The 130,822-nt window shown below is 39.9% G+C and overlaps 2 protein-coding genes across 7 annotated transcripts; one reads left to right on the forward strand and one right to left on the reverse strand.

Moving 5' to 3' along the window:
• The first annotated feature begins 7,480 nt into the window (after positions 1-7,480).
• PLEKHG7 (pleckstrin homology and RhoGEF domain containing G7) lies at positions 7,481-37,887 on the forward strand. Its single transcript, XM_030479568.1, has 15 exons — positions 7,481-7,584; positions 14,147-14,274; positions 15,590-15,630; positions 16,925-17,020; positions 17,716-17,865; positions 19,852-19,947; positions 22,105-22,200; positions 23,491-23,604; positions 25,120-25,294; positions 27,194-27,309; positions 28,096-28,189; positions 30,486-30,565; positions 31,889-32,048; positions 34,793-34,890; positions 37,668-37,887. The coding sequence occupies exons 1-15, from the start codon at positions 7,481-7,483 to the stop codon at positions 37,716-37,718; spliced, it is 1,599 nt and encodes a 532-aa protein (XP_030335428.1). The 3' UTR covers positions 37,719-37,887.
• EEA1 (early endosome antigen 1) lies at positions 29,128-115,973 on the reverse strand. Of its 6 annotated transcripts, none has more exons than XM_030477945.1 (30): positions 115,785-115,973; positions 107,213-107,305; positions 95,388-95,515; positions 90,688-90,742; positions 90,490-90,555; positions 89,614-89,653; positions 88,670-88,777; positions 88,462-88,583; positions 86,702-86,857; positions 81,510-81,626; positions 76,368-76,706; positions 72,110-72,259; positions 70,974-71,093; positions 70,528-70,731; positions 69,726-69,926; positions 68,218-68,331; positions 66,363-66,518; positions 64,214-64,353; positions 63,280-63,610; positions 61,710-61,811; positions 61,139-61,333; positions 59,586-59,768; positions 53,277-53,462; positions 52,695-52,826; positions 50,719-50,904; positions 50,176-50,414; positions 48,583-48,703; positions 48,135-48,233; positions 46,979-47,110; positions 29,128-29,405 (listed from the first exon to the last, which is right to left on the reverse strand). In XM_030477945.1, the coding sequence occupies exons 1-29, from the start codon at positions 115,806-115,808 to the stop codon at positions 46,988-46,990; spliced, it is 4,230 nt and encodes a 1,409-aa protein (XP_030333805.1). In that variant the 5' UTR covers positions 115,809-115,973; the 3' UTR covers positions 29,128-29,405; positions 46,979-46,987. The 6 variants fall into 6 exon arrangements, with proteins under 6 accessions (XP_030333805.1, XP_030333807.1, XP_030333804.1 ...); XM_030477947.1 differs by lacking the exon at positions 29,128-29,405 and adding an exon at positions 40,379-46,452; XM_030477944.1 differs by lacking the exon at positions 29,128-29,405 and having other exon boundaries at positions 40,379-47,110.
• Positions 115,974-130,822: the final 14,849 nt, after the last annotated feature.

Here is a 130,822-nt window from a genome sequence, read left to right on the forward strand (position 1 = left end):
TCTGGTCTACTTCAGTCCAAACCAAAGCTGCCTCTTCATTATTACTTTACGTATCATTACCCTAATACACATACCTACAGATGATTCCAAACCAAAGTTTCATACAAAAATTGGTAAATGGTTGAGAAATAAAAGATCTCTTTCTCCTCTGCCTTTTCTTCTCTTTGGATATTAGTTACATTGTTGATGTCACTGATTTCTGAATGGAAAGAAGATTTTTCTCTATGTAGCTTGGGCTACGCACTAAAATGACCATTGTCATGGAAGTTTCATAGAAGTTAGTTCTGAACAATAGAAAAAGTCTCTGCTTTTTATAGCATTTTAGAAAGTTTTTCTATTAATGGGGGGGGCTATTTTTGCCTTTGTTTTGTTTTTCTTCTATGAATCATATTTTTCATTTGCTCCAGTGGAAGTTCAAAACTAAATGCTTTATACAGAAATCCTGTAGAAGTGGTAATGCATGCTGCATCACTTGCTAACTTCTGTAAAAGTATTACTGTCTACTGATTTAAAAAAACCAAACACACTCTTATTATTAAAGGAAGAACTGGCAGTGCATGTTAAAATCACCCAGTACTTGTTCTCATTATTATTAAATTCCCATTTGCTTTGCCAGATTTTAAGCATTTGGCAGAGATCTCATACAATAAACATCTACCATTAACTGCAGTTTCTGAAACTTCTCAGGCTAAATGCTCTGAATTTTTGCGGGCAAGTGTAGAGGATAAAAGTGTATTGTTTGTGCCATAATAACAACATGGGGATTTCTTCTTTTGTAAGTCTAGCTTTGGTTAAGTCACTTAAAATTTTGCTGGAAATAGAAAAAATAGGTTTTGTCTACTTTATGTTGGTCCCATGAAATCTGCCAAACTTTGTATAAGGTATAGTCTTGGAAAAATGGCAAATACCTCCCTGGTTCAATTTCAAAAGGTTTCTGTCTACACTTACTGAAAGGATCAGCTGAACTTGCATGCTTTATGACTGCAGCTCTGGAACAAGCCAAGACTTTCCTCTCTAACTGAAAACAGGAATCTTCCTTTCTTTTTTCTTTAATTAGGGATTGGAGAAGGAGGCTGTAGGCTTTTAGAAAACTGTATTTTGGTTGCAAAGCTATGTGCCCAGAAATGAGAAAGTTCCAGACCATAAATCCTCTTCGGAACCTTTTTTGGTCTCTTTGGGGAAGAGCCCAGTTCAGATAATGGAGCAATGGTTGCAAAACCTGCACAGCACCCTGCCCCATTTCATCCAGTTCTGGCATTATGATGGGTCTTAAACATCTATTCACGCTGTGTGTTGGATGAGACCCTTCCTCAGGGTACAGGATGTCCTAGCTCAGGGAATGAATCAGTGCGGAGGCACATAGGGGACTGCTGTCTTTGGACCATTGCTCTTCATTTGTTCAGAAGTTAAGCATGAGATAACTGAGGCTGGCATTCATAGGGAGAGAAACTGGAGTTCTCATGTGAATGTTTCCCCAGAAAAATAGATTTTATCTCTTCATTTACTGCGTAGTCTCTGTGGTGCTGTCCAAGCTACTTAAACTCAACTTCTCAGTGCATTCTCTTTATTCCCTGGGTGCTTGATTTGAGACCTGAAGTCTGATGGCCAAGCAAGCTGAACACTTACAGCTACAGCTCATGTCAATAACGGCTGTGGTCTGAGACTGTTAGGAAGTATTCAGAGTTAAGTACAGGGAAAACAGGATCTCAGATGTATTGATTTGGACAGGCAGAGTGAGTTATTTTTGCCAAGTTACTTTTAATTGGTGTGGCTACCTCTACCCTGTTCTGTGAAAGCGTCCATGCTGAGACTGCCAATTTTCTCACCACAGAAACAGTCCTAAAGGAATCTTACTGATAGACAAAGAGATAAGACTCCAAAGCGTATTCTGAAGCCTTCATTAGGATGTCCACACATACAGCGTGAAGACTATTTGACCTTAGGACCAACTCTTACCTGGCTTGCCCTGCAGCTCTCAGCATTATCTTGCATTCTAGCTGGAAAACCATAACCTCACATTGTCCCCCAGTGCCAGTAACCCTCTACACTTGTTTTTGTGGGAAACACAGGAAAGAACAAATGCAACAAATGATGCCTGAAAACCCAGGAAGAAAGTTGAGGACTTTTACAGACAGTTCTGATAACCTACATCTCTCTGAAAGATCTGTAGAGGCATTGCTAGAGGTAAATAATCCTGGACCACATAATTTTGTTTATGGACCTTCCATCCTAAAGAAGCTGTCAGTAGCCAAAAGGCCAGCTAGGTGTGTTACAGCTAGAGGGAGGTCCATGACAGAGCTGTGAGGCACTTATAGACAGTGCTGCACTCATGTAATTCTCTGCTATGAGACTAAGCTTCACTTGTGATCTAGGGGCCTATTTAGAAAGACGAGTCTGAAGGCTACACCTCAGCCTAAGTTTTGGGTTAGATAAGGTAGAAAACTACAAACTCTGAGAATTGCTTAGTTCTTAAAAGGCAATGCAGCAAAGCTGAGAATAGGTTTAATCCACGTGGCTATAGTTAGCCCTCTGCAAATGAGGCTACTCTAATGCTAAGGCTAGACCAAATGAGAGGATGAGATGATTTACAGACAGAATCTCGGTATCTCCTACCTTAAGAAGCAACTTGTCAGGTGAAAAGGGAAAAGGAATGGGGGGAGGAGCCATTGTCTATATTGCTGAGGTGACATGAAGCACAAGGTTTCAGCATACAGAGGCTCAGTAGCATGATTAATGTGCAAGTTCAGAAGGTGACTGCAGAGGCCAGTGGGGATATCTGGCTGTGTGTATTTCTGGAATAACTAGGGAAGTAGGGCTGGGGAAAATGTTTAATATAGATGTGGTTATGTTCAAAGTTAGCAGAGATCATTGACCTAAAGTATCATCTTGATCCATAAGGGGGCATAGATCTAACTTGGAGATTAACCCTGGGAGGAATCGTCTGGCAAACCCTGCAGCTGTTTAAAAGACCATGGCTAAGGCTGACGGCAGCATTACAGCCCAGGTCAGCAAAGGCCAATGAACTGAGGCACTGGCTGTGGTCAAAAGAGACTACCAGAGAAAGATAGATAAGACAACTGTTTAACTTTACCTTCAGATTGGAGGTGTACTGTAGAGTAATGTTAGTTGACAAAAAGCTGAGATTTGAGCATGAATGTTAAGATTTAGACCAGAAGAGGCCATTGATCTCATGTAATTATCCGTTTTAGAAAGCACATGCAAGGTAGCTGGAGCTTGGTCAGTTAAATGACAGCTACATTTGCTTCTGAGGAAAATAATAGTTCGTGGAATTAATGCTATGACAAATGTTTGTCTAGGACTGAGGTTATAGTTGGAGCTAGGGTGATACTTGTTTGGAAAGGTAGTAGCTTATGTAATATGAGAAGAGGTGGTGATAGGAGCCAGTTAAGTACACACATAGTCCAAGCTGAGATGGACAATTAGGCCTAAGAGGCAAGTTAGGCAGTGCAAATGAATTCTGGGCAAAATGAGGGCAATTGTGGTTTCACTTACATCCAAAAAGCCTACCAAGTTAAACCAAGGAAATGCTTAAACCTTTAAGAATAAAGGAAGTTCAAGATGGTTTTCAATTTATAGCATCAGCAAATAGGATGGAACTAGAATAACCTAATTGCTACTAGGTTAATATAAGTGAACTTATCACACTAAGGATAAGTCTCAGCTAGAATTTAAAACAAACAAACAAACAACAACAAAAACCAAAGCAAACCAAAACAACAACAACAACAACAAAAAAAAAAGAAAAAAACCAACCAAACAAAAAACAACCCCAAAACACAAAAATATAAAGCACCAGACACCGAGCTGGTCCAAGTCAGAACTAATTGGCCAAAAAATGGCCTTAAAATACAGTTTCTACCTAGCTACACCCAAAGCCACCTAAACCAGTCTGAGCACTAAATGCCAGAGAGTGGTTCATACCAGCCCTGATCTCAGGCTAGCATTCTTAACATTTATCACTTCCTTTTCATATGCAATTAAGTGACATTTTCAACAAGCGCTCGATTAAATGATACTAGGCTTAGCAATAGGGTTCTCTCTTTCTTAGAAGCCAAATTGGATGAAAACTAAAACATTGTAATACTGCTGCAGTCTTTCAAATAAAGTCTTTCAACTTGTTTTTTTATTTCAGTCTCTTGGAATAATACTCCCTCAACCCACAGTCACATCCAAAACTAAGCAAAATCAAAGGCACTTACTTATACCAGTTTTAGGGTATCACGTTTTGGTTTGTGGATATGTTTTGAAAAAAATCTTTACAGAAAATGAAAGCATCATACTACAAAGGTTGTCTGCATTTGCAAATGTTCACTCAGCCCTCTGAAAATGTGTTAATTACACAATGTTTGAACATTTGTGGAGGTTAGTGCTTCCTCACAAGTTATCTACAAAATAAACCATCTTTTCCCAAGTTTCACTTTCAATTCAGCCAACCAAATAATACTTAAATCAGTTCTGATGGTTTCCAATCAGTTCTGCAACACACACACCCCCCAAAAAAAAAAAAATTCGATTATTGATGTTTGGATGAATTCTCAAATACTCCAATACTAAAATTGGTGTTCAGAATTACTCAGATAGTTAGCACATTTGTTAAAATCAAACTCTAACTGTAAATAATGTAACAAAGAAATATATCACTACTTTTCTTCCTTGAAGGATGAACAATGTGTAGTTAGATCCAGCCAAACGAATAAAGACAAGCCGGGAGGGAGGGAGGAGGGAAATGAATTGTTGGAGGGGTGGAGGAGTTTCATCTGCTCTTACAAATGATTATATACTTGACTGACATTTCTCTTGCCAAACTTTATCAATGTGACAAGTACCCCCAAAATACTATGAAAGGAATGAAGTTTATTAAAATGTATGGATCATGTTACCTTTTGTAAATGGGCATTGATCCTGAAGCCACCTTCCCTCTGACCTGATAAACAAATCCCTTAGAAACAAATCTACAAGAAGAAAAACTAGTTCTTTATACCAGCAGTCAGTAAGGAGGTATTAGAAGAGAAAATACTACTGCTAAGCCTAGTAGCAGTTAATCAAGCACTTGTTGAAAATGTCACAACAGCATATGAAAAGGATGTGATATACTGGAAGCTGATAAATCTTCACTTGGCTACCTTGGTAAGTTTCATGATATACACTAAATTTTCTGCATATGTGTGGCATATTTCTGCACTTTTTTTAATGATATATTTTCTTTACAAATATTTCTCTGCTTTATTTTACTTACTCATAAAAGTAACTCATGAAACTCATAAAAGTAACTAAAGAAACTAACAAGTTTTGATATTTTTTTTAAAAAAAAACCAGCTTATTAAACTGAAAAGCAAAAAATATCCTATTTAATACCAGTTTTCCATGAAAAGATGTCTTTAATCTTTCCTACTTCAGCAACAGAACACTATTCACTTGAATATCTGGAAGCTCCATGTCAAATTGCAAAATTCTGCACAAAGAAGAGGTAGTTATTAAAAAGAAAAAAAAAAAAAAGGAGAAAAGCAAACAGAATGTCTGGCCAAAAAATGATCAGTTAGATGCAACTGCACTTCACAAAAGTCTTGAAAGATTAACAGCAGTAACAGCAAATCTCAGAGCAATGGTGCATATGCAATCATATCTTTGCTCAGAAGTAGAAAATAGTAATCATTTGTCATTATTATTCATGATGTATCTTGAATGTGATTTTTCATTCTAGTACATTTTAAAAAGCATATGAGTTAATTAGCCCTTATTTATTAAAGAGGAATGAATAGTTGCTAATATATTTGTGGCTATTCACCACAGTTGTGAAAGAAGCCACTTCCATCGTAAAGATATGCTTTTTATTCCTGTAAGCATCTGAATGACGGTCCTCTAACAGCTGAGGCGTTTGTAAGAAACAATACTTTGAACTAGCAAAGTTAATGAAAGAATTTGTTTCTAATGCCTTTATAAAATCAATCTGATGGGACTATATAATTAGACAAAAATCATATTCAATATCTAATGTTCAATAGCTCACAAAAAAGTCAACATATGTTCGAATAAGCTCATTCTAATAAATGAAAGTCCCCAAAAGAAGCAAGCAATCATGAACAAATTTAAGATTCCTTTTAGCAAACAAACTGAATTAAATAATAGGCTGAAGAAGTTGAATTAACAATCTTCAGTTATAACTTGAAATGTCAGTCCAGTTTTAGAGACTAGTCATCAAAATACTTTACAATAGAGCTTCATGAATCACAGAAAGTAAGATTATTTACTGATCAAACAACAGATTGTTACTGTGATAATTTTTTGTCTGCATAATATTTACTACAAAATACTTCTCCTGATGAAAACAAAAAAGCAAAAGTGATTAGACTCACCTTACATAAAAGCCAAATTGTATTTGCTTAAGCATTCAGCAAGTAATTAGTATTGTACATAAAGGATTTTGCAACAAGTAGGAGTCCTGAGAGCTAGCAATTTCATTTTTATCCCATATATAGTAGTGTCATAATCTCACTTATTGATGGGGGAGTGGCAACAAGAAATTAGGTGGCAGAGTTCCTAATTACAGGATTACTCATTACCATGTAATTCACTCTACTGACTGATGCCAACACTGCTGCACATCAAAGTTAGTGGTCACTTAAACCACGGCTTGCTGAAACTGGGTCCTGAAACTGCTGAAATCTGCATTTAAGCAGGATTCAAAGTGTGGGCAATTGTTCCTGTGCTAGTGCACATATCTACATTATTTTGCTTAGATTTTTTTTTCCATTTGCATGTTTTCCCATATAAAAATTCATGTGGCAAGTTACTAAGAACCTTTTCTGATCACGTTTCCTAGCTACACACAACTATAAATCTTCATGCTGCAAATAAAGAATGCAACAACCAAGGTCTGATTATTCTTCAGACCTGGTCACAGAAACCTGCATCAGTGTGGAACTTCTAAACAGGGAAGCTGATGTTCATAAAGAAAATGTTGCTTTGTCTGGAAGCAGCAGTCCAGAAGATGTCTTCAGCTGCTGTGAAACGCAGGCAGCATCAGTTTGTATGGACACTGCCATGCCTCCAGACGACTACACTCGAAGGCGAGGCTATACAGAGCCTTCACTTCTGAAGCTTCCTGTGGAGGAGTCCATTGGGAGTCATCACACACCCTTCCAGTTTGACAGGCATGCTCTGGCCAGAATTTCCACTTCTCCAACTTTAAGGCGACTAAGGATGGCCTCTGCTTCACAAGCACTGTCATTCCACGACTGTTCTGGCACAGCTCAGCTAGGGAACCAAAAGGAATACACCAGCTCTCTCCACCACATTTGTAAGAGTCCACCTCGGTGTACTACAACTTCCTCATTGTCATTGCCTTCTTGTGTTCATGCAAAATTACTGTCTTCCAAAGCCAAGTCTGAAACAACTATTGCAAATCCAGTGTCTGCCAGGCCCAGATCAAAACTGTCAAGCCAAAATGATCCTCTCAGCAATGGCAGTCCCAGTGAGAGACTCCAAAACTCTTGGGGAGCCAAGAGTGCTACCTTGCCTGGGAGAATCCCTGGTCCCAGCCCTACACCACAGGAGGGTGTCCAGGTAAGAGAAATAGAATGATGTAGTCTCCTTTTCAGTCTTGCACATTCAGTGCTGGTCCATCATGGCCAAGTGCATAAACAAAACCACGGATCTTATATCAATTGCTGCCTGGCCTGTGTTCCTTTGATGTAACAGACCTACTTCTGTGCTCATCAGGGAGACATTTCCTTCCAAATCAGCAAGAGACAATGGTTCCAGCCTTGTCTTGTGGTGACCAGGTTGTCCTAGTCTGCTCCTGCACATGGCCACTGTTTCCCACCTCTGTCCATTCACCTTGGTAGGCCAGTATAAGTCTTTTTGGGACTATGAAAGAACAAAACTAAGTGATTCATCCAGCTCTAGTTTGGGTTTTACAAGATTTTCTTTCCAGGATCCTTCAGCAGTGTTATTCCTAAACTGGGGCAGTTCTGTATTCTGTTTTACTGTATAGGATTCCTAACCCCCCCAAAACCCAAGAATGAGGTCATTCGAGATGGTTGAGCCAAATGTAAGGTTTCCTACTACCAAAGGAAGAGGTCCCATTCCCTTCCTTTATTTCCACTTACCTAACACTGCCACTCACTGGCCCCCTTCAGTTTTATGTTCAGCTCCAGAAGCAAAGAAACACTGGTCCAGCAAGTGCCAGTGTCAGTAATATTGTGTAATGTTACACAATATTACAAGCAGTGTCAGTAATAAGCAAGGGAGGAGCTAGCCCTCCATCTTTCCCTAGAAGCAAACTACCATTCAGTTATCCCACATAACTTCACTGCGAGGACAGCAGGAGAGGCACTTCATAAACCAGGTTTGCTGCCAGATCTACTCTCAAGGACCACACATTACTTGCACAAGAAGTTGAATTCAGATATATGCTTGACTCTGTCCTTATGCAAAGCACCTACATACATTTCACTGAACTGGATGGTGTCAAATAGGTGTATAGCTCTTTACTAACTGTGTAGTTTTGTGCCACAGACCAAAAGCTATTTCCCCCTTCCTTCAAATATAGAAAATATTCTGGATATCAAATGAGTTTTCCTTTCTCCACAACAGTAAAAATAACAAACCAATGCCTAAGTCTGTGTAGTACATTTCTCTTAATGAGTACTTTTTTTTTTTTTAATATATAATTAGACTGGTTGCTTGCTTTCTGACCAAGTAACAAGAATATTTCACTTTCTTTCAGCAGTGTGGATTGTCTATACAAAGGTATGCATATATTTGTTTTTCTTATCCTAAGCTTCACTTCTCTACTTTTTAATGAATCCACTTTACTCTAAGACAAAACTGAACAGTGAGGCATGTATGTGTAACTCAACTTCAATTAGTAGATTGGTTTTGTGAAATGCCTGTTACTAGCTTGTTAAACTAAACTCTTTAATGAGATTTTCTTTCAAAGGTGCCCTTCTCCTCAACACGTTTAGCTATATTTCATGCAATATTTCAGCTGGACCACTGGAGAGCTCTGCATTAAGAACTAACTGCCAAAAGGTCTGGCTGTTTGGATTAGCAGCGTCAAGTTTCTGCTTGAAGAATGTTAAACATCTCATAATCTTGAGCAACATTCTTCAAAACTTTGTGGGAAGGAAAAAGGCAGCAAAGAAGCTAGCAGAACAGCTCTATATTGTTCTCACAGATGAGCAAAGCAGATCTAGGACTGCTACTAGATGGGGAGATTGTTAATCCTGCAAACTAAGAAGAATTCTTGAATTTTGTAATTCAAGTGCAAGCAAGATAAGGTGCTGCATACCATATATCTGTGCAGTGATTTGCATCAAGGTCTTACAAGCAATTATCAGACAGTAAAAGCTTTATTAGAAATTAGTTTGATTCAGCCATGTTTGTTTCCTCCAGAAGTTCAAGTGTTTATAGAAGAGAAACAAAGTTTATTTTCTTCCCCACACAACAAGGAAGTTGGAGTTAGTACCTCCCTTAATAACCGTACCTCTCTCACTGATGGTACAGTGCTCACTTGACTGCATGATCCCCTTGTGGATTTCAGGTGGGGCATGCAGGTGAGTGAGGTATATTAAAAGCACCAGCACTGGTGAGCAAATCTTGGCAAAGACAGAAGTAGCCCCACAACAAACAGCAGTACACTTCTCCTGTGATTCTACGATAAAGTATTTCACTTGTTAATGCAGTAAACATCATTAGTTGAGCTGTATCTTCTTCCCAATGTTTACTCATTTTTCAGGTAAATGCTCTGTTATAACCTGCAGTTTATAAACAAGGCTGTGTTTCAAGTACATTTATATTTAGGACTGGGTGGATTGGAGCAGGCTGATACAGTCTATGAGTCATTACAAAATGCAGCTCCCTAGACAAAGCTTAACAGATGTGTGCGTGTATCTGAATTCACGTTCCCTGCAGAACAGGCCTCCTAGATTTTCTGAATTGTTGCAGTTTCCAACCCACTATTTGGTATTTTTAATTAACCATGGAGATTGAGAAAGATTGCACCTTTCTTGGTGTGAAAACAGGTGATCTGTACCTGTTATGGAAAGAATCTGCCCTGATCCAACTCAAAACTGTAATACATAAGCAAATCTCACTGACAAGGTGAAGATGTATGTGATCTGCAGCAAACTTCAGGGGAGAATTTGAAGGATATTGAATGCAAATGGCTAAACAGGAGAACACGGAACATTTAATGTACACACCCTCTCTTGGTGCCACTTGCCTGGCATCTTCAGAGGGAAGCCACTGTATGCCAGATAATATATTGGCTCTGGCCTTCTATCCAGACATTTTAAAAATCAAGAAATCACACAAAGAACAACACAAGCTTTGTTCCATAGCCACCAGCAGGAAAGACTGACAAAGGGAGGTTTGGATGATGTATCATAATTTCTACTTTTTTGTCTTGACCAATATTAAAATGCAGAAATATAAAACAAAAATCACCAGTTTCTGCTTTAAGCTTTTTTTATCAAGTTAAATTTAGCCGAAGGTCTGGGCAAGGGCTGTATTCAGCTCCTCCTTTATCCAAATCATTAGTCTAACTCCTTAACAGCTAATCTCTTCTTATCACAGCCAGAGAAAACTGCTGAAATGTCAGGTTATTCTCTCCATCTAGAAGCACACCGGGACAGTTGGCAACTGTCCTCCAAGATGACTTACGTGTCATCCCAGGTAAAATCATACCTCCATCCTTCAGTTTTAATGAATACCTCTTCTCCCCACTCCCAGGCTGTGCTTTCAAAAGTATTTCTTAGAGCAGCAATGCTCATTTTAAACAGCCTTCCCACACACAGCCCTCACTCAGGAATGCCAGTACATCTCTGTTGACATGGCAACGTGCTGAAATGATGCTGATTAAAAATAATCACCCAAAATAAACAAACAAAAAGGACAATGGGAGCAGCACAAAGAGGTGTGGCTGGGACAGGGAGAGATGCTAAAGCCAACACTGCTATGGAAGGAAATGTTGAAAAAATAAAACCTTTACTTTGAGCTCATTTTCTCCTTGCACCACTCAGCATATCAGAGACTCGCTGGAAAACTGGACTGCACTATTTCCTGAAGACAACCAACTAAGGAAGAGTCCTCTCAGTAACTGCCAAGGCAGCTCATTTTCAATGAATTGAGGGAGCTGGCCTCATCCATCTTGAAGTGCTTCTCTTCCTCTTTTAATGTCTCATATTCCTGTAAAGTGTTATGCTAACTCTTTGAACCAGGGAGTCCAAATACGCTCCCTGAATGGTTTGGGTGACAGTGTCGCTACCTAGCAGCTATCTCAGTACTGTGACCACATAACCTCCTCATAATCTTCATAAGCTTTTCAGTTGCTTCTGTTGTTGTCTAGTGGGTACTCCCATAACTAACATACGTGTTATTTAAGTAAGATGATTTATATAGATGTCTGTTCCTTGGGACAGCTAGTTAGGCTAAGATTATGGATATATAAAGATACAAACCTCTAAAAAGCAAATCAGCTGAAACTCTCCATGCCCTAGAAACAGCTATATGCACAGGATATTTACTTTTCCAGACCATGAGCTGCTTCAGTGTCTTTAATAATGTTCCATAACTTTGTAATGCTAGTCTATGACATTATCTTGTTTCACAAAACAAGTAGATTAAAGGAGGAATTGTAGCAGACGATATCTCCTCAGGTGCTTGAACTCATCCCTAAAGTACAAGGGTTTCTTTCACTCAACACTTCAGTCCTCAGCCCCTAGTAAGAAAACAAAAAAATCTAAAGAAAAAAGCAAAGCTATAGGGTCTGCAGGCATGAAAAGATGCTAAAACATTGCATACAGACTCAAAAACTGGTAAAGTGCATTACACAGCACTCCAGTAGTTTAATTTCTACAGTAAAACCAAGAAAAGCATCTAACATATCTAATACATCTAGACATCAGGCTAGGTGATAACAGTTACCTGTACCTTCGTCTAGGAAGCATGAGTACATCATTTAGTTATGTAAGTCATTAATCAGCCCAGGCACATGAGATTGCAAAGGCATATTGTAGATACACATCCAAGTGACCTTGGCATGCTTCCACACATCACAGGCTTGAATACCTATGTGAAGAGCTTGTTTAGACATATGTGGGTTTGAAGTTCAAGGCCTTTTTGATCTAGGAAGGTAAGACCATTTAATTCAGTCACAATGAAACTATTCCTCCCATTACTAATCTTCATAAGTCACTAGCCTCCAACTTCAAAATATGTTATGAAATTGAAGTAGACTAGATAAATTAAAAATCAATAATTCATTGGCCAAATTTCACTGTGAATCAGACCTGAAATAAGTGTCCTGAATTTCCTAGTGCAGGAGTGACAGCTCTAAGAATTATCTTTGTATTATATTGCAGCATCTGTCTTGTATAATCACCCAGCTGCCCAAGAGATTACATCGTGGCATCACTAGAGGTTTCAGAAGCACCTTAATACAATAGTTACCAACACTTAAAAATTGCATTGGGTAGCACTCAGTGCGCCTCATAACGAAGTGGTCTCCCTGCACTGGTACGGGCTTGCAGACAACCAGGAAACAGATCCCATCCATAAAAGCTCTCAAACCATGTGTTAGGTTCAATTTAATGAGAAACCTCAGTCTCCCTGTAAATCACAGTTAAATCAACAGATCCAATGTTCCCCATTCAGTAGGTCTACCAGAAAAGGAAAAGCTCTTAGAGAACTCGACCATCGCACATTGTAAACTCTTCAACGTGTAGTTTTCAAGATGTAATATGTCCATATTTCAAGTGTTAAAAGTCCAAGACCTGGCCCTCCTGATAGCCTACAGCCCTCTCTGTTGTTAGGATAGGTCTTTCCATTGATCTGTACAATTCAATTGGTTTAGCTAAGGCAACTGCAAGCAATGTCGCTATCAAATCTTAACAAAAAGCATAACCTACATGTCCTGCTATACATATCAAATCCTAGTTCTCTACATCAGAACTCACCTGAAACTTCATAAGTTGTCAAGTGGCTATTCATGCACTTATGGGGAAAAAGCATACCTGCCAGATTTCACATCAGGTCTTGGCAAGTGGCTAGATATTAAGTATGGTATCTGCCTAGGCAAAAAAAAAAAAAAAAAAAAAAAAAAAAAAGGCAGTAAGAATTATATGTAGCTGAGCCAAATAGTGAACACAATAAGTGGTGACTGAAAAAAATTTATATATGTACGGAACCTTCATGCTTCCTCCCTCAGCTACTTAGCTACTGACTCTTTGAACTCTAATGCAGTCTTCATGCATCAGTCAGTTGAAGACGGTAAATCAGACAGCTGTAGACACCAGTCACTTTGCAGCAGTACACATTAATTAGGTATCAGTGTGAGTTATTAGCAAAATCCAAAAAGGTTTTTGATGCTCACCAGTAGTTTCTGTATTTGAATACAAGAATCCTCTGGCACAAACATGCTTTTGGATACAGAATGCTTGTGTCACTTCACTTGATTGATCTAAATCCTGGACAATGCCTTCTATTAGTAACAACAATAGTTAGAAAGAGCCATGTGTTTTTGATCAGCAGGGCCACAAAGTCATATTATATTCAAAACACAAAATATTTGAATTAACAGAAAAATACCACAAAGGTTTGAAAACAATAGCACAAGTGGCCAAAAAGTTAAATATTAAAAAATATGTATACCCAACATTTTAACTATTTCACTAGTATGCCATCTTTTCTGGAAATCACCCAAATTATATGAAGATTAAAAATAATGACAACCCACATATCGACTAGGGACATGGTATTTAACTGCTGCTTTGGATTCCAGTGCCAAAACACATTCTGAAATCTCCACTCACTTTTTGCCTAATCTCGGAAGAACCCAGGAATCCCCAATATTTAAATTCTCTAAGTGCTTATTATCTGAGGCGAGCCACGGTCATAAGCACCTTGATCTCAGCAACACTGTGGAGTTGGAAAGAGAATTAGATATCTGCTGTCAATCACTGAAATTTTCTACTCATTGTTCCTTTAGCACATTATGTCATAGCTGCTATGATTTGGGGTTTTTAGCTCATTTTCCTCCTGTGTCAGCAAAGGAGTACTTCAGAAGGTTCCTCTGCAGCCACAAGCAGAGAGAGATGATATGTGTTGTTGTTGTATCTCACAGACCAGCCGGGCACAGGCGTAGCTCCGTGGTAGCGAGTCTGCCTGGACTCAAGGTGTTCCCTGGAGACCTCCTGGTGTCAGACAGTGCCATGGACTACCTGCCTCACGCCGCCCTCCTGCTAAGTGCAGGTCAGATATGGGGTGGGGTTTGCTCTTCTGAGCCAAGCAAAAGCCATGCCTCAAATGTGTGTGGGATGGGGAGGGAGGATCAGTGCAACGGTGACACACAAGGCAGTACAGCCTCTGTGGGGGATCCTGTTAGCCCACACCAAAGAGACTGCACTGCTAATTTAAAAATTCCCCTCAATTTATTCTTTTTGCCTGGATTTTGTTGTTGAATAAAAAATGTAATAGGTACATGAGGTGACACAGGTCACCTCCCTGCTCCATAGGCTAGGAACAACCAGAGTCCAGGCCAGGATCTCCATCCACAAGCAGCTGAGCTATAAATCCCAACCTACATAGCTTCAGAGGGAAGAGATTGGCCCGTGCCACTCTTTCCAGCAGTGTTCAAATCACAAGGGTAGCAGACCCAACTTATGGATAGAGGTTGCTCACAAGAACTTGCAACAGTGAAATGTAGACCTGCAAGCAATTTCCACAAGTTTCTACTGTGGAACATAATATAGTGTGCAGAGTGACTGCTGGAAAACAGAAGATGCTGGTGACCTGAGATCAAAATTTCCTCAAAAAATAAGTCAGACAAGGTCACCACCAGCAGCCTCATGAAAGCAAACAAGCCAACCATCCCCAGACAGAACGAACAAGACCTTCGAAAACCAGAAGGAGAAAGTTTTGACTGTGATTCACAGTCCCACACCAGCTTAAAGGTAGGTGCCATATACAGAAAACTTCCAAATTTCTTGCTGAACAAACACAGACATTCCTCACCTCTCACCAGTGCATTCCTACATCTAGATCCCCAGCTTTCCCTGTGCCTCACTAAGGACCATGAATTACAGCCTACAGCATTGTGCCAGTCCCATGACAGATCTGAGGCTCAGGGTTTGTAGGATTGTTTATTCACAGGAGTTTTAAATACCTGCATAGCTCCAAGATATCGCTAATGAGCAGACATAGCCGAATTCTTGCTTCAAAACAACAAATATCTTAAGGTATGATGTATTATCCCATGTAAAGAACTGGCAATCACATACTGATTATCTGCAGCAAGTGGGAGTGTTTAGCATCATCCAAGATCCCATCACAGATAGCCATAATTCTTGCAGGGAGGAACCCAACAGGCTTAATGGGTTTTGAGTCTGGTGCACAAACTGTTTAAACACGAGTATTAAATCTGAGCCAAGTAGAGTGTAGTATATCAGGCTTCATATAAAAAAAAAAAATTAAAAAATTAAAAAAAATTAAAAAAATCCATATAAATAACAGTTTTATTTTTAATTATTTGTTTCCTTACTAATAACATGCTTGTTTTACCAATTAGAGTCCAAACAGTCAAGGTGGCCATTTACCAAAAGCGGAGTTGTGAGTATTCAACTTTTTTTTAACCCTTGCCTGACCTTGCCTTCTCCCACAACTAACCTGGGTAAAAAGGAGATTATTTACCTCATTGTCCCTGGAGAATGGCAGCCAGCAGGTGAGCTGAACTCAGAAGTCTCAGCCCACCCTGGGACTGCTTGGGCATTAAGCTGCAATGGAGGTGGGTAGCTCCAGTGCAGGCACCAGTGCCACTGTGCATGATGCACATGAAAACAGCCAGTGCTGCTGCTCCCCATCCCTATGGATGGTGGAAGGAGAGGTGCCCTTAGCTGGGCGGGCAATGCAGGAGCTCTCATTCAAGGTATTCAGGGGTGGCAGTAGGTCCAACACAGCTCCCCAGGGTAAAAGAGCGCAAAGTGGGCAAGCCAGTCGCGTCGTTGCCTTGACCACATTGTATCCTGTATTTTCTGCATGCCAACTTAGATCTTAGGGCCCTAGGGCTCCGGAGTATCTGCCTAACTTCCACTCACATGGGAGGCATCTAGGCTTTATCCATAAAAGTAGCTTTCTGAACGCTTTCTTAGGCCTTTCCTGTCCCCCCTGTGGGCAACCCCCACACACACTCCACCCCCCAATTGCCAGTATAAGCATAAACACCAACACAGTTCAGTTAATTTCCTTAATGTGTGTCTAACATTTGCGTGTCTTTTCCAGTTATGAAAATTTTCGCTTATTATGGTATCCAAATTTCCCTTCTGAGTGTTGTTCATCATTCAGAAAAAGATCATTTACAAGTGCCTTGATAACTTTGCACTTCTAAACATGTAATTGTGTACAGTTCCCTTTCTAAAAGCTCATTTTAGAGACACTACTCCAGCTGACCAAAGGAGTTTTTTCAATATGTAGCTCAAAAAAATAAACAAACAAACATGCAAACTTTGCACACCTACGGCATGAGGATGATTTCAGCTATGAGGTTTTTGTTCCCTGCTTCTGACAGGGCTGAAGGAACCAAAATCTTTCATTTGCTCTGTCTTCTCAGGGTAGCCCATTATTTGTTATTACCATACCAATGAGTTGCCCTGGCAAAAATTTCTGTGTTACATAAATAATACCTTACATACCTAACCTAAGCCACCTACACACCACACCCATAGCTACAAATAAACCTGCAATCACTGCCTGATGTCTGTGTAGGAGACCCTTTGGAGATATAAGGAAATCACTCTGTTAAGGGCAAGCTCCTTACAGATCAGAGCAAGATTACTGAGCTGGGTAAACTTTTTAACAGTCTTTAAAACACTGTATGAATCAGGGGCATTTTTTTGTTACTCAACAGGGTAAAGACAAACAGAATCAAGTATCTGATCTGGAAAACTGTCTTTCAACTGTTAAGATCATAGACTGCAGCACGTATGAATTTTTCTGCTTTAAGGTATCAAAACATTCAGTATACTGTAATAAGGATATTTAAAAATGGGGATAAAAATTTTGTGTTCTTTTCAAGTTACGATTTTTCATTAGATTACTGTGGATATGAGACCTTTTTTTAAAATTAATGCATAAGCATAAGATAGATTCTTGAGGCCCTTAGTGGCATGATTTAGTGGTGGACTTGGAAGTCCTGGGGTAATGGTTGGACTTCATGATCTTCAAGGTCTTCTCCAATCTAGTTGATTCTATGAAATGGAAGGGGAAGAGGGTGAGTGTTGCAGAAGGTTAGCAAGGAACTGACTTTGGAGCAGATCAGTAAGGTGATAGCAGCTACCTTAGGACTAAACAAAAATCTAAGTACCCATGAAGACCTAGTCCTTCAGTACCTTAATTATACCATCTGGAAAATAAGAAGCTATCATTTATCCCTGCTTCCCAGCAGCAGCACAACAGATTAAATTCCTTAGCAATTGCAAGCTGCCCACCACTTTTGCATACCGCATCCTACAAACATAGACTATTATACTGTGTTACTTTCAAATTCAGTGTGTTTATGTTATAAATATTTTGGAGAAAAGCATCAGTTTTTAAAACCTTTTTTAAAGGCCTCTTTAAGCTTTCAGAAGAAGAATCACCAATACTGGAAGTCAGGCTCTTTGCAACAGTCAGTGGTTTTCTTTCTTCTTCAATCAATAGAGTATATCTTGGCATGAATTCATAAAGGCGCAACAGACTGAGCAGAAAGATCACGACAGCCGGTTCGAAGTGAAAAAAGAAGCAGCAGTGTGGGAACTTTTCACAAGCGAATGCACTTACTTTCTGGATCATTTGCTGGTTCTCAAGATGGTAACTTCAGATTTCATTTCTCAAAAATAATGAGGCATTATTTGCTCTGCTGTCAGCATGGCAGACATAAAGCCACTTGTAACCTCTCGTTGAGTGCCTGTGGGGGAATGACTTAAGCATTTGGGTTTTCTCCCATCTTGCCTGCTCACCCTGTTTCCACAGCTACCTTTGGTTTTTAACTTCTTTATGGCATGTCTTCTTCCAGGCATCACTTTCTAGTGCTTTGCAAACACCATCTGATTGCAGATCCTTCCAGTAATTTCAGCTGATATTCTGCTATTCCTCTCACTAATGGTGAACTAAAGCCACTCTCCAATTGACCATACTAGATATTTCTCTACCACTGGTCTGCAACACTATAATCTTAGTTTAACTTCATATAGAGCCACGGTTAGATTATCCTGACTAGAGCATGAAAATCTCAGAATTCAGCAGACCTGTAGCTCTAATCTTACAAGAAAACAAGCAAACTAAAAAACAACTCCTCTCCCAAAAACTCCAAATTGTCTCTATCATGGTGAATTTTAAGAGCTTTGAAATATGGACAAGAATATTAGACACTGATACAATAGCTGCACACTTTGCATTCATCACATCAAAAATTAGTGCACCCATTTAAAAGGATGGAAGCTTCCCTAAATATCTTCCTATCATTTTTCTCTTATTCTGCAAAGAAAATTTCTATTTTCTCATTAGTCAAAGGAAAAGATTAGTGACACCTTTCACAGGTTGCTGAGAAGTTAGACCAGGCAGTAAAAGAAGTACTGCAAAATAAAGGTAATAAATAGACCAGTGGGCTGAATTCCTTCTTGGTGGGGTAGAAAAGGAAGGGAAAGGGGATGACCACGATCAGCTGTTGATCCAGGATGGAAGTGTCCTTCCTTCCATACACTTTGTTCAGAGATCTGAGAAGATTAAAAACAGGTGAATCCTGGGAAGGATGAGGACAATAGGAGACACACAGGCCCCTTGCAAGTCTGATGTAGGAACCCACAGACAAACCTTAGCCAGCCTTATGTGGCCTATGAATGATGAACTATTCAGTCCATGCCAGCTTCCCAAACTCTTCTGCCAAAGAAGGAACCCACTGAATTTGGATAACCAGTTTTAGAGGTACCTGCTGCTCTAAATACTTCCCAGTATAGAAATATTTCACTGATTTTAATGAATCTCCACAGGGAACTTTAAGACCACTATAAACCCCCTTTAAGCTCTCAGGTCAACTGCTCGTGGTGACTGAAGAATTACACAAGGCTAAGTAAACACTCTCACAAACCCTTCGGTCTTGGCACCTGGGTGATAGTTTGGGGTTTGGTTGTTTTTTTTTTTTTTATCATCAATGTTTTTCACACATATCCAAAAGCTCTACTCAGTGATCTACATTATTTAAGCCTTTTTCAGATTTGGGTCAGATTCAGCACAGCTCCAAGATCACCATCAGAGCTTAAATGCTATGAAATCTGAAACAGTCAATAAATACACATGCATTTTTCACTCAACACAGGTTAATAAAACAATCCAAAGAGATTAAAAACATTCATGAACCCTGTACTTATGCTATTCCGACCATTCCCTGCCCCCCATACTAACTCTAAACAACTATAGCAACAGATACATGGGATATGGAGGAAAGCATTTAGAAAAGTCATCATTACAGAAATCTGTAACTGTGACTCTGATGTTATTCTTTCACACAGAAAGAACGCTAGAGGGCCCACCGGGGACATAGCTGCCTCCATGGCAGTCACAGAACACACCAGGGACATCAGTCATACCCTCCTCCTCACACAAAGCCCAGTATTCAGCCTTCGGGCAGGTCTGGAAGAGTTTCACAGAGTGTCATCCTCTGCCCTCCCCAGATGAAATGACCATTTAATGAGAATTACAGTGCAAACATGTTCTCTTCAGAAAAAAAAAAAAAAAAAGAGGGAGATACATTGAATTGGTTCAAAGAGTAAATAACATGGATTTGTTTTGTCTTTAAAGATATTTATGAACACTCTAAAACACCTCCAAAGTAACAAACTTCTCCTGGATGTGGATTTACGGAGACTTTTTGCAAACTTAGAGGAGTTAAACAAGGTGAGTAAAAAAAATAAAAGTCTTACTGAGATCAGAGACCAGACCAATAAAAGGAGATGAGAAACCATCCAGAAAGTTTCTATTGAGATTCAATGTTCACATTTGGGACTTAGTTCAAATAATTAGTCTTTCCTTCATCTCTATTTGGTATATTCATGGGGTTCAAATTTCACCAGTGCAAATTATTCTCATGCACCTCTAGCAGAAGATAAACAGGCATTTGAACAGCAAGGAGAGCTTGTTTTGCAGTTGTTTCTGAAGTAAGCATGAGATTGAGACTAATTTTCATAAGCAACGTCCTTTTCAAAGGATTTTTGAAGATAAACTCTGACTGCACAATCCTTACAGCAAAACAGTAACAATGGCAAAATAACTTCAGTAACAAGTTTCCTTCTGCAAAGACAGATACAAAAACTTTGCTATCTATTATGCCACTCTAGTAGGGCAAGTTAAAATAAAACAATGACCACCCCTCTCCACTGAGGTTTCCCTCAGTGTGAGTGGAAGGATGTTTCCCACACAGACTGGATGCTCTGTGCTCTTGTGCTACTTACTCTCCAGCTTCCAGGAGGAGGGAGACCACAAGGCTTGGCTATGATGAGCTCCAGCTCTTTGCAGCTTGTGGCCAGTTGCTGGGAGACCATTTTCAGCTTCTGAAAGTTAAAGGAAGCCGTAAGTCCAAAGTAGCTTTTACATAACTTTAGAAGCAAACCAGAACTTTTTCTTAGCTTGAGAGCTCTTTCAGGACACAACCTTAATAGCAAAGTGACTTTTTGGAAGGTACTCTTCAGCTACATGAGTTGAAGGAAAGCTCTTCAGAGTAGGGACAATTAGCTGGAGCTTAAACACATGAGCAAGTCACCTCTGCTCAATGACTGACCACACACCAGGTGAGCTGCTGTGAGTGACCACCTGAGCAGGTCTGGCTATACAAGAAAAGGTTTTTAGCTGATGTGTTTCACCTTGCACTTGTTGTGTGCTAAGACCATACACACAGCCAACTACTAGAGTTCAGTTAACGCGTGGTTGCTGATTTCTTCATTCTTGTTCAAAGAAAGGAGTGGGTTATATTGCTGTGTGTCATTTAGCAATCATAAAAGCCTTGAGTGTGGCTGGAGCTTGGTCATGTCTAGAGAGAATTATCTTTAATACGTTTTCTGTTTTGTTTTCTAATTTTGTTGTCCTTATTAAGGAGGATGATAAATTATCATGTATTATTCATACTTGTATATAAAACAGTGATCAAATTCTGGAGAAAGTACCTCCTTTCAATGCCTTTTATGCCTTTCTTCATGCATTTTACAGCACCCATTTCTTCTTGACAGTAGGCTGGATCCATCAAAAAATGTATGCTGTAAAAGGTATAAAATACACCCTTGTCAAAATGAAACTATAAGCATCATCCAATAAGCAACACTTTTCCCATAAATACACCAAACAAAGTAGTGCGTGAATGTACAACAGCAGTTCACACCAGTACCACAGAGAATGATGCTCCTTTCTAGTCTAAAATTTGGCCTAAAGCTGAGCCTGGTCATGAATTTCTGTGCAAATAGTGTGTTGAGGAGGCAAGTGTGGGCTTAGGAGCAGACTCTCATCCCCATCTGACTGACAGTGTGGGCACCCTTCAATCCAGTGCAAACACAGAGAGTTAACTTCTGGGGAATATGTGACTTTTTACAGCATTTTATAGAAATTTCCCCCATCTCCAGTAGCATGAAACAAACTCAAACTATGAAAGATAATATCTTCTTCAAATGACCGTGAAGACTTCCTTAATCGTCACAGCTATGTCATACACAGTGTTTTCCAATAGATATCATTCATCCATTTTAATTTTTCGTGTCAATTCATGCTCGATACAGCTGCTACCCTAAAATAAGTTTAAATGGAATAACTAATCTTGTTTCAAAGCTTTTGTCACATGGCATTATCATGACATAAATGGGTATTTGCATAGATTTGTTTAACTTCTAATGAAAGCATTCATGATGTAAGTCTGAAGCTAATTCTGGCAATGCTGGGAAGATAAGTATAGGCACCCCATTAGGCTTGAAGCCTTTGAAGAGACCAGGGATGAGAAATAAAGTTGTTTTAAACTTAACTTCAGAAGATCACTGGTGCTAATTCCTCTTTTTTTTCCCCCCCATTACTTAGATAAGTCTCAGTTTTCTGAAAACTTTTTTTGAAGCTGTGAAAGAGCACACCAGAAAGTCAAACTCTCCAATGGATTTCAGCTCCGTCCTCAGAAAGGTAACATAATTAGAAGTATTCTTAATATCGGCAAGTCCTTGCAGCAGGCCATTTATTACAGCATGCAGGTGCTTTAGAGCAATCAAGTCAGTAACGGACATGCCATCTGTCACAAGCAGTTTGGTCTCAGCCTCAAGCACCTTCTCTCAGTAGGATGTTTTCCTTTTTATTCATTGGCATGTTTGAGGTGGTCATGGAAAGGTGCTCTGTATATGGAACTAAGTGTGGGAAGATTTTCCCTTCCTGGAGAACAAGTAGCCCAGACCTTGAGGAGACTTTGCCACTGGCAGACGTGAGCTTCTCACTGTATGGAAGATGTTTTTCCTGAGACCAAACTCCAGCCTATCACTGGATGTTCCCTGCCTCCTTTCACTCCACTGCATATATCCTTCCTTTACTTCATGGACTAGACTCACAAGTGTATTCAAGAGCTCAATGGGACTGAAATACCTCTTACTCTTTGGCTTGTGCCTGCTAGGCAAGAGAGAGGCACAGACACAGCTCTCCTGCTGCTGCTAAGCACTGCCCTGCAACCTTTTGGGGCAGTCTTCATGGTCAACATGGTAGTTGTCCGAACAGCACTCTCCTGGGGCTGTATTTCCTGCACAACTTGCCAGTGACTGAAAAGTTGGAAATACTAACACAAACAGAAAATCAGTTTGTGGGCCTGAACTTTCCCTGGCAGCAGAGGCTGCTAGAAAAGTTCTGGAAAAAATTAAAACAGACCCTGAGTCAGGGTTAGGATTTTAAAAAGGGGAAGTGTGGCTAGACCTTATCTTCTCAGCCCCATTACCTCTGACTTCAGGCATTCTCATCAATAATGTTTCTGTGAGACAGGTGGAATCCCAGACAAAATTGAGTTTTATCATGGGTGGCACATAACGTTTCTAAGAGCTATCTAACACATCAGATATAAAGCAACATGCTATACAAGGCCATGTAAAGCTGTTGCAGAGATAGTGGGGTTTATGTTCAGCTTCTACATGAATTTCACATCACATTTATTTCTAATGAGAATAAAGTCTAAGAATGCTTCACACCTCTGGAGAGCTGTTAGAACTGTGCTCCCACACATTGCTTGAGCACCGTTGTGAGTTTTTTTACTACTTTACTACTTCTGTTACATTTTAAATTGCCCTTTACTTTTTTAACACCCCCCTTCTCTCTTCCCCTATTTCCCTAGGTATGAGTAAATCTCAGGTAAAATGTACGTTACAAAACCAAAACTGTTGTTTCTCCCTTTGGCACACCATTCTTCTTTCTCGATAAGTTTCCAAGTCTTTTCTGCAGTTTTTCCAGGGTAACCTCTGCCAGACGCATCAGATTTATTGCCTTAATTATACCTCCGCTGTCTTCTACTTGGAAAACCTGAGACAGAGAGAAGATTTTGGCATCTACCTGAAAGTAAAGTCATGGTGGTGATGGTTGTGGTGATGTCTTCAACCTTTCTGTCTTTTGACATGATTTTAACAGCAGACTAGGGAAGTTCATTGGAGCAAAACTGTGTAGATAGCATTTTACACAGATTTTTTGAACTGCAGAGGGTATCACAGATACAAAGTCACCCTTCTGAGTGTATGTTCCTCTGCACATGTGAAAGCCCATGCTTGTAATTTAGGAAAGACAAGAGGGGGAAGCAAAAAATAACGGGCTGCATCTTTGAAGGCAGAAAATATGCACTGCCAGCCTATATCATTCACAAGTTTCACACATAATCCCTTGACTTGGCGACATCCACCTTAACAAAGAGAAATTGGGGGGGGAGGGGGGGGTGAAGAAAAAAGGACACAAAACTCAAGGCACATTGTAAAATCTTTCTCAAGTGTTTTACTGTGATACGTGTCCTGCACATCAGCTTGGTTAAGATGTTGGGTGGGAACACAGTATGTAGGGTATTATGCTCCTTAGCAGATGGCAGGGCTCACATTCTCTGAGCACAAAATAGCCCCCAGCCTCTACACTGTGCCACAGTGACTGGAGAAGCTTATGATGGCTTCCTTCTGCTTAAGGAAAGGGCTGTATGATAAAAGCCTATGTAAGAGGAATAGAAATGCAGGAGCATGTCAGTGCATTCTTGGGACCTTCGGTGAGAAGGCAGGGTGCGTCTTGGCTGAGCCCTGGCAAGAAAGTAGGGCTGTTTCCTCACTTTATGGGTATTTGCTGCCCCATGTGCCCTCAGGGAAAGAACATCCTGGATAGAACAAGCAACCTTCTGCCATGGCAGGGATAAAGTTAATTATCTTCCCAGCAGATTGTATAGTGCTGTGTTTTGGATTTAGGATGAGAATAATGATAACACATTGATATTTTAATTGTTGCTAAGAAGTGTTTACACTAAGTCAAGGACTTTTCAGTTTCCCACCCCACCAGTGAACAGGCTGGAGGTGCACAAGTAGTTGGGAGGAGACACAGCTGGGACAGATGATCCCAACTGACCAAGGGATATTCCATATCATATGGCCTCATGGTCAGCAGATAAAACCGGGGGTAAAGCTGGCTGGGGGCCACTGCATGGAAATTGGCTGGGCATCAGTCAGTAGGTGGTGAGCAATTGCGTTGTGCATCTCTTGTTTTGTATATTCTAATTCTTTTATCATTATTATTATTTTCACTTTCCCTTCCATTTCCATCCTATTAAACTACCTTTAGGTCAACCCATGAATTTTATTTTTTTTCCCCCAGTTCTCTACCCCATCATCCTGGGGCAGTGGAGAGTGCGCAAGCAGCTGCACGGTGCTTAGCTACCTGCCAGGTTAAACCACGAGAGTTTTACACTTCCCTTGCTCTCACTGTGTGAGCAGTTCATCTTTAATTAGTCCCTGTCTCATTACAGTCAGCTGATGATGCAGAAAACTGTTTGCTACCTCCCTGCCAGGGAACAAGCTGAGGCGTAAGGGAGGTTTTCTTTGTCTTCAGCAGTGGTGTGAACAAAACAAACAGTGCAAGAGGCTGCATCTAACAGAGCTGCTGGTTGCTCCTTTGCATCGACTGATGCACTATCCCCTCCTCCTCAACAACATCTGGAAGAGAAGCACTGATGAAACAGAGAAAGATTTTATCCAGTCACTTAAAAAGAAGGTGGAAAAGTCCATACGTAAGTACTTAAGGTTAAAAGTCAAGTGTGCAATTAACAATTTGAAAGTTATGTGGCCATTTGTGCATGCGTGTGAATTGGTCTGGTCTCTCTGCAGAGATGCAATGAGGATGTGCATGCCTTTCTACAACCCTGAGCCCTTGTCATTCTGTAGGAAATGTTTGGTGCCACCCTTGGGCTGTCAAAGCCTCTCTGAGCAAGATCACAGGACTCCCAAATCAGTGAGTCACTTGTATTTGCTCAGAATCATCTGCAGTGACATGCAAACAATTAAGAGGAGATCACAAATAGGAACAAATAAAGAAAGTTCTCACACAAAGAATCCTTTCAGTTGGATTTATGTCTAAGAAGGATTTGTTGGGGCTAATCCTTAATAGGATAAAATTGCTCTCACAAGGGAAACATTATGTCAGTGACCTTTCAATAAATGACAGGGTCCTACCACGTAAAGTAGCTGAAGCGCTATCTGAGCTACAGATTTTCTCTAGCTATTGTGGAAAAAGAAGGGGTGGTCCAGGAATTTTTTTATTAACTCTATATAATTTATTAATTCAGTCTTGTTCAGGAAGCTATAAATGCATCTTTAAGTGTCTTATGGTCACATAGTAGTACATCAGCAGATATATTTATTTCCCAAAGGCCTCACGTAGCCCCCACTCAAATCAAAGACAAGATAGTATATCAGCAAGACACTTATCCTGCCAATCTTGGCAGGGAGAGGTGCCAGGCAGTGCTTCATCCTCACCAGCAGTACAACAGGGCCTTGAGCCACCCAGCACGGTGGCAAATTCTCTGCCGTCATCCTTCTCCCCTTCCTGGAGGATGAAGGTTCAAACATCTCCTTTGGACATGAGGCAGAGAGCTAATGTCTTCTAGAGACAGATAAATCTGGGGCTCCTTCCTCTTAGGTAAATACTCCAGCGACAGAATTACCACTTATAAGAGAGGCTTGAGTTCTTTCTCTTCTTGCTGAGTCCTATGAGGAGTCTAGCCTAATGGCCACACAAGGAGCACAGGTTTCAGCAAAATATGGATCCCATAGGAAAATAAGATTGTTCTGTCCCTAGTCTGGAGACTTCTGCTGGGCAGACAGCAGATTTAGGTATGGCCCCAAAAGACCATGGAATATCTGGGAAATATTACTGGGAAAAAAAAAAAATAAATAGGTCCTTCCAGAGTTTAGATACCTCTGGGCTAAGTATACAGGGGTGACCCCTCTTTATTCACACCACCTAACAAAGATCTGCCTTCATTTTTTGATCAATAAACCAGTGACATAAGGAACAGTTGCAGTCCCAGAATTGCCCTTCTGGTGTTTATGTGTGTGTGCGTCTGAAATCATTATCTGCAATATCACTCAAAAACTTGGAATTCAAGTTGCAGGTCCATGAAGGTTTTCCCCATAACAGCCCTGAATCAGCAAAGACTTAGCCCGCATTTTTTACCTTCTGAAGCACCCCAATCCCACTCTTTAGTCAATTCTGGCACCACTTCTCTCAAAATTAATTCTCACTAATTTCAACAGCCTTTTTATCAGGCTGTATATAAGGAAAAATCTCTTTCACTGGCACAGGCACTTCAGAAAGGCAGTATTTTTTAAAGAACTTTTAAAGATTACAGGTTTTTATACGATTCCCCCTGTTTCACAGTCAGATTAGCAAACACAACCTTTTCATTTAGCACTGAATTTAAGCATGTTTGAACGCATGATTAGAAATTCTGGTTCTACTGACCTAAGAAGAGCTTAGGCATTTTTTTACAATGAGGCCAAGATTTCATCTGGGGCTTAACATGTGAGAAGCTTTGGCTTCCACTGGGGAAAAATCAGTATTCAGCATCTTCCAGAAACAGGACTGGTTTTGCCAGCCTTGGCAGTAACTGATGTTTCACATATTTCAGGGGATCTGGAAGGTAAAGTCAAGTGGTTGGACAACTTTCAGAAGTTCAGGCAGCTGCAAGAGGTCATAATTTGTCCCCAGGTCTGGGATCGTGACAAGAGATTCTTTGTCCCAGAGGTAAGCAGTTTTCTAAAGGGCATTTTTCCTCGAGGAACTTGTAGTTTCCTATCTTTACAGTGTGGTTTAAAGTTGGCTAGTTGTCTACATTTTAGTTATGGGAGATGGCTTTGCTCTAACAGGAGCAGCTGCAGCCTGAGCACTGCAAACACTGTAGCTGAACACGCAGGCTGTGCACAGTGCCTTGGGTGGTAGCATGGGTTGCTCTTCGGTAACGTCCAAGACAGTACGATCCTATGATTCAGGAGGATTCTCCAGAATTTGCTTTTAGGGGGCAGAATGAAATGAGATAGATATAAGTATTACTACCTTTTTATAAGGATATGAAGTAGAAATTAATTGCCTCTTTCTCTCCTCAAGCTGAGCCAAAGAAATTTCTATTTACATTTAAATAGCATTACAAAAAATTATACAGCATACCTGGGAACATGTGCATCTTTCTGCTGTGGTTAGCCCCTTAGCCATACATACAGAGTTCAAGCAGCATTATGGTAACATTATCAGGTGGGTCTTGCCTCAAGGATTGTGTCTGTTGACATGCAGGGCTGTGAAAACCATTAAAACCACTCCGGAAAAGAAAAACCCAGCTTAACATTTCAAAAGCTTAAACACATTTGAGCAATAGCACTGTTGAAGAAACACAGACGTGCTGAGTTATTAACTGTGTGATGTATTTAGCCTGAGATAAGAGCACACATGTGCTCAATTTAGCTGCTGGCTGCCTTGCAGTTCTCCATCAGATATGCGAGATTCCCCATTCTTTCTCTCTCTCTCTTTTGGTTCAAGAGTTTGAAGCAAACCCTAAGGGAAAACAGCAGTAAAAACATTTTGTCTTCAATGAACAGACTTCTCCTTCATGAAGGAAGGCTAACACTAGCAGGTAACATTCCTAAATGTCCTAGTATCAGGAGTTAGCTGAACAGAGTCATATTTTGCTGTGGCAGGTCCAGAATGAATCTCCACAAAAGTATTTGGGCAGGTGTGGGAAAGAAAAAGCATATGTACAGCTTGTCAGAGAGAGACCAAGAAACAGGAAAACTGCCAAAAGGATGAGTAATCTGCATGGTTGTTTACTGTCACATCTGGGTATTCAGTCTGCCAGGTGCTGGAGAAATCAGCTTGACTGGCCAACGCCTGCCGCTCAAAGGGATCATTTTACTGTTGCATTCAAGAATGTGGCAATAGGAAAACAGGAAGTTTAGACTGTCCTATACAAGGTGCCTCATGTGCCTGGGGACCGATGCCAACACACCTCACTTCTCTGGCACCGTATCCACTATGCTTTTCCTTGAAAATTACTGAGAAGTCCAGAGGTTTTTCTTATTTTCCTTTCATACTTCATCTTTGCTAAGACTGCTGTTTTGATGGATACCTTGGAACGAGAAGCTGCTATCCTGGCAGGTGGCTTCACTTCTATGAACAGAGCACTCATACAATATGCCATTAACTCCACAGTGGTCTCACACGACCATGTTGATTTCTTCAGCTCTGCCTGCAGCTGTCTATCATGCTGGCAGAGTGGAGACTCACATCTCCAGACACACAGGCACCATTCTGTGGCAGGGCACAGGTTGCTTGCTGGGGAGCTGCTGCAGAATCTACACCTGCTCAGGAAAAGGGGATGTCCTCCTTGCATGAGCAGGAAGGAAACCCTGGGCAGTTTGGAAAAGACCATCATTTGAAAGGATGCTGGAAGCTGCATGCCATGCTGGCTGCAGGGCTGTAGAAATGGTTTGACAGAAATGAGCAGAGCCCATGTCTTACATTTCTTTCACCACCTCCTCAGAAACAGAGGTGAAGAGAATAAGCACACAACACTTGCTGTCTCCTACCACCTTTATTACTCTTAAAGGGAGCAGGAAAAGAGACACAGTCTATTTTTCAGTGTTTCATGAGGAGAATTATAGTTGCACAGAAGACACAACATCATGGACATGGAGAAGAGGTTGCTGATGATGTTTAGAGGGTGGCAGGCAGAGCTGAAAGCAAGCCACTGACTCATTTCCATGCTTCCCTCTGAACTCATTGCTCTCTTGATGAGACGTCACCCCCAAACGCAGGAGGTAAGGGTGGCCATCAGGTGGCCACATTTCTTTCTGCAATACATAATTAGAAAATGAAGAAGGAGGTATGAGTATAATTCTTACCCACCAAACCAGCTGCCTGCAATCTGCAATATAAAAGTGCCTGGCAATTGGCCACTTGCCTGAATGAAATATCTTTCAAGACAAAAACAAAATCACAAGTCAAATGTAATTCCGCACAACAGAAAGAAGCGTGTCCTAAAGTTACCACTCTGAACAGACTCACATAAATTTGGTGTTAAAGTGAACTGTGATTGCTTGAATGAAACAGACATCACTGAGACTACAGTTGCATGGTGTTTTTGTAATCCTGTAGCTGAAAATAGAAGCAGCTGAGAGAAGTGGGTTTGTTCAGATGGAGGAAGAGAAGGCTCAGGGAAGACCTTAGTGTTGTCTTCACTGCCTAATGGATGGCTTAAGGCAGATGAAGCTAAAGGCATCTTGGTATTGCATGGAGAAAGGGTGAGATATAACAATGTAAGTTGCAGCATGGGGTATTTCCCCATTAGATATTTGGAAAAAAAATTAACAATTAGGGTAGTCAAATAATGGTACAGGGGACCAGACAGGTTGCAGAGTCACTCTCACTTTGTGCAGTTATTGAAAGGCTTTTGTGATGCTATCAATTACATTTCATCACTGCAAAAGCCTGTGAAAAGGGCAGCATACCAGTATTTAAAGGACCCAGGAAAAGGTGGCACTTCCCTATTTCTTTATCTCTGCCATTTTCAGAAGGTTCACTATTTACCAGGTAGGATTTGCTAATTTATAGCATGCCAGTGGTTGCATTTGCAGGTACTCCAGGTGATCCAGGTCACTTTTCCTGGCAGTCAAGTAGTTGTTTTTATAAGAGGTAGCAGCTACAAGGTACAAGTATTAGTAGCCAAAAGCAACAAGAGACATTAAACATTTGAGAGTGCAGACCAGGGGATAAGTAGTTGTATAGTATGTTGGAAACCATGCTTCTTTGTTAAAAGCATTTTATAAGATGCTTTTAACAAGCGTGATTCATAGATGTGCTTCATCTTAGAAATAGCAATTCCTTAAAATAATCACACCATAAAACTGATTTTGTTTTGGTTTTCTCCTCAGAAAGCACAAGACTCATTGACGTCTACCTCTTCCTGTTCAATGATTTCCTATTAATTACCAAAATTAAACGTAACAGAAAGGTAATAATGGATAAAGATATACATGGCTGCAGTTGTTATGGTTTTTAGCTTGGTAAATATTTTGAGTGTGCTTTGGAAGATTGATCTAATGATAAACACAAGATGACTAACCAGCATGAAGGACTGGTAATACCTCCTTAATAGAAAACCATAACACTGATTCAAAACCCTCCTTCTGGGCTCAGTATGTCACAGGAACACTATGACAGGGAGAATTTACATTACAAGACCTTAATATTTGCATGTTTGCCTGGTGGTGTTCTAACATGCTGGATTCCTGAAGCTAAGAGAATTTTCAAGGCCTTGAGAAGATTTGTAGTGCTCCCTCAAGACTCAGTTCAGCACCTGAGAAATTTTTATCCTAGAGGTATCAGAACTCTTGGAAGGAAGTAAAAAGAAGAGGGAAGGCAGGAAAAAACAGTGAAATGGACAGTTGGCTTTGTTCTCAGCACTAACACAGTCTGTTGTATGTCTCTTTGCCTTGATTTCTCGTGGTTTAAAATGGAGATAGAATGACTCTTAAGAAAATTTTTATTGATGAAAAATGCTATACGAAAGAGTTCTGTATATGATAAATGTCTGTATTTAGCCACCTAAAAAGGGAGTGGATGACCTGAAATTACTAAAGCTTCAGTGTAGGAGCGCATCTAGCTAATTAAGTTTATGAAGCTGTTGTAAATTAAGACTAAGTGGACCTGTGCTGAATCTCAAGAATTTTGTGTCTGATTTAAAGACTTGGGGGTTTTCTTCGAAGAAGCAGGTGTTCTGCTTTTGTAGGAAATAGAGAACATGTGCAGTGAGAGATTCTAGACCAATAGCACCATCCCGTAGCAATGGGGGTGATGAAGGGAGCAGGAATTCAAGGGCCCTGGTGCCCACAGGCAAGTCTCTAAGAGATAGCCCACATACATGTCTTGGGGAACCTTCTGTGAAGGGCTGCAACCCATCTAGAGCCCCAGCAAATCTGGTGCCCCCAGGCACTGTCTGATTGCATCTATGTGAGGGGAGATGGGGAAACACACGACCAAGGAACAGAGAAAAAGTCCTGCAATTAAATAAGGGGAGAAAAGGTGAAGAAAAAAAGAGTTTTGAACACTTTTATTTTCTGCCTGTGGACTTGTATTGTGTTTCTAGTGTGGCTTTTTAGTACAAGGTGTGATGTTGTAGGAGAGCTCCAGGTACCAATAGTTTTTCTGAGGTTCCTCAAGTAAGTAAGCTGAGTATCTTTGATAGAGAAAGAGCACAATTTAGGATTGTTTAGTGCCTATACTTCAGGAGCAGATGGCAGACAACCAGCTAAGCAACTTCATCTTCTATTCCCAGAAATACGGGGGCTCAGACACCAGTTTAATGCCTGTCTGTCCTTCCCTCACTCCTGAGCTGCAGTCCTTCATCAGAGAGGGTGGACTTTGCACTGTCCTAGACCAGCCCATCCCACTAGACAGGCTGATACTGAAAAACGTTGACCCCATCCATGTTACAGGTATGTGCATTTGAACATCTTCAGAAATAGCACCTCAATGCATTGTGTATGTGGCAGTAAAAGGGTAAGACGCTATTTGCCCACAAACCACCCCCAGATGCCTGAGGTGCAAACGCTGGTGCCTTAGTACTGTGGCTTCACAGCTCTTTTTCTACTGTGGAGCATGAACTACTTACACAGACATTACATCCCATATCCCCCTCTCTCTAACAGTGGCTTTTACATACACACCAAATATTACCCATTCACCCTAAAGGAGGTATCTAGACTCCAGTGACTTCCTTCTCACAAACCAAGTATTTCCTTGCCCTAACTGTCCTAACACTCTCTGTCAAAACTTGGGCGCCCTTCTCAAGTACATTTTCAATTGCATACTAGTTATGCAGCATTTTTTATAGCTATCCCACTGCACTGCTTTCCTGGGTGTCCTCACACCCAGGCAGCAATTCTCGAGGAGGCAATTCTCAAGGAGGCTGGAGAGGCTGCTGCTCCTACTCACCTCCCCACCAACTCTTGAGAGAATGGAAATCACCCACTGTTTATCAATGCCTCCTTGCTCACAGGCATCTAAATGCACTGCCAGGGGAAACCAGCTCCAATAACTGCTGCTGTGCCCTTGGGTGAGGTGGGGAGGAGGACTGACCTCACAGAGAGTGACCAACCTTACCCTGCCAAAACAGCATTCCTGGAGTCACAAATCAGAGCTTGGGTGAGGGAGCAGGTATGAAAAATCAGGCTTCCCCTTGGTCTGAGCCACTCATGCAGGCTCTCACACACCCCAGTCTAACACTGCCCAAATCCCAGGAGCCTCCTGTATCAAAGAGAAAGAAGAGATTTACAAATCTGCAGGCTCCAGGGCCTGTCAGCCATCCTAATCCTAAAGGCTGGGAGGAAAAGTTCAAGGAGATAGAGCACTCTGTAGAAAATCAATAGATACGAAAACCAAACCTAGAGCCCATAAAATTCGTTATAACTTTGAAATATATTCACCCAGACTACTTAGTATTCAGTATCAACAGTGCAAGGAAATAAACGTAGTCAATAAAAGGCAAATTACTAAAGATGAGATAAGGGGATGAACACAGAGAAGAAAGGTGCTAAAAGGTTCTCCAGGCACTGTCTGCCTAACAAATCTCCCTATCAGTCCTGCAGAAATGAAGCAAATGCAGCGGCCACCTCTCGCCCAGGGGAGGGCAGCCCCACGATACTGCCTCAGCCCAGACTAGGTGCAAGGTTGACAGCTTCTGGATGCTGGTGCGAGCAGTGCAGCCACCCTCTGGTTTGGCCATAAAAGCCATAATGGAGATGGGAATAATATTTTTGGATTTTTTCCCAAGACAGCATTTCCTGCATTCAGAGATTTCCAGCCAGGGTCCCTGTGATCCAGCTGCAACCAGCAGAATAGACAAAGTTACCCGCTGCATCCCAGCCCAGGCTCTGGCCCTTCCCTGCACCCAGGACCTCGTCGCCTGAGTTCTCTCCCACACACTCCCACTAGCTTTATTACAGCTGTAGCTATGGCAGTCGCTGTTACTCACCTGTAGTCTTGTAACACCTTGGAAGCTCCATCCTAATACAGGACTCCTTGGAGGGGGGTACAATAAAAATAGTGAGAAAAATGACTACAGGGAGCTTGCTGTTCAGATTTCCACCATTTTGTGTAAAACAACAAACAAAACCTTCAAAGCCAATGGAAAATATCCCTTTGTAGGAAAAAAATAAAAGTTTAAATATTATCAGGAATGCATGACCTTGGGGAATGCTGCCAATTCATTTGCAATCTCAAGAATTTTGCTATTGATGGCAGTAAAAGACTAGAACTGCTATTGGTGGCACTTCTCAGAAATGGCAACATCTGACTTGCAGTGACCCCTCACATTAATGAAAAAAGATCTAACATACTTTTGCATCCATTTGTTTGCTGAGGGTTGATCTCACTATGGGAAGAAATGTACCTCAATACAAGGACTAGAAAAAACTATATATATTGCAATATCATAGAAATACCCTTTTGGTAACAGGCAGGAGGATGATAATTATGCACGATAATTCTAGCCCACAGCCTGCTACATAACACTGGAGGGATAAGAGATATAATGGTGTTATTATAACCCTGGGAAGCTACCCTAAAGCAGAACTATCTGCAAATGCCAAAACCTTGTACAAGAGATTTACACTCACATGTAAAGTTACTAGTAGGAACCCATCTCTGAAGCTCATAAGCAGCAACATACTTCCAATTAGGAAATCACTTTTAATATTCTTTTGTGGATTTAATACTAAGGAAGAACCCAAACCCACCATCATCAGTCCGAGTGCAGCCATTTCCCTGCCTGGCAGCCATCATATGGACTTGTTTGAAATAAAATTAAAATGGGGCCTTTCTTGTTAATTCCTGATATTTGTTTTTCTCTAATTTCAGTTATGATTTAGTCCACTTTGAATGGAAACTTATCCTAATGATCCTCAGCTAGACTCAAAAGCACTATAGCTGCACAATGGTAAAATAACTAAAAATAAAATAAATGAAAGCAGGATTAACTTTTGGAAATAACAAAGCTTCCTGCACAACAACAAAAAAAAAAAAAAAAAACAAAAACCCTATCAGGGTGCATTGCCCTATTAAGAATCAGAAAAGATGATTACGTACCTAATTTCTTCAATCATAATCAGACAATGGGATATAAAGTGGGACTGACAGCTGCATGAGGGAATTTACATCACCTCTTCATATTTTCCCACAGTCTTCAGCCTGCAAAATGCTTTCCTAATACAGCATGAAAACAGGTACCACCAGTGCACAGCAGTCTTCTTGCTACAAGCTCAGACAGAGACTGCTAAGGTAAGTAGCACACCATTTTTTTCTTCTCTAATTACATAACCACGCTTTTCCTAGAAGAGAATTGCAGCCTGAAAGCAGCCATGCTGTGATAAGAATCTATTACACTTGTGACATTTGACCAGAACCAAACCAAAACAAAATAACACCCCAGTGCTCTGGCTCACACATTTCTTACAGAATTTTTGCTGTTGAACATGTACCAATTTGATATTAGGGTTGCCAGCAGGTCATATTCATGTTGAAAAACATTATAATTTCTGATTGGTAAAAAAAAGGCATTTCTTGTGTCACAGAAATGAAGACAGTCAGCCCCTTCAGAGAAGAACACCAAAACACAAACCACAAGCTCCTCTTCAGCAGTAGTACTAAGATCAGAAAACTGTATCATGCTCGTCTACGCACAACACACATCTTGCAATTTTAGGTTGAACAGATGGTATGATTCATTCCACTGTTACATAAGTTTACCCCCATTTTCACACCGCATTTCTAGTAACAGCACTGCACATAACATCTGAAAGTGTGGTAGACACTTCACAGAAGTATATTTTTTTCTCCTGCAAGTTGAATTTCATTCTCTAATACCTAATGCACAGAAATCTGACTACCAATAATACTAATTCTTAAGAGTAAGTAAGAGTAAGCAGTAGACAGACTTCTTCAAGGGAAAGCGATGAGTGAATTCGTCCCATTTCCATGTCACTGGTTGGTACTTAGAACAGGTATCTATACTACTATAGATATCTACTCAAGAAGTCATTACCTTCTCCTGTTATTGAAGTATTACCTTTCCCTTCTCAAGCTGCCTTCACACTAGGTGGCTACCATCTTCTCAATGTCTCCCAAGTCCAGTTTATCAGAGAGCCCTGCCATGAAGGGTTCTTTTCACTTGGATGTGGTGGCATTACCCATTTTGTTGACTTTGGATGCTCTAAGCCCTGGGAAAGGTAGACTTTCCAGCACCAGTTGAATGAAGTGAATTACCTTATTTCAGCTCCCAAGAAGCCTAATCTCAGCATGACCAATATATTCTTTAAAGAAACTTTGCTAGCCAAGATGAGTTCATGTGTTTAGCTGACGTGATTCTGCAAGGCAGAAGGGAAGGTGATTTGTACAAGATTGATGGGTTGGTCTAGATGACCTTTAGAGGTCCCTTCCAACCCAAACTATTCTATGATTCTATGATACTGGTGAGTAGTATTATATACAGGGAGCCAAGTATACCTGAGGCAGACGAGTGCCTCAAGATAGCTAAACTGTATCAAAAAGGAGATAGCAAATGGAATGAAGCCATACATGTCATATTCCCATTGACTTGTCCCAAGCAGAGGGCTGACTCTTAGATCTCCTGACTTTTGTGCAGTGCCTGCCTTAGCTCTCAGCTTCCTTGAGAGGCCCAGGCTCACCCTGCCCGCCTGCCTCTTGTTGCCATACCGCGCCCTACCAACCGCATGGGGAGTACACATGGTGTGTTGAATGTTGACGCAGTGAACCCCATGCCCTACTCCCGCCTCTCTCTCAGAGACCAAATATTCAGCAGACACATGAAAACACAGACCCAAAATATGCTCCTACTGCTCATCCCACCCATACCACTACCCTGCTTTCTGTTCTCTTCCCCCATTTCCCACTCTTCTCCCTGAGCCTTGAAAAGCTCAACAGTTTACATCCTGACTGCTGTGGGTCTAGTACTGCCTGGCAAAGCCCTGTGCAACCATCACCACCACCATACTGCACATCAGACCTCCTCTACCAGAAGCTCCAGAGGGGCTAGAGCAACCACCCCATGTCAAAGGCAGGCTCTGTGCTCTGCCAGCCACATGCAGATTCTTCCATGTCCTCTGCTGGGACTCCTTAGACCTGTAGGTCATCCAATTCATCTCTAGCTTTCTATTTTTCTAAGTGATGTTTTCAACTTGTTCAGGGTATAAATACACACAAGAAACAACCAGATGGGTCAATACAAAATGTATGAGTCCCAGCATAGCATAGCATGAAGCAGAACAGGCTGCCCATTCTCATGTGCTTTTACTATTTGCATCAAAGCTCAGTGTCTCTACATGCATTACAGCAGGAGAGCAGCTCTTGACTAAGCAAAATAAAAACCCTGGGGTGGAAGAAGCACAGCTAGACCTTAAGCCTATATTGCTGCCAACTAATTTGTAATCTCTAATCACAGCAATTCAGAGACAACTCAGCTTCTATGACCCAGACCATCTGGACTAGCACAGAGAGAAGGAAGTTACATATTTTAAATCCATCTCTCCAGCCATCACCCCCTGCTCTCATATGTGGATGACAGTAGTTACAGAGCTGTCAGCACGATACTAGAAACCAAAATTCATGTGGCAGCACATGACAGATCTCAGAGGGGAACAGAACTTGTGATACTGATAGCACTGGAGCCATCTTAATCAGAGGAACAGGGAGCCAAAACCGCAGGAGCAGCATTAACCTAATAAATATTACACAAGAAAGAGCCTGCAGCAAACTTCACCATTACTAGCAAACAGAGCATTAAACCCCTACGTTCCAACCAAAAAGGAAACAAACCTTCACTGGAAATCCCTGGCCCCAGACACTGACTCCAGCAATGTGTAGTGACCTGAGCAACTGGGAGCCTTGGTTCTGAGAGAATTCATGTTCAGTTCAGGAATTATGAGCATGGGCCCTGAAGAAAGGCTAAATAAAACTAAAGGCTCTGGTGGTTTATGTATTTCAATTACTAGAACTTTTTTAGATTATCTTGGTTTACAACTTACTTTTTCCTGCTACAGAAAACATGGATGTCACAGATAGAAACGGCAATGTCCAATTACTCCATGTAACATGAAATCAAGAAAAGCACTGCTTTCTGCCTCCCAGCTGAATCCTCTGGAATTCAATAATGTCAGCACAGCACCGACAGAGCCAGTGGAAGACTTGTGGTGATAACACAGTTATTTCTTCCAAGATGCCTTAAGTTTCTGAAGCTAACAGATTTGTGACTTGACTAGACAGGTGTAAGGAGTTTTGATCACAGGATGTAGGGATGAACTAAAGGGAGAACATGTGCCTTGCAGTAAGTGCATCACTCTTAGAGGCTCCTTTGCTTCAACTAGGGAAGGCTCTTGCCATCCAGGGGAGCTTTGATACAGCTTGTCATTTCCTAGAAAGCAGGATAGCAGAAACACCTATGTTGGTGAGGAGAATTCATTCACCAGAAAAGTCTAGAAAGGTTATTCTGAAATCATTCAAACTGTATTAACAAATTTCATTAAATTAATATTGTGTATCTATAGGTCCTGATAGTTATGCCTCTCTACCTACTGAATTATAATATCACAAGATGTTTTTGCATTAACTTGAGCTTGTGGAGGCAGATCAGTGAAAGCATGTATTGTGGTGACTCCTCGTTAATTTTTAAAATGAGATTATTTAAGTTTGTTTGGAAAAAGTCATAATTACATGTAGCATTCGGTTAAACTAGAGATGCTACTGAATATACAAAAAGAAAGAAGAAAAGTGCAAAGATGTCCTGCTTTATTTTTTTATAAATAAAAATGTCCTGCATTTTTTTTTTACCTGAGGTTTTTCACCACTTTATTAACAGCAGATCTGTCATTATGCATTTTTTCACACCCATTGAAGCCTTTTAAATTTGCTTCAGAAACTTGAATGTTCCTTTTGCATTAAACCATTCAATACTTCACTGCTATCTCAGATCTATGGTCCACATAGCAGAAGTGTGCCCGTTAGTCACTTTATTTTTCCCTCTTTTTGAGGTACTGGAAGAGACCCACAGAACAGCCTGAAACTACTTGCCACAATATTCATGCAGGTTACTACCAGGAAGGGGAAGGGAGGGGAGGTGCTCTCACCAGGTTAGCCTTGGGTAATCCCCTATGATTAGCCATAATCAAGAGAGAAAAGGAGACTTCCCTAAAGCCAGTCTTGGTGGCTGTCACTTTTCCCTCCTGTCCCAAATCAGTTAGTCTCTCTCAGCAGGGAAGTCATCCATTAGAATATCCCCTCAGTGTCCGGAATTACTTCAGGGGGAATGGAACAGAGAAGCCTTGCAGATGAGGGCTACGCTGAACAACAAAACAATGCCATTCCAGTTGTTCACAGTATTCATGGGGGAGTCAGCAGGGGTGTTGGAACTAGATGATCGCACGGTCCTTTCCAACCCTAACTATTCTATGATTCTGTCTCTACCCCACAATTGAATTAGTGATGAGCTCAAGTATTGCTCCTAACCCCACTCCTCCACAGCAACACCCGTGTCATGTGGTTGTATGTTTTATCCACTGGTTCACCTGTACATACAAGCTACTGTTTGGAGGCTGTATATATAGATGTACTCACCTAGTTGAGCACCCTCCAGATGCAGCCTAAGGCTGCTCCAGTACACATCCTTGTGCTTCTCCCTGTACCTGCAATGGGCAAGTTCTTGTCACAGCTTCCTGGGAGAGGAACAGCCGCTCAGGCTCCATGCCAAGTGGTGAATGTGTAAGGCGGGAGAGCAAAACAGTAGAGGCAGCGGATCTGCTGCAGGGCACCACACAAGCTGCAAACACTTAGCCACAACTTGGCTTACACAGCTGTGCTCAATCTCTCTGATTCCAAGCTGAGCTTCACACTGCATCATACCCTCCCCCTTCCACCACTAGTGCCCCACCAGCACCTCACAGTACCTGGAAACACAGGCTGTCTTCAGGGAGATGTAAGCTCAACAAGTCCTTCTGTGGTCTGAAGAGAAAGATGTCTCAGGGGCAGAAATTAACTTCCCAACTCGAACTGCCTTTCAGAGGAGACCTCTCCATCTTTCTCCACTATCCGCACCAAGTCCCAGGGAAGATCTGCTTCAATAGCTAAACATAGATTTTTGTGAATGGCCCACAATTCAATGGTGGCTTTGTCATGGAACTGATCTCACACACATTAATCACCTGGCTTCCCTCTGCAATGCAGTTCCACCCTGAAAGCAGCTTCCATCTCACAAATGAGCCCTTCATTAGTCTAAAAAAATAAAGCAAGAGCTACTTCCGAGTCTTCTAGTTATGCTGACTGTCCAACTGCATTGAATGCAATGTAACACAGCCACTGACTTGAATTGAAAGCATGATACCTAGCAGCCTTGTGCAGTTACTGGGAATGGAAAAAATACTCTGAATTTAATCTCTGAGAAAACAGATTTGAAACAAAGTCATTATCACTGCCTCCTCAGGAACGTGAAAACTTTTCTTGCATCTCCCCACAAGCCTAAGAAACTGAGCATTTAGCTTGTTCTTAGATGTGTGGCTTCCCAACAGGTTAACTGTAAAATGATATATCCCCCATTTCAAAGCAGTTTTGCTATCTTGAAATGGGACCAGGTAGTTTTGAATGACAGAACTGGTCTATTAGGTCTAATTTTTCTCTTTTTTTTTTTTTTTTTATTGTCATTAGTCATTCCTTTAACAGGTTAGAAAACAAAAAAAACCAAAAAAACAAACCAACATTTCAGTAACATTTCATCATAGTTTATACAGAACCGGTTGATGCATGGTGTCATCTCCTCATCCAAATCCACAGCCACTTTCCATATCGCAGAGTTTAGGAATTACAGTGCACACTGGACTATATTCTTTCACAATGTAAGGCACAACTACATGATCACAAGTAGTAAACACAAACACCGAAAGTAGAACTTAAGAGAATCGAACTTCAAATAAAAAGAAACAAAACCAATACACACTCATGCAAAAAATCTACCTACACCTACCAAGATGGTATGATGCAGTTTAAAAGAAGTGCAGTACTCTGTAGGTAAAACTGCAACATAAGGCTATCATAATACATTACCTCTAAATACCGGGTAAGAACTTAAAACTTTTCCCATTTATATTTTATGCAATCATACAGAAATCAAGCTGTATGAGCAATATTCACATCTGCAATAATAAACTGATCATTAAAATTGAGAAAAGAGGCAAACAAGACAATGTAATTTGTGGCACGCATCCATTACAGTACTGAAGAAAAAACAAGTCTAAAGTAATGGTACATTTGGTGAACAACAAAGCTGCATACAAAATTGTTTACACCCAGCAGACCATAACTATGACAGCTTGTGGTTATGATTTATTTCCTGTCCAGCAGCTGAAGTTTGCAAGATTGGAACTACCGAAGTTAAAAGAATACAACAGAGTTTACAGTAACTTGAAACTATGGGATACTTTCAAACACATTAAATGAAGAGACTTAACTTCTTTCCTTTTTGGTGATAAACTTTTGCAATTTTGGCATCCACTATAACTTGTACATAACATGACAGTGAGCAAACCTTATTAAACTTACCTAATGTTTGAATTTCACACTGAGAGGTAGTTTAAATGAAATCTTATGTAACGACATCAAATGGTGGGGGTTTATGATTTTTTTTTTTCTGTGTGTGACTTTTTCTCTTTTCTTACAAAAGTGACAAATCCTATACAAGCAGCATTTTGGACATATTACTATAAAAAGTTCTGGTATTTGCTAACCCAGTGAGATGTTCTTTCAAACATCCCTTTGGTGCCAGGAATCAAGCTATCCTGTGATACAACGGAGTACTTTGCCATAAAGTCAACAGCAGGAGCCTGGACCTGCCGCTAGCACTGGCCTGCTGACATATGACAACGTACGCTCTTTCCCAGTTCTCTTTACCCAAGCAAGGCAGGAAATACAGATGAATTTGGTTTTAGTTTAGGTCATACGGGGAGTAAAAATTGGAGAACACGCCTACCAGGCTTCTGCTTTCATAGTAATGTTGAGCCAAAAGGGTTAGCAGAGCTTCAGTAACCGCTGTGAGTGCATAGTGTATGGTGAGCTACAGAAAAAAAGCAGAGTTTATTACATGAACTAGTACCTATCCTCTTCATTATTGTGATCTTAAGTGGCATCTAATGTTCTCTCTAAAGATGCAAACCTCTTTATTCAGTGACCCTTAGAAAAAAAAAATATCCCAAAACTGAGTTTCTGTGGCAAGACTTCACTATCCAATTATTGCTGGTTTTGAAAAGTACACCATATAGTGCTTTTGGAGAGGCTGTGGTGGGACAACAATTCTAAACTTATCCTAGAAGGGATGCCAAGGTCAAGACTTCAAAAATTAAGAACTGGACAACTGGCAAGACCCTTGAAAATAAACAAGATTCACATTTTCTCATTTAATAATCTTAAAATGAAGCTCTACAAAGACAATGTGCGCGTGATTACATGGGTTTTGTTGTTACATGTGCTCTCAGATGATGATCATGATTTTGGTACAAAGGAATTACAAGTGCAATTCTCCTTACATAGCAAGGGGCCAAATGTAATACAGTGAGAAGTCCAGCTGAAGACAAACTTTCTGTCCATTCATTACAGCTAACACATGCGATGTAAAATATACCATTCCACTTACTGTAGATTATATTCAGTTAGACAGCAAAAAGTGCATAGTGCAAGTGACAGTGTTGTTTCCTAGTCTTCCAAGAATATGAGAGTGGGAGGGGTGGTACTTGGAGGAGTAATTTATCAGTTTCAACATACTCAAACCATTATATCATTCTTCTCGGCATAGTTTATTTTCTATTTGAACTTAAGCTCCAGCAGTTTTCTATCTGCCACTAAATACTGGCCATAATAATTTACAAAGTTTTGCAACAAGCATTTGTTTCCATTTGATGTTTAACTGACATTCAACAATCCAAAAAAGTACTTGAGTTTTCCAGGTCCCTTCTTTAGGAATGTCACTTCTCTTACATCTAGCATGAAAGAGTCAATTGTTCTTGCTCATTTAATACAAACACAGCAAGGTTACTTCATGCTTCTGCTCTCAAATCCCTTCTTGCTTCACTAAGAAATCTTTTCCAGTGAGGATTCACAAATAATCTTAATTGTCCCAAAACCAACAAAAATAGTAATTCATTGTTCTTGTGTACCTAGTACTCCACACCTTGGCAACTTGGTTACTTGACACCTTCCAAAAAAAGAGGGATAAAACTGCACCGTACCCTAGAGCCTCAGACTCTTGTGCCAGAGAGTAAAACCAGCTGAAAATGAGATCCTGCTCAACCTCTTTCTTGCCTCTGCTGGAAGCTGCAGCTGAAAATTCCTTTTGTCTCTTCATCTGCAGAGAGCAACTTTTCCTACTGTGGCTCATTAATTTTATCCTTTTTGTTCAACTTTTGCAGAAAGGGGAAGATTACTGGAGGGAATACATGAGGAGAAGAAATAAATAACAATGAAGCACATGCAGCTAAGATCAAAAGCCTGCCACTGACCTCTGCAAAGCTACCTGCCTGCAGAGAGGTTGCAGGGCATAAGTATGAATTGCTGACATGAGGTGGGAGTAGAACTGTATGATTGGCTTTCTGGAGGCAACAACGCAAGGGATTGTGGCTATTTGGCTAGGAAGAGAGATGAAGCCTCCAGGAAGTTAAAGAGCTTTCCCCACCCTTAACAAGACTACCCTTTACACTTCTTGGATTGCCTCCGTAGCTTGTCTCAGCCCATGTAGCAGCTGCGCTCATATTCTCATATTCTGCTTCGCCAGCAATTCTGAATGTCGATGGAGTGTCTTGCAGACGGGAGAGTTTCAGGAACAAACCCCACGCTTCACTGTCCTATTCCTGATGCCACTGTAGTGCCTAGCAATCAAAGGCAGCTTGATGATACCACACACCTAATGGTTCGAGCACTGGTTTTACCATTATTTCCATCTCTTGCTCTATAATGGCCTCTCCTCAGTGAATGAGAGCAATCTGGTTCTTTCTAGAGGCTGTTAAAACAACACCACTATGGGTCCTCCAGTTCCAAGGCTCTAATCTCTTCTGACATTTTATTAGTTTCTCCCTCTGTTCCTGTGTCTGTGGTCTAAAAAAACCAGTACATTAAACTATTTTGCCTGGAATCTTTTAATGCAGCATGGTAAAAATTACCAGGCTCTTTACTAGGTTTTCCTATTATTTATATTTCAAAGCATTGCAACAAAACCTACGTTCCTACCAATACATGCCCATCAAAACAGTCAGACTCTGTAAGCAGATTTATGCATACAAAGCTTTTCACCTTCCAGTTTGCCTTATTTTGTACCTCATAGGTAATTTTACAGAGCTTGAGCACAACTTCCAACCTGGCATTGAGGCCAAATTCATCACAGGGTCTAGTATACCATCAACTTGTCAACATATACAGATCAGCTCTAAGAATCCTAAGCACAAAAGAAGGAGCATAAGATTCAGCAACGGAATCATAAATTCACTCCAATTAAAAACTGTAGCAATATTGACCTAGTGCTGCAGACTCAAAGCTCAAACATGAAAGCTTCTACCCCACCACTGTTTCTCCAGATTTTAACAATCCCTCTTTCTACAAATGTGTATTTGGAAAGCATTTCCATTCCATCAAACAGTTGGTCATATAAAGTGGCCAGCAAAAAGCAACCTGCAGAAATCAAGCTGGTGTTGCCCCTGAAGCTGAGGAGCTCCAGACCAAGGTCTGATCTGCGGTCAGACAACCACACTACTTCAGCAGCCAGCTGAGTGAGGTGACTCTGCTTGTCTTTACACAAAGGCATCTCAAAAGGCTGAATTAAGAACAACTCTACTAGAGCTTCTACCACTTCCTTTGTACTGCAGAGCTCTCTCCTCAGCATTCACACATTCCCATTCAAAAGCAAAATGCCTGAACATAAGTGAGTCTTTTAACCATTTTCCTAGCTCCCCCCAAAAGATTTCTATCTTCCTGTCTCATGGTCTCATGTGTTTTGTCCCTGTGAAGTCATGAGAAGCTTCTCCCTTCCCTCTCCAAATGCCTTCTACTCCACGTGGTCACCTTTCACCCTGAAAGCAGCACAAGGCTCCCTGCACTACCCAACAGGGCAGAGCACATCTACACTGGAGCACGACTGCCACTTCTTTTCCCATGTTTCCGAAGTCACACGTCAGAAAAAGAAAGGCTCAAAGGCAAACTCTTTGGATTCTCTCAATAAATAAATAAATAGAAAAAACCATTCCCAGAGGCAGAGATTTTGTTCATATTTTCTATTCAAAAGATTCTTATGACAAACTGTTACACTGCTGAGGAGAAACAGCGAGTTCAGGGGCTGTTCATACGGAATCGTTGCAGCAATTGTTTTTTAGCAAGCAACTCTCAAGTTTGAACCAGAAAAGCAGATCAGTATTTCACATAAACCACAGCAGTATCCCAAACTCTTCTGCAGTGAGGAGAACCAGTTATGTAACCCAGCTGGCTTTTGGGAAATAAGAATTTAATTTCAAGAAAACTTGAGGAAGACTCTTTGAGGCTGCAAGCGTAGAACTAGACAGATAAACTAAGAAGGGATATGAAACATGTAGATCATACTTCTGCAGAAGAGGGATTAAGAAGTTTTTTCACTTAAGACTTTATCAGGACTAGATTTTTTTCATCACAGACTCTTCTTCGTTCACATACAGAGCTGTCAATACATATAAGCAAATGAACCTGTCTAACGATGGCTAAGCTTCCATCATTGTGACAGAATTTGACTCCTTACCTCAGGCAAGAAGTAGAGGAATTCATGATACAGTCTTTTTCTCTGAACAGCAGGCAAAATTTTGTAGGAAGGCCAAGGTGTGGGGAAATTATTAGGGTATTTAAGACAAAGTGTCCCTAAATATTGGAAGGCATAACCCCCGTTCAGAAGAAATAACCTTAATGGTTTTAAAATAGCAGACACAAAGGGAAGAAAGTTGGAGACAGGCAGGCAAGAATGAACAAGTGTAAATAAACTCACAACAAAAAAGAAGTTCATTCAAAAAATGAACTCTACAAGAAACCTCTGTTGCAAGTACAGTAAAGAAAATATGAATAAATATCTAAAGACACATATATTGCCCTCTTCTTTAGAGCTGTTCGGCTATAACTAAGCCAATAGCAGGAGATTCACACCACCGTTCCGAGCAGGCTGTATCATATAACTAATGTAACATTTAAGACCCACCGGTAATGGGATCAGATGGAGCACAAAACTGAGGTTTGCTAGGTGTAGGAGGAATTCAGCATCTTCAATTAAGAGCTGAGGAAGGGACAAAAGGAAAGGTCAGACATCTGCAGCAGTCTCAAAGACTTTTTCTTAGTAGGATACCTAGCATGGAAGGTCTGGATGTCCCTTAGAACCTCAAGGACCTCCAAGGGCTTCCAGGGTATGGGCACAGGGAGATATGCACTACAGGCTACTGCCAATATTGTTTGTTTGCTTTTTAAAACACACATATAAGGGCTTCTGGAAGATTAAAATCCATCAAATGAATATGTAAAAGTGAAATCAATCAATACAGAATGGAATATTGCAATTTGTCACTTAATATTCCTACAATGCCCACTAAACTCTGTCTCATCATTGGTTCACAATGTACTCGCTCTCAGACACACACACACACAAACTATGCAATACAGTATGTATAAAGATGTTCCAGTAACCAAGCACTGTAGTTGGATAAGGACTCAGGTGCTGATACTACAAGTTCTAAGTGGGCAAATAAAACTGAGTTGGAGTCGAGTCCAGCCATTACCCTCACTGTGGAGTTCAAACTTCAGAGAGGAAAGTCCAAGAACCAAAGAGATAGAAAGAAAACAAAATCACAAGGGGTTATAAAGAATATCAGATACGCAATCAAATGCAACAATTAGTTACGCTTTTTTTACAGCAACATTTGATACATAAAATCCTCACAGGTTTTTGCATCTTCCTTTTTCTTTGAAGGAAACAAGAATAAACTACAATATCACCTAAAAGTTGTTTCTCTTGAACAAAAAAATAAAAGATAAAAAAATACATCGTTACTCCTCTGTTTAAACTTTATTTACAAATAACTGGGTATTTCTAATCTAGACATAGAAGCTCTTTCCAGGATAAATGGCAATAAGCTATGGATGATCTGAGCCCATGTCTCACAAAAAATACAATAGTTTTACTTGGTATCAATAAACATTTTAAAATATACTAAATTTTGCCAAGTGTTACAATCATTGTCCAAACCGAATAGTAGTCTGAGTGCTGAACGAAGTGCATTGACAAAAATTGTAAATTTTAGTGTAACATTTCTTTGTCACTCACGATAGCCAGTTATCCTTGCAAGTCATTAAAGCAAGTATCACAGACTCGGACAGGCTTCTTAGAAGAAGGAGTTAAGGCATTCTTTGCTGAGCACTCAGCACAAAAGATATTTCCGCACTGTCTACAGTGATGCTGCAAAAGAGAAGAAACATACATGCTGAACATCAATGTATCGGTCACCAACAGAGATCACTATCATGTCAAGTAAACTCTTGTGTTTTAGAAGTTAGTTTGAATATTTAAACAGTAGTCACAAAGCACATGGAAGGGCACAGGAGTAAATTCTTTCTAAAGGGTACTGGAGTAAAATATTCAGAAGTACTTCACTGAGTCAGAAGACTACACCAGTTTTGGAAATAAACTGGTTCAAGTTCATCCTCCTCTTAAATTTCTCCTCTTGGACTTGTTCTGGTCACATAAAACATGTTGTTCTTACATGTAACTACCTGCTTTCACATTGAAAAGTATCCTTGAATCAAAGGATCCAGCAGCCTTTGTTCAAAGACTACCCAAAGAACATCACTGATATAATGCAGGACAGGGAGAGCCACCTAAGACCAAGTCAGGAAGCACTGTAAAAATGAACCTCATGAGTATCACTCATCTACTTCACGGAGCATAGCCTGACAGCAGAGGAATGCTAACATCTTAGCAGACCACAGCTTTTTTTACAAAGAAGGTCTGACTACAGACCTAAAACATGCCCAGTTGTTTCTTCTGTTCCACGTCTAGTTAGTGTTTAGAAATACATAGTCACAAAGCACCAACACATGTTGATGCCTCCTATTTTCACATATACCTAATTTTAACAAATCCACATTCCTTTTATATCTGCAAATCCAGTTCAGACTGGTTATAAATAAGTTTATCGTAAACACCCTGACAACAGTGTAATTTTGCTTGTTCGCTTAGGGGATCGAACTATTTTAACACTGTTTATAAACTGACACTGTTAAAATGGCAAAAGAATCATGAATAAAGTAAGCTCCACGCACTTTATTTTTTATATTTAAAGCACTGCAAGGAATAACTGTATTCTGAGATGTCCTGAATTCCACAGCACTATTAACGCCATTTTCTGAAGTTTGATCCCATCTAAGAGTTTGAAAACAATAGAAAAGAAAACCCCTACAGACACACAGTTAAACACACCTACCCTTCTCACTGTCACCGAAAAGCCTTTTCCACAGGCCATACAGTTCTGTACCTCATTGTCTTCCGCCCACTTCCTGTTGAGAGCTTGGGTGTGTTTGATCTGTATAGAGGATATAGAAAAAGAAGGTTTGTTTTTTAAAATGCTTATCTAATTCCTACTAATTTCCTCTATTTCCATTGCACACACTACCCAGTGCAGTATAAAAGCACCAATTCTGTCATGATACTGCGAGCTTATATTTGTTCAGAGAGAAAACCTTCCAAGTTTCAGAACTATAAGATTTAAGATTTAAGAACACACAGACAGCAATATGGCCTTCATACACCACAAGCATAACATCTTAATCACTGTGGGAAGTAACCCACCACCAGTCTGACACAAACTTGAAATTCTCCTAAGTTCCCACACAGAGAATCAACAGGTTTAATTGCTTCAAATCAAATTATACCTGTAATGACTGGTTTTCTCGGCCAAGTTCCTGCATTGCAGCAGTAGTGTTGTCCAGCTTTTTCTTCATTTCTACAAGTTTGGCTTGAAGCTTTTCAATTTCTCCCTCACTTTTTATACACCTGAGGAAAAAATAGTAAATAGTCTGCTCAAAGCATATATGGCAATATACACTGCCTCCTTTGGGCAGATTGTCATGTCTGAGAAGTTTCTGTCATAATTCTCAGCCAAAAATACCCTTGCTGTGAAAAGTTCTTGGATACCTTGACTGGAAAAATATTCTGTTGTAACAATCAGTTTAAAGATTATCTGGCACTGGTCCGAAGGATCTGTGGCTTATTAATACCTGGAGTTACTCCTAAACCCAGCGACATTACTAAATGAAGTCCATCAACAGCAAGCCCCGCTACGTACTCCTGTGCAACAGGACACTCTCACAAACCAGCTGCAGATCAGGTCAGACAACAGAGCAGAAAAGAACCCTTCTTCCTTTCGCAAGGCCACCTCCCACCATCTGAAATTCCATTAGCTGTTGAAAGCCAAATTTCAAAGGCTTTTTTTTCTGCCAAGCTGTAAACAGCTACTGCATGAGTTCAGAACAGCATGGCAAGGGATTGCCAAAGAAAGAAGATCTCTCTTGCATTGATCCCATCCTCTCCCAAGGTCTACTGCTCAAAAACAAGTCAGCAAGCCTGACAGTATTGAAAAATGTTTTTCACTTTGCCTTCACCAAACATGTCAGGAAATAAAGACAAATAAAGTTTCCTGTCTCACAGGTGTTTCTTTTACCTTTGTGATCGCTGCTTTCAGGTAACTCCTGCTGCCTTGCAAGCCTCCTGCTGCCTGAAGGAAAGGCACTCTGCTTACCTAACATTTAAATATATTGTAGTAACAATAACAGAACTGGAGAAGACTGTAGGTTTTCAGGAGGAAGAAAATGCCTCCTGTGTGAACCTTAGCCTATCTCATCCTATTAGATATTTAATCTCCTAACATTGAGCAGTGGGCATACCTATAAGCACCTAAGCAAATTCTTGTCATTGGAGGCACTAAGAAGTCTCCTCCATGCTTCCGGATGACTAGTACATCTATTCTGATTAAGTCAAGGCAGGGGAGCCTTGGAGTGATGGAGAAGGATAGCTAATTCAGATAAGAGAAGCTCTCTCTGCAAGGCCTTGCAAGGTTCATACAACAGATCAGATGAGAAGCCACAACCTACACACCTCAAAGTTCAGAGGAGCCCAATGGATTTAGAAGGAGTTTGCAGATGGGCATAAATCTTCAAGCACAAGCATAGAGCTGTGGCTTTGGTGGTAAATAAGGTCCTGATAAGCCTGCCTGATTTTCGACAAAATAGCCACCCTGCCAAAGCCCACACAGCGCACAGTTTATTCCCAACACTCCTTGCTGTACTTTGGCAGGGACGACAGAAGGTTGCACTCTGGAAACTGCACCCACAGCCCAAGCACTAGAAACAAACACAGACTTCGGTAAAGCACGCATAGAGAATCCTGAATCAGCTGAAACAAGTCTGCAGTGTGAGGCTTTCCATTTCCCAAACTATGCTTCCACATGTGTCATGACCACAGCTTACCTCTCCAGCAACGCTCTTCTCTCATCCTGGTTATTCTGCACCGTTGCTTCCAAGACAGCAATATCCCCACGTAAATCATCTGTCTGTTTCTCCAGTTCGCTCACTCGTCTCTGACTGCTTTGCCACTCTTTCTTCATGGTAGCCAGGTTTTCATTCAGGGCTGTAACCTGCATGGTGAGCTTGGTCTCCTTCTCCTCATGTTTCCTATTTTCTTCTTCTTTCTCTTTTTGTTCTGTGTGCTAAGAAAACAATGGAACAATGAAAAACAACTTTCCAAGTATTCTTTCCCTATTCCCTACATTTAATTGAGGCAAGGAAACTTACTGTACTAGAACCACTAGTTTTAATCAACAAACTCTATTAGACAAGGCTGTCATCCCATTGAATTCTCCTACATCATTAAATGCCTCAAAGATTTCTGACCTTGCCATTTAAAAGTTAATATAATGTGAAACTAAAGTCAACTCTTTCCTTCCTCTCTGTCCCTGAAAGAATACAAAGGCGTGTTCACAAAACAAGTCTTCTACTCTCTGACATACTAACCAGTTTAGCTTCAATTTCAGCACATTCTTTCTTCAGCTCTTCTTCTCTCTTTTTCAGCTGATCTTTGACAGTTTGATGGGTTTTTTTCTCCTGTTCCAGAGCCAAATTAGTATTATCTATTTTGCTCTGCAGCTCTAATTTCTGTTGAATCAATAGCTGGTTTGCATCCTTAAGATTTGCCACCTCCTGTTAGGATACAGAGCTCACAGTTAAAGTAGCAACATTGAAAGTGTAAATTATTTAAATTCAAAAATACTATAATTCTTTCCAAAGAGAAGACAGCAATAATTTTAGTTTTATCACTGTAAGAAAGGATAATTTTATAGCACAAAGTATCAATGATTTCCATGATCAAAGATTTTAAGCTTTTACCTACATTATGAACATCATTCTTTTTTAAAATAAATTTACTGTGTATTTCTACTAAAGTAGTTGAAGCTCTGTTGGGTTATTTTATGCAGTTCTTTGAAATGAGACGTCCATAGTCATTTTCTAGAGTCTGTTCTAAAATTTACTTCACATTGTTCTCTGGTTGCAATAATGAGGTTAAAAGGATCGTAATGACAACATAAAAACCAAACATTGATGGTAGCTACTTTCTATTAGTCTTAAATGTATAAATAATTACCCTCTGGTTTAAGTAAGTAGGATGATACATTTGCTTTTAAATATTAGTTTTACTTGGTCTTCTGTAATAAAACATAACAAAATCCTGAAGTCATGTATCTTAAAATTACACAGCCAAGCATAGAGGTACAAACAGACTCATAGGGGCTGCCAGTTTTCCATAAACCAAAATTAAAACCAAACCAAAGACAGGGAGAGAACATATCCTGAGAACAGGAGGATGCCCTATAGATGCATATCTATCTACTCCTTGGTAGATGGGAAACAGAATATAGGCTTTTAGGAAACATTTTCTGGTTTAGTCTGATTGCTTGTATGTAGATCAAGAGATGAATATTAAGCTGCCATTGGTGTGCACACATTTTATATACATCTTTATAAATTTTGTTCTTTAGAATAGAGATCTTAGGAGTGATGAGAATTATAGTAACCTTTTCCCAAAATTCAAGAATGTACTGGGCATAGATTGCTTGAGAGAAAGAAAGTACGGACTTCTATCTAAAAATAAGAGACCATTTTCTAAACACTGGAGAACAAAAGAACATCTGAAACTCGTAAGATATCAAGATACTTTCTTTTTATTAGTGTATAGGGACTGTACCTTCATTATACTTATGCAGCAACTTAAACCCCACATACTTAACAGACGCAAATATAACTCTAATACTGTAACATGGAAAACACAAACCGCAGCCTTTTAGGAGCATTTGTTTCTGCAGAGACTAAAAACTGAAATACGTAATATGCGGTGAGAAATGGTTTGTTTTACAGAAGACTAACTGTTATTTACTTAAACCCTCCAAAATTTTACCCTTCAGATTGTTATGATTTTGGAAGAGAGTTAGTCTTTTATGAGGCTCCTGACATTGTTTCTTCCCTGACTGTGACTTTTAAAGACATTTTAAGAAACCACAGCACATCAACGGAGTTTCAACTCTACCACACATCCTTGACAAGTACCAGATGTGTCTAGAATATCTGGAAAACTTCACATTTGTGACACTTTTGGACATCTTTTCTGTGCTTCAGAATAGTCAAGCAAGGGTGTGCACGGTGAATCTACAGTTGAACAGAAGAAATACCAGGACATACAACCCATCCTGAAGCTAAGACAAGTTGTGTGTTCCACCTGGCGAAGAACACTGGGCACCGGTGCTCCAGGATTATCACTGATCAAGTCATCATCGCTCAGGAACCACAAGGAAATGTGGTCTTTGGTTCCCTTACCCGTAATACTATATTTACAGCAACAACCTTTGCAAAGCCATTCTAGATAACAACTACTGAGTAGGCACATTATTTCTTATACGATAACCAATCACATGAAGACTCAGTTTGTCTGCATATACCTTCTCAAATTCTTGCTTGCAGGCTCTAAGCTCTTCACCCAGCTTGGCACTCTCTTTTTCAAGTCTATTCCTTATTTCTTGGAGCTCTGTTGTTTTACATTTCTCATTAGCCAAGTCTTTTTCTTTCAAAATCTTGAAGAGAAATAAAAAGTGTTAGAAAAGTTACTTCTTCCAAGTTCATAAAATAAACAAATAAATGAACAAAGCAAAAACATCCAGGACCCAAAACCTACTTGAAGGCTTTGTAATTAAGGGGAAACAACTGCCACATATCTCTATCCACGGTTCATAGCACAAACAAGTAGCAGCATGTTTGCAGTTTTAAATTTAAAACTAATAACAGGTTTTTCCATCTGTCTATCCACTTAGAACACATTAACAGCCTATTTTGAACCAAATTTGCTTTAGCTGCTGTTAAAAGTCTTTGCACCAAAGGTTCAGTAAAACTGTCATTGCCATGCATTAAAACAGTGCTATGCCCCCTAATCACCCTTTGTTTAGAGATGTAACAGAATTCAATAAAGGGTGTCTCTGTGGGGTTTATGTGTCTGTGTGAAGATTTCAAAAGAAAGAGGCATTTACCCTGTCATTCTGAAGATCCTGTAACATTTTGGTCTTCTCACCCAGCTGCTGCTCCTTCTTTGATGCATCCTGCTCCAGCGTAGACTTTGCTTTCTTCAGTTCCTGAATCTGCTGATTATTGCTAGCAATTCGATTTCTGCTGGAAACTAATTCTTCTTGAGCTAGAGCAAGTTTTTCTTCTGTGGACTAATTACAAACAGAGTTCTGCAAATTATCTGTCAATGTAAGAGCTTCAGATACTCAAGTATTTGAAGTTTTTCCACATGGAAAAACTGTTACCTAGCATGCAACACTTCTAGCTTCAAATGTTGACAGAAACTTCTAGGTTTCAAGGTTACCCTAAATAAAAGAAACTGTCCCAGTACCATTTCCACCAGCAATACCTTACTGTACATATTCCAGCTCGCATCTTTCCACAGAGAAAAGGTGAAAACATACAGAAAAGCAGAGAATGAAAGGTAACTGATGAAAAGAGGACAAATTTGAATTTGCTCACACAAATTTATTTTGTTCTCTGAGCAAAGCAACTGATCTGTAACTCTGACAGTTGTTACTTAAGCAGCAGTGAAGCTATACTTTTGAAGACTTCACAAGTCATTCAATGCTATTTTTTACCAATGACTTTTAGTGAAGCTAGTGTTAGGACAATTGCAATTTGTTTTTAAATGCTAAAATGAAATGCACAAGCTAAAAATGCTAATATCAGGATAAAATATTTCAGTCTCAGCTGCGTCAGCATTTTAAACACAAAATTTAAACTTCCATTCAAAATCCACTGCAAATTATATTTTCATTTGCCTCCAACTCTCCCCATTACCTGGAAAAAGAACGTCGATTTATCTCTCTACACAAAATCCCAAGAAACAACCTAAAACTTGCACCCATGGCTCATTCTATTTGCTCACAGGAAAGTCAAATTTTGCGGTTCTGCTTGAGTTAATATTCTGGAGGTTATATTTTTTAAGCCTTCTGCTTAGGGAAGGACTAGCTCTGCTTAGAAGCATGTTCTTTCATAAGGAACCAATAAGAAAGAAAAATACCAAACTCATCCTCCACATCCTCCACAAAATATTGTTGTTTTATGGAAATTTTTGATGCTTCAATTATGCAGAATGTAAGGAGATTTATTATTAGTGATAAGTTTATTACCTTCAGTGCACCAGAAGGATTTAAATTCTTTCAGGATATACTAAATTCTTTTTTAAGCTCTTACTTAAATCTTAATCAAACCTCTTGATGAAGGTTAGTGATTTTAGAAGGAACAATAAGCACAACTTTGACTTCACACTTAATTATGCATATACTTAGCCTCTCCTGTGTTGATTTAAAAACAAATTGATTTCTAATGCCTCCTAACCCTCCCTTGAAATGTCTAAAGTATTTTGCCTGTAGAGTCAGACGTAGTTTGAAACACCAATGATGGAACACTGCTGATTCAATTACATTTTCAACAATCCCAATGGCACTTAAAAAGCTCATATTGGCTTTTAAAATTAATTTGCAGACAAATGACTTTATTTGCTTTCTGAGCTATTAGAGTTCACTACTTAACACTTAGTGAGGTGTTAACTCAGAATTTTTTTTAAGCAAAACGGGAAGTGCTTCTGCAATTTCAAGCTTTCAGCAGGGTGGGTCTTTCAGAAAGCAAAATTATCCCTTTCTGCTCCACTGTGGGCAGTGGAGTACTGTATTTTCCTAACAATGAGAAAGGATGAGAAGCATAGCATCATCATGTAACATTTCCACAGGCAAACCCAACAGTTTCTGCAGTTTTAGAAAGAAACATAATGAAGCCACAGCTTTTATTCAAATTTGTTTCCAGTAGTGAATGTGGTTACATCCAATTTGTTAGCACAGGATGATAGAATTTGATGACGTGGATAGTGATGCACAAATTAAAAGCTTCACACAGGGAATACTCCTCTCTCACCCACCCTGTCCACCAAAGTGTCTACGCCGTACAGGCTATCTCACTGTGTCTGTACCTACACTAAGACAATGTAAATCTTCTTATAAGGGGAACCAGTATTCAGCCTATTCTGCACTGTATTATGCACAAACATTTCTGTAATTCACTAGTTTTTAACATAAGAGGCTTGGAATTTTGCATACTATTCAGCGTACTATAGCTTACACATGTAAGGGCCTCTTAATTGTGTTGTGATTAATAACAATGCTACTGAGAAACCATTCAATGTAATTCTAACAGTAAATCAACCTTCTATCTATCCACGCCTTTCTTTCTGCTTTGCAAGAAAGTCCTTCACAGCATCCTTTGGAAATGAGCAGAAATCCTCTGGCACATGGTTAAACATTCCAGTTATTACCCTTGTTCCTGGCCCAGTCTTCACTAAGACAGCAATTCAGCCCGATTTTTTTTTTGACTGCTGAGGAGATAGTATCTTTAACATAAAACCACCTCTCAAAACACCTGATGCCATTTACCTTATTTAATTACCATTCAGTTTTGCCATTGCTTCCAGAATATGACAGATGTTCTACCAACAAGATACCCTTAGTCATGAGATTGCTCTTCAGGATGACAGACAAAACTGAATTCAAGGAAAAGGTACAGAACAAAAGATGTCAATCTGTACTTATTTTTGCAAATAAAACCAGATGCTAGGATGACTGGTACAGAGTTTAAATAAATAAACAAAAATATAAGAAGATATCACAGTCTGATTCACTACAACTTGGTCTGTTGCAGTGTAAATTATAGTGCCAACAGCAGAACTAGTCCAGGCTGGGTGGTAAGTCCAGGACTTACAGGCCTGAGGTTTGGCAGCATGAATATTGTCCCAGAACGTCCACTGAAGATATGCTGACAGACATGTCAATACTGGAAGCAAAGAAACATTCTTTAGAGAACATAGAGGAAACCAGGACTGGCTACAAAGAGCACAAATGCCAAGACTGAAAGATACTTGGCAGAGCTCAGGAGAGAAGGATTCAACAAAGTATGTTTGCACAAACTCAAAATCAAGGCAAAAATAATAGTTCTGCATTTTTATTAACCCTTCTATACAAAAAATACCTTTTCCACAAAAAAAAAATTTTGTGTGTGTGTGCATGCAAAAATATGTATATATTATATATACACACATGTATATATGTGTGTGTATCTATACTCACAAATGATCTTTGGTGCTATTCTTTTTTTATTATATGTATCAAAAACTATAGCTTTTACAAGTACTCAAATCCTACCCAATTTCTTTCTCCAGTCACAGAGACAAAGATGTATGAGAGTAGTTACTACTACAGGTGGTAATTTATACCAAAGTAAATTTGCAACAAATAGTATCCATAAAATTGTAACTACGTTCTCACTTCTAATTTTGTTACAACACACTCACTTTTCCTCTGTAAGACTTACAGCTTCAAAGCTTGCATCTGGCTATAGCTCCATAGCAAGGATCGTCTGTTACTGAACCAGAAACTAGGACCCAGCCGTGCTGGTGACACTTCAGGGAGCAGCTGCCCACTCTGCGTCTGTCTCTCATGCAACGCTGTATCTCCAACCGCAGAACTTCACTGAAACATTTGCTCACTTCTCAACCACACCTCACTCTCCCAGCCGGAGATAAGCCACTGATCCCAGCAGTGACATTCCAAGCAGATGCCAGCAGATGGTGCTCTGTGTACGGCCCGACTCCTTCCATCCCCTGTCAGGATCTAGACCTACCACCCTACTCGTGCCATCCATTCCCTGTGCTGCCTTTTATGATCTATCCCCTCACCAAAACCTTGGCCTCACCAATAGCATGGTGCTACACCATGTGAGAATATTTAAGTTTTCCTTTATAATATTTTTAACTAAAGAAAACCTACCATTGCTAGGATCTCACGATACAGCCTGGTCGTGCTAGTCCTGGAGATGGCTGGACTTCAAACCCTGCTGACTCAGCACAGCTGTGCAAGGGGTTTGTATTTCTACTAAAAATCACAGAACGGTTTGGGTTGGAAGGGACCTTAAAGATCATCTAGTTCCAACCAGCAGGGACACCTTCCACTAGACCAGGTTGCTCAAAGCCCTATTCAAAACAATCCTGCTCTGAAGGATACCCAAGCTCGCCTTGCACACAAGTCTTAAAAACTTGTACTACTGCCTACTAATAAGATTCAGATCAATCTGAACCCCAGCCCACCCATCAGCTTTGGTTGTAAACTTTAATCAAAATCCATAGCTCTGGCTCAGATTATATACTTTTATTAAGTAACTCATTCAAGGTAAAACATCATCCAGACAAACAATTTTGAATTGGACCGTGAAACTCCATCACAAAGTTCTTCTGACTTAAGTGGCATTTTGATGTTCGAATCTCAAGACTAACATTATCATGCTGAGGCTTTCCCAATGTGCTTTTTCCTTTGAGGCCTCCTAAGAAAAGTTATCACTGGTTCTTTAGATTAAGATTGCAATGAGGCAGCACATCCACAATTAAAGGTCAGTTCCACACCTTCTCCCTCTTCTACATTTCAGATTAAAAAGTGGTGGCAAGCAGACTGCACTAATTGTAATTAATATATGTTTTAAAATTCCGGGGGTTTTTTTGTTTGTTTTTTTTTTTTTTTTTATAAAACAGCAAACAGCCTCCAAGTTGGTACATTACTTCAGTACTGAGGACCTCAATCTTCCTCAGGCCCTTTAGGCTCAATAGAGACTTACATAATAAATCAAGTTACCTGACTGCTCATCTTGAAAATCTTGTTTTCCCATTGCCATCACCTTATTTTAACTTTCTGCATGGACGTTCTAGCTTTCTTTTTTGCTACCATCCACATTCAAGTTTAAAAGCATGTAGGATGCCTACTGTCCTATTTTATACTTGTCAGAACTAGAGGTCATCAAGCTGGTTCAATAATACTCACTCAGAGCTATTTTTGCAACAAGTGATACTTAAATGAAAACTATATCAAAAACAGTTAACTGAGCACATCCAATGCTTTTACAGATCATTGCTTCACCAAATGTTGATCTAAGTGCCTTGCAGGAAATTAACACACAGAGATATGTGTGCTATAGTAACTAACTGTAAGAGCGAGCTTGTTTAAACTACTGTTGCTTGTTAATCAAGCTGAAGTTCTTCACAATTTAACACAGCAATTCAACCAAGCTACACTGAAAGTAAAGCCTCTGTAACCTGCAGGGAAATGTGGCAAGTAATCTAATGCTACAGAGGAGGAGGAAGATTAATAAAACTCCAATGGCCTATATTTAAAGGAGTTATTTCTCTTTTTCTTAAAACAACCCCGAACTTGGAGTTTGGCTAGGGCTCCACAGCTCACATGAGCCAATCTGAAATGGCCACAAGACCTTTAACAATTGCAGTGGTGGGACTTAAAGGCCCCCACTGGGACAGGTGAAAGGGAGTGATGAAATCTAAGCCATCAAAGATTTATACATAATGAAGCAGAGGCTGACATCTAAAACAGATCAGATGATCCATCCTCCTGAAGTGCCTAGTTCTCTCCATAAACTTCAGAAAAGCCTAGAACAACAGTGTCAGACACACACAGACAAAGCTGCAGTGGGATTCATCTGAAATGAAAAGTGACAAAGCTACAGATCTGTCCAGTAGACAGCCAGTCTCTGCAGCACAGTATGTGCTGGGACTAACTGGAGCATTGGCTTAGCACTGACATGAAGAAAGGAGGCAGAAAAAAAGGACAAAAAACACCTTTGCTGACTGACTCAACTCCCAGCAATACCTCTTTGAAGGCACTACACCCTAATATCAAATCAGATAATTCAGCTTAGGAATAGCAAAAACTTCAAAGACTAAGTTCAGACACAGGTATTCCAGGCGGGTCCCTAAACCTACCATTTCTATTAGCTTGACATCTCTGAACATCTACAACTGGCCAAGAAGGAAGGGGCAAGGGCATGGGAAAAGACTGACAACTAAAATTCTAATTAAATCATCTAGAAGATAGCAGTTACTCACATGCTGGCAGACTTTGCCCTAATTAGCTATGCTGTTTAAATTAACTGAGAGCTACAATATGTAACAAGAAAGAGCAACTTGAAAAATTAACTCTTAAAAGAATATAAAAATAGATCATCTTTCACTTTGCTGCTGCACAAATGCAAGGGTATTTCAGGGAAACTGGTAAATATCCTTGGCTTAGAATTAGTTTCAGGATGTCCTCTGTCCCAGGGGAAGGGACTGAACAGCACTAAATTCTACACATAAACAGAAAGCGTTTTTCCGCCTAGTCCATTCTTGCACAGTTTCTTGGTCTTCAAAATGTATATAAACAGATCAACTAAGTCACATATGACGTTAAAATGACTGTAAGTACCTTAAGGTCTTGCCTTGTTGCCAGCAGCTCAGACTCTTTCCCATAAAGGTCCAACTGCAGCTTCTCCATGTTTTCCTTATGTTTTTCATGGCTCTTCTGTAAGTCTGCTAGCTTGACTTTCTCTGCTTTAAGCTCCTGTGCTGACAAAATAGACTGCTGTTGCAGCTTATTCTCCAGTTCTGCCTGAAACATAAGCATAGGAAGTTTCAATTAGAGTTAAAAATAGGCTTAATCATTTTGATCAACTGCATTTCTACTGCAAGACAAGATTTTTTCCCACTTATGAAATAGCAGTTCACTAATCTGGTATTTGTGATTTTACAGCAATATTTTGTAAGTAATATAACGGCAAAATTTAATTCATGTCAAAAGACTAAGTGAAACACATTAAGACCAAATATTAAAAATCTTAATATTGTTTTCAAGTGTGCTGGTTCTGGCTGTCATAATTTTCTTCACAGTATTTAGCATGCTTTGGATTTGTGCTCAAAACAGTGTTGATAATACAGGGATGTTTTAGCTATTGCTGAGCAGTGCTCACACAGAGTCAAGGCCTTTTCTGCCTCTGACACCACCCCACCAGCGAGCAGGCTGGGAATCCACAAGGAGTTGGGAAGGGACACAGCCGGGACAGCTGACCCCAGCTGAACAAAGGGATATTCCAGACCACATGGCCTCATGCTCAGCAGGTAAAGCTGGGGAAGAGGAAGGGGGTGATGTTCAAAGTTACGGCATTTGTCTTCCCAAGTAACTGCTACGTGTAATGGAGCCTGGCTTTCCTGGAGAACACCTGCCTGCAGAGGGGAATTGGTGAATGAATTCCTTGTCTTGCTTTGCTTGTGTGTGGCTTTTCCTTTACCTATTAAACTGCTGCTATCTCAACTATGATTTTTTGCATTTTTACCCTTCTATTTCTCTCCCCTATCCCACCAGAGGGGAGTGAGCAAGAAGCTGCGTGGTGCTTAGTTGCTGGCTGGGGTGAAACCACAACACCAAGTCCTAAATCCTAAAGTTTCCATAGACTGACTAAATATGACCATATTGCATAAAGCAGCCAAAGCTGGAGCAACATGTAACAGTGCATGGCACAGAACGCAACATTTCCTAACGCTGTAAGACATTTGAACTCTTTCCATTATGGTTTATGAGTTTCATACTGTCACTCATAAATTCTTTTGGTATAAGAGAAAACTTGATTTAAAACTGTCATGCAAGTTCCAAAACACTGTAGAGTTTGTCTAAACTACTCTCACAAAATTCTACTACTTTACAGAAAATGGCAGCTTTTGCCTCATAACATGCTCATGAAGCAAAATAAACACATTCAATCTAGTAATTTTTATCACTTTATTGAAACTCAATTCCTACTAAATTCATATATCAATGCTGGTTCTTCTTACTTTATTATTGTTGTTGATGTTGTTTGTATCATCTCCAACTGCACCTGAAGACCCTGTTTCCACATCCTGACCTGATCTACTACAATGAACAGCTGTTTATCATAAAGACACTGAAATAAAAGCTCTTACAGGAGTAAGAGAGGCCAGTCTTACCTTTTCTAAAAGAGCAGTTTTTAATTCAGCTTGCAGTGTCTCACTGTGTTTTTTCTTTTGCTCAAAAGATTCCTTTAACTCTCTCAGCCTTCCCTGGAGATGTTGCTCACTTTTTTCTTTCTCCTTCAGAAGACCCTGAATTTCCAGTACTTGCGTTCTTGCTGCATCAAGTTCTATCGACAACTGCTTAGAAATCTATATTCAAAAACATTAAATAACTGTATATAATTTAAATTTAAATCAATACTTTTATGAAAGTATGAAAAAAAATTAGGACATGGTAATACCAAGTAACTGTTTCACTAATGAAAAAACCTGAAGGGTTCTAAAATCCCCACAGCTAAGATTTGTGAGGCACAGAAAAGTAGGACTAAAACTTGTATTTTAAAGCTTCATATTATCATCTAGGAAATTTTAGCACTACCTTATTTCAGTGCCCCAGGTAGGTTACAATTTGAGAGCTGCAACCTTTTTATCCCTCATCAGTCCCAGCATGTGAGACTAAAAATTAATCTTTTAAACACTTTTTATAACTGATTTCTGGATTTTTGAAACTATGCAGACAGCTTACCCCCTCCTTTTTTTCCAGTGAGTTTTTCAATTCATTCCTCTCTTTAGCTACAGACTCTGTTTGCACCTGGAGCTGTTGTTTTAATTCTTGGCAAGATTTTTCCTAAAAAAGATAAGACAAGGAAATATTCATGTGAACTTCTAAGACAGGTACCAGATATTTCTGCAGGATCTACAAAGCCTTGAAAAACAATGTTTTCCTTTCTAGTGAAAGAGCTTTCCTTCTCAGCTGCAGACATATTTTCAGCTCAAAACTCTTCAAAACTTTAACAGTGGTAACTCTAAGCTGAACACAGCTGATACCCTGCACTAACAAATGCAGCCATGTGCTGAAGAGTTTTTCCGATTAGGGACAGTCCCCCTCTTTGAAGCTGCTGTTGGCAGCCCTTCTTCTTGTGGGAAGCAGTAGGCTCATCACTCTCCTCAGGATTCAGAATTTCTTGATGTTCTGAAACTCATGAGCAAAGTACATTTGAGGGAGTTGTATTCAAATATGAATACATTTTAAGCCCAAATACTATGCACTTAAGACAGTGGCAAGCCTCCAAATCACTACAGAATTAGAAGCAGAATCTGGACTCTATCTTTAAGTCTAAACTGGGGAGAAAATCCTTCAAGTTTTTAGGAGAAACAAATATTTAAACAGCAGTAACTAAGTAAAGCAAACAAAAAGGCTTATCTGAAAAAAGTGAAAGAGTAAAGGAAAAAGTTTTTTTTAACTAGGAGCAGGATTTTTTTTTAGATCAGAATAAAAGCAGCTCTGATCGAGTTCTGGGAAATGGTGACATGTAAAATGAGAAGGGAATGAGAAAGACACCTCTACCATGTCTGAGGCAGGGGTGTCAAAACAACTGCATAAGAAAATCTACAAAATATGTATTCGTACAGTGCCCACTCATATTACCAACAAAGCAAGAGAGAGAAGGAAAAGGCATATTTTAAGGCTAGTGAGAGTTCACTTTCTTTACCATAGGTGGTCAAGCACTTGTTATACCATCGCTTGTGAAACCTTTATAAAACTTCAACAGTGCTAGTACTCTGATAACACCTTAAGCTAGGCCTCTCCCCCAACAACAGATGATGTTACTCTGCCTGCTGTACACAGCCTTCCAGCATGTCGAGTCCAGTGCACAGGAAGGTTGTATATACAAAGACTCCAGAAATGAATCTAATATGGCCTTAGCAAAATAAATTATTTTTCGATATGGTGGCAGTTTAGCAAAGGGTTTATAACTTTGTGTTGTTGTAACAAGGCTGATGTACTTTTTAAAAGGGGGTCATTTCCCATCAAATTGTTTCACCACTTCTCTCCACTTAGTTTCTTCACCATATTAAAGGCATGCAGCAAGAAAAAGGGATCATGGTGCGTGATGTTTACTACTGTGAACATCCAGGCAAAAATTTAAGATAGGACACATATATGAAAGACTAAAAATCACAATTTGTTTTCCTTAAGGCAATTAATTTCCATGCATTGTCATTGTATGTACACTCTTTTCAGAGAGAAAGCAAAATATTTTATACGACTGTAAATTCACCAAACTTCATGTCTAATGAAAGAAACTACTCACCATTTCTGCCATAGCTGCTTTTCCTTTTTGCACTTCTTTTTCTAAGTCTTCCTTTCTTTTTTTGAAGGATTCAGAACTTTTTGAGAGCTTGTCTTTGGTAGCTGTAAGGTCCTTTATTAGAGCATCCTTCTCTGATTTCACTTGTTGCAGCTCTGATGATGCTGCCTGCATTTTACAATCTAATTCTTTGAGTTGTTTACTAGTATCTTGATTTGATTTCTCAAGGTTTTGTTTGAGGCTGGCCTTCTCTTCCTCCTGCTTTGAAATTTGCTTTTTTGCTTGTTCAAGGGCCTCAGACTTCTTCTGCAAATCCAATTTAGTATTAGACATCCTGAAAATACAATGAGAAAAATAATATTTTTTTTTAATTCTTCTTCACGGCTCCTTTGAATCATTAAATGTCTCTATTATTTAATATATTAACTGTAGAACTACTTCAAAGTATACCTCCTTCATCCGGAGCATAAGCATTTTTTCCCTCTGAGGAAGACATACCAGCAACTCTAAAAAGTGTTTTGAGATGGATTTTTCTTCCTCAACTATAATGAGCAGAAACTACCCCTTTGCTGTTTATGCATAAATTGCAAATTAGTCTTTGAAAAAAGTTACAGAGCTATGGATACATTAAGATGGACCTCAATGTTTAGATATCTAATGTTTAGATAGCTGACAATAAGCACAGTGAACGCACTGAAGAAGTGTATTGAATCAAAGCAGTCAGTGATTCACATGAGACAACATGGCAGATGGAGTCTGCATGGCATAGAGTGATAGAAAACAGGTGGGATAAAATTCAGTTCTCGTAGCAAAGGGAATATATTTATCGATGATTTTCAGAAATCACAGCAGAGAAAAACAAAATCTCAACGCTAGTCCAAACCACTCTAGTTCTATTTCTGACTTTGCAAAGCACTGTAACATAGGAAATGCATACGCTTCTCTTGCTGCTTCAAGTTGTTTACTCAGTTCTGTTGTTCGGAGGTCTAATTCTGTCGATTGCTGTCGCTGCTGCTGTAACTCCTGAAGAGCTTGTTCTTTGCTTGCTTTAGCATCAAGCATGTCAGCTTCAAGTTTCTGATATAGAAAAATAAGAAGTTAGAGCTATCAGAACACAACCAACAAAATCAAAATAGCAGTAAAAAAGCAGAAGTCATCTAGTCTGAGAGTAGCACTTATTGTAGAACATCTTCACTGTAGAAAGCAGTCACAGTTCTCACACATTGTCTACCTATTTCATTAGTTTGCTAGTTGTCTTTCATTATTTAGTTCCTGCAAATCTCTTGCTCTTCCACAACTGCACTATTTTGGTAAAACATTAGAAATCATCTTTAAATTAAAGGCCAAGCAGCCATTTTACCACAAAGTAATAGATAAAAAGCAGGTATCTTTAAAGAGCTTATCCAAAACATCTATACAAAAAAAGGCCATACACAGTGCTCAGTTTTGGGGCCATGTTCCCATCCACCACTGAGTAGTTTCAGCAGTTTCAAATGACTGCTCATTTACATATCCCAAGAACTCTGCTATTCTTTATGACAAAAACAAAGACACGAACTACATTGGTGAAGAAATCCTACGCTCACCTGGAAGAGGTTTTTCTTGGTTTGTTGGGGGTTTTGGCTTTGGTTCTAGTTGTTTGGGGGAGGGCAGGAGAGTGGTTTTGTTGGGTTGTTTGGGAGTTTTTTTGAAGGTACTTGTTCGTTTACTTGGAGTATAAAAGAACACAGGAGTCTTCAGCAAATGGGCACTGCTTAGACTCTTCAACACACTGGCTGTTCTACAGGTACTTCTGCTTTCACACAGTGGCCATAAAACAAAATGGCCAAGTTTTTCCAAGAAAATTCCTGAGGGCTTTTTGTTTTCTATTTTTTTTAAACACCATGCATTCAACTGGAATAATCCCAAAGAATGGCAATGACGCCAAGATTTACAAAAGAATTGCATTCCTGTTGACAGCATCAACAACCCTGCTCAGTTTCACACTTCAGCTACCAGGAACCTCATAAAATCTTGTGCAAGCAAGCACTGTATTCCTCCCAATTATTTTGTCTGTTCGTTATTTGTGAAACTTTTGCAAAAGGATAAGAAATCAAAACATGAATCAAAGTAAGCAGGAAAAAAAAACAGTGTGAGAAAGGAGAGAGTGATGGAAGCACAAAATAACTATGCTGATCATGCAATGTATGACAGCTTTATTTTTAACAGCATTGGATTAAAATTTCTTATGAGGAAAACAATCTTCCTTCTCTTCTAATGAGCACATAAGATATGAAAAACTCTATGATCAGTCTTGAGCATAGAGACTGCTGATCTTCCTCAAAACAGACAGACAACACTGCAAAAGCAATTTTGCATTGCTCCCAAAACTCTGTACCATATGCTTGTATGTATTGTGAATTTTGACTACCAAAATTTTTAACGAATATCGAACAAAGGTTAAAGCTCAAATTTAAAAGCTCTCAAGCATTAGGACTAATTCATATCCTTAACTGAAAATACTAGTATCTATCTCCAAACACCAAAAGATTCTGCAAACCTCCTGCCAGAATTATTTGCACTTTAAAAGACAAACTCATTCCAGGACTGGAATGCAAAACTCAAGATCAAGTTAGAAGAATAATACCAATAAATAAATCTTCATTAAAAGCCTCTGTAGAAACCTACTGAAATGCTTTGGAAATAAACAAACCAGAGAGGTAGTGTTAACTTGGGCTAACCAATGTAACACATATTCCCTATTACCACTTGGAAAGAATGTAACTGTAAACTTGAAGAGTCTAAATTTGGGATATATTCATATTCCCTCTCATAACACTTTCCAGGTAGCACAGAAGTTGGTAGAAGCACATGTACAGGAAAATGACAGTATAGTGGCAATGTCCTAAGCCTATCTTCTTAATGTGATAAGCTAGCATGGAAGAAGAGGAGAACAGGATTAAATGGTGGATCAGGAAACGCAAGTGAAAAAGAAAACCTACAAAAGTGGTATTGATATAATCCTTCCCCCTCAGCTTTTATCATATACTACCAAACAGTGGAGAACATCAGTTTTCGTAAGCTCAGATACTGTGTTCAATACAAACCTTAAGCTGTCCCTCTAGGTCTTCAGTTTTCTGTTCTAAATAAAGACTTTTCTCTTTGTACTCTTTGAGATTGGCTTCCAGCTGAGCACAGTACTCCTGCTTGTCATTCAGCTTAGCTGTAACTTGATCCAACTGAACGCTGACCTTATTTAACTCCTGAGGTAAAATAAAAATATGACAGTTGTTAGTTTTTAAATAACTTCAAAAAATTACAAATGTCATATATGATTTAAATGCTGTAATGTGTTCCAATTAAAAAAGAAAATAATGTTTCTTTTTTATTCTGAGGGACAGGAAATTGAGAGGAGAAACACAATCATGTGTACAAATTCTCTCTGTTCAACTTACAAAATTTCTTTTAAAGCCTCAATATTCCTCTCAAACTTTACAGGCTGTGGGCTAAATCTTAACAAAGGTATTTGAAGTTATAAATGGAAGAGGAATTGTAGGTAATAAATGCACTAGATCCTGCAGTTAATAGACCAGTAACTAGAAAGTAACACTACAAAACCCTAGAGAAATTTTTTGCTGTCTTCATGAAATCAAGCACCACCGAAAAGGAAAGCCAATACCATGTGGAGTCAATTCTTCACATACCAGAGATGATTTTAAACCATTTGGTTCAACACAAACAACGTACTTTCTGCAAGAGAGATTAACACATTCACCTAGTAACCACTATAATGACAGCTGCATAATGACAGCTGCATCAAAGCTTGTTGCTTCCAACCAAGCTGATTTATTTATTAATTATTTAATAGTTGGGGAAAAAAAAGGTCTTCTGCTTACAGCAATTAATGACACTCCCACACTAAAAAAATGGTGCTACGTTAGCATCTGCTGGGTGTTTCCATGAAGACTGCAGCAGCACTGATTCTAACAATGCAAATACTTGATTCAGCAGTCAGTGGAATGCATCACTAATTTTTAACATAAATTAAAACATGCAATTTTAGCAACAGTCTTTGTATTGAATTACACTCAATAGGACAGTTTTGATTCTGAACCATATTCCACAGCAAAGAGTGGATTCTTTATACTACAAAATACAAGTAAATACTTCATACTATATAATATACCTGGTCCAGATGACAGCAAAAAGAACTAAACATATATCACATGGTTAAAATATACTAAATTATTTTTTCCAAATCATAGAATCATAGAATGGTTTGGGTTGGAAAGGACCTTAAGATCACCTAGTTCCAACCCCCTTGCCACAGGCAGGGATGTCTCACACTAGACCATGTGGCCCAAGGCTCTGTCCAACCTGGCCCTGAACATTGCCAGGGATGGAGCATTTACCACTTCTTTGGGCAACCTGTTCCAGTGCTTCACCACCCTCACTGTAAAGAACTTCTTCCTTATATCTAACCTGAACTTCCCGCGCTTAAGTTTGAACCCACTGCCTCTTGTCCTATCGCTACAGTCTCTGATGAAGAGTCCCTCTCTGGCATCCTTGTAGGCCCCCTTCAGATACTGGAGGGCTGCTATGAGGTCTCCACGCAGCCTTCTCTTCTCCAGGCTGAACACTCCCAACTTTCTCAGCCTGTCATTGTATGGGAGGTGCTCCAGCCTTGTTATCATCCTCCTTTGTACAGAGGCGTCTGAGCCAAGCTCCAGTTAAAGCCAACTCATTGGCTGGAGCAGATGGAGTAGCTCTGCATCGCTCCGAGCATTCATTACAAGTGCTGGCAACCAACTGGTAGTGCTGGCATGGATCGGTGCCCTCCTTCTCCAACAAATCTATATGCAACAAATGCATATTCATGTTTATTCCATTTGTAAACAGACTATTCTTGGGGTTTTAAGTAGTTTTCTCAGTAACAGAGAGACTTTTTATGTTGCTTATAACCTGTTGTTTATCTTGCAGTGCATGCTGGGCAGTGTCCAGGTGATTCTGAAGATCTGCTCTTTGGGCAGCTTTTGATGCTTCTGCTGAAAGTAGCAATTCAGTCTTTGCTTTTACCTGAAAGAGAAGTTGTATTTCAGTACAACATCTATTTTAACGTGGCTCATTTTAATTTTCTTTATACTCATCAGTAAGTTTTATAGTAAAATCAGAAGGTTTTATGTGCTAGTATAAACAAAAAAGGAAAAGTCTTTTCAAGGTTTAGACCAATATTAGGATTTTAAGCCACAGAGTTCTTACCTTTACTTACTAACAAGGAATAATGGGATATATACTTACTGCATTCACACCTATGCATACCTTGATAACCTCAGACTACATGCACATTACACGGCCTTCAAACCTCCAAAATTTTTAAAAGCAAAAAGAATAAGAAACAAAAAAAGTGTGCTTCTACATGTATGCTATCTCTGCTTCTACCTGCCTGCTTGGGAGCAATCTCTCTTCATTCCAAAACACACTACAAACAAAGTTTTGAAGGTAGGTATGACTGCTGTTGGAGCAAAGTGGTAATACTCAGGGTCACCTGCTCTTGTGGTTTACTATTTTTCTCCCTACTAGAAAAGCTACCTCCCTGAAGGCTGTAAGGAAGCTCACATTGCCTTAAAAACCAGCTGCAACAGTGCATAGATTATAGAAAAAACAGCCCAGATAGTGCAGTGAAGCCTAGTAAAAATGTCACAAAGCTACACTGGAGAAGAAGTTCCTAGACCTGTTTGTTTGGAAACTGAGTAACACTAATACAAAAGACACTAGAGTGTATTAATCCAACAACAACAGTACTAGCTGCTCCAAGTGTACCAATGAAAGAACTTCTGATTAAACGCTTTTTGTTCTTTGGGATAGCTGAACATAATTAGCAGCTTTTTAGCTTAAACAGAACATAACAGTAGGAGAGTCCACACAGAGTCCACACTAGGGAATTTTATTGTTTAGTAAACTAAATTGACAACAAGGTGTCCTGCAGCTTTTTTGTTTTGTTTTTGACAAAAGACATCAGCATGGGACATTTCTAGGCAACAACAATGTCTTAGTGACTTAAAATACTTTCACTCCGGTGCACACAATCCAGGACTAATAAAAGCAGGGTTTTGGACGGCTAATTATAACAAATATAAGACGAGATGCTAGAAGACAGATTTTTTCCCAACTCAAGTATGAACTTCGGGGGTTTTTTAATTTAAAAAAACAAAACCAACCAACCAACCAAAAAAAACCAATACAGAACCCCCAAAAACCCAAAACAAACAAACAAACACTTGCCACACTTGCCATCTATTATTATTCCAAATCCACTTATATTTTCCTCAATTTTATCTGCCTTATTCTACTTCATTTATCTGTTAGTAGAAACATGAAATTTTTCCCAAATGATTTTGTACATTCTCTGGAAAGAATACAGAAATCACATGCAGAATTTATCATCACCAGACACTACAGAGTTCCATTACCTGTACATCAAGTTGTGATACTTTCTCTTTACTTTCATTTAACTGGCTGGTTAGTTCAGTGATGTTTGCTTCTAGGGAAAGCACACGGTCTTGAGCAGCTCTTAGATGCGCCTTTTGCTCCTGCACTTGCTCATGTAAATTCTCTTGTGCTTGTTTATGACTTTCTGATTGATTCTTCAGCTTCTCTGTCAGCTGGGTTACCTGCAGTGAAAAAAAAGAAGAGAAGGCTGGAACAGCAAGTCCAAGGAAGTTATAAATCTTTTGAATTTTAGTGTGTTTTATCATTGCTCTGGAGACTCAACACTATCACATTTCTTTTTCTGAACTATTACAGTAAAGCTATATTGCAGACAATACCAGAGGTTAAATAGGTTACCAGCTGAAAATGGAAGCAAAAAGGTATTGTCAGTTTGGCCTTACTGGAACAAAACCAAAATACTAAGGAGAAAACAGATCCAGGCTAAACTGAGTTTTGGTGTTGGTGTTGAAACCTGGATTAAACCTCTTTTTAAAATAAGAGAAATAAGCATGTACATGTATCAAAAAATTATTGGTAAGCACATATTACCAGGGTATGTACATAGGAAACATCTAGGAATTCCTTCCCTTATGCTGATAGCAAGGAAGTCACCAAAATACAAGTCCTGTGAAATTTACAGTAAGATCTTTACAGAAAGTGTCAAAGAAACAGCAAAATACAGGAAAGTTTAGCATCGTATCTGATGAAATAGGGAAAAAAAAAAGGAAACGGGATTCAGTAATGAGAATGAAAGAAAAAAAAACCAAGTCTTCGAGTTCTTACCTGTATTTGCAATGCATGGTTTTTCTCCTGTAGCTGATTAAGAACTGCAGTTTCTCCTTCACCAGCTTGAATTTTTGCATATAAGTCCTCTCTTTCCTTTTCTAGCAGGGAGATGTTTTCCTTGCTTTTTTGAAGCAAAGCCTCAAGATTTTGAATTTTTTGGTCCTTATCTCCAATTTGTCGCAGTACTTGCTCCAAATCATTCTAGAAAATTGCATAATAGCTTCCTTAGTTATAAGAACCTTAGAAGTTATTCCTAATGCATAAAATGTTGGACAAATTTATTAAACGCTTTCTGTATACTCTCTTTTAGATCTACAAGTTAATTTACTGAAACTAGTATAAGTAAGTCATGCAAGTCACTATTAGAGAGAAAACATCTTTAAAATAATAAAATAATAAAGTCCTGAAATACACATTCACATGATGATACAGAACTATGTTACCTGGGCTTCTCGTAGTTTTGCTGTAGTATTTTGCTGAAGTGTCTGCTGTTCCTGGTGCTGCTGTTTTGCCTTATCTAATTGATGTTGCAATTCTGTGGAATTTGCTGCTTTTTCCTTCAGCTGAAAAAAAACCCAAAATAAAACCAAAAAAACAGACAAACCAGACTAATGAGTGAACAAGCACCATTAAGTAAGCCAGTAGTGCTCCATGTTCCTTGTAACGCTAAAAGCTTTTAAACATGAATCTTTGAAACACGGTATAAAAACAGAAGAGTGTAATGCTAGTTAAAGAATCAAAATCTAACCAAAGAATTCATTACTATTAATAAGTGAGATCCTATATCACAAGTAAGAACTATAAAACATCTCAGATATATATGTATTTTAGCTCTCAAAAATCTAAAACATAAGAGATATTTAATATGTTTTTTTCCAACAGTTGTTAAGATGTAACATGACTGATAATATGGATATCTGTAAAACAACATTATTATCACTATCATTAGCAGTTTTAGTAGCAACTTCGGTTTAGCAGTCTCTCCACTTCTATACTGGTCAAGGCTTTGCAAATTAGCTACAGAAAAGCTTTAAAGCTTTGACAACGTACCACTCAGATATTTGGCCAATCCCCATACAGGCAGCAGAAAATCAGGAACATATATAAGACACTCATTAAAACAAATGAAAATTAATAAACCAAGTGGTTTGTGCCCATCCACCCCACACAGGTTATTAACTATCAATGACCTGCTGCACTATATTCACTTATCCTTTACGTAGGGCTTTATCTCACAAAAATATTTACATACAAAACTTTACCCATATGGGCTTAGGTGCACCGAAGTTTTTTTCTCATGAGATTCTTAGACAAAGGTCATAAGTGTAAAATGCACATCTTTTGTTCATCTGTAAAGCACCATGAACATACATGTACCTGATAAGCATTTAGCCTTACAAAAATCTGTAATGTAAGTGGCATTTAGGCAGATATTGACAATTTTACCATAAGCATTTAACAGCATTAGTCAAATGAAATCCCATGAGGGCAAACTTTCTAAACTGCAACTTCACCACAAGTGTATATATGGGCTACTGTCAGAACAAGAACAAAGTACAGTCTGCATAAAAGCCCCTACCTGCTCTTCAGCACGAGAAAGTTTTAATTGCAGATCAGCCACATGCTGCTCTTTGTCCATCAGCTTCTCACTGGACAACTGCCTCTGTTCCTTGAGCCGCCCATGCGCTTCCCCTAGCTGCCTCTCTGTTTCTAGAAGTTTACTGTGCAACTGCAAAAATAAAAAAGTCATCAATTTTTTAGTCATTATTTAGCCTACAACACTGTATTTTAGACTCCCTTTGTGCAATGTTAACCCTAAATTTTCATAATCCAGAGTAAAACAACTACATGAGCTCCCAAAGTCATGAAGTAAATCATAAAGCTCAGAAACACAAATCATGTTAAAGAACAGCAGCAACTGCACAAGTTTGAACAAATATTCAAAGAAGTAGGTTGGCAGGACCTAGAAACATCATTTATCTACAGAAGCCCTTCAATATGGGTTACAGAGATTTGAAAGAAGAATCCTGACAAAGAGGGCAACCCTTCAAAGACTTAAGGACTATCATATAAAGTAGTGATCCTTAGAGCAATCTTGGCTCTTACAGCACACACCCTCAATCCTGTAGATCCAGTGGCTGAAGCAGCATGCCTTTACCTGCTCCTCTGACTCCCACAATATACTGTTCTGCATTGCTAGAATAGTTAAGAGTGTAATATTTAGCTTGACCTGGCTACATCAATGTCATTCATTTTCTGCAGAGAAGAGATACTGAACCTTCAATGTAGGGTACATAGTAACTTTAGTGACTTTCAATCCAGCACCTTCCAGCAGCAAAGAGTAAGGAGCTATGCTCTTCCAGCTGGACATAAGCCTGCCTCATGACTTTTTCAGTCACCGAAAGCAGTACTGCATCACCTTCAAAGTGCAAGGATGGCCTTCTACAGTTCATTGTTCTAAAGAGCTCTCTCCATAAAATCGGCTTTTCTTCTACTTGAAACTGTCATTATAGGTCCTGGGTTACCTCTTGCCTACTTCTACATGAACACATTCACAGATACACAAGCAAACTTTCAACTCAATGCAAAAACAGAGAAGGGATCAGACCTTGCAGCACAACAAGAACTTTCCCCAGGTATCAGGATAAGTAAAGCTTGCTTCCCTATGAATTTATGTCCAAGACCCTTGAACCATTCACTTCTTAACTCTAGGTCCTCCCTTCAATATCCCTAAACCCTTCTCACGTTTTCCTCAAGTTCCTACTAGTATCTAGGCGAAAGGCTGCACAATCTTACCGCTCACTGCAAGCCACCACTTGTTGACCAGCTGGCTGCTTAGCAGGACAGAAAAAGGAACAGTGGTTTTGATAACATTAAAACTTCCCCCCCGGCACTGAGGGGGTGAGGCACGAACATAAGCCTCCCTCCTTTACTCAGCTGCCTGTTTCCACAAGAATTTAACACTGAAGAACCTAACTCTGAAGACCTTTAGGCCATCTGTCAAAATCCGGCTGAAGATAGCAAACAATGCAAAAGTTACATGGGATGGAGACAGGGAAACAAATGTGCCTATGCCTTATTATCTTAGGAAACCCAGCTAAATTATTTGTTTATATGTCCACAACCACAAAAACTGTGAATGAAAAGCTGTTCGGCATGTGGCCAAGATGCTGACTGCTAACCGTGACTGCACAGCTAAGAGAGAAGTAGGAGAAGAGGGAGGATGGAGTGAGGAAAGAGACCATAATCTTTCCTCCAGTGGTCCAGGACGTTTGTCTTTTTCCACAGGAATCACTAAATTATCAATACTTCTTCCTCACTAAAAATATGAACAAGAGTTGGAGGAAAAAATCTAATGAAGAAAGAGTGCAGCAAGATAACTATTAGAACTATTCATGGCTATGTTGATACTGGGAGAGAATACTTGGAAAGGGGGAAACTGGCAAACAACATTTTACGAAAGTTCCTTTTATTATAGACACAGTTAAGTATTTTTGCAGGACTTTAAGATTGACTTTAGTAAACAGAACCATAAAATCCAGGATTAACCTATGTTGCAGAATATAAAAATCGTAAAAAAATACTGAAGACTCAAATATACAATCAAGTAGATTCAAATTTTCTCAACAACAGTATTTATTAGCAATTAACATTTCTTCAAGACTGAAGGAGTCCATACTGTACTGTGTTACCCTTTTCCTATTCTTGTACTGAGACCAACAGTATGATTGAAATTTCCTTCCATTGTGAAGATCACTTCCTTCACACCACTGAAATTCTGCATCTGTTCAAATGAATTCTGAGAAGATGGCAAGGATTCTGTGAAAATGTAGTTTGACTAAACAGCTACCCTTTGTAAGGAGCATTCATTGTGTCAACATAAGCTATCGGACTACATGCATAAAAGAGAAAATTCCACGAAAGTATGAAGTGAACAAACATGAGAAATTTAGTCTTTTCATGACAATAGTAACTGAATGCTTGTCTGACGGGAGAGAGAGGAAGAGAAGGTTTTGCTTGGCTTTAATTTTATTTTATAGCATGTATGAAAAGGTTTTTTTCCTCCATTATTCTTTTACAATTCTAAAACACATCCTGAGATCCAGCAGCTTGCTCAGGTTTTCTTGCTTAGATTGTCTTCTTTTCCAATGGTATCACCAGACAATGTGCGATGCCTCTATTTCCTCTCGTAGGAATTTATTCAGCAATGCTTTGACCTTCTTTCTCTTTCATTTTCCCACCCCAAATATCCTTCCTGAAAATGCCCTCTCAGGCTGAAGCCAGATTTCAGCTCAACCTCTTGGCAAAGCTTCTGAAGCTTGCACACATATTGGCTAGGCAGACTGAGGCAGTTTTACCAAATGAGGATTCCTAAGCAGGTAACTAATATAATCATCTCCCCTCCCCCTGACAGAAGACTGATGGGAGAAGGAAAGTCATTCTGGGGATGTAATACATACATAAATGAAGTTTTGCCAAGCCACAGCTCTTCCAGGATAAACTATACACTCACAGCTTACAACTTAATCTATTTCAGGCTTGACAAAGGCTTGAAAATTGAGAAACACTTGCTTTAAAATTATAAAGCTTTCATGAGAGATTAAAATGAAGTTATGCTACCAAAAAAAAGACTTTTTTTTAACATCTTAGGACTAGACATGATTCCCAATGCACAAATATTTCTCCAGTCTAGCACATTAATCCCGAAGACACTAGATAAAATGCAGTTTAACCAGCCTCAAATTTCAGCGTGCTCAATGTTACATGAAAGTCCTGTTTCTGTAACTCATTGGACTCAGCAGAACAACACATAAATGGTGGGGGGATGTATGCTCTAGGTGCTCTCATAGCTATCAGCAACATAAAGAGGTGTTTGTAGAGAGACACAAAGGAAGTAATATCAAGATTTCACATTTTCCCTGCTTTTCACACTAAGTATTCCCTACTGTATTCACTATTCAATTTCAAAGCAAATAAAGCATTGTTCAGTTCTAATGTAAAATGAAGACTTGCTTTTCTCAAGCCTTCTACAGAGTAGTAAAATTATGACTAGAAGTGAAACTACTTCTGATAATCTACCTGAATTTGTTTTTCTCATAAGCTGAATTCATTATAGCTTCAGCTACCTTACTGAACCAGGGTAAATAACCTTGCTGATATCTTGGGATTTGTCTATTACCATATTTGTCATGGAAACTCAGTATTCTGGGTTGCCTTCTCGTTTGACAATACTGCCCTTATTTCAGGCAATGTATCCACAAAAAAAAGGGGAGGGGAAAAGTTGTAGGGTGAAGGAAGAGTTCATTTAACACTTTAGGAGAAAAAGAGTAGAGGAAAAAAAACCTGCCTCTGATCAGCTAAAGGCTTCTTTATTCACGTACGAAAATACTAAAGTAAGAACATGCGAAATAAGCCACAAAGTTTATGCTCATTCAACCTTAATATTCAAAACTGAAATTACAAAGATAGTTTTAAGAAGAGATCCAGAGCTTGGACCTACTAAAAAGATTCAGACATAAAGACAAACAAATACCAAAGAATTTCTGCACTCTTATCACAGCCTCTCCTTTTTTTTTTTTCCCAGTTCTTTTCTTTTCTTCTCTAAGGAGAAGAGGTGATTGCATTTCATTCTCTGTAGTGTTAGGAAGAATGCTTTATTCAAATACCAGCTAGCTCTACATTTATTCAAATACAAGTACTGGTTAGTTACTCCCCTTCAATAAGGAAATGCAAATGCATGAGCACGAAAAATATGCTTGCATGGTTTAAAAACCGCTAATGGGATGGTTTAAGGCACCATCCCAATGGGACAGTCTAGGAGGCTTAAGGAACCTTACCTGACTGAGCTCACTTTGAAGTTGCAGGCCATGCTGCTCTTTTTCTTCCCTCTGCTGCTGGAGCTGTTTACATTCTGCCTTAAGATGCTGGTACTTTGTCTCTACTTCAGACAACTCTTCTTTAAGTTTCTGGCTTGCTTCCCCCTTCTCACCTAGCTCTGTCTGTAATCTCTGTATCGAAGCTTCAGCTGCAGACAGCTTTGCCTGAAGCTGTTGGCAGTCCAGATCTTTCTGGTGAAAGCTTGCCTGCACTTTCTTCTTACTCACAGATACTTCATTGTGTTTTTCTTCTAGCTGGGTGTAGTCCTGTTCTTTCTTCAGCAGTTTCTCAGTCAGACTCTATGAAGAGAGTTACACAGCAATTCAAATGCAATTCTGCTTACAGCTGTTCAATGCATTATTCAAATTTCTTCTCAAGTGTTGATGCTGAACAGCAAAGAACTTGCTTACAAACATTATTAAAGGAAATATTGACCTCTACTTTGTATTACACAAGTTAATTCTGGAGCCCATACACACACAGTTTCAACCGGAAATACTGTTCTTCATATTCCCACCTAAATCCACTTTTTCTTACTGAGCACACCAAACTCTATTTCTGTATTCTGAAGATCAGTTTGCTCTCCCTGAACATTTAAATTCAAGGGTATTACAACTGCACGTGTTTGGACAGAAGTCAAAATAGTAATTTGAGTTATTAGTATACAAAAAAAAAAAAAATTCAAGTATCACTGTCCTTCACACAATTCCCTAAGCAACAACATTTGTAGTTTAATTCTTGTCTAATCCTGTGCAGTCATCACGCTGACCATTTCTAGAAGTATCCTAATTTTGCCCTGTCACTATACTTAACAGCATGATCTGCTATCCAAATTATGGAAGAGAACCTGTGAAAACTAATGAAATCTATGATGTTGATAAATGACTGAATGAAACACTCATGATTTAACATTCATTTCAGAAGATGATGTTTTTACATTTTAATTCATACCATCTAATTTCCTTGCATACAAACCAGCTCAAAGAGGATGGCTGCTTTGAGTTTGAAAACACTAAAAATTGGGATTCCCTAAAGGAAAGACACGAACATTGGTGAGTGTCAGATTTTAATTACCACATTAACAACAGTAAATATTGCAGGATCTAAGCTCATACTATCAAATTTACATGCTGAGACAAATACTAGGAACAAAATATTAACAGATCACTTTCAGCTATTATGCAATTATTTTTATCAAATTTCATGAACTAACCAAAACTATATTCAGATCGAAATTAAATATCTTAATGGACAAGATATAATTTCAGAAAGTCTGGGGTTTTCCCCCAAGCTTAGCTGAGGCACTAACTAGAATTTCAGAGATGTCAAGCAGGACAAAGAGCCATGAGAACCATTTTCATTTTCCAGTGGCACTTTTTGAAGCACAGAAATACAACTGAAGGGAGGCCCTGGTCATCATCCAACCACTAGCAATTCATTCCATCTTCTTGAAATGTACCAGCAGGTTCCATTTATTGCAGCATCTTACTGATATCTACCTCAGTCAAGCATTACTATGCAGACCATTTAAATCCTTGTGTTCTTCTAGCAGTTGCAGTGAGTACTATATTCTCTGTTCTTTTTCAATTAAAATACACAAAAATAAAGAACACTTAAAGCACATCAGCCTGAAAAAATGCCAACACTGAAGTCAGTCTTACGTGTCAAAACTTCAGACAGTTCTGCAACTTTGGAATAACACTGTTACAAAGATAAGATAGTGCTGCAATTCTAGCTATGCTGGCCATCTTACAAGTGCACTGCTGTGCAGTATCCAGGGATGAAACCTGTTTTGCCAGAAGAAAAAAGCTGTAAAATCATTCAAATAAGTTGAACAGTTTTGTTCTATGGATTTTAGCAAATGATGACTATATTGATTGTTATAAACCATATACAGACACTTCTATTTTACAATCATGATAAAATAAACAAAAGAATCTATAAAGAAAAGAGAGGTCAGAAAACAAGCAATCTTGCAAATAACTCTAAGCAGTCCAGCAACCCATGTGAGAACAAATATAATTATATAATTAATGCCTATGTGTCCTTTTACAAAGATGTGTATTTTCTGAAGTATGCACCTTAGCCAAAAATTCTGGCTTGACACTAAACTTTGCCTATTGAATTCTAGCCCTGAAGTAGTATATTTTGAAATGTTTCTTGAAAAATAAAACAACTTGGTGCTGCTAAAGTTATGCTAAAGGTATGCACAGATTTTTATTTTTGCACATATGAAATGCAGGAATGGAGCACATAAAGAACATACTGAGGCCAGGTGCCATGTTTACCCTCCTGAGGTTAGTGACAAGGCTCCCACTGCTTTTAGAATATATTTTACCTTCAGAATAGAAAACAAAGTTGCAATTTCCTTTCCATTAAAGAGAAATGACCAGGCAGGATCATTAACATTTGCACTGAATACTGTTCCTGAAATACCAACACTCCACAGACTCCTTTTCATCGTTTGGGCAAATTAGAGCTAAAGTATTAATCTCACTATAACTTCACAACTAGATCCACACGTCACACATAGAACTTCCATGAACTACTTTATGAAGAGTCAGTGCAGAGCACTAACTTAATTTGGAGGCGGGGAGGAGGTAAAGAAATAGAAACAGTTACTGTTGTCTTGCAGCAGACTGAGACTTGAGGCCACAGAGCTGCCAAGCTATGGTCATTCAGGTTACCTCAGTGGACGCAGCAGTGTTTCCTACCTGGATGCATGTCCCAGCTGCAACCCAGCTATATAAAGAGATAAGTGGGCACACACAAGCCACCTCTCTTCCCCAAGCCTTGATTTCCACATAAAAGAAAGAGGAAATGACAGTACATTACAGCACTCAACAAAAAGCCCTGAGCCTTCACAGCTCACAAAATGCAATGGGGAACACCACATCAATCTCCTCTTCTAAAACTGCTCCTTGGAAAAATAAATATAATACATGTTAGTCGTGACAGTGGCCAGGCATTAAATAACAAACTCTGTGGGCACTGGTTGAATTTCAGAATAGTTACATCAGTAGAGGGTTAGAAACTAAGCATTTTTCCCTGTAGATATTGCATTGACATTTTCTTAAAGAAAACAAAAAACCACAAATGCAATGGGTTTAGAAGTCCTATACTTCAGGGAATACGCTGGTTTTACACACTAGGTCTCTTCTGGGCTACAGGCCATTACTGGCCTCTGCAAGGCAAGCCAAGCCCCATAATTACAGTGCTTTATAAATGAAGGAAAGTTCCACAGGTCTCTGAGAACTGATCTTATCTGCTTGTCATTCACTCTTCTTGGTATAGCTTGCTTGCTTGAGGTTGTACGTGAGCTTGAAAAATTCTGCAACAATGCACAGAAATACCTTCCTGCATTGCAATGGAAATATAAATGGATGTACATAACAAAATGCAACACATTCTATCCTGCATTAATGGCTCCTCCCTCCTCCCTGACAGCTTCTTCAAGAACGGCAAACTGTTTGAAATGTGAGCAATTTCTGCTATTTGGGAAGCTAGTGTTACCTTTTCCAATTCTAGGTCCAATTCCTCCAGGGCCAAGATTGCTTGGCTAGCATACCACTTTTATGGATATCACCTTTCAAAAAGCTGCATAAAGAGATGGCTGTAAACTGCTTTAAGTCATTGAAACCGAAAGGGGAAATGTAGCTTGGTGCCACTTCTTCTTATTCCTGTCACTTCTCTTCTTCCTATTCCTCAAGAGGTGTTTGGCATTACCCTGACGTAGCAGAGGACTGTTGAATTATGGTTATCTTATGCATCAATCTGTTTCACTTCACATTGCTAATGGAATAGCAATATATTCAGGCAATGCCTCTATACTGTATAGCAATACTTCTGTCAAAAGTTTGATTCAGTGTTGTTGGTCTGTGGAAAAGTACAGCATAACAATTCTCACCATTTCAGTTCTGCACCTGATTTAATGAGCCAAACCAAGAGTCACCCTAATTCACCAAATTTTAATTGCACCTTATTATCTTCTTTGCAAAGGCTGCTTTAATATTAATTACATTAAATACACACTGTTTAATCTCTGTCTTTTCCTATCTTCCAAGATTGACAAGGTTGCTGGCAAATACACATACATAAAGTGTATAGTTCACATACAGTGTTAGATAAACATAAAGCAAACAGCAGCATGCATAGAATCATAGAATCAACTAGAGGTTGGAAAAGACCTCCTAGATCATCAAGTCCAACCGTTACCCCAGGACTGCCAAAGCCACCACTAAACCATGTCACTGAGGGCCTCATCTACACATTTTTTGAACACTTCCAGGGACAGTGATTCCACCACTGCCCTGGGCAGCCTGTTCCAACACCTGATCACCCTCCTGGTGAAGAAATGTTTCCTAACATCCAGTCTAAACCTCTCCTGGCACAGCTTGAGGCATTTTCTTCTTGACCTACCACTTGTTATTTGGGAGAAGAGACCAGCTACCTCCTCTTTCCATCCTCCTTTCAGGTTGTTGTAGAGAGCGTCTTTGTCCCTGTCTCCTTTCCTCCCTTACCTACATTTATTTCACCACAACACATGCTTTCTTAATGCAAATACAAAAAATGCAGCAAGCTCAAAGGGCTTTGATAAAAGCTCTCAAGGAATACTTACAAGCTGAGAAGCTTCTGGAGTTTATTTCCATTTTCTACTTTTCATGACTTCAATAAATGGCCAGAAAATATGACAGGACTACAATCTAAAAGCTATGAAACTGCAAAACCAATGAAGAGAGCTCAAAATGCTTTCTGAATTATGATTCAGAACACTGTAACATTTCAAAGGGTACTGATTTTTCTTTTTATGTGTGAGATGGCAATACTGCTTAATGATAGGTAAGCGTAAACTACAGCAATTACAATTCTGTAATCATAACAACGCTGAGGATTTTAGCTGTAACATACTGATGATGGTTAAAATATAGTGTTTGCTTGTACATTACAATATCCTTCATATTAAGCAAAATGGCAAAGGAATTTTCAACTTCTGCAACCCCAAGAAGTGTTTTGTTACAGTCTCCAATGCTTCCCAAGGCAGAATATGATGTGTTTCCATTTTAATGTGAGCTGACAAGCATAGGAAATAACAGCATTCTCACCTGGTTTTTCTGCTCTAGCTCTTTGACTGAACTTTGAAGTTTTTGCAGCTCCTGAACATACACAGCTACCTCCTGAGGTCCTTTGGCAAGTTCAGCTCTCAATTGGTTAATGGTAGCCTGCTCAGACAAACAGAAAAATCCACATTTAAAACAAAGCTCCGCATGTGTATCCCAACAAAAGCAAGATGTCTGGTAGCAAAATAAAAAGCATCTTGTATACAAATAAACAGTTTAAGAATAAAATCACCTGCAAATTAGTCTCAGAGCACCATTAGCTACAGAAGTACTACTTGAGCGTAATTTCCCAGCTGAGATTCATTCATGTCCTACTTCTGAAGACAAAAATTGGTCTCAGTCCAATAGGAAATGCCAGGTTGAGCCCACAACCGATGAAAAGCACAACAGATTATCTATTAATCATTATCACAGTTCTAGCTCAAGGTGAAATCCTCTCAAGTCATTGCAGTTTCATGGCCAAAAGCTTTGACTCCCTCGTAAGGAAGATGTACTGGAAAAGGCACTAGAAGCGAGTCTGGCATCTGATGGAAACTCAGTGTGTGACTTTTGGACTTATCAACCCTGCAGGTCAGCATAATTGAGGAACAATACTACTCCATTAAAAGGATTGGTACAAAACAGAATATATCAATGACTGCAAAGTATTTGAATACAGTAATGGAAGCAAAAAAGAAAAGCACTTTAGATGGATAACAATGGCTGCCCTAAAAGCATGCTGTGTATGAATGCACTCACTATGAATACACTATATAATAATGACTTTTTAAAGGAAATTTTCCTCTTATTGTTGTCTTAACTACAGATTTCAGCACAAATGTATAAATACTGAATTCAAGGATGAACAGAAGTAGTAGATAAACATACTAATTACAACCTTCCTACAGAAAAAGGAAGATCAAAGAGAACATATGAACACATTATATGACTACATATAGTTATTAACTTTCTGTAATGCTGTGCTTTACAAGGCTGTTTCATTACAGAGCTGTTAGGTAACACACATCCTGGGATCTGTCTTTGGCAGACAAACATTCCAAGATGTTCTCAGCAAAAAAAGTATGGATTTTTCACTACTGAGAGAATATAATGCAGAAAACGTGCAGAAGATTGCTAAAGACACATTTCTGTCATTCACAATTCAACAAGCTCATCCTACATTTCATTCTTAATATGAAAATACATCATGAATGAATATTTATTCATTATATTGTCTGGCTGATGTGTCTGTATGATTAATGAACCAACAGGCAAACAGGAATGTATCTGTTTAACAACCTCTTGAAATTATCTTGATACAACAAAAATCTATTATAAGCATAAAAAGGTTTCAAAGATATTTACCTCAAATTTAAGGGTCTCCGTTAGAAAGCAGAACAAATAAAATGGGTGGATGAAAGATGGAAATAAGCAGTCACAAAAGCTGTTAGTAGACACACTTCCTCAAATTTGTTTTCAAATATTCTGGTGTTTTTAATGCCTTTGCTTAGTGGGAAAAAAAAAAAGTCTTGGCTTTATTAAATTTACCCATAATTTCATCCACTAATCTTGTTTAATTCTGTGAACACTCAAGTTAACAATCCCAATCTGCAGAGATTCATAGAAATGCTTAGCTCCACAGCAGTGCAGATGTTTTTATCCTATGTTTACTATGCAGGAGTCAATAGAGTAAAAAACTAAACATGGAAAGAATAGCTCAGAATGAACATTCATCTGAGAGATACACACACCAGAGTTTTAGGTTCAACCCTGAAATAAGGCACAAACACCCAACCATAATGAATACATTTAGGCGACAATTGTAGAGCTATACAATTCTTCACGTTCCCCTCCTGCAGCATGTGAAGATACTCACATAGGATAAAGATTATCTTTGTTATTGTCTTCACCCATGCCATAAATTTGACTTATTTTAAAAACATCTCACTTTGGAAACCAGAATTAATATATGTATCCTCAGCCATCTTGGCAAAATAGCCAAGGATGGAGTAAGAATCACTTTATACTTTCAGCCCTTGAGGAGCTCTTAAAGCGCAAAGCTGACATAAAACATGGCCAAACTTTTATGACCAGAACTGTACCCATTCTGCCAATGAAGGACTTCCATTTCTTGTTTTCTTATGGCTAACATTTTTCATAAATGTGGTTTTTTAAGAAAAGTAGAACAGTTTTCACCACTATGACTTCGAGTAATTTTAATTTTTTCGGAAAATCTAATCAGTCCCTTTACACCAACAGAAAAGCTTTTACTTTGAATATATTTTGGGCTACTGTTGCCACATGTTGCAATTAGGCAGACAGTAACACTTCTGAGAAGAATCAGACTACCACTGCTTACCAGGTTCTGCCACACAGCAATTTCGTCTTCTCTCGTGCAGCCTACATACTGATGATACTACACAGACATCTGATATTATTATAATTGTTGTAATGTAGTTTATAATCCTTTCTTACATGTAAGAATTGTTATGTGAACACATCATAACAGCTAGGGGCATCATGCAGCCTTCTCCCTGATCTGCTCTTACTTCCAAAAGTACTGAAAAAACCTTCTTCACTAGTCTTTTTTCCTGTTAAAGGCTGTACTTTGAAGCTACATTTTAAAATGGCTAGTTATATCAAAACTTAAACATAATTTGGGGGAACACAAACAATTCACACTTCTGTGAGGATGTTTTAAGATGAAAGATTTTTGTTACACCCCTGTCTCTATGTCATTTTATCTTTACATGAAAACTAAATACCCAAAACCACAAGACTAGAGGGACAGGATTTTGAAATGAAATTTAAATTCCGCAGCATAGTTGTGGGATCTCACAGTTAAAACCAAATTGTAATTATGCAGCAACTTACATGGCCACATAACCACATTATATTCATAATTCCAACTGTGATATTCCTTTTTTCACATCTGATGAAGCTCTCGGCACACATAATTGTAACTTGAAAACAATGGTAGATTCATGTTTAGTACAATACTGTGCCCTTGAACAATTCCTGGAGGTCAACATATCTGCTGGGAGGGGAGGCAGAAGGGAAAGCCTTAAGGAGTTCATAATAATGCCAGGCAGGCAGCGCTTCTCTAAAGCTCTGCAGTGCAAATGAACAAAGTCAAAACGAAATCTAGGGCACATGAAAGCCCGGAATAAAAATATACAAGAAATCCTTCACACCTGCAAATCTTAACAGGACAGAGGATACTAGGAGCCCTACAGAAATCTTAGGCATTCCTTCATGTAAACCGGGGAATGCTGCAAGGCCTCCACTTCACTACGGACCACAGCCCTGTGCTGACGAGTTTTGCTGGTACTGCTGTATTGGTGTGGGACGATAGAAAAGGTCTAAACTAAAGGTCTTAAAAACTAAAAGGTCTTAAACACAGCTGACAGTCTTCAGTGCAGACTGTTACACTGTCAAGTCATCCATGCATGAAACTGCACCAATCAATCTGCCAGTGAAGTGCAACAGCACCCAGCAAGAGAATTCTTCAGAAGGTATGGATTTACCAACTCCTCGGTAAAATAAATCATATGTCAGACAAAAGCCTTTTTAGTGATACTGTATTTTTACCAGGATTTCTTGCTATTATCTCTGTCAGCAATTTCCCTCACTGTCATGGTAAACAACATGAAACAGGCCAGGAGTGATTTGGAATCACAGAATCATAGAATGCTTAAGGTTGGAAAGGACTTTAAAGATCATATAGTTCCAACTCTTCTGTCATGGACAGGACACCTTCCACTAGACCAGGTTGCTCAAAGCTCTATCCAACCTGGCCTTGAACACTGCCAGAGATGGAGCATTCACAACTTCCTCAGGCAACCTGTTCCAGTGCCTCACCACTCTCACAGCAAAGAATTTCTTTCTTAAATCTAACCTAAATCTCCCGTTTGAGACAGTTTGAGGAGTAAGGTTCACTCTTAAAGATCGAAGTCAGAGATGTTGCATTTTATGGAAGCAGAAGTGTTCACTGGTGGAAAAGCAGAGGAACCAAACCCAAGAAAACTGAATATTTGCTATGGGAGAGGCAGTTAGCTTTGCCTCCTTAAACACTGAGTTATCATAATTCTGTATGCAAGAACAATGAACATGGACAAGTGCTTTCAAATCGCCCATAAGCAATTTAAACCTTCTTCCACTGACTCAGCCAAAGCAGGACAAGCTTTCACAAAGTACTTCTGAAGAAATCAGCATATTCTGCAACTCAAGTAGACAGTTAAGATCCTTTTCAAAGGTAATGAATGTTAAAGTTCAAAACCAGCATAATATGGAGAAAACAAAAATATTAAAAAAATAAATCTAACATGAGAACAATAGATTTTATTTTACACTTTAAACCTTTAGACTGCAGCAACAAAGAGAGGAAAGGTGGTATCACCTGGGAACAGATTACAGGTGACATCCTGACATCGTGACCTTGAGACATGGTGAGGCCTGTCAGTCACTCACTTCCTGCTCTACTTGACAACAGGCAACACTTGGAGCCCATTATGGAGTGGACTGAGGTGGGGGGCAACTGTGCAGAACAGATTTGTACCTTACACACAAAATATTCCTACAGTAAATAATAGGTATAAAACAGTCTCCCATTTGACAACAAAAACTAGGAAAAAAAAAAAAAAAAGAAAACCAGTTTACAATATCCACTGAGACTTTTAAATCTTGTGGAAACTCAAGAATTATGTATGTCCTATAAGAATACTGAAATTATTTTCTGCCTTGTCTTAATAATTTCTCTTTGATGTATTTTAACACTAGCATCCATTTTCAGGCACATCAACTCAAACGCTAACCAAACCCATCATTTTCGGTAACAACTGGTTTTGGCTGGATGTAGGTCAGTAAGAGAAACAAGTCTTCAAATCACACAGGTATTGCTTTACTTCTCCTTCCCAGTAGAAAGACCACAGCTCCACTAGAAGGCTTCTTCCTCTGCTACTGGGTTCTTGAAATAACTTTTTATGCCAAGAAAAGGTTTTGCAAGGAAAAGCATGGAGGCTTTTGTAGAAAAGACACATTTTTGACAGAATTATGGAATTTACTGTAATGAAGAAACATCTCTATTAGATAAGTTAGAAGATTTGGTTAAGAGGCCTTTTTATTATGATGAATTAATATTTTCCATTTTTTATGAAAATCATGGTAAAGCTGGCACACACCTAAGGTATGATTATTACCTCTGAGTTAGCCTGCTCTGCCTGCAAGTGCTTGCACTCGTCTTTCAGCTTTTCAGATTCTCTCTCACGTTCCAGTGTCATTTTGTCCATCAACGTCTGAACTTGGACCAGCTCCTTTTTCAGGACGGCTACATCTTCCACACCAGGCCTTTGTAGCTGAAAAGTTGCAGAGCAGCAGTGAGCAACATGCTGTTGGCAGACATGCTTACAGTGTCAATGTCATCTCTAAAAATCTTTTAAATCATCAATTTATACACAAGGTGACATATACAGTATTACAGCTGAGAAAAAAGAACAAACACCACACAAAAACAGAACCACAGAAAAAGTACTTAGCACTCCCAAAGGTTGTCAGTTCTCACCTGCTGAACTTAGAACTTGTTGATTGATTTCAATGAAATCTGACAAATGAGAAAAGGTCTCAAACATTATATTTCAGTAATTTTTATGTAGGTAGATGACTAGGTACAGGAGGAAGACTTTCCCTGGAAAAAACACTAAAATGACAGGGAATCCATGCAAGAAATTTATCTGAAGTCGCAATTCACTGAGAAGTAGGCTGTACTGACTCCACCAATCTACAGAATGGATTACTGTATATACTTTGCTGCTGTAATACTCACAAGCCCATCTCAGGACTGAGACACAACACAATCCAGTGCTACACAGACTTTTATAATGATCCTGCCTCTGTCTCCAAGAACTATTTAAAAAAACCACAAGAACAGACAAAAAAAATGGAAATGTCTTTAAAGTACTGTCAGACATGCCTTATACCAGACCCATAGGTAAAATCTGTTGGCAATTACATTTAAAACACCATAATGACTCTCAAAATGAAGCTATGGAGGGAAAGGAGAGGGAAGGCAATATTGGTACCAAAGAAAGCAGAGAAGAGGAGTGTTGGCATCTAGAACAGCAAACGTACAGGAAAAGGGTAAGAATGCAGGAGAAAGAAAGGAAAATGAGAAACAACTAAACAGAGAGGAATGGATAGGTCCAGTGGCTGGGCAGGGTCAAGAGGAACTCATGAGCCCTTCAGGGCAGCTAACTACAGGGAAAAAGGGGGATAAATGAGCCCTACTTTCCTCCAGAGTCTAAGCAGGGGATGAGTGGAAGAAACCAGGAAGTCCCCTTCACACCTGCTTCAGAAGTGGTGCAACTGCTGTGTCACTGGCTCCCTGGAGCCACGGCTGTATATAAAAGTCACCAGGAGACAAAATCCTGGAATACACCCACATTGGTATTATCAGCCAAGTGCAAGGGGGACAATATTAACATAGGCATGGTGATGACAGCTGCCAGCCTTTCAGCCACCATGTCACAAAACACCTCACTTCTTACGCATGCAGCTGTCCAGGGACAGCCAGAGCGTAACACCTCATGGAAAAAGGGTGATCTAAAGACAGCTGCGGAAGTCATCCATGGCATGATCCAAATACAGGCCTGCAGAGCACATCTATGTGTGTAATACCCTGCAAAACTGCTGAAGGGTATAGCATCAAACAAGCAGACTATAATATAAAGTAGGGTAAATTTTAATACATGAGTCAGAAACAACATGTATTTCCTTACTGGAAAAACACTGAAAATGTAGGTCAGTGAAACAGATGAGAAACAATGGTGAACTATTTGAGCCCACAAGCAGACATGTCCAAGTTCAACAGAGTTCAACTGCTTTAAAACTGCATTTGCAAGCATTTTAAGTATACCCCTCCCTGGACTGGGAAATAACAAAAACATTAGTGTGATGCAAATACCAGCTCTGTCTTTAAATCTTCCACTGTACTTCTCTCCTTCTGCAGTTCTTGTGTCAGGTTTGTCACTTTTTGTTCTGCACCTTCCCGAAGGCTGATTTCTTCATCATACTTTGATTTAAGTTCTAATAAGAAGGAAGTTGAATAAGTGATCACTTGCCCAAGTTGCACAAGTAGAAAACAGAATCAGACCTCACGTTAATATACTTACCCACAATTTCAGTGGCCAGTTGTGCCGCTTTTTGCTCAAATAAGTCTTTCATTTGCTTAATGTTAAAATTTTCTACTTGGATCTCTTCTAGTTGCCGTTCTAACGATTCTATTTCCACAAAAAGAACAGTATTATTTTCAGAAGAGCTAGGACAATACAATTATGCCCATAACGAACCACAGCATGTAAATAAGTAATCCAAATCCACTTAACATCCAACTAACTTAGCAAAGTGAACAACTTTACTGAAGTTAAATATCTAAAAAGCATGATGCTGGAACCTGTCACTAGTCGAGTACTCTGCAGGATTAAGTATGTATTGGTTTTCACCGGTCACAAATAGCAACATGCTGCTAAATTGTGAGCCCCAAACTGTGATTAAAAGCTTTAATCATGATCAGTCAGATGCTTTATGCACACATAAGGAAAATTCTATTCCATGAGTGACTCATGGAGAAGAATACAGAGCAAAAAGTATTGGTCTGCAAAACAAAAAATAAACAGAAAGATCCATTGTTTACTTTGCTAGCAATGAGTACAGAAAAACACTAAATAAAACCAGCCCTCACAAGTGCTATAGTTTAAATATAAACAATCATAGTCTTTCTCAGCAAGAGACTTGTACTGAATGCTTGAATATATGAAATGATGAAAAACATGCCCAAAACTATTTGTGAGCACTGCTTTCAGAGTCAGGAGAACTTCTGTCTCATTTCTAGAAATTACAAACCCCAAGCCTCTAGAACTATTTCCTCAGACTATGCCTATCAAGAGCTACCTATCTCAAGCACTTACAATGAACTTGTTTTCCAGTAATTGTACCATTCCAGCTTTCTAGCTCTTCAATTTACCAAAAATGCTTTTTCATAAACCTAAAAGCTACACTGAAAAAAAATCAGGAATCCCAGACAGTGCAGAAATTAATATAATAAAATGGTAGCCACCTGTAGATGTAGCCGTTGTCAATCCATCAGACTTAGAATCCTTAAGAAAACAGAATAAATGCATCATTAGACAGAAGGAATAAAAACTACTACTACCAAAGTTCACCCCATTTTTGGAAGACAGGGAAATAAAAACTTCCATGCCCAAATACTGCAAAGCAGATTAAAATACCCAATTTCAAACAGTTATATCTCAAAGACTGAAAAAGGCCAAGATAATTTTCCATTTCATATATCACTACACTATCAGGGTTACAGACTTGCAAGACACCAGGAACAGTCCCCTCCCCCTCTCTTTCCTCAATATTGAAATCTGCCCTAAAAACAGAGGTTACAGATATCACTAAATACATTCTGAGAAGGCATTCTGTCAGAAAGCAATTTCTGAGGTTTGTAACAATCCAGTACGTAATTAGCTCACAGTAATGAAAGAAGCAAGAGCTTCCTTAAGGCACAACACACCAGCATTTGCCTTGTATTGTTTGTTCAGTTCATTTGGATATCAGTGACATCAAACTACTGTTCTCCAAAAGTTCTTACAAGAAAGACCTCATCACCCTTCTCATAATAGAGAAATGGCACATTTGGTTTATTTGCTTTAATAAACTGAGCTCTGAATAAGCCCAACAGAAGGAAAAGTCTGAACCGGACTTGCAGTGAGTAGTATGGAAGAATCATTATCTATTCTGACTTTGTTCTTCATATTTCTAAATACCTCTCCACAATGCAACTGTATAACTAGCTTTGTTTTCAAGAACATGTCAATATTCAAATTACAGAACTAACTAAATCAGGCCACGTGCCTTACAAATAAGGTATTAATCTTCAATGTCAATGCTGATGATAAACCTGCTTCAAGTATTTTAAAGCAATTACTTGCTGCCGCTGCCCCTGCAATTTCTCTAGTTCTTTCTTCAGCTCTTCTGAATACCACCTCTCCTCCTGGAGGAAAGACATACAAACAAAAAAAAAAGGGAGATGGGGAGAGAGAACTGTAAATTTCGTTGCTTAAGACAGTGGAACATTTTGCAATTTGAAACAAAGAACCAAGTGCAATTAAAATACATTTCCAACCTTCAGTGAAGCTTGCAAGTCTTGGACTTCTTGTCGGAGCAGTGATACTTCATCTCTGAATAAATACATCCACAGAGTGGAGAAAATGAATATGCAGTGGTTATATGTTGTCAATTACATACAGGTTATAATGTATATTAAATAACTGGAGCAATAGCCATGTACTACATAAACATAATAATAAAAATAATAAACATAAATAGTTACTTTTTTGATTTTTTGAAACTTGGAATAAACCAGATTAATAGATACTTATTCGTTCACTTTGCACATCACTTGAAAAATGCTAAACATATTAATTGGAAAAGTAAAGAAATAGATATGCAAAAAGTCTCATTAAAACACAGTGTAAATCTAAATGAGTGCATCAGCTTAATCATGAGTTCAGAATGGCAAAGCTATACAGTGGGACATTTAACTGTTTTGCATGCTTCTTTATGAAAAGAACAGGTTTATTCCCCTTCACTTCCTGTATCACGTAAAGGAACACTGCTAAAAGACAGCGTGCTATCTCACTCCTTTTGAAATATGCAGTTACATAATTTTTCATGCACACAGCAACTCTGTATGCCCCAAAGACACATTCACTTAATGGTCTGAATTTTTAAAGCCTTGGGATTTTAAATTCCCAAATTTCGTGCTCAAGCCTCCAACCACGCAAGAACACAAGATCCAAGGCTACAACTGTTAACTAATTGATTTAGTCTCCTTACAGAATTGCACAACTATACATGCAAGGATGATGTTGCATTACTGAGATACAGCCACTCCAAACCTAGAATGCACAGGTCATTAAAATAACGCAAACATATCCTTTCTTATTGTTTGTACAGTGGCAAGACTGAGGAGTACACAGAACTCCTCAGAGTATATGTATGTGGGTGCCAATGCCAACAAACTCTCTCAGTTTTATACCATGCAATTTTATTGCTGCTGCACTGCATTATCTCCTCCTTCACAGTTGTCATTTTAAATTATTTCATACTTAGGAGGAAAAAAAAAAAAAAAGGCAAAAAACAAAACAACAAAGCAAGCTATTCCTTAGCTGAACTGGGAAGGTATAGATTCAATCTACATTAGCGTGTTAACATCAGGTCAGGGTCATCAAGAAGCAAGTGAAACACACGCACTTGAACCAGTGAAACAAGAATTCAAAGATGGAACAATTTTAATGGCAAAACAAACATAAGATATTGGGAGGCTAATTTTTTTCAGAGGAAGATTTTCTGCTATTTACACATTATTCCGCCTGAGACACTCACTGGAGGTTTGCAAACACAACTTTACTGAGGCAGGTGTAGCTGTAATCCAAAACCCATACATGGTTGTGGGTGGCAAAGATGGAGCAGCTTTCTCATCAGTATGAGTAAGTAAACTGGATAATATTCACACCTAAGATTATAAACGAAACCTCAGGCAGGTGAAACAGTTAACTGTATTGAAGCTGGGCTGAACATGTACCAGATCTGCAATACTAAAGCATTTAAGATGCTCTGGTCTTTGCAGCAGATAAAAGGTTTTGAGCTGTATAAAACAGTTTGTAGTAGGTGGGAAGGAGGAGGAGAGGAAAAAGGGAAAAGAGCAGTTCGCTTCGTATTCCCAACACAGTTTTGCTTCACAGTTTTAAGATGAAACCCAAATTCATTTTAACTGACCAGTGGAAAATGGGTGAAAAAAGTGAAAGGGATCACTGTAGACACAGTAGAAAAAACTGTATTTGTTTTTCTTACTGTCACACAAACCCTCACCAAATCTCTCTTTCTGCTAGGCTTGCTACAATCCCTTCCTCCTCAGCACATCTGACCCTCACCATCTGGCAAAACCTTACTACTTTTCCTTATGCTCCACTCCATTCTCCATTTGTAGTGCCAGTGCCTCCATCCTAGCATGGAGTACCAATGGCCTTGTTGAACCGCTTGGGGCAGATTTCCATGATTTACCCTTGGCACATAATCGTGGCAGTTTACTGGAGGAAGAGGACACAAGGTAATTCACAGTGCCTAGCTTTCTCTATTTACTAAAAAAGGAATTTCAGCTCCCAGTCTTGGTACTATGAATTACATGTAAGCTTCACTCCTAGGTGGCTGACAGAGTGGCTCCCTGATGCAGGCTGCAATATTTCTTTAACACAGTATTCCAAGTCTTGGAAAAACATGTTTATGTTGAATGAGATTTTCTCAAGCAAGCATGAAACAGAGAAACATTAAAGAATACCACACTAATAGGAAGAAATAGTCATGTGTTACACAACAGCTCTCACCAGACTCCCTTCACTCCATCCAAACTCCCTGACCTTGTCCAGTTTTTCAATTACATTAGAGAAAACAAAATCACTTGTCCTTAAACTGCCAAGAGCCAGGAAAAATATAAATAAATTTCACGAGCCAACATCTGGTTGACATTGGAAACTTGCAGGCATAAAAATAAATATTTCATAAACTATATAAACAGTATAGTTATTACCAATAATTCCCTCATGTGAAAGCTATTATTCTACTAAGAGAATCATTTCAGGTCTAAGTTATATCACTCCAAAAAGCCTTAAGTTAGACAGAGAAGAAACACTCATTCTTGAATAAATGTGCATATAGGAAACCCAATACAACCCCATTAGTACCCTACCACTTTCTCCTGTACTAATGTGAATTTTTAGGACTAATTTTGATTTCTTTTGTTGCAGCAGCTGGGAGAGAAGGCAGCTATCCACAGGGAAGGGCCCATCCATGCATGAAGACCAGATCTCTACTAATGCTGGCTCTTACTGGCTTGACAGCTTTGCACAATACTGGGAAGATATGGATCTTCACTGGAATAACAACTGAAACAGGTTACCCTCCACACTCCTTTCTCACCAAAGAACCACCCTCTCTTGAGTTAGTTACATAAATATCTGTATTTCTTTCAATGTAATTATCATTTTGGGTCACATTTCTACTAGTGACAACACATTTGAACCATTTACTTCCCAGCGTTGGCAGAAGCCTGCTCTGTTTAACAGATGATCACCTGTGGGGTCGTGCAGTGTGTATGTCTGCTGCTGAACGATGCCACAGGTAGCTGCTCACTCTGACACTGCTGCGTACAAGCCAAGGGAGTTTGGGAGGCAGTAACAATACAGCAGCATGGACAGTCACTTACAGCAGTCCAAAATAAACACTGAACAGAGAAAGAACTAGAAAGAAGCAAAAGGAAACCTACGTAAATTTTACCCCTAAGAAAAAGCTTCCCAAACCAACACAGGCCAACTACTTGGTTAAACTTTTCTGGAGAATGTTTGACATTATCTGTTCCTGCTACCTGATATGTTTCCTAGGAATATATTTAACAATACAGTTTTGATCAAACAGCCAAATAAAATAAATTAGAGAAGATTTCTGAAGACCAGCATGGAGTTTCTGGAAGACAGAAGGAGAATTAGTGACAGAGACAAAAAATTCTCAGATTGGCAAATAACTAGGTAATACATAAAACTATTTAGGCAAATACTGATGTTGTAATTACCCAGTAGGTAAACTAAATACCCAGGGACAAAATCATGTTTCTTCTCTGTTCAGGGTTGTCCTCCCCACCCTCAAAAGATGAAATTTCAGCTCTATGCCAGAAATTAGGAGGAACCTGTATTTTTTCTGCCACATTCCTAAAAATCACTCCAGTCTGTAATATTGCATTGCCACCTGCATGAGAAACAGGTGACTTAATTAACAATATAAACATGTGTATCTGGTTTCCATAGAATCATAGAACGGTTTGGGCTGGAAAGGACCTTAAGATCACCTAGTTCCAACCCACCTGCCAAGGGCAGGGATGACTCACACTAGACCATGTGGCCCAAGGCTCTGTCCAACCTGGCCTTGAACATTGCCAGGGATGGAGCATTTACCGCTTCTTTGGGAAACCTGTTCCAGTGCCTCACCACCCTCACTGTAAAGAACTTCTTCCTTATATCTAACCTGAACTTTCCCTGCTTAAGTTTGAACCCATCACCCCTTGTACTATCAATACAGTCCCTAATGACGAGTTGCTCGCCCGCATCCCTGTAGGCCCCCTTCTGATACTGGAGGGCTGCTAGGAGGTCTCCACGCAGCCTTCTTTTCTCCAGGGTGAACAGCCGCAACTCTCTCAGCCTGTCTTAATACAGGAGGTGCTCCAGCACTCTTATCATCCTTGTGGCCCTTCTCTGGACTTGCTCCAACAGCTCCATGTCCTTTATGTTGAGGACACCAGAACTCCACACAGTACCCAAAGTGGAGTCTCATGAGGGCAGAGTAGAGGGGCAGGATCACCTCCTTTGACCTGCTGGTCACGCTCCTTTTGATGCGGCCCAGGATACGGTTGGCTTTCTTGGCTGCGAGTGCACACTGAAGCCGGCTCATGTTCAGTTTCTCATCAATCAACACCCCCAAGTCCTTCTCTACTGGGCTGCTCTGAATCACTTCTCCGCAGCTGTGCCTGGGATTGCCCTGAGCCAGGTGTAGGACCTTGCACTTGGCTTGGTTGAACTTCATTTATTTTCATTTATTGTCAGATCAGTATCAGCCAATGTAATTTCAAGCAGCTTTTTAACTGCAGTTGGAAACGGGGCATGAACATTTAAATACTTGGGTACATAACTAAGTGTTCAAATTAATACAGCATTCAGTATAATTAGAAGCAGCTCAACACTGACATGAAAGCACATGCACAAATGAGTACTGTTTCACCTTTCCGGTGATAGATGACCTTCCCCTCCATGAGTTGAATCAATGCCAGAATTATGAACTGCTTCATAGTGCTTGAACAGCTCCTCAGCTGATCCATGAGACTTCATACAGAGAGGACAAATAAAGCCCTATTATAAAAAGGAAAACAAAAACAAACAGGTGAGAAGTAAACTTTTATTTTTTCCATCTTATTTTTACACGGAATTGTAAATTTTGTTTGTGTATCTAAAACATACCAAATACAATCATTCAATTCATCCTAATTATTTCATGCTCCGATAACAGTTTTGGCAATTAAAATATTAGAAAATGCCTACTAAAGACATATTCCATTATTCAGTGGGTTTTTCCCCAACAATATTACATACTAGCAACAAAACTTTTATTTAGAAAAATTAAAAGTGATTTCATAAAGACTGCTCTACAATTTCTTCCCCCCCCAAGAAAAGAATTTTCCATACAATCTGATTCTTCTTTCAAAGAGAAGGTAGGGTGTGGAGATTGGTCTTAAAAAACGAGATACAAAAGTCCACTCTAAGAATTCAACAACCAAACATTTAACTCACATACATGTGCGCATTCCAAAACGGCTACAGAAAATGTGTTAAACTACTAGGTTTCCAGTAATGTTTATCTGATACCATTATCATATGATGGCAGTGACAGTCATTCTGAGCACAAGAACCAGAGCGAGATCCCTGGCAAACAGCAACAGCAATGAAGCATAGGAGGGGTCAAAAAGCAAGTGACTTAGTTTTCCTAGTAGATGAAAGCAGTCAATCACATACAATGACAGTACAACAGCATCCTTTTAGGATGAACTGCTACCAAGCAGTTCTCAGTGATATATTTAGTTTCCCAGTCATGGGAAGGTCTGCTGTTGACAGAGAAAAGCAAGTGTTCCTCATAGCACGAGTAAGTGCATCTAGAAAGAACAAGTGTAGAAAATTGCACCGGCCTCTCCTTCCTTTTGTCCTTTATTTCTTCCCATTTAAAGGGCAAAATCTGTTTCTCTGCTTGGGTTTTTGTTTGGGGTTTGTTGTGGTTTTTTGGGGTTGGTTTTTTTTTCTTTTTTTTTTTTTTTTTTTTGTGGCTGGGTTTTATTCTGCGGAAAGAGGAGCCCCGGAGAAGAGGAAAGAATAGATTCCTTGTGCAATTAGCCCAAAGTGACAGCAATCATTCATCTCAACTATTAGGCAAAGCCAGCCCAAGATTTCCCAGGCAGGCAGATCTGAACACAGTTGCTGCAAGGATGAGAGGCCAGAGGCAGAGCGGAACTGCCGAGCCAAGGGAACATGCTGCAGCTGAGAGGCCACAGGGTGGACTGGAGCTCTGGGGGGGGCAGACCTGCTGTCAGCAGCAGAGGGGGGAAGCATGGACAAAACCTTCTCTTTATGGTAGAAACCCCCCTCCTCTCACTCAGGTGGGGATAAAAAGTGCATCATCCACCAACCCAAGCTGCTCCACTGGCATTGTCATGACCATGGCTGGCCTCACTTTTTGAGGACCTGGTACTGTTGAAGTCAGCACTGGGTTACACCTCTCATAGACACCATTACTCCAGCTGAGCATTTCCTAGAGGTCTGATGCACAAGCTCTAACAGAATAAGATGTCATCCTGCTGTAACGGGGCATCATCACCATAGAAAATGTCACCCTTCCTGTGCAGAGCCAGGGTGGACGGGAACACTGGGTCCTACAGCTGCAGGCACTGCTGTTAGCACATCAGAGCCTTAGACTGCATGAATGCAGGACCCAGCTGCATCTCACGGGCTGGTAGTATTCAGATGTCAACTCTGATGTCAGCAGCATTAGTTCAGTTCTCTTCAGAGTAAAAAAAAATCAGAATCATCAGGATCTTCCTGGGCACCAGACAGTTACAGACACAAGTGTAAAGGTTTCCTGGGCCTGCAATTATTAGCCCCAAGCGCCAATTTTATTCAGGAACATGGGCTGATGCGTCTCTTGTTTTCTCTCTTAAAAAAAAAAAAAAAAGAAAAAAGAACAAAAAAATTGAATACAGCCATAAAATTACCTCTCTCAGCATCATCTTGAGATGAATTTTGAAAATATATGCAAGAAGTGTATTTTACTACTCTAAAGACAAATGTGTGAGAAGGGAGAGGGGAAGAAATGTGATAGTCCAAGATGCTTAAATCTTGTAAGCATTTCTGTTGGTTTGCAGGGATTTATATCAAGTGCAAGCTACTCCTATGTGGGGACCATGCCTGCCCTGGGTAAAGAGGAGATTGCACAGTTACATCCATGAATGTAACACCGGTCACCACAGCTTGAGAGAGCTGAGGTGTCCTTTCCAGTAAGCCTATACTTGGCTCCCTTAACTAACAGACTCCTTTACAGAAGAAGCAATGACAGCAGTGTTCTCGTATTTGAAGGAAGTTACCACATAAAACATGCACAGTTATACTTTTCAAAAGGCTGTATTTGCCAAGAGACACTCAGTATGTTCCTTTTAGAATGCATTTAGGAATTACTTTGCATAAAGCACAGCCACAGAGAAGTGAAAGACATTTCATATTCTTCATTTAATAAAAGCAAAGACATCACTTATAGCCCCTGCAGTGCTGCACTGTAAGCCACAGCTTCCTAACTGATGTTTCTAGTTGAGCTTTATCTTTTTGTTTACACAGGGAGAAAAGAGCCTAAAAAGAGAGAGGTGATGATTAGTTGGGTTTTGTTTATACAAATAGGAATCTTTTCACCAGGAAATTACAATCTATCAAATTCAAAGCTTTTTGCAGATGCCTGTCAGTTAATGGAAAACAAAAATAAAACCACAACCACCACATGCACAAGTTTTTATCAGGAAAGAGTTCTTAAGATCACCACAGAATTTCTGAAACAAGACAGAGCAAGAACAGTAAAAGAGACGACGAGTCCAAACCAAAACCCCATACGCATGCACAGACAAGCCACTAGGAGTCAGCACACAATTTACAGCTCAAAATAGCCCCTGGCCCAGTGGTCAAGGCATGCCAATGAGAACGAGAGGCATGCTCAACTTCACATTTTCTGACCCCGGAGGAAATGGTTCTCTTTCAGATGGACGCCTGTGATGCATGCCTAGTACCAAGCACCTAGTACCAACAGCACCATGTTGTCCATCGTGGGACAGGGCTTCCTCAGTGCAAAGACTCCAAAACACACCCGTTTCACTCAGAGCAGAACAGAAATTGCTACACAGAATTCTGTAGGAAAGTGTCTTGCCTCAGCTTGGAGTTATAATGACAAATCTCACCAAAGATCTTGGACTCTGTGGAAGCACTTGCCTTTCTCAAGACAGACTTATGAATAAGCCTCTAGAAGAACATTTGTAGCTATTTTTTGTCTAATAGTTAAGATTTACTTTCAGGCCTGATAAAGTTAAGCTTCTCAGTGCTCTCTCTCTTAAAAGGCATAAAAGGTAAATTATTCCTTTCAGGTAACATTAATATTTGTACAAATCATTAATACAGCATTCTTCGGGAAGTACGCCAGGATGCTAAAAGCAACGCTGTAAGGGAAGTCTTGCCACAAGAACTACCATATTTATTTTTATTGTACCAATATAATTTACAGGGCTATTAACTGCTGGAAGAACTTTGGCCTCCCACATCAAAAAACTGCCCAGGGAGAGCAGGGGCACAGACTCACAGGCACATAGTATACAACCAGCCCAAATGCAGGCTACCAGAGCCGTTCTAATCCTCAGACTATAACTGATTCAGAAATAGTTTACGTAACAGAAAAATTAATGTATAGAACTGAATGGATTCTGTTTCTCTTGCTTCTTCTTGTATTACTCTATAGGACTGCGGGGGACATCTGGGGCAGGGTGCAAAAATGTATTTCCAAAAATTTCAGCCTTCTCAGAATATTGTCTTCTTTGCAATGTTTTTTTCCTCCCTGTTCTGGTCTAATAGAGTTGTGTAGTGTGACAACACTTTGAAATGCAGCATTTTCCTTACTCACTAGCAGAGACTGAAGATTTTCAAAGATACTCCCTCAACAGGCTGAGGGCTCCCGCCTGAGGTTTAAAAAAATAACGAAATATTTACACATAGGTCTCCACTCCACAATCACTACCAATGCAGAGCTACTTAACACAGTTAACAGAGCAAGACACTAGTCAGCTGACCTAACAAATGTGTATAATATATACACATATGTCAGCATAACAGGTCCCTGGGCTCCATCATGAATAACTGGAGCTTGAGATGCCTACAAATATATGCATTAAATTTGTCTTCATCTGCCAACTGCTCTTTTTTCCCCGAGCTTTAATGAAATGGTCTTTGTAAAGCTAATAGGAAATCTAAGTAATTCATGACTGAAAGCATAGCTTACTTTACTTTACTTGAAGCTCCCTTTTCACAAATTAAAACTTGAGTTATCTGGCAGAAAGATGACAACACTTCTTGTAGGGCAGTCCCATGGGCAAAACAGTTCTTACAGGATGGAATTCAGATTTGCTCATGTAGTTGGAGTCCAAGAAAATAGGTATGCTATTTAAGTTTGAAAGTCACAGCCATAGCTACCCAGCTTCCTTAGTGTTTTCTTGAACTATCTGATGACTATGTAGTCTATTCTCCAATCCCATTTTCATACTGCATAGAACTGAACAAGTGGTCCCATTTAGGCTGCTATGATTGCTGCTGATCTACAGCTGTATGTGGTAGAAAGACATATAGCACAGATAGCACACACAGAGCTCCACTTGCTAATGCAAAAAGAGCTTCTGCAACATCTTGAATTTTTATTCCAGCAATTATGTCATGAGTCAAGCTTAAGGAACCAAGGAACTTTACTGTTTTCCACTGAGAAGTCAATTTTATTCCACAAACTCTTCTTGGAAAAAATTTTAAGTAAAGCACTGTGGTGAACAAAAAAAATTGAAAAGAAAAAAAAAAAAAGCCCACAAAAAAAACAACCAAACCCCACAGAATTTCAGTATAACCGATACTTCTACCATACGGAAAAAATTACTGACTATTCTACCATATACATGCCATAGAACAGCTTAGCCCAATCCAGTATGCACCTTAATGTGCCTGACATTCACATGACCACGCTTTAAGTTTAAATAAATTTGAGCTTCTGGGCTTCATCTTTGACCTTCCAGAAATCCTGGACCAGCACTCAAGCCTACAGCCTGCTTCCAGTGAGCCGCATGAACAAAAAGCAAGCCCAGATTCAAGCCCAGAGCTGTAACACCTTCCAGCCATGATCTATGCTTGTCTCTGTCTCAGAATCCACACTTGCAGTAACAACTCTTTCACAACTGTCTTGGTACAATAAGCTATATGCTGCGAATAAAGTCCAGTGTGCTTAAAAACTGAAAGTAAGTTCAAGAGCTGTATGGTATGTTCACATGCTCAGAGGCACAAAAACACTTTTCTGGAGTTAATTTCAGGGTTTGTGTGTCATGAATATTTGGAAAACTTCTAAATTTACCATTCGTGCTTTTTCCACCGCAGGTGAACCTCCACAACCTCCCCTGACACAAGATAGAATCATAGAATGGTTTGGGTTGGAAGGGACCTTAAAGATCATCTTTAAACATCAAGTCTAAACTAAAACTCAGATACTCTCCAGTTACACAGTGATTTAAAGCTGAAACATTTTACACAACAGAAGATTAGGAACTATATATACTTAGGGTCAGAGGACAGAAACATAGTGATGTTTCAGAGCCAAAAGATGTATCAAGTAGTTTCCAAGTTTTCTTTCTCAAATATATACCAAACCAACTAACTGAATCCTCATGAAGTCCTTAGAGGCAGATTAAACTGCCTAGAGAGCAATGGCAAGACCACATTTCATCATTTATTTCAGAAGTCTTACATACCAATAAAAAAAAAATAAATAAAAAAATTGCAATGTATTTTAAGTTAAAGAATAAATAAATTAGGTCAGTCCCTTTATATATTGTTAAAAGGAAAATGCAGTTGACATTTTTTCCATGCCTTCCACCAGAAAAAGCCCTTTCCTCTGTGTTTACATTAATAGTAAGATGACAGTAGCTTCCTCAGATATCACCTCTATTTAATCATTAGAAAAGTAGGTAAAAAGGTCATGTTTTATATAATTAAGACCTGCAGTCCATTTCAATTTTACAAGTATTTAACTTTCCAGACAAAAAGATAAAAAAGGTGTTTTGCTACAGTTTATTTTACACCAGACTGCAGACTCAATGTCTTCCCAGAAAAAAAGCTGGATTCTTCCTGAGAAGAATAGAACCAACATAATTTCTAGTTCAGTTTTCTTCTGGTTTTATTACTACTGATGAGTAAGACTGTAATTCTGACACAACCTACATGACTACAATTTTGTCACGAATTAGGAATTCTAATCCAGTGGACTCTCTACTCCTTAAAGTCACAACACATGACCAAGTCAAACCAAACCAGTATCTCTAATTCTTCATTCTCTTAGTATCATTCAGATGTTGCAGCAAATTAAGGTACTAATGTAGCTCAACCAGTGATTTTTGCTCCTGTGCAAAGCAGGAAAGTACCACTGAGGTGAAAACAGAGACTATGGTCTAATTTGAGAAGCAATTGAAAAAGAATAAAATATCAGCATTAAAGCACTGACATGATGTTCTGTGCAAAACCAGTCTGCAACATTCCAAGGGCATCCATAAAAACAGAAGGTGCAATATGCCAATTTACACTCTAGGCAACCTAGCTACAAAAAGCCTATTCAGAAAACATCAGGGTCTTATCTTGCTTATATTAGCTAAGAAATACATATTTACTAAACATCTGGAAAAATATGAAGACTACCCAAAAGAACTGTGCAAAAATTGCCTTACATTTAACCTTGCTGTAGATAAGACAATAGATATTAACAGCTACTATATTCTAAACATTGCGGGAGTACCATACAGTGGGGTTTTTTTGATGCCTCAGGAGAAATCAGAAAGGGAAATCTGAAACTAAGCCTCTCTAACTGACTCACTGTTTAGATGTCCTGAAAGTCCAGAGACAGTCAGGAAATGCTGGACACAGTTTAGAAATGTGCAATTCCTTTAGGAAATTAAAACAAAACAGAAGAAGCCACACAACTTATGTTAGTCACGCCACTGTACACATGAAAGCTGGGGAACAATGTCCCTGTTTGGGAATGCAGTGATGTGTGTGACTTCCATACAGCATTTGTTTGACCAAGTTGGCTATATATGGACAGACACACTTGCCAACATTTTGGTGGTTGTTCCTGCAGCTGAATAAGCCTTTGTCTAAGGCTTCATCAGTGCTAGGTGTAAACCCTAGTTTGAAAAATGAGGGCTGCACAGAGAGCTGTTTAAGAGGAAGCCCATAAATAAGGCTGTGTACAAGTGGCGAGGATCCTTTCCCACAATACGACATCAGACACCTTCAGAAACTGCAGGCAGATGCCCATGACTGAAGAACAAGACCAACTCTCACTGCATGGAGGACGGAGAGGAGGGAAGAGCAAGGAGAACAGAGGGGCGAAGACCTGACTTACTAAAATTTTCATCAGCAGGGAGGAGATATCAGTGGAAGACAGGTTAGTGAAGAAAACTACTATCAAAATTAACAGCAAGGTACTAATGCTTTGTCAACAAAGTGACAAAATTTTTCAGGTCTCACAAAGTGTGACCAAACACTGGCCTTGCAACATATCCTATCTCCATGTTTGAGGAGAATGCACTGACAAAAAAAAACCCTGAATTCAGGAGCTTCTTGAGCATTGTTTCCAAGAAAATGTATTTGAACTTTCCACAGTAGTATCCACAAGCAACAGAAAACCAAACACCAGTTTAATCGAGCCAAAGTCAGCAATGTTTCATATGTTTGCTAAATAAGATGACATTAATAACATTATATTATTGTTGTAATGCTGTCCCAGAAATGCCAAAGATGGAATGAAGGGTGATGACCTGTCTGTGTTGCTGCTTCAGAATCACAATGGGATCTTGTTGCAAATGCAAACTATCCTTCTCTATTAACAAATACAAACCATCAGCTTCTCAGTAGTGAAGTATTTTAAACTTTACATACTAGCATTGATGATAGAGATTAACAGATTTCCCCACTTTGTCAATGTTTCTATGGATGCTGATACATTAAAAGATCAAAATCTGTTTCTCATCTCTTCCAGATACTTACTGAATCACTGTACCAAGAAACACAACTTTAGCAACAGGAACTAGCAGCAGCTAGTAACAACTGAATTTGCATTTCATGTGCTATACTAAATCCACAAGTTTTATCAAGTTCAAAAGCTGTAATCAGCTATTTACAAGTAAAAAGTACTGACAAGTAACTGATTATGGAAAAACAAACTGGGCAAGAACCCACAGACAACTTAATGAAACTATGTTAAACACAACCCAGCTTAAATAAGAGAGTACCTTCTTCAGGTAACCAAATCGTCTCTGATGGCTCACATCCCACAATCTACCCTTACCATCTCATCAGGAATGCCACAGTATGTCACTGGTAAGTCACAGCTTATTCAAGTAAGGTGCTTGCATTGTGACCAGATAATAAGGAATATATGTTCAAAAAGAATACACTGGTGACTGCAAGCATCCCAATTACCACAAATGTTTCACGTGAGAGACAACTGCAAATCAGAAAACTAGATATAGATTAATTCTTCTGCTGAATGTATACTTTGCAATCATGCATAAGAGGTCAAATTATGTTTCAGCAAGGAATCAAAAGAAACAATTTAAAAAGCTGACACCCAAACAAGAAGAAAAGATGTAGGTTCATTTAAAGCAGCCCATTACCAAAGCTATTGAAACAAAATAAACAAGACCCACAGTAACAGCTGGGAGGTCACGAGGCTCCTGTCTTCCTTCTGTCTCAGTGTGCTCATTCTGGTAATGTTCAGACATATCAGTGGGAGTAACACACACTTTCATACACAGTGGACAGATGAAGCCCTGTGAAATGTATATTTGTTTTTAAGAAACTAATAATGACAAAAAAGCAGATTTGGAATCAAACGCTGTTCAAATTCTTATGCTGAAAGTTCTCTACAATCACCAAAGTAAGGTCTGTTTCCCTTTTGGAAAGATAGTTTTTTCAAAACACATCTGAATATCATGGAGAAGGCAAGAAGGAACAGTTATTAAGAACATGAAAATAAACAAATCGAAATCACACTTTAAAAGCTGGCACCATGCTGCACACTGTGTGTTCCAGGCACTCTTGGTATCCCTTTCATGCGACAGAGGAATAAGCTGCATAACGACATGTGAATGGACTGTTACAAGGCATCAGGTCAGATCCCTCACACAGTTTTCCATAAGGGTGTTCAGATGCTTCACAGGGAGAGGCAAGGGTGGTGTGGTGAGATTGCAGAAATACCCTTGTAAATTAACAAGCAAGGTTGCAGCAGCAGGATAGGCCCAAGTGCCAGCATGCCTGCCTGGCTGCCATGCTCACATAGGGAAAATTATGCACCTTCCTTGGTAGGATTTAAAAAAAACCAACTCAGCATACTCACCAGAGATTTACCAAAGCCACAAGTTAAATTGGTTTCTACAGAACAACAGCTTTACATCTTCAAGACACATGCTACATGCTTAAACACCTACAGAAAGTAGGCTAGAGAGTAAAGTGCTCTGATGCTTCCACCTCCATGGCAGAGCACTACAGACGAAGGTAGAACAGACTGAACACAACTCTCCATGGATGCACGGTAAAGCTAAGACCCCTTACAAAAAGGACGTCTGTGGCAAACCTGTCCAGCTCATGCAGCCACGTTACACTTGTGAAAGTGTAAGCATGTTGGCGGACTCACTGCAAGCATGGAATATTTAGCAACTGCAGACAGTGTTGCACTGGGACCTAAGCTACAAAGGTAGGATAGATGCAAACGTTTCCTCCTTGGACAGACTGCAGTGAATAAATGATGTCTCTAGACCTGATTACAGGTCTATGTGTGATCTGAAATGCTGACATGGCCACAGACCAGACTAAAACAGATTTTTACCTCTCCTTGAGCCAGGAACAGTTTGAATTCAGAATTCCCCACTCATACTATAATTCTCAAAAATCAGGATTGGTTTCAACCAGGCTTGAGGAAGTAGGAAACATGAGAATCTGTGCAGATTTAATAATTATTCTCCATTTGAATCTTGCAGCAATACAAATTACAAAATCTAGCCAAAAATATTGGAGCGCAAACAAGTTAACTGGATTTCTGTCTACATAATACTGAAGAACCAGGTGGCAATATAACAGTAAAACAGAGAACAAACACTCTGCAGAGTCCCACCTATGGTGCTCCTGGAGAGAAGCTCTCACAGAGGCAACATCTCAGGCCAGCTGTGCAGGAAAAGGAAGACCAACAGAAAGGCTCGAGTTGCATGCTGCAACCCATGAATCTCAGGAGAGTAAAAACCCATCACCAGCTTCAGAGCTCAGCTTGAAACAGATTTTGAATATGCTAAGCAGAACACCCCACTTGTAACTAATGCAACAAATGGCACAATTATTGACAACTAACAGACAGTTTTTCACGTTATACAGTATCAACCAAAAGTGCTATGGCAGCCTTTGGTCTCACCCAGTTTTGACTCGGTAGCAAGAAAAACCAATGGTGCAACAGTGCAGGCACACCACCGCTTTGAAAGCTCACCCTACATTAAGAAAATACTACTATATTAGTGTTGAGGTACCTTGTGACACCCACAAGCTGCACAGTCAGTGATACTGCACTCATGCTAACAGAATTGTGCAATTTTAGCCAAACTTTGGAAAGAAGCAATTACCTCACTGCACATTTTTATGCCTTAATTAACTACAGAAGTAATGAAATTTTAGTCTGGAATTCAAGAATATTTATTTGCTTCAGGGACAGCGTAAATATGCATGTAAGGCAGATTTGAATTCACAAATGCATGACTTGTGTAACATGCAACAAAATATTAAGGAATGTCTGATTATACTGACTGCAATAAGGCTTCAAAAATAAGAAATAAGCAGATACGCAGATGCAAGGCAATCAGGATTTTAAACAGCACAGTGAAAGTTTCTCCTCTTATCACAGAAGACATTGGAGTATTTATATCATCATACACTTTATTCAGTGTAAGAAAAGGCACTTTGCTCCCTTTAATGCTGTAATAGGAGTAATGAACCTTGCACTGCATTTGTATGCTAAGCTTGAAACAGGTAATCAGGCTACATTAGCACAAACTAGCTTCAACAGCCAGTGAAATCAGTTGGATTTTTCAGAGTTAATATTTGACAACACCGTAAATCCAAAGACATTGTACTATGGGATTGAAGAAAGGACGACAACTTATTCTGCTGGTTAAGTATGGCAAACAGCACATAAAAATGAATAGGATTTACAAGGGGTAGATTTATACACCAACACCAAACAAAACCCAACACATTTGATATTTCGCAACGAGGAGGAGGATTCCCCGTATAGTTATAGTTTAGCAGAAGCAAGGTGAAAAGGGAGTACAAGTGTGATAAAATGTTAAGCTCTGGGTTTTTTTGGAACTCTTATAAAATATTTACTAATATTTACTTAAGCTTATGTCTCATTGCTTTGAATTTTAATAATTCATCTCTAGGATTACAGAAGTATTGCTTGTGAACATTTAGATAGATAAGCCTAATTAACATTTACATATAAATATGGCCTAGCCTTCCTTTTTTTTTTACTTAAAAAACAACCAATTCTTATAAAGTGACACTTCTGAGTATTTATGTAGTACAGCTGTTAATTAGGTAGGGCATCAAAAGTTACTCTCAACAGCTTCATGGACCAGAGAAACAGCACCCAAGGTTTAAGACTTCAGTCCCATGTATGGTGCACAGTACCTCGGAGGAGCCTTCATTGTTCACGTCCACGGCATTTCCTGGTGTGGCAGATGAATCTGAATCTGAGCTCTGAGATCCACCCCTACCTGGAGTCTGAAATAGAGGGAGAAGAAAAAAAAAATGAGAGTCAACAGACTGTACTTAATAAAGCATGGTGCGCATGCAAAGGTCTCTCTTCTACTTGCTGGAATACAGAAGTATTTTCCCTCCACGAGAGTAACGAAGTGAACAAGCTGACACTCAATTATATAATTTTCAGTGCAACACTTCAACAAAAGCTTTTATCCAAGACTCTCCATGCATCAAAGAACAAGCAGATACCAGAAGCAAAGGCCAGGATTTTAAACCACTTCCTCTCATGAACACTCAATAAAAAACAAAGAAGTAGGCTAAATTCTGTCCTTATATTATTGACTCTGATGTTAAATTAGGTCTCTATATCTAATAGAGAAACACTAGAAATTACAATCTAAACAGCTTCAGAAGTAGTAAACTAGTATCATACTACTTGCTTGACAACTTGTTTACAATCTGAACAAACTTTTAAATATTTGAAAGAAAACTGAAGAGTGAGGGCCATGCTGATGTAATACACATGCAAGAAGGTACACTGCCTTGATTTGGAAAAAATACAAATGAAGCCTGTTAATAAGAAAGACAACCTATAAAAAGACCTCCTATGAATATGCTGAAAATGAAAACAACAGTTTTTGAAACTACAGATTTAGACAAAATAAGCAAATCAATTTGAAATACTACACGATTCAAAATCCGGATAGATGGATCGCAGCTTATAATGCTTACTTAACTATAGCTTTGATTTAAATTTAACTTCTCTTACTCATCTCCAGAACTGCTTGACCGATGGCAGAAAACCTAGTCGCCTCAAAGGAAACACAAGTAAAGAAATTATTTTGATATTGATATGCAACCCTAGTTTCAACAAAAGTTTATTATCCAATTCCATTATGACAATTGCAAATGGGATGAAGTAATGCTATTGCTGTAGCTTAGCCCATCTGCAAATACTTGTAATGTTATAAAGGATTTTCTAATTTAATATAGGGGTATTAAAGATACAGAATTTTAACTACACAGATTGAAATCTACAGAGAAGGAGAGAAGTAGATAGTTTTCATTTCTAGATCCTGGTGTCTCCAAAATAGCATTTGTTTTTGAGTTTTCATGCTCAAATATATCCTTTTTTTCCCCTACACAAATCAACTATATAACCTTTTATAAGATATCTGGAGCATGCATGCTTTTCCATTCTTTGAAGATAAAGTACATTTTCCTGCTTTGTTTTGTAAAGAATGTTCTATTTCCAACTTTCATAAAGATAAATTCTTATTACTAATTAAATAAAAATATGTAATAAAAAGGCCAAGTTTACTGATTAAGGACTTAATTCCCAGAGAGATACAGTTTAATTTCAGAAACGCTCCAAAGACTGGCCAAAGGGAAGTGAGGAGGAGTGAAGCAGCAAGCTATTGGAGCTGATAACAGTGAGAGGACTATCTCTCCTCATTCCAGCCTTCTCTGGGGTTATCAGTTAAGGGATGAACACACGCTAGTTCTCCTACTCCCATGACTTTTTTTATTGTAGCTGGTTTATGTTTCTAAAGAAAGAAAGAACACCATAGTTTCTAGTACAGCATACCAAAGCAACAGGCAAGGTGATGCAAGGTCACCAAGTTAATAATAGGAGAGGCAGAAAAAAGTATAAGCAAAGAATACGATGCACGTGCAAACCACATCAAAATGAAGGGATCAATCAGTACTTCTCCTCCAGGTTACTGATACAGACAGTAAACAAGGCACATCACAGCATGGACCATGGGTGCATGCTCATCAAGTTTTCATATGACATCAAACTGAGAGAACCAGTTGATACCTTCAGGGACAGGGTCACTCAGGGGATATAGATAGGCTGAAGGAATGGGCCAACAGGAACCTCATGCAATTCAACAGGGACAAACAACGAGTCCTGTGCCTGGGAAGGAAAACCCCTGGCAGAAACACAGGCCTCTGCGGAAAAACACCTGGGGCTCGTGTCAGACAGCAAGCAGAACAAGAGCTAGCAGAGTTCCGTGGCAGCAGAGAGGGCCACCAGCACCCTGGGTTGCAGCAACAGGAGCCCAGCCAACCAAGGGAAGTGATGACCCCACCAATGGCCAACACCGTGGGACCACATCAAGATATCGCACCCAGTCTTGGCTCTCCCAATCCAGGGAGGACATTGACAAAACAGAGTAAGTTCAGCAGAAGGCCACAAAGGGAGCTGGAGCACTTGACCTGTGGGAGAGGCTGAGGGAACAGGGCTGGCTCAGCTTGGAGTTCTGGAAGGGCCTAACAGCAGCCCCACCACCATCTATGAGGAGGTCATCAAAGAGAGAAAGCCAGGCTGCTCCCAGCAGCGCATAGTGGGAGGAAAATACACAAAAACTGAAACAAGACTGGCTCCCACTGGACATAAGAAAAAGCTATCCCAGGATGAAGCAAGGCCTGAACAGCCTGCTGCTGACCTCTGAGCTGGTCCTGCTCACAGCAGGAGCTCAAGCTAGGGAGTTCCCGAGTTCCCTTTCTGCCCAGATTGTTCTGCAACCTCTGAAGTGCTGCCCTGCGGAAACAAACATCCCGCAGGAGAGCTCTGAAACACAATTTTAATAACACGGATTGTGTGCATTGACAGTCAGAAGAATAATACCTAAAGCAATTGGTAAGGTATAGCCGAGTTTCTCAGTAAGACAGGGAAATTGAATTATTGCATCTAATGTTATAAACAGTTCTCGGTTTATATAGTTCAGAGGTTCCTTTCCACACAACCCATAAACCACAATCATGCAACCCACATGTAAGTCTCGCTTGTGAATCCATTTTGTGCAAAAATAAAGAATCCATAGAAGATGTATATACACATATGTCTACATAAGGGAAGATGGTCAGGTGTCAAAGCTTTCTTCCATAAAGGAGCTGAACTTGCACGACATAAGAATCAATTTCTTATTGACATGAATTTTTAAAAAGGCTTTAGAAATCTGAACATGGTAAAAAGGCTTTTGTATGGAAGTTAGCTATAGTGGCTGTTTATTCTAGAAAGCCCAAGAACTTGGACCCCTATCTGTCTCAGCATCTACTTCCACAAGTAGAAATGGCGTAGTTTAAAACAGACGAAGTGTCGGCATTAATGGATATGCACTTCTTCACCAATGCTTTACAAGAAATGAAAGCTTTTTGTTCCACTCTTCAGCTCCAAAAACTAAAGAATGTGCCTTTACGTAGCCTTGGACAGACAGGCACAAGAGCAGAGGGAGAACCTGAACAAAACTCGATAGCCTGGACAATGGCAATAAGAGATGGTCCAACCATCTCTTTAGACACGCAGCACATACCTCTACTTTTGCAATACCTGAGCGTATGCATACCTAATTAATAATTTCAACCCAAACCTAAAAATCTTCTGCGACAATTAACACAATATTTTCTTCACCTTACATCATAACTTCTTATACTCTACCGTGCATTGTTAATCGCCCATCACATTTCACCCCAGAGTTGACTGCATTTCGCAATGCGATTTGCATATTAAGTTCTGCTAGTTCCAGCACTACAAATTGGAGATTATTACAACCTCCAGGATGAAAGCTCTTATATTAGAAGTACAGTATTATTACTATGTAGTTGATTAAAGTATTCACATTATGAAACACTTCAGACATGCTATAATCACACTAAAAGGCACCGCATGGCATATCCTACTACACACAAGATATAAAACAGAAATTATTACATAGTACCTGGTAAAACCCTTTTAACTTTTAAAAAAACAATGCACTCTCTTTAAAAGAAAAATCATAGTTCCAGTGCTGGTGGCATTTCCTGGTGAGTGGCATGCACAGGGAAGAAGGGTGGGAAGGAAAGGGGTCATTAAGTAACTTTCAAGATCAGGAGAATCACCCCATAGCATCCATTTGCAAAGTAATACAGACTAGCAAGAAAAATCTATTACAAATTTGAAAGAATATTATAGAAACCGAGACCACAAATGCAATTAACTTATCTTTCAGGGCTGTAATATAATTTAAACATACTCCACAAGTCAAATGAATGGGGGATTGGGAATATTCTTAATTGATCATGCAAATAGGTTCACAAACATGTTGAAGATTGCCTCCCAGACCACTGTTATACCATGTTCCGTTTAAAAAGAAAATAATTTTCAAGATCACACCACATTGAACAACTCAGACTTTGTGAACTAAGGAAAGGCTCAGATTGATGCTCTTTGTCTTCAGTTGGACTATACGGGGGAGCAAAAGAATGAGTTATGAATCCCACAGGAAAAGTAAATCTTCATACAGGTTTCTGTCTTTCTACAAAAGGAACATTTAACCCTTAAAGGCATAGCTGGAGTTGAAAGACTGATGCAAAATCAGTCTCTCACTCAGTGTATTTCTCTTCTAGCTGTCAGTTCTATTTGCTTACTCTGCAGAGAGGCATATGTTTCTGCTACTAGCACTACAGTTGTAGAAATAATATCCTAAACTTCATAACGCTCTGTGTTTTCTCAAAGCTGCAAGCTAATATAAAGAAACATCATTAATGACTAAAAGGATGACAATGATTGCAGCTTATTTTCTGAAAATTATATAATGAATGAGTTGAGCTAATGTATTAAAATGACAGGGTATAAATATGGATCGCTACCGTGTCATTTTGCATCGTCATTTATCTGTCTATTGCTACGCTCCATTCAGTTATGATACTCTATTCAGCAGTTTTAAATTCAGAATAAATTAAACCTTTGAAAGTATGTTAAGCCTTGAGAAAGTCTAAATAAATATGGATTTATACAGTTTTCCCAACACAGATTTAAATACTACAGAAGGGGACTATTGTCCAAACATATTAAGGTGTTGAAGCAATGGACAAGATGCAAGAATGAGAAGATAAGAAGGCCAAAGCCCTTGTTATCAAACAACTCTCAGTGCCAGAGCACAGTGCAACAGAGAACAGTATTATTATTTAATTCTAAAAAAGTGCAACACTATTTTATGACTCCGTAAAATGAAATGACTCCTGACTTCATAAGGCATAAAACCTTTCTTTCCCATCGCACCATCAGTTGCAGGCAAGCAGGCCTTGTGCCCAGGAAGAGGTACATATGCCCCCCTCAACCCCACAGGGTGGCCATGAGCACAGACAGCTGCAGTTCAGCATCCATCCAAGCAAATTAGCTATCTAGCAAGTCCTGCAATTATAAACATAAAATTACAGGTAAGGCATGAGATGCAATGCATCCTAGGCAAGTAAATATCTCTGCTTTTGAGCTTAGAGCAAGAGAAAAGGTGACTGTGCTACCCAAGCTACAGAGATGCCTGCAAAGCCCTGTTCTCCACCTAGACCCCAAGATCTCATGACCAAGCACTCAAGCATTTTTAGAAACAGAGCAACAGGACCTTACCACCCAAACACAGCAGTCACTAACAGTTGCAGACAGCCAGTTTAACACAAAGACTGAAGACAAAAACTACTGTAAACAGTAGTCAAACTGGCCCAACAGATGAGTCCTTCACTACAAAACACCAGCGATGAGAAGAACGCTCAGGAGAAGGTCAAAGTAATTCTTCTTTCACCAGCTGAAAATAAATGCCTCCTTATTACAAAAAGTGGGGACTTTTTAATTTTGGGGGATTTGGTTGGTGGGTTTTGGGGGTTTTTTTAAGTTTTGGTATCTTGCAAATATAAGAAGTGAGCTCTCCTTTAACAGATCAGAGGCAACAGCCACTGCCCTGCTAGTAGATGAGCAAAGGAGAGGGGAGACAATGGCCACAAAGGGCCTTCAGAGTTGAACACAATAAAGAATAGGCAGCTCTCTAAAGAATACGCTGACAAATATCAAAATATCTTGGCAGTAAAGATCGTGTCTCAGACATTCCACACAGGTGTCTTTTGGGAAAGACAGCCTTTTTCTAGATCAGCATGACGAACCATGCACAGAACTGAGAAGTGGCAAGAATGAATGAACGGGGGTTTTACAGTGCAAATGTACAGAACAGATGGATCCCCGAGATGTCACATGGAAAACACACATAACATTTAGAAACAGCTTGCAGGGAAAGGACCTAAACTGAGGACCTAGCTGAAGACAGCATGGAAATACTAACTTCAAACACTAAATGAGCAATGTTCAGTAGTGACAAGTATGTAATTTCTATTTCGAAAATATGCCATTCAAAGTGACCACGAAGATGCTTTTAAAAACACAAATTAACCCGTGGAAGAAATAAAAAGGTGATCAAGGCACAGAAGCAGTATAAAAAAGAAACATCTGATGTTTTAAAAAGTCAGGATTCAGACTTTCAAATAAGTGACTAAAACTATAAACAGTATCTTTGTAGCTTGATGGCCAGCTGAGTTACAAATAAAAAAGGAATGTAATAATTAGGGGTTTTTAAACATACTTCCATAACTCAAGTTATATCACCAGTAATGACTAGCCATCCACCTAGAAAGGATGGCACCACCTATAATCAAATAATAAACCCAATACGTATAAAAGAAACTACATTTCAGTGACTGGAAGGTGGATTTCTTTTCCCATTTACATTAATGATGCCCAAGAAAAGGGTCAAGAGGTGGTTCCTTGGCCTTCAAGCTATTGCCTCAGAGACATGAAAGATTTTAATACCTATGCTCTTTATAAACAGATTTGACAGCATGCTAAAGCTCACTGTTAACACCAAAGTACATCAGAAGTCTTTTTCATACTTTGCCAACCACAGACTGTAAGTCAGAAAGGTATGTATGAGGTTGTACATGCAATCACTATTTTTCTAAAAGCTCTCTCAGGAAGAGGTGTTTTTTTAAAAGCATAGTTATTTACACCAATTAAAATATTAACACCTTTGAAAATCTTGGCATTTCTCTATTTTGGGGCAGGAAGAAGTCTGTTTTGCCTTTCTTGTAATTAGCTTTGCTGTAATCCTGTAATTTTCGGGAGCCACTAGGGAAGTTATTTCTTTAAACTTTTCAGAGAAGATGACCACTTCCAACACATGAAAACTTTCACACTGACTTTAGATTTTTGTAGGAAGTGTTTAGACAAACTTATATTTAGAGGCAAATTTCCTTTGGCACTGTATTGAGCTTCCTCCTCTATCAAAGAGGCTTTCTTTGCTGGCCTGTTATTTCTCAGAATCAATAAACACTCAGTTAAAAGCTGCCAATATTTAATTAGGTACACACTAAGTTTCCCTGCTTGTTAGTAGGGCTTCCCATCAAACTTCAGGAAGGAAGTTCTTCCCTGTAAACACAAAGGTCCAATTAGACCAAGAGTGCTCCTCACCTGCTTAGGGGTCTATGACCGAAAAACAACGTGAGGCACGCTTTACACTGAAAAACTTGGGGGCATGCATACTGATGTACTTTCTTCCCCTCTGTTAATTCTCACTCCTGTAGCAACGCTTTCTTGCATGGCAGCTGAAGAAAGCATGCCAGCATTTCCAATAAAACATCCTTCCATAGACGTGTTATGCAGACAGCATGCTTTGAAAGAAATACTTGAAAGACACCTCAGATAAAACACGCAGGGCAGCTGGTTTCTCCTCTACCCGTGAGCGCCTTTCACAAGGCACTGTGCGGGATCTGGAGCGCTGCCTTCCCACCGCCGCCGTGACTCAACCCTTTTGGGTGCATCCTTCAGCCGAGCGCCAGAGACGGACTCCCCGAGCCCTGAGCCACGCTGACTGACACCTGCCCTTCCCTTCACCAGCACCTCCCCGACGGCTTCCACCCGAGCCACCAGCGAACTTCAAGGTGGTTAGTACCGCCGCGGCGATACGCGAGCATTTTGGAAGGAGAAAAAGGTTTCATAAACGAGTGTCACAAGTTGGCTTCACAAAGCAGGCAGAGCTGCCGGAAAAGCCGGTTCCTAACATAAGGGAGACCGCTGGCCGGTGGCTGCCGGGGTGGCTTTCGGCGTCGGGAGCCTGTTGCCTGCTGGTCCCCGGGGAAACCACCCCAGATCCCCGCGGTGGCTCTCCCCAGGCGGAATTTCCCTGAACCTGCCCAAAGCGCGGCCGGCTCGGAGCCCCCGCGACGACCGAAGGTGGCGGGCGGAGACGCCGCCGCCGCGCTACGAAAAAGAGCCACGCCGGGGCAGGGCCGCCCCTCGCGCCACCGGCAGGCCCCTCTCCCGGCCGCGGGGGCCCACCCGCTGCCGGCACCCCCGCCCAGCCCGAGGGACGCGCATCGCGGGCCCGGCGCGGCCCGGCCCGCCCTGTCGGGGCTCGGGCCGTCCCCCACGGCAGGGCGAGGAGGCGGCGGCGGACAAGCCCACGGCCTCTGCAGCCACCACGGGCCTATCCCCTCTGCTGCGCCGCAGGACGGGCCGGGCCGGGCCGGGCCGAGCCGGGCCGGGCCGAGCCGGTGACTCCGGCCGCGCCGCGGGGAGCCCGGCCCCGAGCGCTGCCGGCACCAGGAAGCGGCACCTCCCCGCCACGCCACGGCACGGCACGGCAGGGCACGCCGCCCTCACCGCCGCCAACCGGGGCGGGTCTCACTGCCTTACCCGCTGCAGAATTCGCCTGAACATGGTGGCGGAGCCCGGATGCCGCCGGGCGGCCGCGGCCAGGCCGAGGAGAAAGCCGGGGGGCCCCGCACAGCACCGCCCCCGCCCCGCAGGAGCCCGGCGCGGCCCGCTCGCCCCGTGACAGCCGCCGCGGCCGCGGAGGCGGGGCAGCCGCCTCACCGCCCCGCCCCGGGGAGGGACGGGCCCGGGGGGACGGGGTTGCCACCGCCTGCCCACGGGGCGCGGAACGGGGGAAGGGAGATCGGGGGAAGAGGGGCCGGAGCGCCCGGGCGCAGGACGCCAGGCTGGCGGGGCTGCCCCTCGGGACGGGGTGGCTGTGGCGGCGCGGGGTCCGCGCCCCCATCTCCGCGGGGCCCGGGCCGGGCTCCTTCCCTGCGCGCCGGGCCCAGTACCGCGCCTCTGTCAGCACTGGAGAGCCCCCTGCTCGCCGCCAGTGTCTGTGCCGCCCGGGAGGCTGCGGAGGGAGAAGCGGGGACGGCGGTGCCTCCCCCGGCCCTCGCCCGCTGCCCGCTCGGCCTGCAGAGCCCGCGCAGGCCGCTGGTGGTGGGGCAGGAGCGTTGCGGGTCCCCGGCAGCTCGCCCTCAGGGGCTGCCGCGGCAGCTGCGGGGCTCCTCGCTGCTGTCACTGCTCCAGAATCGGGTCCTGGGCAGGGGAAGGAAACGAGCTGTAGTTTGAACTTGCAGGTGCCGGTCCCCAGCACGAGCCAGAGCGCCAGCGCAGCTCCGTGTTACTGTGCTAGTCGTGAGGTGTTGGAAGTGCTCAGGAATGCACGTTAGAGGAGTATGGCTGAAACGTACTCATTTGGACAATGAACTGAAAATTTAATTCTGGAGGAACAAGCTGCTTCCTTCAAGCCCTGAATTGAAAAGGCGACCTTGTGGCATGACCCATTAGATGTTCTTTAAATGTCAGAAAAGAACATTTTGCTGCACAAACGCACACCTACCTTCAAAAAAAAAAAAAAAAAAGTACAGCTCAAAAACGTAAGTTCATCCAAGAAAGCATCTCTATCTGGTGAGGCCCCACCAAGATGTACTGCATTCACCTCAGGGGCCCGCAACACAAGAAGCATGTGGACCTGTTGGAGCGAGTCCAGAGGAGGCCACAAAGATGATCCGAGGGCTGGAACACCTCTCCTACAAAACAGGCTCAGAGTTGGGCTTCTTCAGCCTGGAGAAGAGAAGGCGGAGGCCTTACAATAGTCTTCCAATACCTAAAGGGGGCCTACAAGAAATTTGGAGAGGGACTTTCTACAAGGGCATGTAGTGACAGGACAAGGGGGAATGGCTTTAAACTGAAAGAGGGTAGATTCACATTAGACATTAGGAAGAAGTTCTTTACCGTGAGGGTGGTGAAGCACTGGCGTAGGTTGCCCAGAGAAGCTGTGGCTGCCCCATCCCCAGCAGTGTTCAAGGCCAGGTTGGACGGGGCTTGCAGCAACCTGGTCTAGTGGAAGGTGTCTGCCCACAGCAGGGGGGTTGGAACTATGTGATCTTTAAGGTCCCTACCAGCCCAAACTATTCTATGATTCTATGATCTGTAGGTCCTGAGGCAGACCCACATGAGAGATGGCAGGAGAGTTGTTGGAATACCGGTAGCTTCTAGAATACGTAATTCAGCACACTACAGTTCCCTGTTCTGTTCTAAAGCTGTAACTTTCACATATTGGATGCAAGACAAAGGATCATGAGTAAATAATAAACCTGTTCAATGACTAATTGTGCTGAGCAGAAAAAATATCATAGCAGAGCACCAGCTGCGCTGCAAAGATGGAAAACGTTTTTCCACTGAAAGGCTGACATTTCTAAGCACTCTGAAATCCTCAGACTCACCATGCGTTATGAGCACATGACCAGAAGGATTCGGCTGCGGCAGCTTAAGGCTTGAGGCACGGCAGCATTATGTGATTGAACTCGGTTTGCTCCAGCTGCAGGCTCCAGCGTGCTTCATGCTAATGTCATTTAGTCCACAACTGGGGTGGGTCAGGAGTGCACACGCAGTTGATGATGGCTTCAGCTGATGAGAGCTGACGTCTTTGGCCACATCCATTAAACCATTTTCATTTATGTGTCCAGAGTATGAAATGGCTTTGAAATCTGGCAGTTAGGTTTGTTTCAGAACTTTGTACATGTGATTAATAATGAGAATAGGATTGGGTTTGTATGGCTGTACAGTTAAATATCCAGGCAGGCTGTACATTTACTCTATAGACATTTACTCTAAATCTAATCAAACTGACCGCAGATTTTAATATCTCACTCCCTTTACTAGATATTTCAAAAATAGCGAATGGCAGCCCAGATGATGAACTGCTGGAGTGCTCAATTTGCCATACCCATGTAACTTAAGCAGCCCATCCTTGCAACACATTTTTTACTCTCCTAGGTTAGCCATTCCCGAGTGCCCAGAGGAAGATGATAGACATTTGAGGATACTAGTTAAAAGTTTTACATCAGAGGAGGATTTTCTTAGGCAAGTCTTGCAAGGAAATGCATGATCCTTTGTTTGTGTGGATTTTTGTGTGAACATATGCATCTGTCTCCCTGTCCACCCATCATTCCCTCAGTAACTTATGAATCCATCAGCCAGTTTCAATCAAGTACAACAGAGACAGATAAGGCTCAAAGATATCAAATTCCTACAAATTTAAATAGGCAGCCAGGGAGAGGAGAGAGACCCTATTGATTCCTGCCTGTAAAGGAAAGGCTAGAGTGTGTCTGCCTTTACTTAATACCAGAGAATGCGCATAAAAATTCACCCTGGGGCAGAAATCTAGGGGTGAGGGGGGAAGTTTAAATCAGTCCCATTTGCAGTGGAAGTCCTTGGTTTTAATTACTGTGTGTATGGTAATGCCTATGAATTTGTAACATGTGCTACCCTAATATTGAAATCTCAGGCTGATAGAGTATTAGGTTATGTCCTCAGGCATGGAAGTTATAAATTTTCATTGCATCCAACTTTATAAACTCTGTGAGGGGTTTGGTGACAGGGAGATTAAAAGGTGCCTTTCTGTGGAGTCCACTGGTAGCCAGAAGTTTCAGACCACAATCACAGCAGAGACTTTCCCGAATCCAGCTGGAAGCGGATTCATCCTCTCAACGGAATCCAAAGGTTGAAAGTCTGAACTACATCAACCTCTTGCATACCTGCAGAAGCCAGCATGCCTTTATTTCAGTAGAGAACTGAAATCAGTCTTTTCACTGTACAAACAGTATTGAGGATGGCCCAACACCTCTCAGACCTTCCAACAGATAACTGCTTTTCTTTTCTCTTTTTTTTTTTTTAATGGTTATGCATATAGCCAAATAAAAACCACGATTCCCAGACCATGGCTCACAGGATTCAGTGCCCATGCAATCTTATGCCATAACTGAGGGCCACAAGGAACCACTATCACTTGGTACAAAATGGCAGGGAAAATAACATGTGGTATGTCCACAGCACATATGCTCACTTAGACTTGTGGCCTATACACTTGCAAAGATTCTTGGCTACATGGTCCTACATGTTTTCAGTGTTTATATGGATGGTTATTTTCAGTCATGTTAAGTTCCTGACCTCAAAATCTCTTGCTCACAAGCTCCTTGGGTTCATGATGTGCTGCACTGGAAAAGTATCCCATTTTTGCAAGATGTTGCTTTAAAGTATCCTATTTATAAAAGGCATCAGCCTCTTCTTGATTTTGGTTTTCGTTTGGTTTGGTTTTGGTTTTTTCCTAGCTCTTTAACTGTACATTTTTGACTCTCACTATATGCTGCTCATATACTTTCAGCAAGTAGCTTTCAAATTTACCCATATCTTTTTTGAGGCTCTCTCCTGTCAGGCTAAACTCTATGAAATGCAGTTGAACACAATTTGTTTAAATAATTTGTATGTTAAAAACCATAATAACTAGCAGGTAAAAGTAATATCATGTTAAAAATCCACATCACAAACCATGGAACAGACAAAGAGAAATAATAATGTTAAAAAGCATTAACAAGTTGCCAACCATCTGTCTTCAAAGATTAAAATTTTCTATAAACTCCCCTTTATCTCCTCAGCCAAGCTCCTCCAATAAACCCGTATTCGAGGTGTTGGAGAAAACTGGCTTCTACACACAATTTAATTATGAACACACACAGCCCACCCCAAACCCCAAGAAATGATACATATGGAAATAAATTACTGATCAAAAGAAGTATTTTATCTTAAAATACTTCATACAAGCACAGCAAATTTGCTAGCTCTTGGAAATAGTTTATAATATTTGCACATCAACTACTGTGCATCTTTATGAAATGGAAGCCAAGGAGTCACTATAGAGATTAAAATTATGGCTATCATCTCCTGTTCAGTCCTCAATGATTTAGAAAACCTGCCTCCTGGAGCCTGAATTCTAAGATGATGGTAAAGTATATGACATTTCATAAACAGATTAAGTTAATAAATTTATGACTAGAAAAAAAGAACAAAGCTACTATAAGTGCAAATTCTTAAGTAGTACAGGCTAAGTTATAACATTGCTAAAAACATACATGTGGGATTTTTAAATTCCTCTAAGTGGCTTATTAGCATGTATTTCATGGAAAATTATGGATTTGGGTTCCTAAATCAAAGCAGCATTTCATCAAATGCCTACTCGGAATTGTCATTTAAGAACATGGCTGGACAAATTAAAATTTGTGAAGGAAAAACCACCTCGAAGAAGAATGTTTCAGCTATTGATACTCCTGTCCCTCAAAAATGTTTCAAACAAAATATGCAAACTGCAGTCCAGATTCACGGAGGGTTTTTTTGATTTTGCTCAGAAACTACAACTGAAACTCATCATTCTTGCAGGCTGCACCAAAAAGCATGACGAGGCCAACGGCTGAAAACACTTAATAAAAGAGAAGTTCTTGGTGAAACTAGTGATACGGAGAAGTAAGTGTTAGATGGTTGGGATGAGACATCAGTGAGACTTACAGTACATCAAGAAAAAGTAATTTAAAAAGTGACATATAAGTGTTAAAAGTCCAAAAGGTGAGAAAGATTGGAAACCACAGAAATTCCACATTTTGTTTCAGTCTGTAGACTTATGAAGACACAAGCTAACAGAAGCATATGACAAAATTTGGAAGCTTTATGAAGTGCAGATTTGGAAACAACTGCATTTTCAAATGTAGTGGGGGTACATGAACCTTGCCAGACACTGCTAAAGGCAGGCAGCTGCCAGTCCCTCCCTGCCTGCTACCTCTCTATATATATAGAGCACATCTGCTCCACAATAGCCAAAGGAGAACTAAGGTAGCCAATTAATAACAGCTAAAAGGCTTTTCAGAGTTCTCAAAATATTAAAATCTGTATTTGTTACTGATTTTGCTATTTATGTAGGAATATATTTTAAAATTCATGATGACTAAGTATTAAAATGACAGCACCTATCTTGCTTTTAAAAGAGTTTGACAGTTCAGATTGAACTCTTGGTATTTAATTATTTACAGTTTGGCTCCCCCTCAGCTTTATTAAGGGAAACAAATGTGGTTAGCCTGGAAAATATTTAGGGTGGTTTTAAACTGGTGTTAGCAAATCAAGATTATCTAGTAGCTTCAGCACTAGTCTGAGACTTGAGAGACTGCATATAATTTTGTACTCCACCCAAAGCATCCTCTGAGTAACATTCTCCACCTATAAAAAAAGGAAATACTGGTACCTCTCAATTGTAAAAAGAAATTGGAATCTTGTGACGAAAAGCATTAAAAAGAGTCAAATATTACTACTAATGTAAATTTATTGGCAATCAATTAGGTTGTAATAACAACACGATTTATGAGCAGTGAAAGAAAAGAAGTGTAGTTAGTCTCCCATGAAGAATATATCCTACAGCTTCACCTTTACAGAAACTCCATCTTCTGTCTCTCTGAGGCCACTCAGGGCCCTGACCATGCAGGAAACAGGATGTGCTGTGGTCAGCCCAGAGCTGCACAGGAGCTCCTGTGCATCAGCTTGGTTCACAGATCTTTTCAGTACCATAAACATGGATCTTTTACCTCTACCCAGCCATCAGTTTTGTCAGAAACCCAAGAAATGTAACTACCTTTAAGACATCTACGCCTCTTTCAGTTCAGACTTAAACTGCCTCATGGGTTCGCAAGACACAAGAGGTCACTTGCTTCCCTCAGAAGCTAGGCAAAACCCGTGGGTGGTTTTAGTCTATGTTTGAACTAGTTATTGATTGTTCCTGACCCATTCCCTTCTCACTACAGAGAGAAATAACAGCTTTTCAGTTCTTCACTCAAGGCACTGAAGAGGTTGGCCAGAACATCAGTACTTCACCCTGCATGTGTTAGGGTGAGTGTGTTTGCTCAGCTACTTTAGAATCAGGCTGACCCTGTGATGACATCTGTAACAAAGAGCTAACAACAGGAGGCCAGCTCCTGTGCTACAGAAAGCCTCTTTCAAGTCAGTGCACTTACTTGCATGAGTAACGAGTGTGTGTACTAATAAGGGTTGCATGGCTAGCATTAATACCAAACACATAGCTCCAAGTCATGACTTCTATCTAGTGTTACAGAACTTGAAGGTTGGAAGATTTGCACAGCTTCATCCAGATAACCCCAATTAAAGACAGAAATAATAGAATTATCTCTATTAACAACAAAGAATTGCTCCAGTGACTGAATCACTGTGCAGAGTACGCCGTGTAGCTTTGCTGGAGTAGCTGTAGAGACAGGCACTGGAACTAGAGAAAGCCGAGCAGCATGCAAGAGAATGTAAGTCATAAATATATATGAGTTTGTGTAAAAAATAAACCTGTATTAATATAGCCAAACTCTGAGATGGAGAAGATCTGCCACTGAGTCATGCAGAGTACTCTTTGCCAAATGCCTCAGCTAAGAAATTATTCTGCATAAAGTTGAAAGCCTGCCACAAAACAAACACTTTCAAATTTCACCCTAAAAAGCTGTGGTGATATCATGGTCATTCTGATCCCATTACTTCAGAAATGTTAGCTCTTGCTGGCAAGTTTTGTAGGCGCTTTCCAGTAAGTGGCACAGAAAATGGGTAAAAAGGAACAAGAAAAGGGATTGGTGGAATTCCACTGGGGGGTAAAATTCAAATACTTTCAAGAACACATTCTTTGAGGTTACTTATCTGCTCGCTTTGGTATGTGCTAATATACATATGTAGCTTCTCTTTCTCTGGATCTTAGGTGCAAGTTTTTTCATCTCCATCAGTCTAGGCACGTTTGAGACTATTTCAAAGGTTTTTCAGCAAAATACTGAAAATGCCAAAGTAAGCAGGGGAACTCTTAGTTATGCAGGTTGTAGTGGATGTCAGTAGTACTGATTATTTAAATTAATCTTATTAGGAATCTCTTAGTTGCAGCAGAAACATAAGATGTATTTTCCATGTCATATATGAAGATTTAGTGATAATAGAGTTATGGATGTTGTCTTAATCACCCTTCTGTATAATTAAAAAGAAAGCTGAAGGCCTGTAAGGTTTTTTCTCCAACACAGATCTAACCAAATGTAACGATAAGCTTTTTTTTGTCTTTTTTTTTAGCATATGAAGGTCCATACAGCACTGATTCAAACACTGCCCTCTCTCTCTGAAAATTAATGTGCCATTTGCTCATGGCTTTGTATAAAAGCAGATGTAATAAATGTTGACTTTGTTGGGAGTCACTGTGCACAAGCTTTGCATCAGCAGTTCAGTTAAGTATTTTTAAATGGTCAGAATAGGAGCTGCTAAATAATGGCATCTGTTATTATAAACGTAACCTCTCAAAGTCTTCCAGATTTGTATTTTAATGTTAGAAGTTTCCTGAATTTAGGATCAAAAATGATATTTTTAAGACGTAGAGTGTTGCACTGCTAAATTCCCAGCTGGCCAGCCCTTGATTTTCTTGCAGTACTAGCCAAACCTGTCTATGTAGCAATTGTAGTAATGATTTAGACTTGAGGAAGAATCTTGGGTATAAGCAAAGGAGGATTAAAAATCTCTCTCAGTTAAGATTTTTTTTAAAGTTAAAATGTTCACACTAAAAGAATAATGAGTGGGATCTTTCATTCATCCTCTTCCTTTCCTGGTATAGAGCAGGTAAGATCTGTAATTTCATGAAATACTAGATAAAGTTTGCCAAAAAAAAAAGATGATATATAAATGGAAAATATGTATACAAAAGCGTAGGGCAAACAGTCACTCGGAATCAATGAAGGAAAAGTAACAAATGCGTTTCCTGTGGGATGACGAAATGCTGCCTGGTAACATGGTTCTCAAGAACCAACCCTTCAGCAGCTGAGGCTTCCCTTTCATTAATGCCAGCTACAAGCATTACCGGGTCAACTAACAGTACGGTTTTGATCTGGATCAAATACACGTGCACTCTATTTCTGCATCTAACAAGTGCGTGGAATATAATGTTAAAGCAGTTTTATACTTTCTGCTGACTAGAAGTTGATTGCCAGCAAAAAAAAAACCCCAAACCATCAAACTATAAAGCTGGCCAGAAGAAAGTTACTGTTCTGAAACAATGCTAACACATTTTGTTAGGTAGGATAACTTTGCATCAGAACTGCAATTTTACTATTTTTGCTGGTAAATTTTCTGATCCACCATGAAATACTCAAAAGCCAGATTTACCAACCACAGCCTGGCCTCTATACATTTTTTCTTAGATGGTTGTTAGCTGTAATGGTAAGAGCAATGCCAGTGATGCACATACTCAGAAAAGAAGTGTTCACTCCTTATTTCCAGCTTGGCATTATAATAATAGTGAAATGGCTGCTCCAAAACTGGATATTATATATTGTAGAAGGCTATAGCACAGGCCATCTCTGCCTCAAAAAGTTTTTGAACCCAATAAGCAAGAAAAAGCATCTTCTAAAGAAAAGATCTTTTTAAGATTAATTACAAAAACTATTAAAAACATCCAACCTGCAAAATATCTCAGTGGTAATTTAACTATTTGGCTAGACTATGTGTTTAGTGCACCAGAATCTTTTGATGAGTTTGCCAGGTGATTTGTATAAGCAACAAATTGAAAATCAGGTGTACTCTTTGAAGTTGGTATATTTCATTTGTATTAGACATTTCTGATCAAACATAGAGATTTTCCACGGTGAAAAATAAAGCCTTTTTTTTTTTGGTAGGCAATTGGACAATTCTGATTTGTATAAAAATCCTTCCCTTTTAAGCCCGTGTAGTGTAATCACAGGCCCTGACAGCGTAATTGCAAAAAATATAAGGTAAAAAATGTCATTTGCCTTTAGGAAGGAACAAGGGTCATCTACATGTACTGCTACATCATTTCTCAGCTGCCCAGCAACATGATGGCCACAGCCAATACCTACTGGACATTCATTTTATAGCCTGTCCCAAGGCAGAAAAACAAATGAGCAGGCATTCAGTGTTTCATTTTAAGGCATTCAAAAAACCTTCCAATCGGTGTCAGATACTGAAAGCTCAACTCTTGGATTCCTTGCAGACAGTGGGAGTTTTACTGCTGACCTCAGTGAGGCATTGAAATCAATATTTCAGTCTACACTAAGGAAAGAGAAGAACCATTACAGATGGTTCATGACTGGGCAGGGCTTTTCTGGTTATCCTGACTTTTGATTCCCATTAAGGACTGGGGTCCACGTTATGTAGAAACACAGCTTGGGACTATTTTGACATGTAAAGGCAGGTAACGCAGATATGTACCTGTCAGAGTACACGTGTGTGAAGCCACAGCAGTAGACCTGGTTGAGTGTGGGAACCAGAGTGAACCCCCAGATGCACAATGCAAGGGTCCTGCTCTGAAGTCTCACAATATAGACATACATGGGACCTAAGAGTTAAAAAAAATGCACTGAGAGTTGCAATCTTACACTTTAGATACTGGGATACTAGAACGGAGCTATCTCGGTCTCACTGGATGTTTACAAGGAAAGGCCCTGAAACAGAACAGGGTTTTGTGAAGCTGTAATAAGTAATTTACTGAAGTATCCAAGATTCTTGTGTTTATTAAGGGCCCACTGATGTTTGTGTACTATTTTTATGAATGTAACAAGAAGCAAATATTAAAAGGTGCTCTCAGATCTGAGCAGAAATTGATGCTGAATGAGGTTACTAGCTGAAATGTATTTTAAGAGTGTTAAAGGTATTTTAAACTAAAATCGCAGTCAGGAATTCAAATTGCAGCTTGCTGTAAAAGATGTTGGCTTCCTGATGACTGCTACCCTACTTACAAAGAACAAGTGCTGGCTCCTCTATCTCTGCATCATGAAAACATTGACAGATGATTATAACAGGACTGTCCATTTTTAGTTGCCAAGGGCCAGGGTATTTCCTACCAAGACAAAACTATGTGAAGGCTAGAACTTTGTACAGTTATTATTTGGCGTTTCCCACTGACCCATTAATGCAGAGGATGGCTGGGATTTGTGGCTCTATGATTTACAATCCTCTGCATCTGTAGGGTTATCACACAAAACCTGAACCCCCCTGACAGCTTATTGTTGGTGGGGAGACTTCTGGGGTTTCTCTGCTTTGCTCCAGAGCTATCCCCTAGCAATGCTCTTCATCTGTCCTCTCACCAAATCCTCCCTGGAATCATAGAATCAACTAGGTTGGAAAAGACCTTTAAGATCATCAAGTCCAACCGTTACCCCAGGACTGCCAAGGCCACCACTAAACCATGTCACTGAGGGCCTCATCTACACATTTTTTGAACACTTCCAGGGACAGTGATTCCACCACTGCCCTGGGCACCCTGTTCCAGCACCTGATCACCCTTTCAGTGAAGAAATTTTTCCTAATATCCAATCTAAACCTCCCCTGGACTTCTTGTCTGATTGCTTGCTACTTGGGAGAGGAGACTGACCCCCACCTCACTACAACCTCCTGTCAGGAACCCATCCAATGCAGATTTGCTAGGATCTTTAGCATGCCCTTCCCAAATATGTTCCTGTATGTTCTTTCTTTATGATGCCACTGGGAACACCGGCTTCCTCCACAGCAGTTTATGTCTTTCTCTGAGCTGACACAGGGGCAGATCTCAGGGGTTGTTGCCTCCATAGCAGCATGCCTCCACCAAGTGACCACATCCATCAAGCAACCTGCCAGGAGAGGTTGTCACAGAATAAATCCCATTTACTTTCCATATACCAAAGGATATTTCTAAGACCTACAGCAGACGGCAATACTTTTTGCAGCAATTGCAGCCCAAGAAACAAAAAGCCAGTCATCCAACGCCAGGCAAAGATGCTGAAAGAAAACTGTTATTGTCTAACGGAGCAAATCTATCTCAGCAGTCCCTGCTAAAGAAGAGGATCTCTGGACCATCCCACCCTTCTACCTTTACCAGCACAGCCCAAAGGGCAATCGCATGATGATTACTATTGCCTTTTTGAAGTGTGTTTGAGTATACCATTTCTCTGGAGATTATAATTTTCTTGTTTATCCTCACTGTCCTCAGCAATTTGCATTTAATGAGTAGACTACATGTAATTTTATGGCTGATATTTCACAGCAGCAAATAAAAAATACTTAACTGCATCTGGGCAGCATGTGAGTGGATCCTAATCCTATGTTGAACTACTCCTGAAAGGAGTGTTTTCTGTCCCCTCGCCCCAAGAATGAAGCTTGAGCTGTCAGAAAGGCCTGAATGAGGAAGAAAAGTGTGTATGAGCTCCATCTCTTTGAAGAGACCTGCTTGCTGCCGACTTCAGGAGACTGGGGATATTATAACTTCTGTTACAAAAAGCTGTGATGGTTGAACAGCACCAACTAATCACCAAGATGTCATGCCACCAACCTCAGCTTAGCAGACAGTGTAGGCGAGGACGCATCACATTCAGCATTCAGGCATCTCCTGGCAAAGAGTTTTCCTCTCTCCACCCTGACCACTCAGCATGTCAGCATTGTTTTACACCACCTTTGCTCCCAGCTACATTCAAACATGATGAAGTCTTGTAATGTATGTGTTTTTAGCACCATTGCATAATCAATACATAAGCAAAAGCTAGTTCATTGGGTGCCTTTTTTCCCCTCTGCCCGCTTCCTCCTAAGCATCTGCTCACAGGAGAAGCTAATTTAATTGTCCAGCAGCTAAGGAAGGTTGTGGTGGGACAGCAGAGGACCTGATGACCACCAACATGTCATGTAGTGTTAGAACTGGAGGAGCACTTGGGGAAGGTCTCCGCAGAGTGAATGAGAAGGGCTACTTTGGGGAAATAACAGAAAGTGTTGTACACAACAAACATGCTTCGGTCACTAACAGAACTGTCCTTACACAGCTCTCCATGCAGGCCCTGTAGCTTCTTTTGCATTTGTGGACAAGCTAAGAAGTTGGGAGCCTGAGCTGATTAAGTAAGTTGGATGTAATAACAAAATGTAGCCATATTATACTTGCATAATATACATATATACACAGAAGGACTGATTTAAGGGGCCGTAGGCTGTCTTAACTTTGGCATTGTCCATCACTCAAAAACTTGACTATGTGGCATTGGTATCAATCTTTCAGTGTAGTATTTTTTATGCAGTTAATACACAAGTAAGTCTATCAGTACAACTGTCTACATATGAAACAATTACAGATACATTTTTTTCCTATGTCACATTGAAAACTTTTTATCTATTAATTTTGCTCTGCCTTTAGCAATTCCTAGTCAACAACGTAATTTATTTCTCACCTCAGACCCACCCACCCTCTTTCCAGGAAGCTGTCAAAACCATTCAGATTTACTCTTATTACTTCTTTTTCCTTATGCTACTGTCCTGTTGACACACAGTACTATACTCGTAAACCAGAGTGAACTGCTGTATGTGTGGCTTGTCCAACACTGCTACAGAGCTAAAGGCAAAATGGAGGGTGGGTTTCCTCCAGCCCAGGAGTTGTTTTGCTCTATCCCCTGCTAGAAGTCAGTCATCTTCCAAAAATGCTTCTCTTTTTTGAACTTTGGTGTAAAGTTCAAGCCAAATCCATCTGCAGAACAGTGACTCCTAGAAAGGTACGAAATGAAGAAATCTATCCTTTTCCTAAATCATATCCATACTAGGAAGATGCAAGGAATAAGATGCAGAGGGCTCCCATAAACAGCTAAAAATCTACTTTCCGAGTAGTCTTTCTGAGCAGCACGTAGGCTGTGAGTCACAACTCCCAAGGCTTCCAGTTAACAACTAAAAAGGAGAAATGATCGATACGATTTTTCTCAGTGAGTGATTAAGACTGCTTTTTAACAATGCATTCATGCATGCTATGTGCTAAAAGGGGTGATTCATTGGTTATTTGGAAGATGAGCATCTTCTTTTCTCAGTTCAGAAGCCAGAGGGATTAGCCAGTGCCCTATGAGCACAGCTGATTAGCATGTAGAAAGAGAGGAGAGGAAATACTGGCTACTTTTGTCACTGTCCCCACATCTGCAGTGCTCTTCTCATCAAAACAAGAAAGAAATGGAGGAATTTTGTATTCAGCAGTGACATTGTTTTAGTCATACTTTGCAGAAGTCTGACACCAGAGCTGGCTGCTGGCGGCTGCTGGCAGCTACTGGCAGCTCCCTCCTCTGCCCTGCACTTAGATGTACCTGCATCCGGCCCGGAGCATGGCTTTCATGGCCCTGCAGAGCAGCCCGAATAGCAATACCAGGTGCACTGCACACCACTTTCTGATGTTGCCCTGGTGCACAGGTGGGAAATTTGTTCATCCTAATGTTTGTGGTGCTTGCCTCTTCTGAAATAGAAAAGAACAGTTACAGGTAGAACTGGCAAAGAGGATGATGCTAATAATGTATTTTTTCTTATTTGAACCATATTGCTGTTGAAATTACATTTAGAACAACTCCTCTCAACTTTCCATCATCTTAAGTTTGCTAACGATAATCTTCCTTTTAAGATGAGGTCATGCATACAGTAAAGAATATGCCGCTCCCAAGCCTTTTTAAGTTTGGGTAGTTCCGCATTTTAAAGCATTCTTTGCAACGCCCTGGTGGTGCAATACAGTAGCATGATAGCATAGCAATATGAAATGTAATGCTGGGATTCCTTACAGTCTTCTTCCTGTGAGGAGGGACGATGTGGCTAAAGCCTGCATGCAAAACATTTCCAACAAGTGGAAATCAATGTTTCTGTCATCATGACACAAGATTAATTTATGGACAAGTACAAAGCAGGTTTTTTTTCTTCTGAAGAGACTGACCAAAATTGTCGCATGCAAGATCTACATCTCTTTTTCCTTTTCTTAGAGCCTAAAAAATAGATATAACTCATGTGCAACTCATTTGGCATGCTTCTAACTGCAGTCTCATGTAATAATCATTTGGACACACTGTACTCAGAAAACTGGCAGCAATTCCAAGATTGACGTATGTGACAGACCTCTGGCACCAGCTTAAAGATGTTCAGTATCTGCAATGCTGGTGTATGTCCAATGCCCTTGCATCCAAACATAACCACCACACTATCCCTAAGCACAGTTATATCCTGGATTCCACCAATTTCTTAGAAACTCTACATCACTCATCCCTGGGCTAGGCCTTTGTCTCAGTGTTTCTCTCTCTGCTTTTGCTTATTCTGTCTTTTGGCCTAATCCTGGCTAGCCCTTTTTGCCTTTCACCTCTCTTCTTCTCTGTCATAGATTGCCTCCTTGGCTGCCACAGCACCAGCTATTTAAACAAAATGATTCATCCTCTCCTCCCTTACTCATATCTCTCTTCTCTTGAAGAGGTCTGGGTGGGATGAAAGGAGATGCAGCCTCCACATCCCAGGACATCCCTGACCCATGTGAAGCAGTAGCAGCTCTAAGGGGTGGATAAGCAGCCCCTGTCAGTCCTTCCCTCCCCAAACATATTTGAGCAATATCCTGCCCTGAACATGGCCTACCCTCAACTCTCCTGTGCTGGCTGGTATTTATTACCAGCCTTTCATTACCTGAATCCCTTCTTATTTCACCTTATTGAGTGTAGAGTATGCTTCCCATAATGATGGAGTAGAAAAAAGTCTCTGTAGGTGTCTATGTAGTTGAGTTCCTGATAGAAAGGCCACAGGGATTTTGATTTATATTATTA

The sequence above is a fragment of the Strigops habroptila genome, chromosome 3, assembly GCF_004027225.2.
Source record: "Strigops habroptila isolate Jane chromosome 3, bStrHab1.2.pri, whole genome shotgun sequence".
Lineage (NCBI taxonomy): Eukaryota > Metazoa > Chordata > Aves > Psittaciformes > Psittacidae > Strigops > Strigops habroptila.

What these genes read in the sequence shown, in the direction of transcription:
- PLEKHG7 (XM_030479568.1), top strand. Translation starts at nt 7,481, where the DNA reads ATGGCAGTCCCAGTGAGAGACTCCAAAACTCTTGGGGAGCCAAGAGTG. An exon ending in CACCACAGGAGGGTGTCCAG is followed by an intron (nt 7,585 to 14,146) that starts GTAAGAGAAATA and finishes TGTATCTCACAG; the next exon opens with ACCAGCCGGGCACAGGCGTA. An exon ending in AGAGATTCTTTGTCCCAGAG is followed by an intron (nt 27,310 to 28,095) that starts GTAAGCAGTTTT and finishes TTTTGGTTCAAG; the next exon opens with AGTTTGAAGCAAACCCTAAG.
- EEA1 (XM_030477945.1), bottom strand. Translation starts at nt 115,808, where the DNA reads ATGTTCAGGCGAATTCTGCAGCGG. An exon ending in CTTGAAGCAGCAAGAGAAGC is followed by an intron (nt 63,611 to 64,213) that starts GTATGCATTTCC and finishes TTGTATTTTCAG; the next exon opens with GATGTCTAATACTAAATTGG. An exon ending in AGAAGAGCGTTGCTGGAGAG is followed by an intron (nt 48,704 to 50,175) that starts GTAAGCTGTGGT and finishes TTTTTTCCTCAG; the next exon opens with GTGTATAAAAAGTGAGGGAG.